Raw genomic sequence first — 144,179 nt, forward strand, 5'->3', positions numbered from 1 at the left:
GGAAATAAAACTTTTTGCTTAACGCTTTCTGCTGGGGAGTGGGTGGTGGTGCTGCTGCTGAAATCCCCCCGGGTGGGATTTGCTAGTACCCCTGTGGACAACCCGGCGCTGGCAACAGAGCCTAGCAGCCCTCTACACGACTGACTATCACAGACTCTCTTATGATTCTGAGTTCTATTGGATATATTTTTCATCCAAGCAGTACCCTACTGAAAGACAGTTTAGACGGCTTCCAATTTTTCTCTATTAGAGTTCAAGAGGGTGACAGGCGTTTTGAAAGAAAAAGAAACCAAAAAACTATGTACCTCGGAAACTCACAAAAAGGACAATTCTACTCTGTCCTATAAGGTCCCCTGTGGGTTTAATGGTATCAACTGATGGCAGTGAGTTAGGTATTTGGATCCAACTCAATCAGCTGCAGCTGCGAACCCAAACCAAAACCACCGCCACGAGGTGGATTCGGATTCACAGCAATCCTAGAGGTCGGAGCAGAACTGCTCCTGTGGGCTCCCGAAACGGTACATCTGTCCTGGAGTTAAAAGCCTCATCGTTTGCACAAGGAGCAGCTGGGAGTTTCGAACTGCTGACCTTATGGACAGCAGCCCAACGGGTGGCCCATTACACGGCGGGGAACCAACCGCGAAGACCCTCAGAACGGGAGGTGAGGCCTGCCCCCTCAGAGCTCCCGGCCGTCCTCAGCCCGGCGAGCCCACGGGCTCCTTGCCCGCGGCCGGAAGGACTGCGAACGCTCGGCTAGCCTACCGCGCGGGCGTAGAGGAGGCAGGAGGCGGGACGTCTCCGTACAAACACGGAAGTGGCCCAAGCGGGGTAAAAATTGAAGAGGCGGGACTTCCGGCCCCAGCTTTCCTTTTGGCCGCCGCCTCCTACGCGTTCTATTGGTCACAGATCTGCAGCCCGCATTGGTCCGAGGGGCACAGGACGCGGTCTGCCCCGGGACGTGCCTGCTTCCAGAGCCACGGCCCGGACGGCTAGTGGCGATGCAGCTTTCAGGCATTGGTTAGGACATGCCTGTGGGGCCTGAAGGAACTTTGTAAGCTACGGAAGCACTTGCGAGCTCGCCTGCAAGTTTCCAAGATGCCGCCCAAGGGAAGAAGTGGTACTGGAAAAGGTGGAAAAGGTAGAGCGATTAGAGGAACGCGGGAGAATGGCAGCGTGTGAGGAGCGAAGGGAGAGAGCAGACGGGACCCCAGAGTCCAGGAGAAAGCAGGCACGCCTGTGGTCCACAGAGCTCCTAATGACTTTTGTCTTGGTTTCTTAGGGAAAATGTGCCCAACACCTAACCCACAATGCCACCAAGGAATTTTTTTCGTGCCAAGGGTCATTTGGACGTTTATAACGTCACTCGCAGTCAGATATTGAATTAACCCCTGCGATGGTTGCCATTGCTGCTCTATGGTGAGGTGTGTGAAACTGACCAATACTGACAATGACACGGCCGGATATACTCCTGGGGGCTGGACGCGCCCCACCCCTGCGATAGACAGAGTAGAACTGCCCCTGAGTTTCCAAGATTGGAAACCTACACGGAAGTAGAAAGCCTCATCGTTCTCCTGTGGAGCAGCTGGTGGTTTCAAACTGCTTACCTCGGGTTTTAGCAGTCCAACTCATAACCCACTACATCATCAGGGCCCCTTCACGGGTTACTAGAGCTTTAAAATGTAATCTTTTCCAAAGTCAGCAATAAAATGCATTTGTTATGTTCCTTAAAATTCCCTTCAGTGCTTACAAAATGCCATCACCACTATTGGGGACTTAATTGATGTATTGAATAGAAATGTATACCAGGCACAATGCTAAGCACAGGATATGAAAATAAGATACAGATCATTGCTATTAAAGAGCTCTGGAAGCAATGGGGAAGATAGAGTAAAGCACCATGCTAAATGCAATGTTGGAAATGTGTATGGGATATTATGGAAAATGAAGAAGTGTTTTCATCTAGCATGCAGAGAGGGAAGGAAACACGTCTTAGAAATAAGTTGGACCAAAATGAGCCACACAAAATCTGGCAGCAAAAGCACTAAGCGGAGGAGCAATGTGATATGTGCAGTAACTAGTGTTGCTAGACCGAAAACTCAAGAGTGAATAGTGAGTAGTAAAAATGAAGACAGAGACCAAATTGTGGAGCGTGCTACATATGTTGCTAGGATGGTTGATTATGTGCTAAGAAGGGCCAGGGAGACAGGTAAGATTTTTACAGTAGTCTTGAGGAAAAACGATGGTTGCTTGAACTCGGGTTCAAGCTGTGGTCCTGGAGAGTAGAGAACGGAGTCTATAAATATTTACAGTGTGAAATAGGAGTTTAGTTTTTGGATTGGGAACAGGGAAAGGATCAATTCTCCATTTTTAGGACACAGTTACTAACATGCTGATGCTGCAAACTAAAATCAAGAATATATGAGTAGGCATGGTGAGGCTGGTGAGCTCACTCTTAAGATATACTGTTTATTATTGCTACTTCCCTTATTGGCCCTGGGGGGGTTATCTGTCCTGGATTCCTTGTGTTGCAAGCTCATCTATACCAGTATACATGTTCTGGTCACTAGGAAGGTAAGGGAAGGGCTGTGGGGGAGTAGGGGGGAACCAACCAATCAATAATCGACATATGGCCCCCATCCCAGGGGGAAGGACAACAGAAAAGTGGGTAAAGGGAGACAATGGTCAGTATAAGACATGAAAAAAAAAGATAAATTATCGAGGGTTCGTGGGGGAGAGTGGGGATAATTGAGATGATACCAAGGGCTCAAGTAGAAAGAAACTGTTTAAAAAAAGATGATGACACCATATATACAGATGTGTTTGACCCAATAGTTATATGTATGGATTGTGATAAGAGTTGTAAGAGACCCCAAATAAATAAAATTTTAAAATATATATTGACTATGAAGTGTGTGGGACACCTAATTGAAGATGTAATCAGGAGTTGATTGGATATTTCAATCTGAAATTTCTGGGGGCTATGTAGGCTTCACATGTAAATTTTAGGAGACTTTGACATGTAGATTGATCCTTAATTCGGTGTTTTTGTTCTACTTCCTGCCTTGTTTAGTGACTGGGCTCTAAAAGCTTACAATCTACTGACCCAGAGAGCAACAGAAGAAGAGAGTCTGGAATGGGAGGGGAAAATAGAATATGTACCTTTGCCTCCGTGGAGCAATTACTCCATTTGCTGTAGGACTGAAGAACTGAATGTTGGTTGCACTACTAAACATTTTCATCAAAGATTCTTAAGAGGAACCCTGATCAAAGGGGAGGATATTCAAAGCAGGATTTCAAATGTTAATTGAGTCGAGATTTTCTGGAGCCATTGAGGCTCATTGAACCCCTGAAGTCTTAAAACCAAGTTACAGTTCCGCTTAACAAATCAAGAATGTCTGCCTGGAGCATTGTCCTTCCTTAAGATCTGATCAGATCAGACTGATTAGAGTAGCTCCAAAGATTCAGATAGGAAACAATGGGGGTAGAGAACAGATGTAAAACTGTTCAATTGGTGTGTGTTCTGTTTTCAACAACAATAATAAAATATGCGCATTTTTAAAACCACATAGGCACACCATGCATGGAGCACTGGTGGCCGTGGGGGTTCTGCATTGTACTGCTAACCCCACCCCCACGCTCAGTAGTCTAAGCCCACCAACAGCTTCACAGAGAAAGATGAGGCTTTCTGCTCCCATAAGGATGTCTGGCCTTGGAAACCCACAGGGACATTTCTCCCCTGTCCTACATGGTTGCTATGCATCAGAATCAATAGCGGTGGGTTTGATGCTAGAGTTTGAGGTGCCCCATGGAGAACGAAAAGATCAAGAGGAGCAGAGGGTGTGATCCTGTGGGTGGTAGGAAAAGAGACAGACATACAGGGAGTGCAATAGTAACTATTCTTGGCAAAACTGGGTATCTATTTATAGAAAAATGGAACAAGGCCCATATTGCACACCATATTCAAATGCTAACCCAAAATATATCAAAAACTTAAAATTCATAGAAGAAAAAAATAGGAACAAAGCTAGGGGCCCTAATCTATGGTATAAGTAGAAAATCAAACATAGCTAAAAATGCTCAAATAGCAGAAGACAAATGAGATAACTGGGACCTCCAAAAATTAAATATTTATGGTTATCAAAAGACTAGCAAACAAGGAAAACCAGAACCTATAGACGGAGAATTGGCAACAAAATATCTGCCAAGAGTTTCATCTCTAAAATTTATAGAAATGAAGAAAAATTTATAGAAATGTCTGTTAACACCTCAACAACAAAATGATAATCTAATTAAAATTAGCCAAAGAATATGTATATATATTTTTTTCTCAACAGTGTTTTATATTTTTATTTTTTACAATAGTGCTTTAAATTCTGTATCATTGGTTAAATTAATAACACTAGCAATAGAAGTATTTTATGTCCTAGGGGGGTGATTTATAATCTCTATCATACAATGTTAATGATGTCTCTAAAGTAAACCAGAGACGTATATAAACCATAGATATATGAATGGATTTTAGGCTCACACTCATTCTAGCCCCAATATAAGAACAATGAGTTCTTGTGACATGGCCCCGCTTGATGCTCACCCTCATGACAAGATCACTGAGATAGAGGTTCTATAACAAAGTGTGGTGAAGAAACTAGATGGTGACATCTGGGGTCTTCAAGGCTTGTTTTAAAACAAGCAGCAATCTAAGTGAGGCATCAACTGAGTCCACATGGAAGAAGTACACCAGTCTGTGATCTAAGGATTATAAATAATAAAACCCAAAATCAAAGAAGGGAATAGTATTAGAGCTTAAATTGTGAACACCTGGTTTGCAGAAAGCTATGTATGACTATGGAAGCCCAAAATCCATTTGCAGTGTCTCCACTTGTATTAAGCCTCCGGTAAATCCCCTTTGACCGTAGTCTGGGGATGCAGATAGTCTTGCTATCATAGAGAGACTTATAGTCTTTTATAGCAGATATATAGTTAGGATAAAATATAATACTCCATCATTTGATCTCCCGTTTCACCCATTTTAAAGTTGTTTCAGTTTTTAATATTTTCTGATTTTTCTTTGACGTTTTATATACTTTGTCTAATCATTGTTTGGGGGAGTTTTTGGTTTGTTGCTGTGTATGATTTTGTATAGTTTTGTATGATTTTCTGTATATGAAATGCAGAATAGGTAGATCTATAGACACAGTAACTGGATAGAGGCTTGGCAGAGGAGAATGGGGGAAGTGAGCTAACAATGAGTATGGGAGGAAAATGTTCTGAAATTGATTGTGGTGATAATTGCACAAATCTTAACATGATTGAATTATTAATGATATGTAAAGTATATGCCAATAAAATTATTTAAGATATAAATAAATAATAGGCAAAGAACATAAACACACTTTACCAAAGACTCATTCAGTTTGTGAGCAAACACATGAAAGGATGCTTGAGATCATTAGCCATTCCCACCCACTGTCATGGAGTCGATTCCCACTCATAGCGCCCCTTTATGGGGTTTCTGAGGACATACTTTTTACCAAGCAAAGCTGGTGACTTTGAGCCATAGATCTTGCAGTTAGCAATCCAGTGCTTACCCATAGCACCACCAGGACTCTAGGGGAAAAAACCAAAATGACAGTGAGATACAGTACCATTGGTCAAAAAACAAATGCTGGCCGGCTTGTGGAGAGATTGGAACTCTTCTACACTGCTGGTGGAACTGTAAAATGGCACAGCCACTATGGAAAATTGGGTGGCACTTCCTTAACAAGAAATAGAGATGCCTTTTGATGTACCACTCTGACCCCTAGGGATGCATCCTAGAGAAATAAGAGCGGTGCCACAAATAGACAGATAAGCCCATGTTTAATTGCATCATTATTCACAATAGCAAAAAGATAGAAACAATATGCAATACTGTGCTATGCAATGATAATGAGGAATCTACAATATGGGTTAATCTGGAGGGCATTATGCTGAGCGAAGCAAGTTGATCACAAAAGGACAAAATTTTTAAAGGACAAATATATGAGATCACTGTTATAAAAAATCAAGAATAGGTTTATACACAGAAGGGAATGGTTGATGGTTACTAGGGATGGGAGCGAGGAAGAGGGAAATCAATAACTAGAGAGTGTTGTTAGATACCATGGAGTTGCTCCCAACTCATGGCGACCTTACATAACAAAACCACTGCCCAGTCCTTTACCATTCTCACAGTTAGTATGTTTGAGCCCATTGTTGTAGCCACTGTGTCAATCCATTTTATTGAGGGTCTTCCTTGTTTTTGCTAGATAGTGAGCACATGTTAATTCTTATGAAGGGCAGTCCTCCAAATGTGACCAAGGCACAGGAAGACATTGTGAGATTCCCAAAAATAAAGGACAGCTACCCTAAATGCTAAGAGGGCCTGGTGGCATCGTGGCTTAGAGTTGTGCTGTAACCACAAAGTCAGCAATTTAACAGCCTGCAATATGCAGATGACATAACTTTGCTTGCTGAAAGTAAGCACGGTTGTTAGTAAGTCTTCCCCCAATCCTGATGCCGTGCTCTTCATATGCTATTGTTCTAATTCTGTTGAATTGCCTTTCTTTAAAATGGAAACAAATGTGGATCTCTTTGGCATAGCTAGTAAATCCTTCCAGTGCTGTCTCAGTGTGTTGAAACATTTCAATTTGTATTCTGTCAGTTCCTGGAGCCTTCTATTTCTCTAATGCCTTTAGTACAATTTCAACTTCTTCCTTCATTATCATCAGTTCTTGATCATACGCTACACAGCAACACACAAGCTACCACAGTGCCCCAGAATAACCGGCCTTGGTGACTCAGTGGGTTGTGCACTGGGTTGCTAAGCATAAGACCAGTTTAAAACCACTAGGAGCACTACTCTTCTGTCCTATGAGATAATTGAGTCAGAATCACATAATGGTAGTGAGTTTGTTGTGATATAATTATGCTAAATAGCTTTAACAAATCATATGGTGTTACACCCACATGCATATATGGGTATAGTAGATTTTTCTATCTAATTTGTATGTGCTGCTTGGATGAGTATGGTTGTAAAAATTAGAGAACTGAGCTTAGGAGATCATGCTTAATTGCCCAATTTCATGATAAAATATGGAAAAAAGGGTCTGCTGAAGTATGTAAGACAAATTTCCACAGACCTAAATATAAAGCTCATTGCTTTAGAGATAATCAGTGAAAAAATATGGACAAATTTAGGGCCCTGTTGCAGGGTATAGACAAATATAACAGGAAACAAGATAGACAAAATAGATGACTGGGACCTACTAAAAATAAGATACTGTGTGCATCAAGAAAGTAAAAAGAACGCATGGAGTGGGAAAAAATCTTCTGACAAAAACTCATATGACAAGGGACAATCTTTAATATCTATAGAAAACAGCACCTCAATAAGAAAAAGACAACCCTATTTAAAAAGGGGCAAAGGTTTACTTATATAAATGATTTTGAGCTCGAACTTAATCATAAGCCCTAATGGAAGAACAATTAGTTCTTATGACATGGCTGTGCTCAATATTTTCCCTCATAAAGAGATCACTGAAGATATGGGTACTACAGCAAAGTGTAGATGGGTGCCATAGCAGTGTAGTGAAGAAATCAAATGGTGTCCGGCTATCAGGAAGAATAGCATCTGAAATCGTAAAGGTCTTTCTTAAAACAAGTAGCTATCTAAGTGAGGTTCAGCCAAGCCCACATGGAGATAGTACACCAACTCATGTGATCCAAGGATTGTAAATAATAAAATCCTAGACTGGAGGAGGGAATTATATTAGAGCTTAAATTCTGAGTACCCAGTTTGAAGCAGGCTGTGGATAACAGTAAAAGCCTAAAATCCATTACAGTCCTCATGCACATTAAGTCTCCCTGAAACCATTCATTAGGGATGTCAACAATCTTGCCCTCCGTGTATTACCTCAGATATAGTTAGATGAAAATTTAACATCATTTGTTTTATCTTTTGACCGATTTTTAATTTTTTCTAGTTTCCATTTTCTTCTGCTTTTAGATTGAAGTTTTTCTGTTTTGTTGTCATTGTTGGAATTTTTTGTGTGTGATTTTCTTTATATTAAATCCAGGATAAGTAATTGAGAGAGGCAGTAACTAGATTAATAGTTCCTTACAGTTATGGGGAAAGTTGGGGGTAAGGGGGAGCTAATAATGTGACAAAATGAAGGCAGTTTGCTAAAATTGATTGCAACAATTATTGTACCACTCTTTTTAACATATATGAAACCATTTACTTGTATGGTACTTGAAGTGTATCCCGATAAAGCTGTTAGGAAAATGTGAGCAAAGAACAGGGACAGTTCACCAAAGATGACATTCAAATGGATAACAAACATGAAAAATGCTCATGATCACAAACCCTCCAGTAGCTTCAAATCAAAGCAATGATGAGACACACCATCAATGACAGCCGAAATAAAACCAAAAATGCTGGAGAGGTACAGAGAGAATAAACCCTCATACAATGTTGGTGAGAATGTAGATATGTACAACAATTGTGGCAAGCAATAAGGCACTACTTCAAATAACTTGGAATCAAAATTCCATGTGATCCAGCAGTACTTCGGCTGGGTATTTGTCCTAAAGAAGTAAGAGTCAAAGCACACCCATGTTCATTTCAGCACTGTTCAGAATAGCAAGAAGATGGAGACAATCTAAATGCCTATCCATAGAAGAATGGATAATGAAATGTTGGTGCATATACCCAGTAGAATATTATACATCCCTAAACAACAATGATGAAACACCTCATGGCAAGGACTGACCAGGAGAACATTATGCTCTATGAAATTAGTCAATCACAAAAGAACAGACACTTTTTGAGACCACTGTTATCAGGAGGAAAAATACAAGACAAAGACTGTAATAGCAAAAGGAACAGACTTTGGAAGTTACCAAGCAGTGAGGAGGGCAATGGAGGAAAGATATTCAGCCTGAGACCTGACAGGTATTAACGTGGGTGAGGGAAAGATAGTAATTCACAAAAGGGAGAAGACAAATCGAAGGAGGTGGGGTAGGAGAAGCTGTTGGGGTGAGGGAGGGTTGATAAGTAGTTTAAACTGTTAAATGTAAATTGATCTGAAATATAAAATTCCCACATCATATAAAACATATTAAAAATTTTTAAGGTGTGATTAAGTATCAACTTCTATTTTGTGTTAGGCCTTTCTGAAAACAGGTACAGCTTCACTGAGTAACTGTCCTCTGTTCTCCAAAGGGGGAGCAGCCTCTGGGAGTGACAGTGCTGACAAGAAGGCTCAGGGTCCCAAAGGTGGTGGCAATGCGATAAAGGTAAGTTGTTATTTCCTTTTGTTTCATGTTAAATGTAAATATATAAATTGATACACCTAGAAGAAAAGACAGACCTGTTGATACAGGAGTACTCAAGAGTGAAAGCTCCACATGGCTTTATTTCTGATTGAACATAATATCTAGTAGTAAGAAAATTTTAAAATACAGTTCCAGTTGTGCAAGGGAGGATGGTCCAGTCTGGGCAGCTGGAGACCGGGGCAACTGTCTTGCACATCTTTGCAATCACTGTAAGGATTTCAACTGCTCTGTGTGGACCAAATGTCATTCCTCTGCCTCCAGACTCAAACTTCAGTTTGCTACCTTCCAAAAGCACCAAAGGGAGAGGATGTAACGCACTTGCTTGTCCTAGCACAGAGTCTGATCACATGCAAATTAGATTCTATCCTAAAGTTAAAGACATTTTTAAAAGTCTATCTCAAGTCGAAGTTAAGATGTACTGATACTTAAAACTTTTGAGCCAGGGACAGTGTGTCAGTCTGGATTGACTAGAGAAACAAATTCATAGACATTCGTGTATAAGAAAGAGCTTTATATCAAAGAGTAATTGTATATTAAAATATCACAGTCCAGATCAAGTCCATGAGTACGATATTAGCCCATATGTCTGATACCAGTCTATAAATTCCTCTTCAGACTCAGGTAACACATGCAATGATGCAGGAAGATCGCAGGCTAGTGGGTGGAAAGTCTTGTGGATCCAATGGCAGTGGAAACATCTCAATGCTGGCAGGGGTCTCCATGTGGCTCCTCCAGGACTCTAGCATAGCTCCATGTGTCATATCAGCAGGAAAGTCTTGCAGGGAGTGAGTGTGTCCCGCCTCCAGCGAGCTGTTTATCACCTTAGCGCCTTCAAAGGAGGTCATCAAGCTGCAACCTTATTGACAGGCAAAACTCCACCCCTTCACTCTTAAGTCTCAAGTTGACAACAGATTATGTAACTACCACAGACAGTGAATCCAATTTGAGAGGTACAAGACCCCATATGCATCTCCAAGGAGAGGACGGACCAGAGGAATTAAATAGGCATGTCCTATCTGATCTTGCCCATATAATCAGTGGAATGAGTGTCTGGTTTTCCCAGGAGCCATTCAATTCACATAGAACTGGGATGAAGAAGATGTTCCATGTAGCCTTGGCTTTGCAGTGGTCCAGCATGGAGTTCTTTTTCAGATTGCAGGTTCCTTTTCTGTAAGTTAATGGCAGACTGATGATTATCTTGCCTATTGTTGAAATTTAAGATATGTATATCCTGTTACTTTGCTTGCTGACGGTAGTCTTCAGTATCGATTACAAATCAATGTAAAGAAAACTAAAATCCTCCCAACTGGACCAATAGACAACATCGTGATAAATGGAGAATAGATTAAAGTTGTTAAAGATTTCATCATGCTTGGTTCCACAATCAATGAACATGGAAACAGCAGTGAAGAAATCAAATAACATATACATTGGGAAAATCTGAAGAAGACCTCTTTAAAGTAATAAAGGGCACAGATGTTTCTTTAAGGACTAAGATGCACCTGACCCAAGCCATGGTATTTTCAATGACCTCATATGTATGTGAATGTTGGACATTGAATACGGAAGACTGAAAAAGAATTGATGTATTTGAATTGTGGATTCAAATTTTTTTAATTTTAATAATTAATTTTATTGAAGGTTCTTACAGCTCTTATAATAATCCATACATCAATTGTATCAAGAACATTTGTACATATGTTAACATCATCATTTCCAAAACATTTTCTTCCTACTCTATCCCTTGGTATCAGTTCCTCTTTGGGGAGATATGGATTCAAATTGCATTGTGCATTGAATTATGATGCTGGCAAAGAATATTGACAGTACCATGGACGACCAGAAGAAGTAGAGCCAGAATGCTCCTTAGAAGGGAGGCTGGTGAGACGTCATCTCATTTACTTTGGGAACATGTTATTTATCAGGGGAGATCAGACCCTCAAAAAGGACAGACATCATGCTTGGTCAAATAGAAGGGAAGTGAAAAAGGTGACAACTCTTAATCAGATGGATTGACACAGTAGCTGAAACAGAACAACTGTGAGGATGATCCAGTACCAGGTAATGTTTCCTTTGGTTGTACATAGGGTCACTTGAGTCAGACCGATTCCGTGGAAGCTAACAACAGCAATGTTCTCTTACCTACGTTCGTAAGTCACCGTTGAGTATTCATGACAAGATGACATTTCCAAATTCAGAAAACAACTTTGCAGATATTAAGAGCACAAAAGCCTACGCCCTTGATTCTTTCCTTGGCCACCTAGTGGTGTCCCTGCCATAAAAGCCCAGAGGAATCCAGCCGCCTCTAACATATTCTTATTTAACCATCCTGCAAACAGTCCTAGTCTGTGTGACACAAGTGGAGGAGAAAAAAATAGACATGCCCTTGCGCACCATATATGCTAAATAAGAACACAATAAACAAAAAACAAGCAACACAATGTCAGATAATCATAAATGATACAAGGAACACTAAACTAGGTAACAGGATGGAGCATACTAGATTGTTGCTTAGGATAAATACACCATATTAATGTAAGATGTTCATAGAAGTAAATAGATATGGGATATTCCATCACAACTTTTCTATAAGTCTAAAGCTGTTCTAAAATTGAAAGTTTGTTTATAAAATTAAAGGTTGTTTTTTGGTTTTTGTTTTTTTAAAAAGAGCAGATACACTTAATTAATTTTAAGAAGCTAGCCTTAACACTGATATAAAACCAAGATAACACAAAATTGAGAAATCTCAACCAATATGTTCTTGTTATTAGGTGCTGTCGAGTTGGTTCTGACTCACATTGACTTTCTGTACAACAGAAAGAGGCACAGCCTGGTCCTGCACGGTCCTTATAATTGTTCTTATGTTTGAGCCTATCGATGCAGCTACTATGTCAATCCATCTCATTGAGGTCTTCCTCCATTTTGCTGCCACACTACTTTACCAAACAAGATGTTCTTCTCCAGGCACTGGTCTCTCCTGCCCAAAGTAGAAGGAGTGTTCTGCCTATACTTCTTCCAAGACCGATTTGTTGTTTCTTTTGGGAACCCATGATACTTTCAGTATTCTTTGCCAGTACCACAATTCAATTCATCTACAGTCTTCCTTACTCAGTGTCTAACTTTCACATGCATATGGGGCCGTTGAAATGACCATGACTTGAGTCAGGCTCACTTTAGTCCTCAAAGTAACATTCTTGTTTTTCAATATTCTAAAAAGGTCTTGTGCAGCCGAATTACCCAATCCAGTGCATCTTTTGATCTCTTGACTGTTGTTTCCATGAGCATGGATTGTGGATCCAAGTAAGACAAAATCCTGGACAACTTCACTCTTTTCTCCATCTACCATTATCGTTTCTGTTGGCCCAGTTGTGAAGATGTTGAGCTTCTTGAGAATGAGTGCTCCATCGGTTTAGGAAGTAGAAGAGGGGCTTCCTTGGTCTGCCTCAGACCGTATGCAGTCTCTGTGTGAAGTGGTTGGAAGTGAGCGGGCACAGCTCTCATTCACACATGCTCCATGGGCAGCTTTTCCCCGCTGTCACAGAGAGCACAGATGTCTGGCCGTGGTTTGTTGCTTGCTGGGTTGTATGGTAGCTCAATCTCCATCTGTTATAGACATTCTCTTAATAGCTTTACAATTGGTCCCCACTCATATATTTCCTATAAATTAGCTTTAAGGAGTTGGTGATCTGATCGAGAAGCCCCAAGTACTTTTTCTCTTGAGTCTCCACTGCATGCATTGTCCAATTACAATTCAGGATCAGTCCAATGATCTCCTTTGTTACCATTTGAACCCCACACTGGTAAGCTCTACTGCAGTGTCACAGCTTTGGGGCTAGAGAATCACTAAACCGTTGTCTTACAGAAGTAAAACCAGTGAAGCTTATAGAGAAAGAAAGAGGGTAAGCAATACAATTGACCATTTCCACTTTGGTTTTTGTTAGCTCCTCTTTTTCTCCTACTGTTTAGTTCTTCCTTTTTATTATACTTTTTGAGCTTTTGTCTTTCCAGCTTACTTACACATTGGTATTCTCCAAAGTGACTTTTAAACCTTTTCTCCCTTTCTTATTCTGCATAGCCTTCCAGGATAATCTCATCAGTTCGCACAGCTTCAATAACTGGGCCATGCTAATCAATCTCAAATTCTTTCTGTAACCTGGCTCTTTATCCACTGTGAAACCTGGATCCGCCATTGTAGTTGGTCTGCAGTGCATGCACCCCTGCAGATACTAGAAGCTCATTGTCTAACCTGCCAAACCGTCCAAACCTAACTAGCTATTTATTCAATTATAAAATGATGAGTAGTATCCCCTTTCTGTGATGTGATCATGAATTCAATTAGAACATTGCTTCTTGAGTGTGGGACAGTTTGGAATGAGAAAGACCGGAAGCTCTTTTACCCAGATTGAGCTGAGGTGTGATGATCTATCTTTGTTCCCCAACAGACTAATTGGCTAGTGTCTGGATTGTTTACACCATCTCCACTGGTCAATGCTGAGCAAGTTCTAGAGATGTTAGCCTCTTCAAGACATGTGCTGATGCATTCTTTCCTTTGATGTGCTCTTGTCTCTGGTATAGCTCCTCCAGGTAGCAAGTTATTGCTGTGGGCCTGGGACATGGTTCCTCCCTCACCAAATTTCAGTACCTGAACTTTGAAGACAACTTGGTTTGAATGTGTCAGAATTCATAAGGTAGACACATTCGCTACCAACAATGTAAAGTAACATTGTATTTTGATGAGAAATTGGAAATTCTATGAAACAGATCATTTTGACAGTCATTTATCATCCCTGTTAGGTAAAACCGTTTCTGATATTTATTGATTCAAATTGCATTTTCTCAAGATTCAAAACCTTGTGAGAACATGTGGACACTATTGTTTTTATGGTACACAAATGGGGAGTTATTTAGAGGTCGAGATAACTTTCAGAGGAGGTAGTATTTGACTCCACCACTCAAATTCACCCATTGCAATCTGTTTCCTCTTTATTTTACCATTTAGATACCTGGTAAAACATTGGAGCTTCTCACAATCAGATGCCTATTTTCCAACTACCTCAGAGCATGAAATAGTGCCTGGGTAGTGGAAATACATCGGGCTGTGATCATCACCTAACTAGGCAAACTTCTAGGATTCTCTGTTGTAAGCTAATGTGTCTTTCACTAGGAGAGTAATTCAGACTATTTTGTTTATGTATTTTTTCTTTGTAGGTCAGGCACATTCTGTGTGAAAAACATAGCAGAATTTTGGAAGCCATGGAAAAATTGAAGTCTGGAATGAGATTCAATGAAGTAGCTGCACAATATAGTGAAGATAAAGCCAGGCAAGGGGTATGGTGCTCTTATCATCTAAAATATTCATCCCCTAGATAGGAAACACATGCCATGCATTTAAACCTTAAAAGCAGAAATGTTCCATTTTTGAATGGGTAAGTAAGGGCCACATTTGCCTAAACCTAGACACGAACAAACTTATATAGCTAACTTAAAAGTTCAGCAGTATTATAGATGCTTACATGTTCAGTCTGGGATTAGGCTTCTGCCTTTTTGCCCTTGTTAAACTTATTCCTTTATAGCCCAGGTGAATAAGCCTGTTGGGTATTGTTCGTGTTGGGAAATTCTCATGTAATATCACATATCTTTTGGATTTTGCAGGGTGACTTGGGTTGGATGACCAGAGGGTCCATGGTAGGACCATTTCAAGAAGCAGCGTTTGCCTTGCCTGTAAGTGGATTAGATAAACCTGTGTATACAGACCCTCCTGTTAAGACAAAATTTGGTTATCATATTATTATGATTGAAGGGAGAAAATAAAATCATGTGAAAATTGAATAAATGTTCTGCATTCGCATTTTATGAACTGTGTCAGTGTGAGTTAGTATGGGCAAAACTAGGTAGATGTCGATAGTAAACGCAGTAGTTTACAGTCAAGCCAACGCCTTTTAATCTGTGCTCGCTTTTCTTCCAGAACTACTTCATCTGATTTTCAGTATGTCTCATTAATTTATGGGGCATACTGAAACATCTCTGGAAAGGCAAATGTTAGCTTACACTGTTCATATAACTGAAAATACTTAAGCATGGGAACAACAAATTAGTGCATAAGAACCTTAATAAGTTCCTGGACAAACGCTTGCTTTATAAGCTGTGATTTGCAGGGAGAGGTTAGTTTTTAGATATGTAACATATTACAAAATGAGCCCCAGGAGTACCATGGTTAAGTGCTCAAGTCATCACTTCCAACTTACCAATGGTTCTATAAGAGAGACTCCTGGCAATCTACTCCTATAAAGGTTGCAGCCTAAAAAATAATATACCATATATACTTGTGTGTAAGCCGAATTTTTCAGCACATTTTTATGCAGTTTTTGTGGTAAAATTAGGTGCCGCGGCTGATCTTCAGGTCGGCTTATGCTCAGGTATATACTGTAAGGCAATTCTATTGTCACATGGGTTCACTATGGATCAAAATCCACACTACATCACTCAACAGCACAGTGTGCGGCACCAAAACTCCTTTGTTTTTGTAAATAGGCAACAGAGGAACCAAAGGCATTCAGTTCTCTCTTGGGCTATTTTTATTTGACTAAGGAGCCATTCACCTTGGCAACAGGGAGAGATGTAGGCACAAAAACATGTATGTAATTTTTCCTGCAACTTCAAATTCATAGATTACATTGTACCTTCCAAAGTCAACATTGTGTGTATGTACCATTTTAAACATCTAATACACAATATTTATGACATATAAAAAAGCCTAAAGTTCTCACTAAAGGAGGGAATGCAGAGCAGAATGGCAAATTCTCATAGACTTGATTTTTTTTTTAACCCATGCAGGGTAGATGAGGCCCGAAAACTATTATCCTTAGACCTTTAAAACTTAAGCCAAAATGTCCGCTGAAACTGTCTTAAAACCAAGGCGTATTTTAGTTTCGCTAGTAAGGAATGTCTACCTTGATCACTGTGCTTGTCTTTGAATGTCTATCTATATGACATCGAATTGACAACAACACGAAAAGTTTCACTGGACAGCATAAATCCCAAAATAAAATCACCACATCGTATCATGATCAAACTCATCTAAATCAAAAATAAGAAAAGAAAGCCGGCAGCAGCTTGTGGAAAGCAAACTGTCACCTACTAGAGGACCAGCAGACTAAGTTCGATTTCTTAGTAGAAACCATGCAGGTAAGACACAGAGAACCTCTGCTTTAATGAGTGCCTAGACTCTAATTCCCAAATTTGGCAGGTAATCGGAATCACCTAGTGATCTAGTGGCACTCCTTTCCCAACCTAATGAACCAGAATTTCTAGGGGAAAGAACCCAGAAATTTTAAGTTGCATCAGATCCATGGGTGATTCCAATAATCAAGTAAGTTTGTGAATCGAGGGCTTAGAGAGATATACTACAGAAACTGTGTAAGAAGAGAGTAAACCAATACACAGGAAAAATCTAGAGCCTCCAACCCAAATCTCAAGAATGAAATCAGTGTGATGCGCCCTCAAAAAGTTGCAAATAAAAATAGATTATAACGCAGCAAAACCTCTACTTGGTATATCTCCTAGAGAAATAAAAGCCAGGACATGAATAGTTGGTATATATACACCTATGTTAATCACAGGACTATTTACAATAGCAAAAAAAAAAAAGATGGAAGCAACCTAAGTGCCCATCGGCACGTATACATACTGATACATACACACACACCGAAATACTGCAGTGTTAAAGAATAATGAAGAATCCACCAAACACCTCAGAACATGGATGAACCTGGAGGACATTATGCTGAGTGAAATTAGTCAAGCGCAAAATGATAGATATTGTATAAGACTACTTTTATAAAAATCCACAAAAACATTATCACACTAAAAGAACCATTCTTTGAGGGTTGCCAGAAGTGGGAGAGGAAGCTATGGCTAGAAGGTAGGCAAGTATTAACTCGGATGAAAGAGAAGGCAACGTACAGTAAGAGAGAAGTTAGTAAAAAAGTATGGAGGCAGGGGAAGATACTAGGATGTTTGTACAGATTAAAGACAGGCAAATACTGTAAATATACACAATCCTGTAATAGTGATCTGAAAAAAAATAGTGACCATCTATGTATAGATTAGTGCTGATCAGGAAGGAGTAAGGTTTGACAGGGAATATGTGTATGTATGTATATACCTTTGCTAAAAATATATCCAAGAATGGTGGAGCATAGAGTGGGCAAAGTTATAAAAACTTCTTAGCTATAACCAAATACCCTGGGGTAAGTAGTCACTGAGCCTGGGGGCATAGGAACTTAGTCTTAGGGGACACCAAGGTCAATTGGTATAACACAGTTCACCAAGACAATGTTCTGCATGCTAAGAACAACAGGGCTCTTAAAAATCTAGTGAGCAGCTCTGTCGGGTGTAACTATTGATAGCTCCCCATCTGCAGGAAAGAAAAGTGATGAAAAATTGAAAGACCCATTGAAACAACTCATTCAGTGGACTAATGGACCACAAAAACATCAGGCTTCCCAACACTGAGACCAGAACTGTATGGTACCCAGGTACTATTACCAAGTGCTCTAACAAGAATCACATTAGACGGTCCTGGCTAGAGTGGGATAAAATGTGGGCCAGAACGCAAAATCATGAAAGAGACTAGAGTTACTGGTTGGATAGAGACTCACTTTCATGTCGAGTTCAACTCAACCTTGTGTTAGAATAATGAGCCATTGAAGGTCAAAGGGGGCAGCATTTACCCAAGGAGAGTGTTAGGAGGAATGGACACAAGAACATTGTAAGGAAAAGGAATAAGTGATGGTACGTTGAAGGGGTTAAAATGATGAGACAAGATGGGTTTACATTGTTGAATGTAAAACGTAAGGTCTGCTCTCTAAACCTTCACCTAAGTCCCACTAAAAAGTTTTTTTTTAAAAGAAAAACTTTAGCTAGAAATCCTAGTGGGCAGTGAGTTTATGTTACTGAGGGAGGAATAACTTAGAAAAGGGTGAGAATGATTGCACAGCTCCATGTTTTTCACATCACTAAACGGTACATGAACAAACTGTTGAAGTGGTGTGGGCTTTGCTGTGTTTATTAACAAAATTAATCAAGTTTAATGACAAGCATAAAGGATATTATAAAAACTATACATTTGCTATATATACATACATCTAAAGTTTCCATCAAAGCGATACTACTCACAGAGGTCCTATAGAGTAGAACCACCCCATAGGGTTGTCAACATTATAATCTTTACAGGAGCAGATTGCCACACCTTTCTCCCACAGAGCAACTGGAGTGTCCAAACTGCCGGCCTTCCACTTAACAGCTTAACAGTTGTACTTCATGGACTCTACAGCTCCTAAAATAAAACTCAACCAACAGAAGTCGCTCCTTCACCTGCATTTAATTCACATTATGCCCATCACAACAGCAGCTTACTTCATTTTTAATTTTAGAAGATAAAGAGTTTTTGAGCATCCCTGCAGGTTATGCCTCCATGAGATTTTTTTTTCTAAACCATTTTATTGGGAGCAAATACAGATATCACATAGCATATAATTCCATAGTTCAATCACATCAAGCAGTGTTGTACAATTGTTACCACAATCAATTTCAAAACGTTCTCTTCCTTCTTGAACTCCTTGATATCAGCTCCCCTTTACACACACACCCCACACTGTACCCCCCAACCTCCCCAAGAACCCTTATTCTATTTGCTGTCTCTATGGGTTCATCAATCCTGGGTTTCATGTACCAAATAAAACCAGAGAAACATATAACAAAAATTCAAGAGGGCCACACACAATGACAAAATATATCAGAGATAAACCCCAATATGAAGAGGGGAAAAAATGTTGAAAACCAGTTCAGGCCCAACAGGTATCAGAGGGGGATCAAGTGACAAGGTTGTAACTGTTTGATTCAGGTTTATCATTTTGATCTATAGTCATCTCTCTAATACTCTGGCACCCAGTTTATTCCTCTCCCTCCGTTATGGATAGAGCGAAAATCACGGGAGGCTAATTTCCTCAGTCGATCTCACAACTGTATCTTGGGCTTCCACTGTCATCCAGAGCCACCTGTAAACCAGAATCTCGCAATTTAGGCTCTGGTACTATTTTCTCCTTTGGCTTTGGATTATATGATTTACAATCCTTTAGTCACAAATGTTGGTGTGCTTCTTCCATGTGGACTTAGTTGGCATCCTCTTAGTTGGCTGCTTGTTTGGAAGCAAGCCTTTAAGCCCCCAGATGCTATTTTATCTCTAGTCGGGCACCGTCTTTTTTCTTTACCACACTTTGCTATAGCACCCATATTTTCTGTGTTCTCTTCCTGAGGGCGAGTATTGAGCAGGGCCACCATATAAAAACTTTTTAAATTGGAACTGGGATTTACTGCAAGCCCCAAATCAATTCCTGGATCTCTGTTATTGTTGTTGGGGGGCTGGGGAGTGTCTAACAGACACATTTATTTTCTTGTAATTCAGGAGACTAGACATCAGAAGTCAAGGCTTCGATTGAGCTTTAAGGGGGTCTCTCCATCTATTTTCCATGAGTAGATCCTTGCCTTGGCTTCCCCAGCCTTCCATACAGATGGTACCTACTGTCCCCTTCCCCGTAGCTCTTTTCTGTCCCATCTGCTCTGGTTACATCTCAGAAGTGTTGAGTTGTAAGACACACCCAACCTCAATCTGGCCTTAAGAGGCCGGCAAGACCTATTTCCATCCCAGATCGCATCCACATACTCGTGGGGGGGTGGGGCGCAATGGTGGGTTGTTGGCAAGGGACATGGGTCCGTCCATTACAACAGGTCCTTTGTTTCTCGGGCTGAGCCATGCCAGCTGTGACTGTAGCTCCAGCCACGCCACGTGTACATGCATGATTTTCAGGTATGTGCACAGTGGGGTGGGGCCAGAATAAAGCCTCCTCCAGCCCCAGCCCAAGTGCCCTCCTTCCTGCTTCCCACATCAGCCTGTTGGGCAAAATCCCTCTGAACACATGGGACCTTGGACCTTGGTTTAAAAGCCAGCCAACAAGCAAAATGAGCAAGAAACCACACCATACTCACTGCCATTGAATCAACTCTGACTCATAGTGACCCTATAGAACAGGGTAGAACTGCCCCGGTTGGTTTCCGAGACTGTCACTGTTGACAGGAGAGCAGCTGGTGCGTTCTAACCACTGATCTTGTGTTTTAATCAGCTCAATGCTTTATCCAGCATGCCCTCGGGGTTCCTGAAGAAATCACACAGCAACTGTTAAAATAGAGACTAAAGTGAACAAGCAACCTCCATCCCTACCCCCACCCCCTGAAAATGCCACTCACTCTGCTAATCCTCAATTTCCTCTCCCAAGAAATGTTCCTCTTTAGGGGGACTAGATGGGCAGAGGCCACCCCGTCATGTGAGCTTAGCACTCAGCACACACTCACAGTTGCAGTTAGCCAACATGGAATCACACACACACACACACACACACACACACACACACAGTGCCACAAGCCATCCTCAATCAGAGGCAGATAAGACCATGGTGACACAATATTTACAGAAAAAAATTAATGAAAAAAGATTTTTTGAAACAAATTGCCAGACCTTTCTTCCTACTCTGTGTTAGTCTGGGTGGACTAGCGAAACAAAATTCATAGACACTCATATGTGGATGAAAAAGAGCTTTATATACAAGAGCAATTGAATCTTGAGAAAACAGCCCAGCCTAGTCCAGATTGAGTCCATAAGTTCAATATTAACCCATATGTCTGATACCAATCTATAAAGTCCTCTTCAGACTCATGAAACGTGCAATGACACCAAATACAGGGAGATCACAGGTCAGTGGGTGGGAAGTCTTGTGGATCCAGGGGCAGTATAAGCATCTCAGTGCTGGCAGGGGTCTCCACATGGCTTCTCCAACTCAGGACACTAGTGTGTCTCCATCTGTCATGTCAGCTGCAATGTCTCCCAGGGAGTGAGCAGAGAGAGTGTGTGTCTCCCCCCTCCAAGGAGGAATACAGGAGTTCCCAGAATCCTCAGGAGAGGGCCATTCCCACACAGAGGCCTCATTAGCTATGACTTGATTGATAGGCTAGCCTCTACCCCTTCACTCTTAATCCGCTCAAATTGACAAATGATTATATAGCTACCACATAGTCCATCTGGAATGACCACTGAAACCTAGTCAGCATTCTAGCCTCCACTGAGAGATGGGTGGGGGCAGTGTGTAAGGAATCCTGGCCTGGAATCAAACCCAGGGCTCCCATCTGCAGTGGGGGAATTCTACAATGGAACCACCGAGGCCCTTTGGGCACATATTAAATGCTCAGTAGCCCCAGCTACCTGCCTCCTGAGTGAGCCCTCTGGGTTGTACAAACGCTGCTGTAACCCCCAAATTGGACATTTGAGTCCCTCCCAAAGTGTATCGGGAGAAAAGCCTGGTAATCTCCCACTGAAAATTCAGCCATTGAAAACTCAGTGGAGCACCACTCCACTCAGGCACACATGGGCCTCCCGCATGAGTCAAGATTCTCCTGGTGGCAACCGGACCTGCCTCAGGAGCAGAGTTGCCCTCCCGAGACTCAGGGGACAAGGCCACTCCAGCAGGGGTCAGGGATGTCTTAGGAGACGTCCGCCATCGAGTCGGTTCTAGGTCGACAGCGACCCTGCAGAATAGAGTAGAAGAACCCCTTGTGGGTTTTCAAGACTAACTGAACCAGAGCTAGCAGCCGCGTCTTTCTCCCACAGAGCGTGCATTCAAACGGAAGCCCCTCGGCCACACCTCTGTGTCCAGTCTCTTCTTTTTATAACTCGGAAGTGATTGGTTTTAGGTTCAACTGGAATCTGCTCTGACCTCATTAACATAGCAAAAATACCAAAACCGTCCTACCTCAAAACAGGTCATACTGACAAGTATCAAACCCAAACCACACCTACTGCCATCAGGTTCATTCAGATTCATAGTGACCCTATAGCACAGAGTAGAATTGCCCCAACAGATTTCCTAGCCAGTAACTCTTGACAGGCACAGAAAGCCTTATCTTTCTCTCAAGGAGGCCATGCTGGTTTCAAATAGCCCAACGCATAACCCACTGAGCCACCAGCGCGCCTTGATTCTATCAGGAGCAACAATTTCCAGACTTGACAAGAGCCAACTATTTTTAACACAAGTGAAGGACATGAGCCAGGTGTGCAGGGACTGAGGAGACTGGAACCACCCACCTGCCCCAGGAAACACCACAAATGGAAGTGGTCACCGAGCCAAGTCCCAGGGACTCAAGTGACAAGCTCACGTCCCATTTATTCTACACCAGCCATCTGGTGCCACCCACCCAGAAATGAGGACCCAGCAGTGGCCGGCTGGCATTCTCGAGAGCAGCCATGACCCTTTCACCCTTCTGTAAGGGGATGTCCAGTTGACTACAGGTGGGCTTTGGGTCCCCACTCTGCACTCCCCCTCATTCACAATGGTATGATTTTTTTGTTCTTTGACGCCTGATACCTGATCTCATCGACACATCATGATCACACAGGCTGGTGTGTTTCTTCCATGTGGGCTTTGTTGCTTCTGAGCTAGATGGCCACTTGTTTACTTTCAAGCCTTTAAGACCCCAGACGCTATATCTTGTGATAGGCAGGCACCATCAGCTTTCTTTGCCACATTTGTTTATACACCCATTTGTCTTCAGCAATCGTTATCAGGGAGGTGAGCACACAATGATATGGTTTTTTGTTCTTTAAAGATACCTGGTAACGGATCCCTTCAGCACCTCGTGATCACAGACTGGTGTGCTTTTTCCATGTGGGCTTTGTTGCTTCTGAGCTAGATGGCCACTTGTTTACCTTCAAGTCTTTAAGACCCTAGCCACTGTATCTTTTGATAGCCAGGCACCATTAGCTTTCTTCACCACATTTGCTTATGCAATTGCTTTGTCTTCAGTGATCGTGTCAGGAAGGTGAGCATCATGGAATGCCAGTTTAATAGAACAAAGTATTCTTGCATTGAGGGCGTACTTGAGTGGAGACCCAATGTCCATCTGCTACCTTATTACTAAACTTATAAATATATGCACATAGATCTATTTTGCCATCCTCATATATTTACATATGTACATGCCTTTATTTAGACCTCTATAAATGCTCTTTGCCTCCTACCTCTTTGCCCTATTTCCTTTTACTTTCCTCTTGGCCCCACTATCATGCTCAGCCTTCATTTGGGTTTCAGCAATTCCTCTTGGTTACATTGTCCTTTATCACGCCCTGCCAGGCCTCCTACACCCTCCTCACCACTTGGAGCACTGGTTTGCTTGTCCCTGGGTTTGTTAACACCACTTCCTTCCCACCTCCCTTCCACATCCTCCTGGAACTATCTTTCCCACTGTTTTCTCCTCCAGATTGTTCATCCAGCCTATCTTATTTAAACAGACCTATTTTCTCTGTAGATATTACTGTTTCTTTCTGTTCTGGAACCCCAAAGAGACAGCTTATTCCTCTTGAGTGTTTCCTATAGTTCTTAGGCTTTCTTCAGATTCCTTTGCTCTTCTTGTTGTGTTTCCCATTGGTTGTAGTCAAGGGATTTTTAAAGCTAATTTGGGTATTTCTTCGATTGTTACTCTGCTCTTTCTCCGTGTTAATACTGTGATCATTTACCTTCTTTAATTCTATATGGTGCAGGGTTTCTAGCTTTTCTATTCTTTTGTTCTCTCAAACATTTCCTCTATTTTGATGGCCTGCCAGGTTGTGGGAATGCCTGGGGATTGCCTTACCAAATTTCAGGGAGGGTCAAGGCCTTCCTACTACATAATCTTGTAATTACATTTTTTTCACAAACTACTTGAAACACTTTTGCACATATATAATTTACAAGTACCTTTTATATGTAAAAATTAAGGGATGCCACCTTTCACCTCATAGGATTATGGTTATTAAATGAAAAAAAAAACCAAAACCATGAGCATCTGATATGCTACCCAATACACAGATTTTTTTTTCTTTATTTAAAATCATTTTATTGGGGGCTCTTACAACTCTTATAAAAAGCCATACACCAATTATATCAAGCTTATTTGTACGTATGTTGCCATAATTTTCTAAACACTTACTATTTGAGCTCTTGGTATCAGCTCCTGTTTTTTCCCTCCCTCCCTCCTACCCTCATGACCCCTTGATAAATTATTATTTTCATATTTTACAATGGCCAGTCTCCCTTCACCCATTTTTCTTTCTTATTTTTAATACTTTTATTGGGGGCTCTGACATCTCTTATCACAATCCATACATTCATCCAGTGTCAAGTCACCATCATTTTCAAAGCATTCTCTTCCCACTTGAACCCCTGACATCAGTTACCCATTCCTTCCCCCATGAACCCATGTTATAGATTATCATTTCCATATCTTACATCGTCCTCCACCCTCACCCACTTTCCCATTATTCATTCCCCTGGGAGGGGATTCTAGATTGATCGTTGTGAATGATTCCCCCTTTCTCCACCCACCATCTTCTAATCCTCCTGGTATCTCTACTCTCATTGTTGGCCCTGAAGGGCTTAACTATCCTGGATTCCCTGCGTTGTGGGCTCTTATCTGTAGCAGTGTACATAGGAGAAACGGAAACTCCCATTGATTTAAAAGGGAGCTAGAGTGACCCCAGGCCAGACTCCACCGACCTGTGGCACAGGTCCTTCTTGGGTGCCATGAACCACGTGGCCCAGCCCTTCCTCCAGCACACCTGTGGGCTGCCCCTGACCTACCAGGCACTCAAGGAGCACGAGATGGATGTGCTGGGGGCAGCCCCCACCCCCACCTGGCGCAGCGAGGTCTTTGTGCCAGACCATGTATGTTCCTGAACATCTTCTGCCTGGCTGCCACCCCCCACCTGGCGCAGCGAGGTCTTTGTGCCAGACCATGTATGTTCCTGAACATCTTCTGCCTGGGCTTCTTGGCGTTCACTTACTCAGTGAAGTCTAGGGACCAGAAGATGGTGGGTGACATGTTTGGGGCCCAGAGCTATGAGTCCACTGCCAAGTACCTGAACATCTGGGCCATGGTCTTCAGCCTCATCTTTATGGGGCTAATCATCACGTCATAATAGTCAGCATGTCGAGGTTGCCAAATCCTCCTCCAGGCTACTGAGACCCTTCCCTGTGGCCAGGCATTCTGTTCTGGGTCGCCAGTCAGCCCCATGTCTGGCCTGTTCACAGTGGTTTGCCCACGTGTATCTGACAGTAAACCATGTCTGTAAAGTGAAAAATAATTCACCCACATTTCTGTTGTTTATCCCCCAGTAGACATTCTAATAACCATTTCCATTTCTTTGATGATAAGAGTGCTATGCTGCACATTATGTTTTTGAGAAGGAACTATGCTCCACTTCGGTCTACACTTCCAAGATATAAAGTTAATATTGTCAAATTAGACAAAAAGATGCATGTTTGGGGGAATTACTAAGTGGTCCGCACATGATTTCAGCCAAGGTAAGAGTGAATCCTAGCACTAAGTATGTTACCCTATAAAATTCTTAGATTTGGAATTAGAGAGACACATGCTAAACAAAGGAGTTTCCATATGGATCTGCTAATCCCATCTCCATGAAAGAAAATGAACGGAAGAGAAAATACTTGAGAAAAGTACCTTTAATTTTGTTATCTGAAGCGTGATACACAAAGGCAGTACTTTATAAGTAAAATGGAAAATGGCCCGAATAATTTTACAAAAACCTTTCTAGAAGTAACATAATTTCATTAAGCTTATTGCATATGCTTGAAAGAAAAATATAGAATTTGAATGAAGAAATACTAACTTAATACCAGATAACTTATATTCTGGAGGTTGGACGGCTAATGATCAAATTTACAAGTGTTAGAAACAAAAGTTTCCCCTTTGAGAGCGCTCTCACTTTAAGCAATGCTCACAATGAATCCAGTTAGGGAAACATAGATTATCTCACACTCAATTCCACTTTCAAACACTGTCATATTACTAAGTTTTGTTAAGTTGCTTATACAAACTTAAAGTCATGAGCATGACTTCAGGATCTGCACTTTTTATGTCAAGTGCTTTAACTAAGCAATTTAGAGCTTCTTGTATTTTTCCACACTCTTTCAATTCTTTTCCACGCATTACAAGAGTCTCGTAGTCATTTGTAGCCTCTACTTCCTCATCATGAGTAGGATCCAGTAACTGTTTACCAGACAAAGACTCGGGGTCACCAATAGGGCTCTCCTGAGCTAAAGCACCAGGATTAGACATAGTTAACCAACTGGACTTATTTTGTGAAGATTGCTTTTCTCTGGAAAGATCCTCTTCTGTGTTCTCTGAGCTTTCTCCACTGTCTTCCTCTGCTCCTTCTTCTAGAGAATCATCAATACTTTTTGCTTCACTGCTGTTGTCAAGTCTTTCCTCCATATCCTCCACATGGTCTAAAACCACATTTATAAGAGATCTCCTAGAAGCCAGAGATTGCCTAGAGTTTATAGTCTTGTTTCCACTAACAGCTATTTTCGGTGAAAAGAACGTTTGAGATGGACTAATGTCATGTTTAGGAGTTGAAGCATCAAACTGTTTCACAGATGAGAATGGAAAGGGTGATGTGCTGAATGGATTTGTGCTTGAAATGCCTTCAAAAGAATTATCTTCATCTTCCCCATCTGAAACAATCCTTCTAGCTTTACTTCGGATTTTCACAGTAACTACTGCGTCTTCTGGTTCATCGTCTTTCTCAGAAACATCCAAACTGAAATGACACGGCTTGCTATGCACAGACTCTGCTCTAGAATTAGCTTCAGAACTACACAAATTGCTTTCTTTCTCACTACGCTCCAAACACTGACTGGAAATATTTTGCCTGTTGTCTGCAGAGTCTTCCAAGACAAGGTTGAAATCACATGCATACTGTAGTGACGATGCTAAAGGTTCGTCTTCCAACGTGGCCTCATTTGTTTGAGCATCCTGCAGTGAACTGCGGAATGCTGACCAAGCATACTGTGAAGATGCTACAGGTTCCTCTTCTGATCTGGCCTCATTTGTTTGAGTATCCTGCAGGGTGATATGAGATGCTGACAAGTCGTCAGCTAGCTCAATAATGGATGGATGAAATGCTACATTTTCATTTTGACTTGGTATAGGCTTAGTGGGCCATAGAGTAGAGTGATGTAGAGTTTCATCATCCTTTGGTTGATCTGGATTTGGCCCAGTCTCAGCTCTGAGTGATTTGTCAGGTGAACAGTTATAACTTCCCGGAGAGCTCTCTTGAAATGCCGCCTTCTGGAAAGCCTCAGTGTCAGTTGTAAAGCTTTTTGCCAGTTTCAACAAAGAATCCGTGCAAATTTCTTCTACATCTGCATCCTCTCTGGATAAAGTAGCTGGAAACCCCGAGTCCAATTTATTTTCACATGTGTGCTCATCATCAACTTTCTCGTCAGAAACGTTCATCATCATACTGGAGAGATCTTGTTTCTCACTCTCTTCAGCCACTTCCTCAATGGTTACATTTGCCATTTGTACACTGATATCTTCTTCCTGTGTATGATGGGTAGATGTAAGAGGTGAAGGCGGAAATTGTGGTGTAGTGAGTTGAGGGCATTTCTTTTTTTGAGAAGGAAACACGGGTTCTCTCAAAGACTGCCCCTCACTCACTGTTCTTTGTCTTTCCATCAGCTCTGTATTTTGAGATTCCAACTCAACAAGCCACTGAGCTTTTTGAACCCGTTGTTGAATATATTGAGATTCTTCTACCAAATCAAGTTCTTCTTTGACAGACAGATCATGCATGAATATCAAATCATGGTCTGAGATTCCAGCTATTCCCAAAGAGTGCAGGTAGGCAATATGCTCATCCAGTTTCTCATCAGACCTTCTCTGAGCAGCATGCAAAGATTGAAGCTGCAGCTGGGTTGCAGAATTCTGAAAATCCTCTATTGTAAAGAGCTCTCTTAATTCTTGTTTACTAAAATATCTGAAAGGGTTCTTCTTATCACCAGTCGTTTGTCTTATTAACGAGTCCTTGAAAACTTGTCTTCTGTATATTTTTTCTTCTACAGTCCCACAAGTGATTAGCCTATACACCACAACATTTTCTTTTTGTCCAATTCGGTAAACCCTATCCACAGCTTGCGCATCAGTTGCAGGGTTCCAGCTAGGGTCAAAAATGACCACTCTGGTTGCTGCGGTTAGGGTTAAACCAACACCACCAACTTGAGTGGTAAGCAGAAAAACAGAGTAATCTTTATTTTGCTGGAATAATTTTATTCTTTTTTCTCGTTCCAAGAGATGAGTAATTGTTCCATCAATTCGCAATGTCTTAAAGTGCCTATTCTTTAAGAGACGTTCAATAAAGTTTAGAATTTGTCTCGACTGAGAAAAGACCAGAGTTTGATGCCCTTCATCCCGCAGTCTCATAAGTAGCTTCATTAGGAAGATCATTTTTCCAGATTCTTCCATCAATGCATCATCAGTTACTTGATAAAGATGGCCCACGTCTGAAGATTCTTCCCTCTCATTTTCATTTTGAAAAGAGAACTTAGATCCCCCTAGATTCAGTAAACAACAAGCCCGTGCAGACAGCAACCTAGGATGATCACACAGCTTCTTTAAGACACCTAACTCAGCCAAAGGTGAGCGTGTCTCCATTAACAACTCTTTGATATGATCTAGAGATACAAATTTCCTATATATTTCTTCTTGTAATGGTACTAGACGGATCCAAATAATTAAGTCATTTTTCCTGGAAAGGGAAGGCATTTGACAAATGGCATCAACAGCTGGATTATTTTCACTAAATCTGGTGTCTGGGTTGCTTGACTTTTTCTTCTGTACCTCTTCTTTAGTCCTCCTGAGAAAATATGGTTTTATGATTGTCATTAAATTTTCAGATATTTTAAATCCCAAGGCTTTTTCTCCTGGGGTAGCATCCTTCTCTCTTGCTTTAGTAATAGGATTTTCATACTCCATTTTAAAAGTTTTTAATGTCCCTAATAGGGATCCTTGACAAGCAAAGTCAAATAGGGACCACAGTTCTTGTAAATTATTCTGGATTGGTGTTCCTGTGAGGAGGATGCGATTCTTTGCAGGGATAACGCGAGCGCATATTGCTGATTTAGTCGATGAGCTTTTTATTTTATGTGCTTCGTCAAGGATAACATAGTCCCACACAAACTCTCGGCCATTCATGCTTGAAAGCTGCTGCCAATTATTGATTAGCATTTGGTATGTAGTGATAATGACACCGTTCCTTTGCTGAATTCGAAGGAGGTTTCGGGTGCGCTCATCTTTGCTAGGACCATGAAAGGCTTTGACTCGCATTCCTGGAGTCCAGCGGGCAAACTCTTTTATCCACGTGGTAATAAGATTGGTTGGCATGATTAGCAGCACATGATTCACAAGTGCAGCGTCGAACATACCAGACAGGAAAGCGATGATCTGAAGAGTCTTTCCTAATCCCATGTCATCTGCCAAAATACCACCTTTTCTTCCATCCCTGTACAGGCCATACAGGAAAGCCACACCTTCCTTCTGGTGTGCAAACAGCTGGTTGTGCAGTTCTCGATAAAGCAGCAAGCCACAGCCGCACACATCTGTGAATTCGTCTTCTCCGTGATCTGCCAGCTCCTCCAATGCTTCCTGTAATTTTTTGATTCTGCTCATCACCTTTTCATTGGGAAAAATGTCCTTTGCCAAATTGAAAAGTTTAAACGCTTCTTCCAGATCTCCATTCTTAGCTGCTTCTTTGGCCTCTTTCACATATCTGTTAAAAAAAAATACCAAAAAATTAGAAACATTGAACATTCACCCAAAGGACCATTTAGTCTATTTCGGAATCCAAACTACATTTCAGCTTTTAATACCCTTAATTCAGGGTGGGGAAAAGATTAGCCCAGAAGATGCTAATGAAAGCGGACCTCACATAAGACACTAATATCCGAGAGCCCGCTGCGGAACGCGAAGGGGCTGCCTTGGCTGGCGCGAGCGCTGCGGGATCTGCAAACGAGGCGCCCGAGATCCCCGACAACGTGGGCGATTGGCTTCGGGGCGTCTACCGCTTCGCCACCGACAGGAATGATTTCCGGAGGAACTTGATCCTCGACTTGGGACTTTTTGCAGCAGGCCAGGAACTTGAGCGACATTGATCTAATGGCACCCCAGCCAGGGGTGTAGCCCCCTAGACACTTGGGACCCTTGTGCTGTACTTGAACCTTCCCCACACAGCCTCCATTTCTGTGCTGCCACAAGATTCGCCCCGAGGCAACTGAAGTTTGATTCGGATAAGCACCCACCCTCCCCTGCCTGGTGTCACTTCCTTTGGCTCCACTCCGAGCTGTGTTCTCCCGTCAAGCAGGAGCTAAAAGGTTGCTCGCCGTTATGTAAAGTTGTGTGCACAGCCTCGTCCAAGTGTCTGGAGGGGCCGTCTGGACTCGCATCCTGCGGAAGAGCCTAGTGGTATTTCATAAATACTTGAAATAAAGAATGGATACACACACACACACACACACAAGATACTAATATCCGACAGCGCCAGCAACATCTTCAGGCACTAGTTATGGAAAAAAATGCCCAAAGGTTATTAACTTCACAATATTTTTTTAACTATCACCCATAAGAAGTATGGAGTGATACTATTTGTAAAACAAATCATTTGTGCGGGGAATGGAAACAGGAAAGATACATAAGGTACTATTCAAACTTTATTTTTCTGGACCTCAGTGATGCATTTGATACTACTTTTCTCCTAAAATGCCCGCCTACCCCCCAAACCCCTAATTCCCTAGATTCCTATAGGCTCTCCTATTCTCCTCCTACAACAAGGGCCATTTCTTCTCTTCCTCGGCTCATTCCTTTCAGAAGGCTCCCTGGGCCCTTTCCCCATTCTTCATGCTCTTCTCAGAACTACTTCCAACCTACATGCTGATGTCTCCCAAGTCATTTTCTCCAACCCAAGCTCTAGTCTAGACCCACATTCCAATCACCCACTGCACATCTCTGCTGGAAAATCTCATATTTAATCTCAAATTAAATTCATTATCCCTCCCTTATAAAACAGATAACATAGCTATCCACATAACTACCCAGCCTAGGCATTTGGACATTATGCTTGATCTTTCTTCTCGTCTTACACACACACACACACACACACACACACTCACTCACTCACTCACTCACTCACTCACTCACTCACTCACTCCAGTAGTCACCAAGTTCAACTAAGTTTATTTTCCAAGTATAACCTGTCTTCTGTCTTTCCAGTTGCTACTACTGTGATCCACGTCACCATTATCTCATTATCTTTAGCCTGGATAATTGCAACTCCCTAGTCACTGGCCTCCCTGGCTCTACCCTTAATTTCCTCAAACTTATTCTCTACACAGTTACAAGGAGACTTCAAAAAGCTTGTGGAAGATAGAGTTGAAAGGTGCCTCAGGCAGTTCCCCTCTGGTGTCATGCCAGGCATTTTGCAAGGAAAACCCACTTGGGGAACAATGGAACAGGACAAAATAAAATCCATTTCCACCGGCCCGCAGGTGGCCGAGGGTTTTTGCAAGGAAAAAAAAAAAAAGATAGAGTTGAAAGGTAAGAAAAAATTGTCCACAAACTTTTTGAAACCCCTTCATATTGTCTTAAAATAATTATGTAGCATCTGCTTAGAATTTTTCAATGGTTTACAGTCAATTGATCTTTACCAAGGATACCAAAGTAATTCTGTGGGGAAAGTTCACGCTTTCCAACTGGATAGCCACATTGCAAAAGAATGAAACGGTCACTGAATTATAACTGTAAAATTTGTTAAATGCTTTATTGTATAGTCTTATTATGATTTTAAAGAAGAATTAAATTTTAATTCTATCACACACCATACACAGAAGTTAATTTAAAATGGATTAAAGACTTAAAACAATAAAAGTCTTAGAAGAGAACAGGCACAAGATTTCATGAATTTAAATTTGGCAACGGTTTCTTAAATACGATAGCAAAAAGCATAAGCAATTAAGGAAAACTAATTAAACTGGACTTCATCAAAATAAAAACTTTTGTATATCAAAGGACATTATCCAGAAAATGAAAAGATAATATACAAAATTGGAAAAAAAGATATGAAAATTGTATATCTGATAAAACGTTTTATATCCTGAATATATCTTAAAGCTTGCAGAAGTCAACAACAAAAACAAAAACCAATTAAACTGGGCAAATAACGAGTTACAATTACAAATAGCCAATAAAAACATGAAAATATGTTCAGCATAATTATTCATCAGGGAAATGCAACAAAAAAACTACAACACAGTAAGACATCACTTTATACCTCCTAAAACCCATTGTGATCTAGTAGATTCCGACTCTTAGTGACCCTATGTAGATTTTCTGAGGCTGTAAATCTTTATGGGAGCAGACAGCCTTATCTTCTGAAGAGCAATTGGTGAGTTTGAACCACTGACCTGGTGGTCAGCAGCCCTAATACCTAACCTCACAGCTTAATAGCAACTAAAATCTACAGCAGCGGTTCTCAACCTGTGGGTCGCCCGATTTCTAACAGTAGCAAAATTATAGTTATGAAGTAGCAATGAAAATAATTTTATGGCTGGGGGGTCACCACAACATGAGGAACTGTATTAAAGGGCCACGCATTAGAAAGGTTGAGAACCACTGATCTAGAGGTTTTAATAGAAAGGTCAGGTAATAAGTGCTTGTGAGGATGTGGTGAAACTGGAATTTCATATAGTCACTCTGGAAAACAATTTCACAATTTCTCATAAATTTAAACATAGAATTACTATATGATCCAACAAGTTAACCCCTTGGTATATGACCCAAGGGAAATGAAATGAAAATAGAAGTTCTCCATGAACTTTTTAAAGCCCCCTCATATATGTTCCTAGGGGTATTATTCACAACCGGCAGTAGGAGAAAAAGCCAAAAGAACCATCAATTGATAAATGGATAAACAAACGGTGGTATAGCCCAGACAACGGAATATCATTTACCCATTAAAAGGAATGAAGTATTACTATATGCTACAACCTAGCTGACTGTTGAAAACATTAAGCTAAGTGAAAGAAGTCTGTCAGAAAAGGTCACATATTGTATGATTCCACTGAAAAGAAATATACAGAGACAGAAGTAAATTAGTGGTTGCCTAGAGCTGAGGAGTTGCAGGAGGATAATGGCTAGGGTATGGAGTTTCTACTTATAGTGATTAAAGTGTTTCAAAAGCATCTATTTATTGTCTAAGAACAATTAGGTCTTATGACTTAGCCCTACTCAATACTTGACCTCATGAAGGTATCACTAAAGATATGGGTGTGTGGCAGTGTGTTAGTCTGGATAGACTAGAGAAACGAATCCACAGAAACTCATATGTATATAAAAGAGAGTTTTTAAAAAAGAGTTTTATATAAAAGTTAAGTGTACATTAAGAAAGCATCCAAACCCAGTCCAGTCCAAGTCCATAAGTCCAACATTAGCCCATATGTCTACCACCAATCTACAAAGTCCTCCGCAATCTCACAAAACACACGCAATGACACCGACTGTAGGGAGAAAGCCGAATCAGTGAATGTGTAAGCATCTCAGCGCTGGCAGGGGTCTCTAGGCGGCTTCTCCAGCACCCAGGGCTGCATCAGGTTAGGCCCATGTGGCTTCTCCTCAGGGATGTCTGGCAGGAAGTAAGCCTTGCCAGCTGAGGCAGAGAACTGGCTAAGGCAGCCTCACACTGATCTGACTATCAGAGAACAAGAAACCAGAGAACCAGAAAGGCAAGGCTCACCGAGCCATTTATCTCACCACCCTTCAACTAATCCTACATGTGTTTATTGGACAGGTTGGCACAATAAAGCTTGACTATCGCAAGCAGGGAAAATAATTCTGCAGAAACTGTTGTGATATTGAACACCGTACAAGGACAGTGCTATGGGAAGAACTCGGGTAAAATGTCAATCAATGATAAACCTTGTTTGGGACATCTGTCAACTTCCCAAACTGATGAAAATGTCAACTAGTAAGGAGTGCATTTGGAGTTCATTCCACCAGGTCAGGCTGTTAACCAAGCTTTCTATTTAGAGATTCTTAAAAGATTGAGTAACACTGTGCTATAAAAAGGCCTGATTTGTGGGACTAGTTGCCGCCACAAAAATGCATCTGCTCACTCAGCCATCTCAGTGCAAAAAACAGCATGCCTGTCTTGCGCCATGCACCTTACTCACCTGACCTCCATGCGACTTCTTTTTGTTTCTGCAAATGAAGAGGGACACGATAGGACAGCAATTTAACCACGACACAGAAGAGGTGAAGAAAAAAACAAGGGAGATGCTGCCTGCCATCCAAACACATAGTTTGAAAACGGTTTCCAAGAATGAAATCACAGATTTGACAAATGTACTGTAGTTGGCCGGTGTAATAGAGTGTACTTCGAAGGTGATAAGTATGTTTTGTAAAACAAATACATAGCTTTGAAACAAAAATTCCAGTTTTTGGTGGGTACCCCCTTGTAGTGAATTAAGACCTCAATAAGCTGTTAACAACAACAACAAAAACTCCAGTGGTTTCCAATGGCTTACAGCAGTGGTTCTCAACCTTCCGAATGCAGCGACTCTTTAATATAGTTCCTCATGTGTGGTGACCCCCAATCATAAAATTATTTCCGTTGCTACTTCACAACTATAATTTTGCTACTGTTATGAAGTGGGCGACCCCTGTGAAGGGGACGTTCGACCCCCAAAGGGGTTGTGACCCATAGGTTGAGAACCGCTGGCTTACAGGAAGCTTCACCTGGCACTTTTAAGCCCTTCCTGATAGAGCCAGCAACTGCTCCATTCTGGCCTTAACTCTGCCAATTTTCTGACTCAAAACACCTGTGGTAGTTACATCATCTGATGTCAATTTGGGACTTGAGAGGATAAAGAGTGAAGGGGTGGAGCCTAGTCTTTCAATCAGATTATAGCCAGTGAGGCCTCTGTGTGGGCATGGCCTTCTGAGAATTCTGGGAAATCCTGTAATTCCTCCTTGAAGGTGGAAGACGTACTCTCTCTCTTTCTCTGCTCATTCATTTGGAGATGCTCTACTGACAAGACACATGGCACTACGCCCTGGGAACTGGAGAAATCACATGGACCTATCCTGATACAGTCCTGAGTACTGGAGAAACCACATGGAGACCCCTGCCAGCACTGAGATGCTTACAACACCACTGGATCCAGAGACTTTCTACCCACTGGCCTGTGATCATCCAGCATTTGGCATCATTGCATGTATTTTGTGAGTCAGAACAGGACTTTATAGATTGGTATCGGACATAGGGGCTAATAGCAGACTTATGGGCTTGGACTGGACTGGGATACTTTCTTACTGTACAATTACTCTTTGATATAAAATGCTCTTACACACATACGAGCATCTCTATGAATTTGTTTCTCTGGTCCACCTGGACTAACACATTATGGTACCTTGGGAGTGGGGTACTAGAGAAACAAATCATAAAAATGAAGAGTGGATGTTTATTTGACTTCTGCCTCATGGTACTGTTTCTTCTTGGGCTAGACAGAGGTCAGATATGTCCATGCAGTTTACTGGGTTCTTTTCTGGAAAGAATATGGGAAGTTAAAGTTTTGATTATTTTGTTTGGTTGTAGTTTTTGTTTATTACTGTGTGAAATGGCAAAAATGAATGTGATTAATGTATATTTTGAGCTCAGGGGTAGAAAACGCTGTTTGAATGTCTGAGAAACCATGCTGCTTAAAGAAAACGCTGACAGAAGGCCAAAATGGCTAACAGAAAGACTGGATCTGGTTTAATGCTGTCAGACACCTAATTTCATATTTTTGTATCAACAGAATAGTTCAGATAAGGATTTAGATAAGCTAAATAAGGATTGAACTTGACTGTTTTAAGAATTGAGTTTACTATCTGATTCTACTTTGTTTATACTGATTTCTTCTACTTATTCTTGATATAATGATTTATAGAAATGATTATGGGCAGTACAAAAATAGAGAGCTTGTAAGCCCACTTGCCTGAACCATTAATTTGATCTTTGGATGGGTTTAGGACACGCCTGCAGAGAAGGCTCTGAAAAGATCAGCCCCACCCAGTGCTTTGAAGTACTCAGGACATAGACATTCCAAGAGACTTGCCTGGGGACAAAATTGACAGAAGAAAAATGGAACTCTTTGGATACTTGAAGTTTGAACTCTAGTGGTTTGTCAAAAGCTAGAAAAAATCTAGAACCACGAAGAAAAATCCTCTCTAGGACTGACCTGTAAAGAGAGGTGTGTGGCAGGCTGAAATGCTTGCTAGGTGACTACCTGGATCCACTTGTTGAGCAGAAGTGGGAGAAATGCAGCAATAAAGAGATGGGTTGAGTCTGGTCACTGACACCCATGGACCTGGCTTATAAGGAACTAGAGGAGAAGACGAGAGCGGGTTGACTGGTCTGAAACTCATGACCTAGCACAAGGGGGCTAGGCTTGTTGAGAATTTATGATAGGGCCATAAGCGAGGCAGCCCACATTGAGCTGACCAGAACCCAACCAGATGAAGAGAAGATTTCTGAGCCTGTGAATTGGTGTATATTGTTGCTTACTTTATGGACGGCCTGCCCTGATTTGCCTTTGTTTATGGAAGTAGATTTCACAAGGTTCCAACTGGAATGAAGAGTCTCACATCAAAGAATATGATTGTCTCCTCAGAGCACTGGGTTGATGAAAGTGGACAGTATTGAAATTGGATACCCAAAATTGGGGGGGGGGGAATTAAATCATGAAGTGGCTGGCTTATAAACTTTTATAGGTGAAGGAATATAGTCATAGGGTTAAAGTTAGGCATAGGATACTTTTGTTCACTTTGTTTTGTTCACTTATAGAACATTATGTTTAAATGAGGGTGGCGCATTTTTAATTATATGCATTTTAGTTTTATCCTTTTAGGTACAGATATTATTTTATTATTGTTTGAAAATTATATGTGGCTGAAGAGTTATGTGAAAATGTCAAATTGACAAGGGGTGGTCTGTGGTAGTTACACAATCTGGTGTCAATTTGGGACTTGAGAGTATTAAGGGTGAAGGGATGGAGTCTAGTCTGTCAATCAGGTTATAGCCAATGAGGCCTCTGTGTGGACATGGCCTTCTGAGGATTCTGGGAAATCCTGCATTTCCTTCTTGGAGGTGGAAGACTCTGCTTGGAGATGCTCTACTGACAAGACACATGGCACTACGCCTTAGGAGCTGGAGAAGCCACATGGACCTATCCTGATGTAGCCCTGAGTGCTGGAGAAGCCAGGTGGAGATCCCTGTCAGCACTGAGATGCTTACACCACTACTGGATCCAAAGACTTTCTACCCACTGGCCTGTGTTCATCCTGCATTCGGCATCATTGCATGTGTTTTGAGAGTCAGAACAGGACTTTATAAATTGGTATCAGACATATGGGCTAATATCAGATTTATGGACTTGATCTGGAGTGGTGAGCTGGGATGTTTTCTCGATGTTCAATTCCTCTTATATGTAAACATCTTTTTATATACATATTATTTTGTACACATATTGATTTGTTTCTCTAGCCTACCTAGACTAACACAACACCTTATAAGCACAACAAACTAATTATAACCCTTTATATCCATGATGCTACTTGTATCCTCTACCCATCTACTTTCTCCAACCTAGTCTCACTGAAGCCATCCTTTAACACAGTGATTCTCAAAGTTCTGTTCCAGAGGTTAAAAGGAAAAAAAATATATTTTTTCTTTTTGTTTTCTTATATTTTATTTTTTCAACACTTAATAATTTTACAAGCTAGCAGCAAAATATTGTCTCAATAGTTTATTAATTAATACCTTATACCTACTTAAAACTAGATGGAGCTCTGTTTCATTTAAATGATTCTAAAATAAAATGATCATTTCAAATGCCAAGTTAGGATTAAAAAACACATGAGCCATTAATTTTAGCATTATTTTGGGCTTTATGCACAAAGATTTAAATAATGAATTTAAATGTCAATTAAATATATGTTGTATCAACCCAATAAGTCAAAATATTACAGTATAAAGCCATAGTTTCAGAAATTATCATTTAATTAAAAGGCATATATGTAAAGTTAAGAATCTATTATAAAAACAAAAGATACTACACAGCTAACTTATAATCGCTTAATTTTTTATAAAAATGAGGAAATACCTCAATGAAAAATTCTACCAAGCAAGATAATTTACACATATAATTTATTATATGTCAGTATTCTCAGGCTTTGCTTACTGGAATTTTGCCTAACCAAAAAGTCATCAAAACATCCAGGACAGTTCACAGGGATAGGTGAATGCCAGAAATAAAATTGTTCAGCACAAAAGATCTCAAGTCACTCATATAATTTAAAAGGCAAGCTTAGACACTAAACCCCTATTTTCCACCTGAAGAATAGTTCAACATGAAAAATTCTAATTTTAGTCAAATTTACTTCCACACGGGGTTTTTAAAAGATATTGTTATTTCCCATCTTCTGAAATAACATTCTTCAGAGATATGGGATTAAAGTGAGACATGATTGACTACTTACTAACATGCCGGGTTTGCCTACCAGTAGATCCAATCCAGTTTTGCGATTTGTGGATAACTATGACAAGATAAAAAAGCATGTGTTTGCCATAAATAGCTCTGGCTAACAGCAAACTGCTCACACTGAACAGATCAAATTCTCTACAAGGAGAGCCATTTTTTTTAAGCATAGCCAAATTCTGTTCTTAATGTTTAAGATTGGCGTTATCAATAATTTTCCCCAATATGTAAAATATGAAGGGATTTTAAAAACTTCATGGAAATGTTCCATTTTCCCCCCCATGAACTTTTTGAAGCCTCTTTGTCTTAGGGGTAGTAGCAGAAATGAAAGTTCTTAAACCTCAGAAGAAGGATTATTAACATTTTAAAAGGCATTTTCCAAATTATTTTCATTATGACCAAATAAAGTTTCTTGCTTCTACTACCCAACTACTTGGAAATTTAAACATGAGTAATTAAAAAAAAACTGCCCTAATTTATTCTGGGAATAAGTGAAGAATTGCAGAATGCCTATGTGAAAATGCAAAAAGAAAGTAATTTCTGATCTCCATATTAAAACACAATGAAATAAACTGCTTATAAAAGTACTGCTCTATAATAATGACATTTAAAAAATCATTTTATTGGGGCTTATACAACTCTTATCACAATCCATACATACATCAATTGAGTAAAGCATCCTTATACATTCGTTGCCCTCATCATTCTCAAAATTCACCTTCCGCATGGGTTCCTGGAATCAGCTCATTTTCCTTTTTCCCTCCCCTACCCTCCCCGCTCCCCCGTCCCTCATGAACCCTTAATAATTTATAAATTATTATTTTATCATATCTTACACTGCCCGGCGTCTCCCTTCACCCACTTTCCTGTTGCCCATCCCCCAGAGAGGAGGTTATATGTAGATCCCCGAGATCAGTTCCCTTTCTACACCCCCTTCCCACCCGAATAATGACATTTTAAAATTACTCTATAATAATTCTCTATAAAATTACTCTATACTACCAAAGGCTCAAGTAGAAAGTGAATGCTTAGAAAATAATGATGGCAACATATGTACAAATATGCTTGGTACAATTGATGTATGGATTGTTATAAGAGTTGTAAGAGTTCCCAATAAAAGGATCTTTAAATAAATTACTCTTTAAAATTATTTTCCAAATAAATCAAATTTTGGAAATATGCATATTATACAAAAAAATTTCTCATCAATATAAAACAAAAATTTCTCAAATGACCAGTGCAGAGATTAATAGCTGTTTTCCCTAAAAGTTGTTTTACATAACATCTCTCAAAAATTCCAAGGAAAACAAAGCAACATTCTATAATATGCCACAATTTTTATAGCAACGTGGCCATTTTTGTGAGGTGGGGAGCCTGATCTCAAGAACAATGTTCTATTTAAGGCTCCTTTATATATAAATTGCCAGCATGACTGAAACTCAAAATATTCTTTAGTGTTGCAACATCATGTCACATAAAACTTAGATACTTTCTCAATAGTGTGTACACTACTACAAAAAGGCATTAACGAGCTATTCTTTTACAAAGATATGCAATGCAGGTAAGAGGAATGAGCACTGAATTACTAGTCTATGCAACTTCATTGGCATTCCTTTTGGGGTGGGGGTTAAATTGATTACAAAAACAAGTGCTTTCAATGCGTGGTGTTTTATCTGTGCTGCCAATTTACAAAAAATAGGCTTGCCAAGGCAAACGAGGTATACGAATGCTTCAGCTTCACAGAACTGCAGCCAGTGCGATTATTAATGTTGGTGTTGGGTGCCATCAAGTCGGCTCTGACCCTTAGTGATCCTACGCACAAAAGAACTCGGCCCTGTGCCATCCTCACAATTGTTCCTAGGCCTGAGCTCCTAGTTGCAGCCATATGTCAACTCATCTCATCAAGGGCCTTTCTCTTTAGCAGCCCATCCCCTTACTAAACATGATGTCCTTCTCCAGAGACTGGTCTCTCCTGACCATATGTCCAAAGTATGTAGACAAAGTCTTGCCATTCTTGCCCCTAAAAAGCACGCTGGCCTTTTTCCAATACAGGTCGGTTTGTGCTTTTGGCAGTCCATGGTACTTTCAATATTCTTCTCCAGCACAATTCAAATGCATCTATTCTTCTACTGCAGTAATTCTCAACCTGTGGGTCACGACCCCTTTGGGGGTTGAACGACCCTTTCATAGGGGTTCCCTAAGATAATTGGAAAACATATTTCCGATGATCTTAGGAACCAAGAGACTGCTTCTCTAGCCATCTCCAGGCGGGTCAGCCCACATACCAGTACCCGGCGTGAAGACTGTTACCCGTGCTACACCATGCTTCAAGACAACATTTCATTGACTTATAATTAGAAATAAATATTTCACAATATATAATTGCCTACTGTTTTTCCTGATTAATCACTACTTTAATTATGTTCAATTTGTAACAATGGAAATACATCCTGCATATCAGATATTTACTTTACAATTCATAACAGTAGCAAAATTACAGTTATGAAGTAGCAATGAAAATAATGTTATGAATTGATGTATGTATATGTATGGATTGTAATAAGAGTTGTGAGTCCCTAATAAAATGTAAAAAAAAAAATGACGAGGGCAACAAATGTATAAGGGTGCTTTGCTCAATTGATGTATGTATGGATTGTGATAAGAGTTGTATGAGCCCCAATAAAAATATTTATTAATTTAAAAAATAATAATAATAATGTTATGGTTGGTGGTTACCACCACATGAGGAACTGTATGAAAGGGCTGCGGCCTTAGGACGGTTGAGAACCACTGTTCGATGGTCTTCCTTATTCAATGTTCCACTTTCACATGCATATGATGCAATGGAGATTACCAGGGCTTGGGCCAGGCAAACCTTAGTCCTCACAGCAACATCCTTGCTCTCTATTACTCTAAAGAGCTCTTGTACAGCAGGCTTTTCTAATGCAATAGGTCTTTTGATCTCTTGACTGCTGCTTCCATGAGCACTGAGTGTGGATCCAAGTAAGACAAAATCCTTGACAACTTCAACTTTTCACCCTTTATCATGATGTTATGGGTGAAGACCGGGAGTCTTCCTTACATTGAGTTGTAATCCATATTGCAGGCTACAATCCTTGATCTTCATCAGCAAGTGCTTCAATTTGTCCTCACTTCAGCAAGCAAGATTGTATCATCTGCATACCGCAGGCTGTTAATAAGCCTTCCTCCAATCCCGATGCCATATTCTTGTTCATACAATCCAGCTTCTCTGATGATTTGCTCAGCATAGAGATTAAACAGGGAAAAAAAGATCAAACAGGTATGCAGTATTCCCTTGTTATGTTCTTGATCCATGTACAAATTCTGAATGAGCACAATGAAGTGCTGGAATTCCCATTCTTCTCAAGTGTATCCACAGTCTATTATGGACCACACAGTCGGGTGCCTTTGCACAGTCAATCAAACACAAGTAAACACCTTTCCGGTATTCTCTGCTTTGAGCCAAGATCCATCTGACATCCACAATGATATCCCTTGTTCCACTTCCTCTTCTGAATCTAGCCTGAACTTCTGGCAGTTCTCTGTGTACTGCTGCAACCATTGTCAGATGAGCTTAAGCAAAATGTTGCTTGTGTATGATGTCAATAATATGGTTCTATAATTTGAGCATTCTGTTGAGTCACCTTTGAAATGGGCACAAATATGGATCTCTTTCAGTCAGTTGGCCAGGTACCCGTCTTCCAAATTTCCTGGGCATATAGTGCTTCTAGTGCTTCATCAGCTTTCTGCAACATTTCCATGGGTATTCTGTCAATTCCTGCAATCTTGTTTTCAGCTAATGTGTTCAGTGCAGCTTGAACGTCTTCCTTCACCACCATTGGTTGATGCTTATGTGCTACTTCCTGACATGGTGGACTGTCAACTAGTTCTTTTTGATACAACAGTGACTGTGCAGTCTTTCCATCTTCTCTTGATGCTTCCTGCATCATTCAATATTTTGTCGATAAAATCTTTCAACTATATGTTTCAACTAAAAAGCAGTTGAAAGATTCAAAAGAGGAACTGATACCAAAAGCTCAAGTAGAAAGAAAATGTTTTGGAAATGTTGATGGCAATATATCATATACACTCGAGTATAAGCCGACCCAAACATCAGCAGAGGCACCTAATTTTACCACAAAAGCTGCAGTAAAAATGTGCTGAAAACTCAGCTTATACACGAGTATATATGGTATGTACAGGTGTGCTGAATATAATTGAATGATGGATTGTTATAAGATTTGTAAGACCACCCCAATAAAATGATTAATACAAATAAAGTAAAATAATAATAATCCTGAATAAAATTTACCATCGGACCAGCGCATAACACTTTCAAGGCATTCAATTAGCTTACTCTTTATTCTAAGTTATTCACCTTGACAATCACATTGTGGTGCTTCTTGCAGGGAAGGCATATAGCCAGTTGTTTTGACTAAAACATGATAGAAAGGCGTTCCTTGGGTTCTACATAAAAGAAACAAGCATTAACAGTCTAGTAGCAATCACTGATAGGCTGCTTAAATACCTCTTTCATTCTGCAGTTGAAAGGATCCACTGGGGAGGGGACCAAAAAAATCCAAAAGCTCCAATACTATTCCCATGACCTGGTCTGGAGAAATGAAAAGCTCCTTACAACCCAGAGGGCTATTGACTGTCATTTTATAAAGGTTTTCCTTCAAATGAAACTACATTGCTCCCTCCCCCCCAACTCCATTCCAAATGTCAAGTGGGCCTCATCATCCAAGCCATTTACTTACCACTCAGGTTTAATACCTGAAAGCTTGCTTTTAACGGCATCTTTAGAGCTAGCATGAATCACCTTGCTTTTAAAAAGTGCACCCTCAGGAACCCAGAATATAAAATGCTAGGTTTTCTTTCTTAGACTCTTGTTTGTATGTAGCATCATACAAAGCCTATCAGCCATCACTCAGAGGTAGCAACTTTACAAAAGCTGTGTCGGGGGGGTGGGGGGGGTGCTGTACACTATCCCCAATGTCACCCACCAGATCTGCTTTGCTTCCTCTACAATTACTTGTCTTTTGTCATCGCTTAAACAGAAGAGGTCGTTCTTTGTTTGACCTCCTCTTAGGTAGAAGATTTTCCTTTCATATCATTAAAAACGTTGGTGACTTTTTAACTCCAGTTGCCACGATGCCAGCAGCTGCAGCTGTGGCTGATGCTCTGTGCCACTGCGGAGGAGTTAGAGGAGGAGGGGCATGTCATACGCTACAGCGAGTTGTCTTGTTTTGTTTTTTAAAATGCTATTAGGCTGTTTCCAGGTTCCTGCTCTGGAAATCTGCCCAATTATCTTGGACCCCTCTCTTTGAAGTCTGATGTTTTGTATAACTCGGGCCAAGCCTCTTCCCAGAGACTACTGTCCCCGCGTCCTAGTCTCGGGTCAGAGCCCCCACTCATTATATACTAACCTTGTAAGTGGCAAATACCTGCCTAGGCTTATTACCCTGCTAAAATTCGCTGGGTTTACCCCCTGAAACACCCCACATTTACCAACCTTTTATCTGAACCACAACTGGAATTCACTGGTACTCCCTGGACACCACTGCCACCAGCCAATCCACCTTCTCAGTCCCCAGTCCACCTTAGTTAGCAGGTCTAATGCCATATTTTGCCACCTTCTTTCCTTCAGCAGAATCAGGGAGGGAGGGGATCTGCTTTTCAGAGCACTCTTATGGATTCCTGAATATTTGCATGACTAGAAGGTTTTCCATAATATAGGTCTAGCTACTCGCTTATCATCCATTTCCTAGGACTTCATTGGGAAATATTTTGTCTTTTTTTTTCACTCATGCACCCACATATCTGTAATTGGTTGGAGAACTTAGCACTGTTCAATTTTTTTTCCTTAAAAACTACTTCCTATTTTTCTGAACCTGGCAGTGAGTTTTTGAGTGAATATATTAAAGAAATATTCAGATGTAAAACTGTCTACCCAGAGGAGAACTTTTAATTCCATAGTAAGGGAGATTGAAAGCAACGATCTTTACATCTTAATGATTGTACCTGAAATGACACACCCAGAAAATGGGTAAGTTTAACAACTGTCTTAGAGGACATATAGAAAGATTATATACGAACAATTCCTGGTAATGTAGACATGACCATTAAATATGGGTTACAATCCTGTCACACACAAAACTACCTTTTTATTGACACAACTGTCCAGTTGCTAAACCCGAGTCCTAACTCCACCTAACGTTCTTATAAGAGATCCCGGCCAAGTAGCCATTTAAAATAATCTCTGCTCAAATATTTGGCTTCCCTGGGTGCAGCAAACATATTCTTCAGTCACAGACAACTGGCCTTTCCTCAACAATGTCATGTCCCTTACCACCCTGCAGAGTGGTGGCCATCATGAGAAGCTTTTCCTTTCCACAGAGGTAAATGCTGTAGAGCTCTCCTACCTGGAGACACCAATCAGCCAAATTCTACCTGTGCTCCAAAATGCCACCCCCAGTTAAGCACAGCAGTGTTGCAAATCAGCAGCAGAGAAGGCAAACAAGCTTGAGTCGCCAAAGATATATGAAGGTTTTCTTTGATCTAGAGATTCTAGAGGGTCCCATGAAATAGTGGCTACAATGCTCTTTTGGGAATGTGACTGGAAAGGGAGCTTAATGTAAAGTCCTTGACCTAAGGATGTGTTTATTTGCTTCACATGCAAAGCAACCAAAAGATGCTCTTTGTTCTCTCGCCTAGACACCCTGCAGTAGAACTGTGTTAGAGGTAAGGTGGCTAGGTGTGAAAATAGCAAAAAGGCTACCTCTAACCTCTTCTGGCTACACAAGGGAGAAGGAGAAGCCAACTCCTCACCAGCCCAGTTCATTGCCTCCATCCTTCCTTACCCTATTTTGATTTCATGCCACAACACTCACTTTTCTGAGTTCTATACTTCACTACAATGGCCATACAGAATTCAGTCAATATTAACAATTACAGGGATTTATTAAGGAAGTTAATAAATATGGAAAATATTAAGGATATAGCCTTTTGTCCACAGCAGTGCCTCTCCTTAACCAGTAGCCAAGTCGTTCTTGCTGGTCCTCAGACTCAGCCATGTGGTCCTGTGACCTCTGCCTCCATTGGCCAGGAAACCAGCCTATTGCTCTGACTCACAATCTCATAGTCTCAGCACTGCTCCTCTGTTCTGCTCCATGGTCTCCATGGCACACTCTCTGGTCTCAGCCTTTTCTACTTCAGACAAAGATCTCAACATGCGCCACTGGACGCTCTTTTTCCTTTATGGTCCTGGGATTTGTCTCTCTGTTCCTGCTTCTGAGATGACTCATTATTATAGCCAGGGAAGTGGCAACTAAAATGGGCCAATCCTCTCTATTGTTTCACACACCCTATTTACATGGTCCCACTCAATCACTTATTTGGTGGGAATTACAGAGAAATGGATACTCACTCGTTGCCATGGAGTCCATACTGACTCAGAATGACCCTGTAGGACAGAGTATAACTGCCATGGTGGGTTTTCCAGGTTGAACTCCTGTTTACAGGAGTTCAAAGCCTCATCTTTCTCCTGGAGACATGGATAGAAGTGCCATATTAAGAAGTTTTACTTCACCACACAGTATCATGCCATAAGTTACGAGTGACCTTCTGACACAAGAACTCAATTCCTCTGCTCTGTTCCAGGTCCCTGACATATTTCTATGCACACAGTCCCATTGTCAAGGTAGACAAATCAGACATAACCAAAAAGTCATTTGATTCTCATACAGCCAATAAAACTTGAGGCTGATGTAAACATTTCAGGTGATCTGCATACTAGCGTGGTGAAGTAAAATTTGGTAAGGATCATCTATCTATCCATAGTCTTTGGAACTCCCACCAAATGACGGGTGGGAGCATGCAAATAAGGTAGATGACTCTAACTCGAGGATTGGTCAGTTTGGGCTTTCAGCTGGGTATGATAGTAAGCCATCTTAGAAGATCCCCAACCCAATGAACAAGTAAAACTGTGTGTCTTTGGGCAGGTGACTGGATTGTAGAATGAGGTACCTTTGGGCCTTTACCAGCACTAAAGGAGCTTTTAAATACTTGCTAGAGTAGGGCAAAGGCCAAGAGTCTCTGAGAAGCTAAGAAACAGAGACATGCCTACTGGCATGGCTGAGAAGAGGACCCCTGACTAAAGGGCATTATCCTTAATGATTTTGATCCTGATGATGTAAACTGCTAACTTCCCAAATACCAAAACTGAGTCGATGCTGACTCAGCAACCCCGTGGGTTTCCGAGACTGTAACTTTTCTCCCCCAAAAAAACTTTCACTGGGAGTTAATACAGATCATTCCCTAGTTTAATCACTTAAGAGTATACCTTTTTACAGGGGAAACCACAGTTCTTCCGATTAGCTGCTGGTGGTTTTAAACTGCTGACCATGCAAATCGCAATCCAAGGTGTAACCACTATGCCAGCAGGGCTCTATCTTTCCCAGTGACCCCCATAATGGTGAGTTCTGGGTGGCTGCTACAAACCCAGCAGAGAAGTAGAGTACCAGGGGAGAGATCTTGGGTGTGGGAAGATGGAGGGTGCAGGCATGTCTGCGCTCTGCCTCAAACGAATCACCCTGGGACAGATGGAGTTAGGTTCTCTTTATCTCTTGTGTAGCTGGAGGTCAGACAAGGCCCCTGTGCCATTTTCTCAGCCGGTATTCTAACAAGGCCTTGTAAAGTCCAAGTCATGGAAGACTGTGGGAAACAGAAGGATTTCTCCCAAGTTGTCTCCCTCCAAATATATGCCAAACTTAGCTGCTTGCAAATGACTATACGCTTAGAGGTCATCAGGAGTAGGTCAGAGGCATTCTCCCTAAGAGCTATCAGCCATCTAGAGCAAGCAGACGCCACTGTTTATCCCACAGCAAGTAGGGCCCACTCTCTTCTGATAAGGATAGCAGTTGTGTGTTTCCTTATAGGAGACCCCTGAGAGGTCAAACCCGCCCAAGGATGACCAAGGTTAGGCTACCATCATAAATCTAGGGTCTGCCTATCTTGTCACATGTATACCCCTAGACCTTCCCATTCCTATGGGCACACCCCTAGCTCATCCCCTTCCTGTTACGCTTATGCCTGTCATACATCCCCTTCCTACGATGTGTACGCCTATTGTACTGCCCCTTCCTATGATGTGTGGTTACCTGTAATCATGTCACCCTAATGAGATATAACCCTTGGTTAGCAATAAAGTGGGGGCTCTCCTGCTCTCGCTCCCGAGGCTTTCTCCTGCTCTCGAGGCCGGGCTCCCCCCACGAGGACCAACAAGCGGGGCTGAAGTGAACATGCTACCATGATTTGTGTCTGACCCCACTATTTGACTTTCTCCCCTACCTCTCATGTTCTCTCTGACTTTACTATAATCTTTACTTATTTTCGCTGTACAATTGCGCTTACCGGACCTGTGATGGTTTGTTGGGGACCCTCTTCTCCCCACAGAAGACTGTGTCCTTTTGGTCTCACTTCTAGGGATGGTCATTTTAATCAAGATGAGAGACATCTTAACATAATCATTTTAGATATAAACTTAACAGTTATTAAGTTACGTCTTCTGGAGTAAGTTAGAGGAGAACACTGTTCACATTTCCAATTGTGGCGAGGTGCCGCTGAGTTGGTTCTGACTCACAGTGACCCTATGCCTAACAGGAAAAAAACACTGCCCGGTTCTGCGACAATCCCCATGCCCACTTCTCTTATGTTTGAGCCCATTGATGCAGCCATTGAAGCAATGCTGGTTAAGGCTCTTCCTCTTGACACTGCCCCACTACTTAACCAAGCCTGATGTCCTTCACCTTTCCAATAGCAAGTATTGATAACTATTAACAAGTTGCTCTTTCCTGCTTCGCCCTATTTATGAAATGACATAGAAGACTCAAAAGAAACACTGCTTTTTCATAACAGCCCAGAAGTTTAGCAACATAAAAACAGATAAACAAACCGTGGTATATTAACATGCAGAACTATTACAAATAAAATGTAAAGTTCTGACAAAAATAATTTCTGGTGGAAAACATTGGAACAGTGGTTGCCTCTGGAGGTGGTGGGTGAGATGCTGACTGAAGGAGTGAGTGCAGGTAAAGTTCTGCGATGTTAATGGTTTCACTACCTTGATAGGGGTTTCAGTCACTCTGGTGTGTGGATTTGTCAAAACCTGCCAGATACACATGGGAAACTGTGCATGCCTTTATATACATTTTGCCTCTTTAAAAGTACCTAAAATATGAAATCTCGGTGATTAGGAAGAAGTACACTGAGGTGTTTAGGGAAAAGTACCCTGATACTTGCCATTTACTTTATAATGCATTAAAAATAAGATGGATTGGTAGGATTGATATATTGCAAGAGCAAGGATGATGTGATAAAACAAGAACAGCTGGATGAACAATCTGGAGGCAAAACAAAAGGACCGACAGTTCCGGGAGGAAATGGGATAAGGGGAGGTGGGGGGAAAGGACGTGGTGTTAAAAACCCCAGGGACAAGGGAACAACAAGTGATCCAAAATGGTGGTGAGGTGGGTGTAGGAAGCCTGGTAGGGCATGATCAAGGGTCATGTAAGGAAGAGGTATTGCTGAATCCTAGGTGGGGACGGAGCATGCTAGTGGGACAGGAGGAAAGTCAAGGGAAATAGAGGAAAAAGCTGGGAGGCAAAGGGCATTTATAGAGGTCTAGATAAAGACATGTACATATGCAAATATATTTATATATGAGGATGGGGAAATAAATCTATGTGCCTATATTTATAGGTTTAGTATTAAGGTAGCAGAAGGACATTGGGCGTTCACTCAAGTACTCCATCGATGTAAGAATACTTCTATTGAATTGGAATTCTATGATGCTCACCCTTCCTACACAACTGCTGACGACAAAGCGGGTGAATAAGCAAATGTGGTGAAGAAAGCTGATGGTGCCCAGCTATCAAAAGATACAGCGTCTGGGGTCTTAAAGGCTTGAAGATAAACAAGCGGCCATCTAGCTCAGAAGCAACAAAGTCCACATGGAAGAACACACCAGCCTGTGTGGTCACGAGGTTCCGAAGGGATCAGTTATCAGGCATCAAAAAACAAAAAATCATATCATTGGGTGCATACTTCCATGATAAGATCGCTGAGGACAAACAGGTGCATAAGCAAATGTGGTGAAGGAAGCTGATGGTGCCCGGCTATCAAAAGGTATAACATCTGAGGTCTTAAAGGCTTGAAGGTAAACAAGTGGCCATCTAGCTCAGAAGCAACAAAGCCCACACGGAAGAAGCACAACAGCCTGTGCGATCACGAGGTGTCGCAGGGATCAGGTATAAGGCATCATCAGAACAACAAAATCTTACCATAGTGAATGAAGGGGAAAGTGCAGAGTGGAGACCTAAAGCCCATTTGTCGGCCACTGGAGATCCCCTTGCAGAGGGGTCTATGGGAGGAGATGAGTCACTCAGGTGCGATATAGCACTGATGAAAAATACAACTTTCCTCTAGTTCCTAAATGCTTCCTCTCCCGCCCCCCCCCCCCCAAACATGATCCGAATTCTACCTTGCAAGTCTGGCTAGACCAGAGGATATACACTGATACAAATAGGAACTGGAAACAGAGGGAATCCAGGGCAGATGATAGCTTCAGGACCAGGGGTGTGAGTGGTGATGCTGGGAGGGTAGAGGGAGAGTGGGTTGGAAAGCGGGAACCGATTACAAGAATCTACATGTGACCTCCTCCCTGAGGACAGACAACAGAAAAGGGGGTGAAGGGAGATGGCGGACAGGGCAAGATATGACAAAATAATAATTTATAAATTATCAAGGGTTCATGAGGGAGGGGGGAGGAGGAAAAAATAGGAACTGATGCCAAGGGCTTAAGTGGAGAGCAAATGTTTTGAGAATGATGAGAGCAATGAATGTACAGATGTGCTTTACACAATTTATGTGTGTATGGATTGTGATAAGAGTTGTATGAGCCCCTAATAAAACGTATTAAAAAATAATAAAAAGAACAGCAAAATGTTATTGGGAGAATCTAGGTGGTAGGTTTAAAGGACACAGGAAAAGATTAAAAAGACTGCTCACAAAAGGACAAATATTAGTCTCGAACAGACTTGCTGTCAGGCAGAGACCACCGAAACCCTTAATATGCTGAATCTAACTCGATACTTGGCCAGATGACCTCCCTATGGGCCCGACCTGAATCGGTTCTGGGTATAAGTATCTCTTACTTGTTCCATCACAGAAATTCTTTCCCTGGCTTTGGAATGTTGATGAGGGTCTTTCTCTATTACTCATTATTTGTATTTTGGTCTTCACATTATTATTATTTTATCCTTACCACCTTATTTTGAATGTGGTTTTTATTGTTTTTGGGGGGTTTCCTAGTTTGTGACCCCCAGGAGTGGATGCATAGTGATAATAATTGAAACAGAGGTTGATAGGGGATGCAGGGGTGGGAAGTGGGTGATAGGGAGGCAAAGGAAATTTCAGGAATAGGAAATGAAGACAGGAAGGGGGAGGCAGTACTAGAACTGACTGTGATTGTACAACTCATTTTAAAGGCAATTTAACCATGGGAAGGTGTTTTTAAATTGACATGGTAACGATTGTACAATTCTCCTTGATGTGACTGAACAAGTGAACTACTGAAGTGTATGCTACATAAATTATGCACCAATAAAACCGTTAAAAATAAAAAGAACTAGTGTGGTTTCAGAAACCTAATGAGTCGGCACAAACTCAGGCAGTGAGTGTGGTTTGGTTATTTTCCCTGTTACTCTACGTGGAAATTTGCTGGAGGCTTTGAGTTGTTCACCTTGCAGTTCGTCGCCTGCCCACGATGCCACCAGGACTATGACATCGTTTAATAGTTTTAAATGGAAAACTAATTTGCTGTGTGGAAATTTTCATCTAAGCCATGGATTTTAAATATGAAAAACTGCTTACACACAACTAGGATTCATAAGTCAACACACTGCAATTTGACCTACACTCAACGACTCTACTGAAACTGTTCTTTCACCAAGGGCACTGATGCCCTCCACATGGCCAAATCCAACAGCTCGTTGTCAATCTCTAGCTTTCTTGACCTTTCTCCTGCATTTAGTACCATTGACCACTTGAAATTTCCCTTCCCCTTGCGTTCAGTGGCAGACACCACTTCTCTTGTAGATTTCTAACTCCAATTATTCCTTTTCCGCCTATATATTTTATTTTCCCCAAAACAAAACCAGTTGGAAGTTAAAACAGATATCATATCTTTCTATAGTTGTGTTTGTCCGGGTTGACTAGCAAAGAGAGAGCTTTATATCAAAGAGCAATTGTATACTGAGAAACCATCCCAGCCCAGGCCAGATCAAGTCCGTAAGTCCAATATTAGCCCATATGTCTGATACTAGTCCATAAATTCCTCTTCAGACTCACACAGCACATTCAATGATGCCAAATGCAGGAAGCTCACAGGCCGGTGGATAGAAAGTCTTGTGGAAGCAATGCTGGTGTGGATGCAATGCAATGCCAGTAGAAGCATCTCAGGCTGGTTCCTTGAGATCTCTGAGTGTGGTTTCTCAATAGAAAGATGGAGCAGAGAGTCTGGCCCACCTCTTCTGATGGTAGAATCAAGAGAGGAAGCTCCCAGAATCCTCATGAGAAGGCCACGCCCACATGGAGGCATCATCAGGCTCTGAGTTGTTGACAGGCTACACTCCACCCCTGCACTAATTTGTCAAGTTGGCATCAAATTATGTAACGACCACAACAGTTCAATCACATCAAGCAATATTGTACAATTCCTATCACAATCCATTTCAAAACATTCGCTTCCTTCTTGAACTCCTTGACATCAGCTCCCCTCTACCTCACCGACCCCCCCCCCACACACTGTACCCTCCAGGGACCCTTATTCTACTTGCTGCCTCTATAGGTTCATCGATCCTAGGTTTCTTATAACAAAAAACATGTAACACAAATTCAAGAGGGTTACCCCCAAGGACAAAATACATCTGAGATAAACCCCAATATGAAAAACAAAGAAACACAGCCAATGTTGAAAATCAGATCAGGCCCAACGTGCATCAGAGGGGGGGGGGGGGTCACCTGACAAGGTTTTGACCGTTCACGTCAGGTTTGTCATTTTGATCGTCTATCGTCATCTCTCCAATGCCCTGTTTAATAACCACTTTCCTCCCGTCCCTCATTATGGGTAAAAGGAAATCACCAGAGGCTTATTTCCTATGTAGCTCCCACAAATATATCTTGGACTCTCATTGTCATCCATGGATTCCTTTTGGGGACATTAGGTACTTTCAGAACCAGAGGCCCTCATCTAAAATACAACAGGATCCAAATGGCCTTCTAGCCCTCAATCTTCCCTTGGCAGCCAATAAAACACTTAGAAGGCAGATCTCCAACTTAAAACCTTTCAAAGGTATGAAAAAAATCACACTTATGAGGAGTAATTCTTTTAAAACTTTTTATTGGTCCTGGTTGCATAGTGGTTACATGTTAGGCTGCTTAACCTGGAGATCACCAGATCCAAACCACCTCTTCTCCTCGGGAGAAAGATAAGGCTTTCTACCCCCATTGAGAATTATAGTCTAAGAAACCCACAAAGAAGTTGTACCCTGCCCTATCGGGTGGCCTTGAGTCAGAATTGACTCAATGGCAGTGAGGTATGTGTTGTTATTGTTATTTCCTGGTTTATTGTGATTTGGGTGAAAGTTTACAGAGCAAACTGGTCTTCCATTCAACAACTCACACACTATATTTTTTGTAGCATCGATTGCAATCCTCACAATGTAAACAGTACTCTTTGCACCCCCTGTCTCTGCTTATGGGGTCTCTTTGTTCTTTCCTAGCCATTCTGACTTTCTGAGATTATTCTCTGGGCAACTGCTGCCCTTTTGATCTCTTGTGGGCAACTGTTCTAAGGAACGCATGCCTACATTTCTTCTGTACTTGTTCACCTTATAAATCCACTCCTCCACGTCAATGCTGACTCTGTCGATACTTCCTCACTGCCACCCAGTTGATTCCAACTCAAAGCAGCCCAACAGCACAGAGTAGAGCAGGCCTGTGGGTTTCCGAGACTATGAATCTTTTTAGGGGTAGAAAGCCTCGTTTTCCTCCCAAGATCGAAACTACAAGGCCAAGTGACACAGCTCCCGAGTGTTTCCCAGGCTGCATATCTTTCCTGAAGCAGGCTGCCCCATCTTTCACAGGGTTCTAACTTGCAACATTTTAGTAAGTCACTGAACGCACTGCACTCCCAGGGAGCCTTGTCACTTCACAAGCCTGTCTACTGTTTGAAAGTGGAGGTACTGAAAAAAAACTCAAACTCACTGCTCTCAAGTCGATTCTGACTCACAGTGACCCTGTAGGACTGAACAGAACGGTACCCTTGGGTCTCCAAGGCTGTAAATCTTCATAGAAGCAGAAAGGTTCAGCTTTCTCTTGAAGAGCAGCTGAGGGATTTGAACTGCTGGCGTTGCAGTAAGCAGACCATGGGTAACCCACTAGGCCAGCAGTTCTCAACCTGTGGGTTGCAACCCCTTTGGTGGTCGAGCGACCCTGTCACAGGGGGTCACCCAATTCATAACATTAGCAAAATTACAGTTATGAAGCAGCAACGAAAATGTTATGGTTGGGGGGGTCACCACAACATGAAGAACTGTACTAAAGGGTCCAGCATGAGGAAGGTTGAGAACCACTGCACTAGGCCACCAGGGCTCCTTTGTGGGCCCATGGTGGTTAGCAATTAGATTTAAATTGCTGAATGATATCTCACAGCTGGGGATCAAAACAGCCATTGTGAACAGAAACTGCTGGTTGGTGCCCCACCTCAAGTGGCACCCAGGACCCATCCCATTAGGCTCTGAGGGTGCCTGTCCCCAAAAGGATAGGTATACTCCCCTAAGTATCTTGCGCAATTTGGGCCCACCTCTCTTCAACGTTGCTTCCTAGCAATGCCATACTGCAGATTACAAACAGCACCTAAGGGCACCATCACCTCTCATAAGAGAGAGTGTCAACATTTTCATGGGAAATGAAAAGATAATGTAGTTTTCGATGGATTTTTGAAACCCTCTCAGCCAAAAATCAAAAACATCCCCGATCCACCATCCATATGATGAATGTTCACTCACGACTCAGCAAACCTCAGATATTTGTAGTCGGGCATTAGGTCCTCTGTACCAACCACACTATTCAACTTTTTCCCCCAAAATCATTATATCAGGACATAATGCAGACATCATACCATTCATGAGTTCAGTCAAATCAAACAGGGTTGTACAGTGTTGCATAATTTCTACCCCAAACAAGTTCAACACACTGCTTCCTGATTGCACTAAAGGCAGCTCCCGTCCCTCTCCCGCCCTCCCCCCAGAAACCCTTATTCGTTATTTTCTAGCTACATTCACCCAACCCGAGTGTCAGACTTATTTTGTTATGAGCATTATACCTGTTATGTCATGAACTTTTACCGGTTGTAGTGCTTATCAGGCATTACAGCAATTATTGATTTATCTGCCCGTCTTCACCAAGAGATTTAAGCCAAGTGGCTGCAGGAACCGTGTATCTTTAGGCCCTGGGGCGTGGTCCAAAGACTAAGAAAGCGCTTTATCAATTGATCAAGGAAGGAGTCCTAGCTCTAAAGGAACTCGTATCAAGGGTCCTTTGACCATAATGGGGCGCGGGGGCGCGGGCATTCGGGATTTGAAAACACATCTCTCCAGAGAGAGCGCGGCGCGGGCTCACGTTTCCCAAGGCCCCGCCTCTGCAGTTTCCGCTCCGCGATCCAAAAATGCGCGATCCGACACCGCGCGATCCTCAGCAGGGACAGGCCTTCAGAGCTAGATCCGAAGGGCGGCCCACACGTACCTCAGGTAATGAGCAGTCTGCTCTGGGCTCAAGGACGCGGCCTCCGCAAACCCTCTGGACGGCTCCATTGTGTTCCGCTAGTCCACGTTTGAATTTCGCTCGCTCCCGCGTTGCACATGCGCCGAACGCGTTGTGGGCGGAGCCAACCGGTGCATTGCCTTGCCCCGCCCCAAGAGGGCAGCTAACCTGCATCTACGCGCTAGGCCGCTAGACGGCGATCACGGCCCACGCGGCTCATTTCCAAGACAACAGTGCAATGGCGAATTCCTCCTTTTTTGGAGGAGTGTGACTCAAGGCAGAGAAGCAATGGTGGTGTAGTGGTTACGAGTTTGGCCTGCTAACCTCAAAGTCCGCGGTTTGAAACCGCCAGCCGCTCCTGGAGAGAAAGACGGGACTTTCTACTTCCAGTCACAGTCTCAGAAACTCACAGACAGTTCTACCCTGCCCTATAGGGTCACCATCAGTTGCATCGACTCGATGGCAGTGAGTTTGCTTCTTTTGTTTTTTGCTTTGCTGAAGTGGGGTATGTGGAAGTTGAATGTCGGTGAGCGTGCAAGGAAGTGTGTGCGTGGTGTGGGGTAGAGGGATGGGTGTGTGTGCCTGTGATCTAAAGAAGCCTGCTTACCCTTCACCCACACACAGCATCTTCCCCCTGCCAGTCAATGCTGAGCATATTTGGAATTCAAACTCCCCTTTACTTAAACTACACTGAAGAAGGATCTTTAAGAGCCAAACCAAAGCTCCCATTTAAGAAATAATAAGTCATATGCTCATTGTTTCTTCAAAAGCTTCAACGAAGATGCTGTCACATTTTCAAAAGGAAAATATGGCAGTTGAGTTTCATTGGTTAGCTTGAGCATTGCTTCAATGGCATGTGCCAACAAAAATTGTGCTGTTGCTGTGGAAATGGCAGTCATTGGACCTTGGGTGGGGACGCCTGGCTTCGTAGGTGTCCAATGCAAGAAGACCCAGAACCACCATATATTTAGTACCTCAGTGCTGCCCTTGCATTAATGTGACAGGTTTTAAGCTCATAGACAAGGATCTGCCCTTGAAAGAAATGACACAGGAAATTTTCCTCAAGCACCATGGGGAAGAAAGGGGGAACCAATGGCAATGATCCACGTACAACAGCCCCACCCACCCCCGTGCCAAACACAGAAACGTGGGTGAAGGGAGACTACAGATGGTGTAAAATATGGAAAATAAAAATAATTTATAGATTATAACGGGTTCACGAGAGGTGGGGAAGGAGCTGATACTAAGGACTCAAGCAGAAAGAAAATGTTTTGAAAATGATGATGGCAACAAATGTACAAATGTGCTTGACCCAATTGATATATGGATTGGGATAAGAGCTGAGAGCCCCCAAATATTTAAGAAAAATAAAATAAAGATGGAAAGAAAAAAAGAGAAAGCAACAATTTGTGGATTGCTGCTCCCACTTGGACTGTCCTTGAATACTCCTCATATCAACAGAATCTTCATTTCTGTGTCATTCCATAAATTATTGATGTTATCAGTGCAATCCCCTTATACCCCAGGGGGACGATTGGCAAAGCGTTTCTTTTTTGTTTCTTTGGGTTTTGTTTTTCTGCCTTTTGTTGGTTTTTGTTATTCTCTTTGTTGGTTTTGTTTTTGTCATAATATGACAGACAAAGTAAACCAGAGTTGTTCATAACCCAGGGACAAGCAGATGGATTCTGGGCCCCCACTTAATTCTAGTCCCAATCCACAAGCAGGTGGTTCTGATAACTTGGCCCTACTCCATACTCGCCTTTATAAAAAGATCACTGACGATAAGTGTGTTACTGCGAAGTGTGGGAAAGAAAGCAGATGGTGCCCGGCTATCAATTAGAGTGGTGTCTGGGGTCTTAAAGGATGAGTGTGGTGAAAAAGCTGATGGAGAGAATTTCCTAGGTAGGAAAGAGAGGTGTCTGCTACCATCCCTCATGTCCTTGAAACTGTTTCGAACTCAAGGAGATGCAAAATAGGTGACTACTTGCTGTTGCAAGAACCTACCCCTACCACTCTAAACGGAGGAGCACAAGGGAACTTCCTTAGGATGCTACAGGACTACTACTCCCCAGCTGGTCATGATCCAAAAAGGGTTGGATTACTGAGAAGGAAAAAACCAACCCTCCCACTCGCCTGCCATTTGGCTACTAGATTTTCTCAGCCCCATTGCCACATGGCTGCTGGGCGGCTCTTCTTTAAACCCACCACACTCTCCAACAGTGGTGCTCCTCCCCTCTTCCTGTAGCCATTGCTTCCTCTGGGCCCTTCTCGGTGCCCACTGGAGTCCCACCTCCCACCCCAGGGCACCAGTGATCTGGAAAAACCCATGCTGGGCCCTTTGGTCTGCCTTTGTAAAAGGTCATCCTCATTCCCAGTCTGGCAATGAGAGGGGCTGGGAAGAGTGAGTAGAGGGAGTAGATAGGCGATGAGTAAGAGGGCATCAAAATTATAGTTAACTACTTTATCCCATTCAGTATATGCCAAGCCCTGTTCAAGGCACTTTTCAAATATTTGCTCTCTTTGCCTTTGTTCAACATTCCACATCTGTCCCCATGTGAGGGTACCCCCCACCATGAACTTCTCTCCAGAGAACGACTTTTTAAAACCCTCCCTAACCAGAATTCAAAATCTTAAAAGACCCCCAACTGACTGGTTGGAACCCCAAGATTGTGGCCCTTGCTCTTGATGTCTGGAACTGAATTCTCCGCTGTGTTAGAATAAGCAACCATTTAAGCTCAACAGGGCAGCATTCACTGCAGGAGAAAGTTCAGAGGGTTGGGAAAGTGGGAGGAATAAACACAGGAAATGGAAGCAAGGAGGAAGTAAGAGGGGAATTAAATCAGAAAGTGTATTAAATGTTGAATGTAAGACTAAGCTGTGCTCTGAAAACCTTCACCTAATTCACAGTGAAAAGGTCTTGCTTCAAAGTCCTTCCTACTTATTGTTAACTTGTTTAAATGTGATAATGGGTTTGTTTGCTTTTACCATTCCTCTTCTGTTTTCTCGCTGTCATCCAATCAATGCTGCCTCATAGCAACCCCCTGTGGGTTTCCAAGAGTTTAACCATTTATAAGGAGTAGAAAGCCCAGTCTTTCCCCCACAGAGCTGCTGGTGGTTTTGAACTGCCAACCATAAGGATCGCAACCCAAAGCATAACCACTATACTACCGTTATTGAAGTATTTTCAGACAAAATGATGTGACGCCTGAGATGTACATTAAAATACCCCAGCAAGAAGAAAAATGAGAGGGGGATCAATGAACAAGATGAGCAAATTATTGATAATTATTTAAACTGGTTATAGGGTTCCATTACCTTCTTCCATCTACTTCTATGTGTGTTCAAATTTTCCATAATATTTTTTAACTAATCTGAGAATTATACTTAGTCACCCACACCCACAGACCTCAGTCACTCACTGCCAAGTCAATACCAACTCACAGGGACCAGGTCCATGGTGCTGTTGTTTTGTGGGAGAGCTCAGAGTAGGTCAATGGACATGGATAAAGCAGAATCAGAACAGTAGCTATGACTGATACAGCACTTAAGTGCCAGGCTTTGTTCTATACTAGATGTGCATTTAATCAGGGGTGGGGTCTAGCCAGTTTGTACTGGTGTGGCAGAGCAAATACCTAATTTTTTGTAAAACTCAGCAAACTGGTTGTTAAAATGGGCACTTGTAATTAGAAATCTTCCTAAAAGAGAACTCCCATTTTCTAGCCGCTCCATGTGGAAATCACAAATTTGCATTCCTTACTCTTTTTTAATGTTCATCTGCACAACAGCATATTCTAAACATGCAAAAGTAATGTTCATTCCATCCACAGGAATAAAAAATTAGAACTGTGTTTGCAATATGTATTTATTCATTTCATAAAACTTGGAATACTTTTGATGAAAAGTACATTTTGATTCTCTTTTGTTTGTTACTTCAGTAAAAGAACGTATAACGGACGGAGAAAGAGTGCCGGGCAACCAGAGGGTGACATGCTTTCGTTCATTTCAGCTTTCTGTACGCCACAAATTCCCGTGAGATATTATGAGTGAATTCCTGAAAGTGTTCAAGGAGCTAAACATCCTGTCAGAACAATTGCTCTAAGTTCAGTGAAGTGGAAAGGGTTTTTTCAAAGATGGGCATAATATGCTCAGAGAATAGAAGTCACCTGGTTCTACTATATCAAGCACAATGACTATTATTTAATTGCCCCATCTGTGAAGAAGTGGGATCCTACTCCTACGGAGAAAAGATGGTTAGAGATAAATCACACAAAGCAGGCTGCAATTACAGTACTTCAGTTAGTGGAAGAACTGCCATTATCCTGCTGAGAGAAAAAGCCATGTTGGCCGGCTCTGCTTTTGCCTCTTCAGGTGAGATCATGACCAGTTAGCACGTACAATCATGAAAAATAAATCAATCAATCACACACCCAATGATGTTCAGTTAAAAGCAAAGAATATGGCAAGGGAGGCCACCAATCAAGGAGCAATATGGAAAGACCTTACATAATAGTCTTATTGGGTTTTGTAAGGTATTATTTAATATTTAATTTTTCATGAATATTTGAAAATTCCACATAATATAATTTGTGTGATTTTATTGTAATTTTTATAATTTTGTTCTTATTTAAATATTAACTGCATGAAGTAATAAGCTACCTTTTAGTATATCATTTTTTAATACTTAAAACAGTCATTAGGGTAGCGAACCGGGTGCTAAATTACTTAAATCCCACCATTGCATTTAATCCTCAAACAGTCTTATTAATAGGAAACTGAGGAACAGAAAGATCGAATAACTTACACACACAGTTTCTGCAGTTTGTGAATGGAGGGGAAGTCATTGACTAGAGTGTAGCCAAGTGTTAACTTGGGTGAACGAAGACAGTATACAACAAAGGGGAGATTAGGGGCAACAATGATGAAGGCAGTGGGGGAGACCTGCAAGAGTAAAAGGCCACAGGGGGAAATACTGTTTATACACAACCTGAAATTGTGGTGATCTACGAGGAGGAGCTTGGACAGGCCTGCAGGCTGAGCAGGTGTGGGAGGGAGCGTGGGAGTAAATCCACCAATATAGAGAGGTTTGTCAGAGGCTATAATATATCCGTGACTGTGGGAGCAAAGTTATGAAAACTTCTTAGACACAGCCAAACACCCACAAAGAAAGAGTTACTCAGCCTGGGGCTCCAGAGCATCAGCTGGGGGGCACAGGGTCGATTGACACGACAAAGACTAGGCTCACAAGCACAATGTTTTACATCCTGCTTTGATGAGTACTGACTGTGAGCTTATAGGATCATGGCAACTACTGATGTCTCCCCATCTAGAGGAAAGAAGAGTGAAGAAAATCAAAAGACCCATGGAAACAAGTAGTCCGTGGACTTACGGAGTCCGGGAACAGCTCTCCACAACTCTGGTGCCTGGCGCCCACTACCAACTCCTCTGAAAGGGTTCATGTGGCAAGATCCCGTGCAGAGTGGGAGAAAAATGTGGACCCCCAACTTAAAGTCATAAAGTAGACCAGTCCTGTTGGTTAGAACAAGATAGGTGGTGCCCCACCCACCCCCCAGACTGTGCGCCTTAGTCCCTTAATCTGGAACTGAGCCCAATCCTGTGGTTTACAAAGGAAATCAGCATATGAAATTGAAAGTACAGCATTTGCTCAAAGATAAATTTCAGAGGTTTAGGAAAGGAGGAGGGATGGGAACACGGAACGCTGGGGGGAAGTGGGAGAAGCTAGTGCATTGAGGGGATTGAAATGGATATGTTGGTATAAAAATCGGAATAAATTGTTGAATGCAAAACTCATGTTTGCTATGTAAGCCTTCACCTAAATCACAATTTTAAAAATTTAAATAATACTCATACAAACACATGGAAAAGGACAAATTGTGGTGAACGCTCAGAAGGAACACTGCAAGGAATTATGAGGACGTGTGACGAGGTACCTGCCTCAGCATGGAGGGGCCAGGAAAGGTTTCTCTGAGGAAGTGGTATTTGAGCTGAGGAAAATAAGGAGCCGTGCACTACACACAAAAGAAAGGTGAGACTATTTCAGGCCGAGGAAATAGCACGCTCAAAGACACCCGACGTCTGTGAAACACTGAAACAAGGTTAATGTGCTCGGAACAAAGTCTAGTTCGACATCACAGACGAGGGCGTAAACTATGGCTGGAGAAGAAAAAAATGAGGGTGAAAATGCCACACCTTGAATCAGTGGCAGAAACCAGACTCAGCCTCAGTCTCTTGCCTCCCAACCCAGTGTTCTATCTAGGACAGATCATGGCTTCCTTGCATATGAAAAGACAGTGGGGTATCAACAAAATGCTACTCATGGGGAAAGAGAATGGAAAACAGTGGTTTGGGAAATAGGTATAAATGATCAAAAGAAGTCTTTATAAGCAGAGAGATTAAGAATTAATCTGGGGAAGAAGAAAGGAGTTTGGAATCAATAGTTAAAAGACTAGTTAGGGAGAATATAATTTTGTGCTTCCTGAATACCTGTTAGCCCCTGTTCCTCCTGCCATTTCTGTCTAGAATTCTTCCCATTCTTCTTTGGGGTGGGAATGTATACAACAAAACATACACCAATTCAATAATTTCCACATGTACAATTTAGGGACATTAACCACTGCCTTGTAGGAGAAAGACAAGGCTTTCTACTCCCATAAAGAGTTACAGTCTTCCTTTCAGACATGAATGCTGAGGACTAAAAGGGTATATATGTGCTGATAGGTAAGCGGGACCCCGGATATGGAACCCTGAAACAAAAGGGGATTGGGCTGTTCCTGCTCACATCATCTACTCTGGGTCAGGATACCAGTAAGACTTAGAACTATTTGTGTGGTCTTTCTCTCTCTCAAAATAGGCAGGATAAGCAATCCCAAGGAGACAGTATCGGGTGATGGATGGGGGTGGACGGGGAGGTGAGTGGTGAGCCAATAACAACAGGGACAGGGAAATATCAAGGGTTCTAAAATTGAAGGTAAAGAGGCTGTAGCATCCCTGGTCATTACTGATCAATTGAAATGCATTCAAGAGGAATTACTGTGAGTTATATGGTGGGTAAACATGATAGCAGAGCAGGAGGAAAGAAGAAGAAGAAAGTAAAAATTATATATCTAAGTATAAATAGAAATGTATATATGTAAATATATAAATATAGGTGTATAGACATAGATATGTAAACACAACATGGAAGCAAGTGGACTTTGGGTCTCTACTTAAATCTTACCTCAGTACAAGAATGGTTTATCCTAATGATGTGGCACTGTAGGATACCCAACTTCCCAATATGATCGCTGAAGACAAAATGGGTGCATAAGCAAATGTAGTGAAGAAAGCTGATGGTGCCTGGCTATTAAAAGATATAGTGTCTGCGGTCTTAAAGGCTTAGTTAATCAAGCAGCCATCTAGCAGGGAAGCAGCAAAGCCCAATGGAAGAAGCACATCAACCTATGTGATCATGAGATGTTGACAGGAATGGGTATCAGAAGTCAAAAACAAGCAATCAAATGGATGTGAAGGAGCATGGACAATGGAGACCCCTAAACCACCTGTAAGACAATTGGACAATCCCTTATAGAAGGGCCACACAAAAGGTATGATAAATCCAGGGTAGGGTATAGCACTGATGAAATACAACTATCATCTAGTTCTTTATTATTGCCTCCCCTTACTATTATGGTTTTTAATTAACCTCATTAATCTTGTTATACCAGTGAAGGTTCATTTGTTTAATAAAGATCATTTGATGCATGGAAGCCAAGATAGATAACCCTTCAGAAACAGTAATGGGAGTAATGACTCCCTGAGGATACAGGAATAGAGGCAGGGGGAACAGGGAATGATAACAAGGAAAATTGCATAACCCCATTCGAGGGGAGCGAATAACAGAATTGTAAGTGAATGAATTTATTAGATGAGGGAAGATACAGCAGAATAATAATAATAATGTATAATAACAATAAGGGCTCCGGGAATTCAAAGAGAAAGAAAGTGTTTGGAAACTGTAGCAACTGTATAATTATTATTGACCTAATTGAATTATGTATTGTTATGATATCTGTACTAGCGCCCTATAAAAGGATTAGTAAAAAATAAAATTAAAATTTTTTAAAGAGTCACAGTTTTAGGAACCCACAGGTGCAGTTTTATCCTGTCCTATAGGATCCCTATGAGTTGGAATTGGCTTGATGGCAGTGAGTTTGTTTTGCTTTGTTTTTAATCAGTGGCTAAATCTCAGTATTTGAATTGTGAAGCCATTTTCACCCTCATTTTCTGAGTTTTTCCTCTTAATTAACATAAACCCATTGCCCCCTAAATTTCTACCTAATCTTTTCAAGTTGCCATTAGCAATTTGATCTCATATAAATAGTTCTTAAAAGAGCAAAATGCTCAAGGTAGACCTTTTTAAATTTTTTTACTAAGTTAAACTATTGTTCTGTGTTAAGACTTGAGTGGATGTTTTGGTTTAAGGTTTAAAAATTATGTTGACAATAATTTCATGGGTTCGTGTACCCTCTATAGCTCCAAAAAGTCTAAAGTCCATGAAAATTTAGAATTGTTGTTCTGCAGTTTCTCCCCTTTGAATAAGATTCTTCAATAGAATCTTTGATCAAAAGGTTTAATAATTGTAGATGGGCAGTGAGCCAGTGCAGACTTTAGGAAGAGAGAGAGAACTGGGATTGAGAGGAGTGTTTTGCTTGTTTGTTTTGTTTTTTAATCATTTTATTGGGGGCTGGTACAACTCTTATCACAATCCACACATATATCCATTGTGTCAAGCACATTTGTACATTTGTTGCCATCATTCTGGATGAGAGCGCTCTATCTAGTGGTGAGATTGACATAATTGCACAACCGGTTTGCTGTTCTATTTGACCGTTTTAAGGATAAAAACAGCGACAGACCAAAAGGTGGTCTATTTCCTACAGTTAATACTTAAATAAGAACAATAAAAGAAGCACACAAAATTAGATTATGTTCCAAGAAAGAGTTGTGCAGGCGAACATTAAAAAAGAATACACTCACTGCCGTTGAGTCAATGCTGACTCAGTGACGCCCATGCAGATCACAGCCAAACGTGTAATCACGACGCCAGCCAGGCGCCTTATTTGCAAGGGATGTAAATTTGTGATTTTCACATTGGGCGATTGCCTAGCCGCCCATCTCAGAGAGAGAACTCTGATAACACGTACCATTTGAACAACTGGCTCGCAGGACTAAACAAAAAATTAGGTATCTGTTCTGCTGAACCAGTGCGATCTAGCTGAATCACCACTGGCTCCATTCCAAGGGATGCAAGAGGCAGATGGAACAGGGAGGGGGGCGGGCGGGCCAGGAGGGGGAGAGAAAATTGCTTTCCTGCTCTTTGCCTCAAAGACAAGTCATCTCCAGCTCTGTCAGTAGGGGGCGCCAGAAACCAAATTTCTTATGAATGGCTGGTCTGACCGCCTTACTTAATAAATTGAATGGAAAAGAATCAAGTCAACCTGAGATGTTGTGGGAGTGACTGGAACTCGGGGAGAAAGGAGGAAACTAAGAATTTGGATTATCCTCACGGTCTTTGTCCTAAACTGGCCTTCGAGGATTTGGGGTGACACAAACACCAGAGGGTGGAAAATCCTTTGGCAGGACTGTGCTGCCACCCACAACCTGGCATTCTCCACTCCCTTCCGGTTACCTCATCCATGCCTCACAATGCCGTACCTCTAGCTCGTCGTCTCCTACCATTTTCAGATCTAGATGACTAATTGGCGATATGACATGTCCTCTTGGCAGCTCAAACACGACATAGCACTGAACTCATCTCCCACCTTCCCTTATGGCCCGCTCCTTCATTCTTCTCCATCTTCATAAAGAGCACTTACCACTGTCAGAACCTGGGGAGCCAACTCATCAGTAAGTCCTGCTGACTCGTCCTCCACAATACATAGCCAAACTCCACCCGCTCTTCGTTATCCCCACAGTGACCATGGTGGGTGAAGCTGCCATAATCTCATTCCTCGGTCACTGCAGAAGCCTCCAAACTTGTCTTCCTGCTTTTATTGTACCTGCCACTCGATGTCTGATCTCTCCTCAGAAACCAGTGAGGGCCCTTCCAAACACACCGGTCAAATCGTATCATTAGACCCTCACCATACCCTCCAAAGCCTTCTCGTGGCCTCCAAGACCAAGTCCTAGCTCCTCCCACTTCCCTACAAGGCCCTTTGTGCTCAGACTCCTTACAGGCTCAATGACCTCAGCTCTCACTTCCCCACTGCCTGCACACATACACTTTTCTCAATCGAAACCACTTTCAGTTCCGAAAATCTTGTCTCCAGGCCTTCTCACATGCTGTCCCCACTGCTTGGATGATCCTGCCTTCCTTCTTGCCTCACTATCAAGAATTGATGTGTTCAAATCATGGTTTGGTGAAGAATATGGAGTGTGCCATGGACTGCAAAACCAAAAGATCGTCTTTCCTTTCCCTCCCCACCCTGCCCCTTCTTCTTGGATCCTCTGGGCTAAGCCCGCTCATCCAAGACGTGCCTTGGAGAAAGGATAGCCATGGTGCTCCTGCGAAGAGAACACAGTGGACTTCTTTGGGGCATATCTCTGGGAGGGATCAGTCCCTGGGAAAGGGCAGCATGCTTCCTAAGGTAGAAGGTCAGTGGAAGCGAGGAAGAGCCTCGGTGAGATAGATTGACGCGGGCTGCAGCCAGGAGCTCAAACAGACTTTGACCGTGAGAATGACACAGGACTGAGCAGCGCTTTGTTGCTGTCGTTCATAGTGTTATAATGTATTGGAACCAATTTGACATCACCGCACAATACCAGCAACATTTTTTACCCACTCTTTGGATCTCAACTCCGTTTTCTCCTCTACCAGGAACTTTACTTGGCTCTCCAGTCTCTGCGATCATCCTGCATTTATCCTTGGATTTATTTCATGGAATGAGACTGCATAACCTGGCCAGGTTCCCCCATGACCATGTGAGTTTTGTGAAGGACATACCTGGTTTTCTCAGTTACATCTTCATAGAGCTTAGCACATCTTTGCTGATCAGAAAATATTTCTTGGATGGATAGATTTGTCAGTTTACTGATAATCCTAAAAAGGCGTGGGATTCTAATGACAAGGTCAGCGGTTCAAACCCAGCAGCTGCTCCTTAGGAGAAAGGTCTGTTTCCCATACAGATTACAAAGCCTCAGAAACCCTAGATAGGGTTACTTACCATGTGTCAAAATCAAGTCAATGGCAGTTGGTTGGAGTTTTGTTTGGGTGTGCTTTTAAAGGGAAATAACAGTCACTGCGTTAGAGCCAGAATGAAGTCTTGGATAGTATTGATACAGCCAAAACCGTAATGGGGGCCAGGGAACAGGGAAGGTAGGAGGAGCGAGTATGCCCATCCCAGACACTGTTCTGGCCAGCATTCCTTACCCCTGTCTTCTTCTTATATCAGTCTCAAGGTGGATGTGGAAGGAACACAGAGGCATTTGAGTTACACCCAGTCACCTGACTCCCTCTTCTATTCCCTTTCTCGTTATTGTGTTGGAACAAAGCCATACATGCTTGGCAGTGGGATGGAGGTCCTCCAACGAATACCCAAGGTGTGTGGACTTCTCTAGATGCCCTGTACCTACTTCTTCACCAGGTTTAGAAATTTCTGGGTAGTTCCCATTAACTCCTCCTTAGCATTCCTACTCTATTCTTGCAGCAGGAGAGAGCCCTCTCCGTATGATTTTGACACCTCTCCCAAGAGCTGGAATCGGGAGCCACACCAAAAAGACACTCCCAGGGAACACCTAATCTTAATATCTTCCTATCTGGTACTAAAAGAAACAGTAAAATTGCTAATTCTTCTTGGGGGAGAAGGGGAGTTCAGTTTTTCTTCAGCCCTTTGAAGGCCCTGGCCACCTGCCCAGATCTGAGTCAGGAACTCTATGTCCCAGAGACTTGGCTTCCCCACCATCTGCTCCGAGTTGAAAGAGTCCAGGGGCTCTCGTGGGATGCTCTGTTCGAGAAGAGTAGGGAGAGGACAATACAGTGGGAGGGACACTGGATAACTTTAACCTCTGAAAGCATGGGTAGATACATAGCCCCAGGGTACACTAAGGGCAAGGTAAGTACCCAAACGGAGAGTTCTCTCACAGCTCAGCCCCACTGCTCCCAGAGTCAAGTTTTCCCAGCACCCCTTTTGCTGGAACTAATGCCTTTTGAACACCCACTTTATGCCAGGTTCTTTCCTGACCAATGATCCCTATAATCAGCAAGATGTTACTGTTTACCAATTGCAAGAACCAAAGATTAATTGCCTTATGTGAGGATATGCAGCAAGTACATAGCAGATTCAATGAGACCAGGATGAGGCCATCAACTTTCAGTTCCCTGGTGAATGGTTGCTGAGACTGCTGGGAGGTGATTCTCTCCCTTCGATGAAGCAGGTAGGCAGGCTGAGAAAAATGATATACTGTCATACTTCTTTTAATATGAAGGATGTTTGCTCTCTCCAGGCAAAAACATGTTTTTCTCCCTTTGACACACACTATGCCTAGGTGGTAGGAATGGGTCACGCAATAAGGTCAAGATGTACGCAAGGGAATTTTTTTAATATATATATAAAGAGATCGTCTGGAAGAAACCTAGAAAAATCTTTTAACAAAATTCTCAAAGAGCTATAAAAATACACACGGGAAAATTTAAAGTGGTGACAGTTGAAGACTTTTCTAAGGCCTCCTAGTCAGAGGGTAAGAGAAAATTCAGATGAATAGGGCTGATCCAAGAAGTCAGACAGATCTGCAGAAAGATTGACAAGACGTTTCTCACTTCTTTTTTCAATCATTTTATTAGAGACTTATACAACTCTTATCACAATCCATACATACACCAATTGTGTAAAGCACATTTGTACAGTCATTTCCCTCGTTATTCACAAAACATTTGCTCTTCACTTAAGCCCCTGGCATTAGGTCCTCATTTTTCCCCTCCCTCCCCGCTCCCACCTCACTCATGAGCCCTTGATAATTTATAAATTATTATTTTGTCATATCTTGACCTGTCTGATGTCTCCCTTCACCCACTTTTCTGTTGTCCGTCCCCCAGGGAAGAGGTCACATGTAGATCCTTGTAATAGGTTCCCCCTTCCCAACCCACCCTCCCTCTACTCCCCCAGTATCGCCACTCACACCACTGGTCCTGAAGGGATTATCCGTCCTGGATTCCCTGTGTTTCCTGTTCCTATCTGTACCAAAGTATATCCTCTAGTCTAGCCAGACTTGCAAGGTGGATTTGGGATCATGATAGTTGAGGGGGAGGGAGCATTTAGGAACTAGGAAAGTTGTGGCTCGTCTCCTCCCTAAGACCTTTCTGTAAGGGGGTATCCAGTGGCCTACAAATGGACTTTGGGTCTCCACTCCGCATCCCCCCCTCTCATTCACTATGGTAAGAATTTTGGTTCTGATGATGCCTGATACCTGATCCCTTTGACACCTCATGATTGCATGGGTTGGTGTGCTTCTTCCATGTGGGCTCTGTTGCTTTGGAGCTAGATGGCCGCTTATTTACCTTCAAGCCTTTAAGACCCCAGAGGCTATATCTTTTGATAGCCAGGCACCATCAGCTTTCTTCACCACATTTGCTTATTCACCCGCTTTGTCTTCAGCGGTTGTGTCAGGAAATTGAGCATCATAGAATGCCAATTTAACAGAAGAAAGTATTCTTGCATCGACAGAGTACTTGAGTGGAGGCCCAATGTCCTTCTGCTACCTTAATACTAAACCTATAAATATAGGCACATAGATCTATTTCCCCATCCTCCCACAGCTATTCTGCTCAGAATGTTCCCCTTAAATCCCCACAGAAGTTCATTTATTTGAAGAACCAACCCTCAGGCATTGTACCAGGGGCAAATGTGGGAACCCATGAAAGCAGGGAGTCTCAAGTACTCCCACAATGCAGGAACAATTTGTTCTAATAGCCTGTCATTCCATGATGCTCACCTTCCTGACAGGATTGCTAAAGACCAAATGGGTGCATAAGCAAATGTGGTGAAGAAAGCTGATGGTGCCTAGCTATCATAAGATATAGCATCTGGGGTCTTAAAATCTTGAAGATAATCAAGCAGTCATCTAGCTGAGAAGCAACAATGTCCACATGGAAGAAGCACACCAGCCTGTGATCATGAGGTGTCGATGGGATCAGGTATCAGGCATCAAAGACCCAGAACAAAAAATCATATCAATGTGAATGAGGGGGAGTGCGGAGTGGAGACCCAAAGCCCATCTGTAGACAATTGGATATCCCCTTACAGAAGGGTCACGAGGAAGAGATGACCCAGTCAGGGTACAGCAAAGCACTAATGAAACATACAGCTTTCCCCTAGTTCTTTAATGCTTCCTCTCTCCCACCCCCCACTATAATAACCCCAATTCTACCTTACAAATCCGGCTAAACCAGAGCATGTACACTGGTACAGAGAAGAGCTAGAAACACAGGGAATCCAGGACAGATAAGCCCCTCAAGACCAATAATGAGAGTAGCAATACCAGGAGGAGAAGGGGAAGGTGGGGGAAAAGGGGGAACTGATCACAATGATCTACATATAACCCCCTCCCAGGAGGGACAGACAACAGAAAAGTGGATGAAGGGAGACAGCAGTCTGTGTAAGACGTGAAAAAATAATAATTTATAAATTACCAAGGGTTATGAAGGAGGGAGGGTGGGGGAAGGAGGGGGAAATTGAGGAGCCAATATCAAGGACTCAAGTAGAAAGAAAATGTTTTGAAAATGATGGCAACATATGTACATATGTGCTTGACACTATGTATGTATGTATGTATGTATGTATGGATGGATGGATGGATGGATAAAAGCTGTACAAGCCCCAAATAAAATGATAAAATAAACAAAGTAGAGAGTCTTTAAGGCTATTCTGTAATTTACTAAGGGCTCTCAACCCTTAAAACAAAATCAAAATCACTGCCATCAAATCGATTCTGACTCCTAGCGACCCTATAGGACAGAGTAGAACTGCTCGTGTGGGTCGCTGAGATTGTAAATCTTTCCGGGAGTAGAAAGCCTCATCTTTCTCCCATTGAGCAGCTGGTAGTTTTGAACTGTTGACATTGTATTAGCAACCCATTGGGTAACTCATGTTAGAATCATTAGAGATCTTTAAAATAACAGTTATATTTGTAACACGTGTCTAACATCACAGTGGCAGTTCAGTGGTAGAATTTTCACTTCCCTTGTAGGAGACCTGGGTTTGATTCCTAGCCAATGCAACTTGTGTAGCCCTTGCCTGTCTATTGGTAGACGATTGTGTGTTGTTATGATGCTAAATAGTTGAGTTTTTTATAAATCATACAATACCTTTTATTTTGATTAACAAAATTAAAACTCAAACAACCACTATTTATAAGATCCAATAACATTTTGTTGTAAAATTATGTTGGCATAATAGCTTTTTGTAAATCTCAGTTTGCTTAAATGTGTCAGTATAACATTATTTGTTTTATATTTACTGACTGTAATAATCAAATTGGAAGAACAATTACAACCAGATTCATATTTAACAGAATTTTTATGTCAGCTCTCAAAGAAAACTTGAGTTATTTGGGGTTTGAGTCAAAGAAAGAGGTCAAGTTAGGATACAGAAATAGTTTTTATCTGGTAGAAGTGGAAATTAATGTATACATTTTAGTCAAACATCTGCCTCATGGACCTTTTTTTTTCCTTTCAAGCTTTTAAGTCTACGAGGCTAACCCTTTAGCTGCCTATTTTGCTTTTGCTTTGTTTTCTCCTGTCCCTTCTTCATGCTTGCCCTTCAGCTTTTCTCTGGCTGTGCTCATTCACCCTGGGTACTGGCCATGTGGGACTAGAGGAATTTTTGTTTCTCATATAATCTGTCTCATCTTCATGTCGTCATCTTCATCATTCATCTCATGTTGCATTTTCTCTTGGCAATGTTGCTATCTCTTGAACATATTTCCTCAGTTCATCGCTATCTACTTTGAAAATGTGTTTAAGCCTGCTGACAGTTTGGGGACATTCTTTTTTTTTTTTTATCATTTCAGCATTCATCTTCCTTTTTTACTTATTTATAAGCTGGTAGCAATGTTTTAACTGGGAAGACTTACCAGCCACTCATACACAACAGCCAGATGACGCCAACCAGCTGCTGAGCAGGTTTCAGCACAGCTTCCAGACTAAGACAGACTAGGAAGAAAGGCTGGGTGGTCTACTTCTGAAAAATCAACCAATGAAAACACTATGGATTACAACAGTCTAATTCAAAACTGGGCATAAGGATGGCACCAGACCCAGCAGCACTTAATTCGCTGTACATGAGATTGCCGTAAGTCAGGACCAATTCAATGGAAGCTACCAACAACAAAGCAATAATTTTTAAACAGACCAAAAAATGAGGGCAAAAGACTGGAACAAGACACAAAAGGAGAGAGGACATATGGATGGATGGTCAATTAGCACATTAAAAGCTGATTAACTGAGGATCACCCTCTTGAAGTTGTGTTATATGTTTTTTCTGTTTTGGGGTGTATGAAATTCAGGATTGATGAACCAACCTATAGGGACAGCAAGTAGACTAAGGGTGTCAGAGGGGTGGCGGGGAGTGGTGCTAAAAGGGAGAGATGTTGAGGAGTCCAGGAAGAAAAAGAATTTTTGGAAACTGACTGTGGTAGTAATTGTGCAATACTGCTTGATGTGATTGAACAATGGAATGATATATGTGTTAACTCCCAATTAATAATAATTTTTAAAAAGTAATAAGATATGTAGATCTTAAAATTTTTAAAAATTAAGGTGACCAACATGATTAGTAATCAGATAAAAACAAGAACACTTCAAAAATTTCACAGAAAATGGAATTAAAAGATAATGGAATTTTTCTATGAACTTTTTGAAGCTCCCTCATATAATTGAAGATCATGATGCGATACCACTAATATTCATCAGGATGACCATAATTTTAAAATGCATACAATACTATGCATTGACAAGGATGTGACACAACTATCTCATATTTTATTGAGAGGACCGTAAATTGGTATAACCACTTTGGAAAACTGTTGGGGAGTTTTAAATAAAGTAATAAACTAAGTAATTTCACCCCAAGTATAATGAGCGCATGTGTTCATAGACAGACTTGTACAGGGGTGTTTATAGCAGTTTTACTCTTGATATCAAAAAAACCGGAAGCAAACCAAATGTCCTTGAGCAAGTGAATGGATAACAAATGTTTTATTATATAGTGGAATACCATGCAGCACTGAAAAGGAGCATATTGCTAATCAATACAACAACTTGGATGAATCTCAAAGCATTATGTTAGGGTGAAAGAAACGAATCTTAAAATATTTCATACTGAAAAAAATTTTTCATACTGTTTGATTCCATTAATAGGAAGTCCAAAATCTATCAAAAGCAATCTGTGACAGTAATCAGAACATTGGTTGCCTCTGATAGGATGGAGACATTGACTGGGATGATGGAAATGTTCTCTGTTTTTATTGGGGTGATGGTTATGGATGTACTTGAAATTCCAAAACACATTGAGCTCTCGTCTTTAAATCTATGCATTTTACTGTGTAAATCATACCTTAATTAAAAAGATAAGTGTATGCAGGCCCCACCGCTGACTAATGAAATTAGAGCCTCTAGGAAAGGGGCCTAGGGAAGGGCCGCTTTCAAGCATCCCTGGCGGTGCTAGAGTGCAGCCAGGGGGATGAAGCACCGATGAACATAATCGCCACCTTTCCTTAGCGACATCCTCTCCCAGCCTGCCGCGCTCCGGAGACTTTGCAAAGATGTCACTGTTATAAACAGATAGTGATAAGCAGAAACCAAAGATAGTGAAGGGTGAGCATTTGCCGATATATTGTGGGATTACTTCATAAAGTTAGGAAATTTGAATTCGAGCTTAACTTCAGAGTATTTCATTTTCAGGAAGCTATGGATGATAGGGAAAGCCAACAGAAAAAATCATTTGCAGAGTCCCCACATCGGTTAAGAAGCCCTGTGGCCTAGTAACTTACATGTTATGCTGCCAACCACAAGGTCAGCAGTTTGAACCCACCGGCTACTCCAGAGAAAGATGGGGTTTTCTTTTGCTCCCAGAAAGAGTCACAGCTTTGGAAACCTACACGGCCTATTCTATTGTCCTGTATGGTTGCTGTGAGTCAGGACTGACTCAGTGGTGGAGCACTATGGACCGTGGATCCCTTCCACTTCCTTCTGCCAGCCCAGGGAGGGACATTCTCCATTAGAGGCTTGTCTGGATGTGTACTTGATGGAGGTCACGGTCATTAAGACAACCAAGGAGATCATTCAAGCATCATGTATGTTAATCTTATTGTTTTATCTGAGTGCTGTATTGGAAGAAAGACGGGGCTTTCTTCCCTGTACAGTTACAGTCTCAGAAACCCACAGAGGGTCGCTATGAGTCAGCATTAACTCCATGGCAACGAGTTTGGTTTGGTTTTGTTTTTTGAACTTGATGCCTTTTCAAATTAGTGTATGTCTTCCTTGATTTAAAATGTGTGTGTATCATATTCAATTAGTGTGTTACACAGGGTTCTCTAGAGAGACAAAACCAGATTGCTAGTAATTATATATATATATATTTATAAAGATATATAGATAACATTAGAAATGAACTGTTAAAATATATTCAGATGGATAGATATATAATACAAGAAATGAACAGTTAAATTATAAAGCAGTACAAATGGCTCAGTGCAACTCACTCCCATGAGTGAGTTGTGAGACATTGGCAGTCCTTCAAGTCTTGAGGGCCGCCGGGTAGTCCTCTGTAGAGAGAGCTAGGCTATATCAGCACAGGCAGCAAACAGCAAGGCAAGTCACCAACTGTCAGTCCCCAGCTCAAGATGTACATTCCAATCATGTGGCCTTAAAGGGACCTCAACTTACAGCGACACAGTTCACATGCTAGGCGTACCACAGGTAGTGAGTGTAGCCTGTAAGTTGCGGCACAGAACAAGCAAGGCAGCCACACACTGGTCTGATGATCAAAGAGCGAGAGACTAGAAGGGCGAAGCTCAGCAAGCCATTTATCTCTCCGCCCTTCAATTAATCCCACTTGTGTTTATCGGTCAGGCTGGCACAATGAACTAGCTTAATTAGTAAAATTCAGCATTTTGGCACATGAAAAACTTTAGTGTATTCTAGGTTACTGGAGGAAAATCACTTGAAGAACTGAGTGAAAAATTTTAACATGGGCTGAAAAAGTTAGACAGAATGGACAGAGTAAGGTTTTGTATTTTTACAGTAACTTTATTTTAATTTCATGAGGGGGGGGAAGTAGCTTTGTCTTAAAGCAGAATATCTGGTTGTACTTGAATGTGAAAGATAGTAACCAAAAAACCTAACTCACTGCCATCAAGTTGATTCCAACTCATAGTCACCCTACAGGGCAGGGTAGGGTTGCCCTTTTGGGTTTCTGAGACTGACTCTTTGTAGGTATAGTTTTTCTCCCAAGGAGCAGCTGTTGGTTTTGAATTGCTGACCTTGAAGTTAGCAGCCAAAGGCATAACCACTAAGTTGCCATTGCTCCTAAGAGGATAATAAAGGTTAACTTACAGGTGTGTGATAAGTTGTAGAAGATTTGAGGGGAAGTGAACTTTGTTTTGGTGTTGAAAATAAGGAACATTGAAATGTTTTAAATTTTTTAGGATATTGCATCACATTTAGTAGGTTTATTCAGAAGATGGAAAAAGACTGGTGAATCATCACAAAACATTACATGAGTAATAATAGTATTTACTAAAATAGCAATGGGCTCATAATATTTTAAAGGGGTTAAGTAGAATGAGCTAAACCCTATATAATAGCTAGTTTATAATGACGATCAGTTCAAGTAAACTTTAATAATGATATTAAGTAAATTTGACCAGTGGAAGTAAAGTTGAGAAAAAATTGCAAATATATCACTCCAACAATTCCTCAATTATACAACTGAGAAACAAGGGCAGAAGGGTAGTGACTAGGGTTTGACATTATATCTGAAACTTTCAAGCATTGTATTTTGACGTATTTCCTTTTGGTCTAACATTCCTTCTTTAATTAACATTGGTTGGCTTTGCATGAAATCGGAAATTTTCCATTCGTTCAAATACATATGTATTGATTAGCCATGGTCATATGATGCTTTGCCATCTACAGAGAATCTTTTGCTTTGCTGACTCACTAAGATATTACATTTGACAAAAAGTTCCCAACAACAAATGGACTACATTGTACTTATAAAAAATCTTATTGTGAGTTGAAGAAGGACATCATGCTTGGTAAAGTAGAGGGGCCAGCAAAAAAAGAAGGTCTTCAACAAGATGGATTGACACGGTGGCTGCAACAATGACGGCTGTGAGGATGATGCAGGACTGGATGGTGTTTCTCTCTATTGTCCAGGGGGTCAGAACTGACATGGCGGCACCTCCCAACAATATCCTGAGTCTAAATCGAGATTTCCAGAACTGGAAGGTAATGGGGTTCATGAATTACAACTGACCCCACAATAATCAGAAATAGACAATGCCACTAACTAGAATAAATGCTTCCATAAGTTTTATATGTGGGAACATTGTAGGCATTTTAAGAGTATCCTATATATAAGTAATTACTATTCTCATTTCCCCAAAATTGTTTACCTTATGGGTTCAATATATCATGACTCTCATATTGAAATGTCTATTAACAAATTTGATAAGTGCATAAGAATTGTGATTAGAGAAGCCAGTGTGATTTGAGCTGTGTGTTACAAAATAAAATAACAGTGAGATATCCTACTACATTCCGACAAGTTTTGTGTTTTAATAGATGACCATTTCAGTGTCCACATTTCTGTCCCTGTTCATACATGACCTGAGGATTTTACAATATGCTGCTACTGCTGGTGTTATTTAGATATAAACAAATATTTCATAATGCTTAGTCTATTTAGCCTTATATATTATTTTCAAATATTTGGCCTAACATTGTTCACATTTCTGTTCTGTCTCTGGCGTTTGTGAAAGTTGGGACAACCCATGTGCGAACTATTTTCCCTAGATGCTTTAAAAACAAAACCCAAAACTTTGGGTCTTAAAAACAGACCAAACCCAAACAATGGTACCTAAAGGCCATTTTGAATTTAAATCCAGAAAGACCGTTTTGCTCTGATCATTGTCCCCTATTGAAGAATTCAGTCTATTTAAGGAACACGCTCCATGAAAGAAAATCAGACTAGTCATCCAGATTTAGGGCACGTCATGTAATCATTTACTCTGGTCTAACCAGAAGTATTATGATGTATTTGTCTAATGCTTGGAATCCATTTATCATTCCCTTATTTGTAAAAACCAGTTCTTCAGAGGAAACTTGACCTAAGCCAGGGTTCAGTATTTCATTTGGGAGGAGAGTGGAAGAGGACCAAATAGTTCCTGCCAGATAGCAGTGTCCCACAGTCACCTAATTGAATAGATGATCTGTGTTAGTTTGGGGAGACTAGAGAAACAAATGCGTGGACACTCATGTGTGTAAGAAAGAGTTTTATGTACAAGAGCAATTGAATATTGAGAAAACATCCCAACCCCGTCCAGGTCAAGTCCATAAATCCGATATTAGCCCATATGTCCAATACTAGTCCATAAATTCCTCTTTAGACTCACACAGCCATGCAATAATACTGCGTGCAGGAAGATCACAGGCCAGTGGGTGGGAAGTGTTGTGGATCCAGTGGCAATAGAAGCATCTCAGCATTGGCAGGGGACCCCACGTGACTTCTCTAGCTCCCAGGGTTCTGGTTGCAGCAGCATTGCTCCATCAGGCTCGTCAGTAATGTCTCACAGGGAGTGTGTGTGTGTGTGTGTGTGTGTGTGTGTGTGTGTGTGTGTCCCCGCCTCCAACAAGTTATTTCTTTAGCACCTCCAAATGAGGTCATCAAGCTGCGACCTGATTGACAGGCTAAACTCCACCCCTTCACTCTTAAATCTTAACTTGGCAACAGATTATGTACCTGCCATGCAATCCTATAGTAGTGCTCAATAAATTTCAGTGGGGATTCTGACCAGACAGTAGTTGGTGATATCTCTCTGAGAAGGTGATTTCACTTCGGTTTGTAGGCAAACTAGGAAAGAAAACCCTAAATATAACGAGTATGGAACCCCAATAAAAGAAATCTTGTTTCATGTTGCCAATCATGTATTTTTGACCAAATTTATTTTCTGCCTCTGGGGATCTTGGATTTTTTAATGTTGTCTTTTCAAGGTGTGCCGGATTCTTCATAGGTCCCATCTGAAGGACCCAATTTGAAAACCCCACTAAGTAAACTGGGCTTTACCTTAACCACACGTGGTGTAGATTAAAGGAACTGAACTTCGTCTGTGAACTTAAAGCTGACACGCCCCAGTGTGCGGAAAACAGAGGAGCGCTATCCAAAGTCGTGAATTTTAAAGTCTTTGCATTTTGAATCACATCTCGATTTCTTTGACATTGCCCAGGACTTGAAAACTTGAGACTATTGACATATTTGCTGTTGACATATTTTCTCTGCTTTTTGCGACACGCCTTAGTTCTGCAGACAAGTCATTTTGTCCTAGTGAGTGAGTGTAATGAACTTGTTGCCGTCCTTTTCTTAAGCACTGCCCTGTCACTTAAGTGTTGAATATAGAGAAGTGAACTTTCATGTATTTTCATCTGAAAAGCTTTCTGATATGTTTTTATTTCTTTTTGTATTGGTGTTTGTAGTTCTATATCATTGGCCAAGTTAATGATTTTGTCCTAGAATTAGTAAATATCCCATGAAGATTATTCATGTTATTTCTCAAGAAGCTAACAATGCTGCCTCTGAAATGGACCGTGCGCGCGTGTGTGCACGTGTGTGTTTGTCTTGGCTATAGGAATGGATTTTGAGCTTGAATTTAATCTGAGCCATAATCTATGAACAAGTAGTTCTTATGATGTGACTCTGCTCAATACCAGCCCTCGGGAAGTGATCACTGAAGATATGGGTGCATAGCAAAATGTGGTGAGGCAGTCAGATAGTACTCTGCTACTAGAAAGAAATCGGAGAAAAGCTGGGCTTTCCTACTCCCGTAAACAGTTACTGTCTCCGAAACCCACAAGGGGTCACTATGAGTCAGCACTGACTCCGTGACAGTGCGTTGTTTTTGTTCTTTTTTTTAATTAGAAACATCAGTGTCTGGGGTCTTAAGGCTTGTCTTAAACAAGCAGTTATCTAAGTGAGGTATGATCTAAGAGAGGTATGATTTCACTTAGATAGCTGTTTGTTTTAAAAAGCCTTGAAGTCTACTCAGAGGATTCCCACAGCCTGTGTGATCCATGCATTGTAAATAAAATGTTAGACCAGAGGAGGAAACAATATTAGAGTTTAAATTCTGAGCACCCCATTTGCAAAAGGCTATGGATGACAGCCTTGGGCTACGGGTGGAAACCCAAAATCCATTTTCAGAGTCCCAACATAGATTAAGCTTCCATTGAATCCCTTCATATCACTAGGGACAGTACAGGAGAACCCATGGTGCTGAGTCATGCCCTATCTGTCATGCTCTGACTGTCTAGGTCAGAAAGACACTGGACCAATCTTGTAATCTTTTCTCTCTAACATATGTGTCTCGATCATGGTCCTGTTCCCACTTCTGTAATCCCACCTGTAACTGTGATGTACTGATCTGCCACCCATCATGAATTTGTGATCCTTTTCTTTGCTCCATGCCTGAATTAACTAGTGTCCTGACTGAATCCTCGGACGCCATTATGACCTCATGCGAATGACTTCCCTTATCTGGATGATGTATCTGTGTCTTTGTACCTTTAAGACTTAATAAATATTCTCCTTAAATTAAATTTGAGAATAGGGTCTCTTGTACCCTAAAACATATTACACACTTTCAAATGGTTAAAATGATTAAATTTATGTAATGTGGATTTTATCTCAATTTTTAAAACCTCAAAACAACAACAAACATGAAGAATATATATATATATATATATATATATATATAAAGATGCACTTTAGTTTATTGAAGCAGTTCCTTCCAAAACCTCACAGTGACCCTATAGGACAAAGTAGATTTTTCCCTGTGGATTCCTAAAACTAACTCATTACCAGAGTAGAAAGCCTCATCTTTCTTGCAAGAAGCAGCATTTTACTGGAGGTTCTGAGGGCCACAGATTATAGGGCCCCCTTAGAACCTCAAATGACAACCCCTGCTCCCCCAAAAGTAAACCACTGTCAAATGAGTAGATTCTGACTCATGGTGACCCTTTATTTCTGAGATTACTATAAACTTTCCCAACCACTGGTGTGTTTGAACTGCCAACCTTCCAGTTAGCCAAGCTCTTAGAGAAGGGTTTGTTTGTTTGTTAAGTCTAGTTTTTAAAATAAAGCCGGGTGCAGGTAAAGAAAGAAAGAAAGAAATAGACAAGCACACCTATTTTCTCACACCTTTGCTAAGAGTGATTTCCAACCTTTGATTTTTGCCCCTTTAATTATTAAAAAAAACATATCTTCCTACTGAGGAGGTTAACATATATTTGGAATGAAATAATAGTTTCATAGTACTTCCTGGTTTTCTAGGCCTTCCGATAAGGATCTCAGATTTGCTGAGGGAGGGAGGGTGGGGAAGGACAGGTTGTTTTTCAACTCCTGGCAGAAAATTCTGATTTGAAGGGCTTGAGATGTATGTCCATGCAAAGATTTAGCCTAGACTCCTGTGTGGTCACTAACTAAGACGCTCATCAGAAACCCTCGGAGGCCACACTTTGGGTTAGTATGTATCAGTGCCAGTAATAAAATGGCCTTTCCTAGCCAATATTCCTGCTTCCGATTTGTCACTAATTCCAGCTGGCCTGGACCCAACCAATCTGAATGACTAAAGTGCTCCGTGATGCAGTTTAATGGGTGCCTGTCCCCCCGGGGATGAGCTTGTGATGTCCCTGTGCGCCTCATTCCTAAAAGGTATTTCAGGAGCCCTGATTTGTGTGCCTAACTGAAGAGAACCAGCAGGAAATCTGTTCCTGGGGTCGGGGGTGCTATGTAGCAGAGACTCGCTCGGAGGTTGGAGGTTGAGGCAGGGGTGGGCAAGGGTGAACAAGGAGTGGGGGGAGAATTATAGAAAGGGTGGGAGAAGTGGAAAAGAAGACAAGAACAACAACAAGGATAGTCATATTCTTTTTTGACTTAGGACTTGTCCTGACCAGTCCTCATTTCACAGTTTACAAAACCATTGTGCCCTTTCAGTCCCACAGCAGTTTGAGGGATGATTATTCTCGTGCTACAAAGGGAGAAACGGAGTCTCAGCGTGATGGCAGAATGAGAGGGCACGGCTGGGCTCGTCATCCAGCAGCCCCCAGACAGCACTTGGCCCTCACCCGTTTGCCTGTCTGTCTTCGGGCCCATAGCATGCCCAAGCACTCTCCCACCTTTCTCCTGCAGTCAGTGAGCCCAGCTGTGGCATTTCTGGAGTGCCAGAAGTGCCCAGGAAGCATCCAAATGGACCTGTGTGAGACGCAGTCCTGTACAGAACAACGTCCAATTTGCTTGCAATTATTCCCACCCCAAGGTAAGAGAGGGTATCCACGATGGCAAGGATGACGCGGGTGGTGGTAAGAAACAGAGAGAGACAAACACGCAAGGCAGGCAGCCTTGCTCAAGGCAGGACTTTGAGGATGGGGAAGGGGAGAAGAGGTCTTCCTGAACCAGGAACTAAGGAGAGTTCTGTTCTACTTGCTTCTGGAAACTCTAATGTTCCTCTGAATGGTTCATATTAAACCCTTTAATTCAGTAATTACTGGCCATCTTTTATGGCCTGTACTTTGTCTGGCACAGGAATGCAAAGCTGGGGAATCCAATTTCCTGCAGAAGAGTGACTCATAGACTATGAGAGAATCAGACATACAAAAAGGTACAATTATAAGGGCCATTTATTCATTATTCAACAAAAAATATTATATGTAGCATCACCTATGTTTAGCCTGGATTCGCTAGAGAAGCAAGAGTGATGTACAGATCCTGAGATTTATCCTAAGGAAATGGCTCACACAGTTGCAAGACAGTGGGTTAGCTGTCAGGCTGGAGACTTCTACTTCCAAAGCTTCAGGGGCTGAGGAATCCAAGATCAGCAGGGGAGAGAACAGACTCCATGAATCTCAGGTCACCAGATAAGATGGCAAGCTACTGATGACTTCCAGGATTGGCAGACAATTCTGCCAGGCCACTGGCCCAAGCCGAACGAACCACGGGTCAAATGATGAGCCACTTGCTGATCCAGATCCAGAAGGAGCAAATGAGTTTTCCCAGAGCATCCTCAGATATTGGAAACGGGCCACGCCTCTAAGGAAATTCCCTTTAAATGGACTGACTGCTCATAGCAGATCTCATCCCGGAGGTGATTACATTATGTGGATTCTCATCATGGAGATGACTACATCATAGCTGACAAACCACTGAGAACCCTGGCCGGCCCAGCTAAGTTAACACTTAACCTTAGTAATCACAGCACCGATGAGGGGTACACCCCCCTCAAAAAAAACAGACAAAAGCTCCACCGGGCAGAGTTTGCATAATGTGCATTTTTCCCATCAGGCGAGCACTGAATAACTCACTCTGCACCCAGTGGCGTTGTCACCTAGGAAGATTCTGGCTGGTCACAGTGAATATTTTGGTAAAAACCAGTTTCGCTCAAACCTCATTATTTTGTGATGGCTGATTTAAGCGAACAGCATGTGGCTGTGAAATTTTGTTTCCTGCTCAGGAAAAATGCCACAGAAACTGTTGTGATGTTGAACACGGTTTACAAGGACAGCGCTATGGGGAAAACTCAAGTGTATGAATGGTTTTCTCATTTCAAAAAAGGTGAAATGCCAATTGATGACAAACCTTGTTCTGGATGTCCATCAGCTTCCCAAATGGACAAAAATATGGACTTGTGCGTTCCACCAGGTCAGACTATTCATCAAGCTTTCAATTTAAAGGTTCTAAAAAGATAGCATAGCAGTGTGTAACACCAAAAAGACCTAATTTGTGGCAGAGGGGGGACCATGACAAAGCCATCTCAGTGCACCAGCTCTTGGCAAAAAAAAACCCCAAAAAACTAGCAATATGCCTCTCTTTCTTCCTACACCTAACTCATCTGACCTCACTCCCTGTGACTTCTTCCTGTTTCCACTAACGAAGAGGGACATGAAAGGACAGTGATTTGACCACATAGAAGAGGTGAAGAAAAAACCCGAGGTAGGTGCTGTTAGCCATCCAAACAGATACGTCTGAAAAATGTTTCCAAGAACAAAATCACAGATTTGACAAATGTATTGAGTGTAATGGAGAGTACGTGGAAGGTGATAAGGTTGTTTTTTTTTTTAATGTAGTACATAGCTTTGGAGAGGGATGGAATCCATTTTGGTTTTGTTTTGGGGTGGGTGGGATAACTCCTTGTACTTTGGGCTGAGGATTCAGCAGTAACCAAAGCAGATAAAAATCTTCTCCCTCATGAAAGTGTTAGGGAAGAGAGAGAAAGAATTTTAAGAATAAGGAAGTTCACTCATGTTACAAATTAAAATGTGCATAAATTGTTGAATAAAAACCCAAGCCATAGCCACCCACCCCACAGAAAAAGGGGAGAAACACAAAATAGGAAAGTAGCAATAGACATGTTGGTGGCAGAGAGTTGCAATTCTAAACAGAATGATGAGGAAAGCCTTATCTGAGACAAGATCATAAAAAATTGAAGGAAGTAAGACAGCAAGCCTAAGAATGTCTAAGAATGTTCCAGGACAGGAATAAGAAATTTGTAGGCACAAAAAACCCAAGGGTAGAGAATGCCTGATGTTGAAGAAACAGCAATGTTTATCTGGAGAAGAGTGAGTAAGGCAGAGAAGAATTAGGAAATTCAGTCAGAAATAATAGATCACATGGGCCTTGTGAGATACAATAATGACTACTATAAATGAAATGAAAACCATTGTAGGACTTTGAGGTGGAAAACGTGAAATGACTTGACTTGTGTTCTAAGATCCCTCTGGCTTCTATGTGGCAGAGACTAGGGAGGAAAAAGAGCAAAAGCAGGAGAGCAGTTCAGTCAATGGTGCAGTGATCAAGGTAAGAGGAGAAGGAAGCTTAGACTAGGGTCAACTAATGGAAGAGGTGGTGTGTTCTGGTTCTGTTCTAAAGGTAGAGCCATGGGATTTGCTGATGGGTTTTATTTGGGATAGAATGAAAAGAAAACCAAGACTTCCAGGAGGAAAGTGTCTTGGAACAGGCAGTTTTATATAGACTGGACAGCTGAGTGCAAGGCACTTTTGAGTTAAACTGAGCTACACCCCTGTCCTTCTTAGCTGTGTGACATTGGCAAAGTGCTTCTCATCTCTGAACCTGAGCTTCCTCGTTTGCAATTTTTGTTGTGAAGATCTAGTAAGATGATGTATGTTAAGAAGCCCTCTGTGGTGAAGAAAGCTGATGGTGCCCGGATATCAAAAGATATAGCGTCTGGCAAATAAGCGGCCATCTAGCTCAGAAGTAACAAAGTCCACATGGAAGAAGCACATCAACCTGTGCGACCACGAGGTGTTGAAGGGATCAGTTATCAGGCATCAAAGAACAAAAAAATCATATCCTTGTAAATGAGGGGGAGTGCAGATTGGGGACCCAAAGCCCATCTGTAGGCAACTGGACATCCCCTTACAGAAGGGTCATGGGGAGGAGGCGAGCCAGTCAGGGTGCAGTGTAGTAATGATGAAACATGCAACTTTCCTCTAATTCTTAAATGCTTCCTCCCCACCATTATCATGATTCCAATTCTACTACCTTAAAAATCTGGCTAGACCAGAGAATGTACACTGGTACATATAGGAACTGGAAACGCAGGGATTTCAGAACAGATGATCCCTTCAGGACGATACTGGAGGGCGGAGGAAAGATGGGGTAGAAAGGGGGAACCGATGATAAGGATCTACATATAACCTCCTCCCTGGGGGACATGCAACAGAAATGTGGGCGAAGGGAGGGAGACATCAAACAGTGTAAGACATGACAAAATTATTTATAAATTATCAAGGGTTCATGTGGAATGAGGGAGTGGGGAGGAAGGGGGAAATGAGGAGCTAATATCAAGGGCTTAAGTAGAAAGCAAATGTTTTGAGAATGATGGAGGCAACGAATGTACAAATGTGCTTGACATACAATGGATGGATGGATGGATTGTGATCAGAGTTGTATGAGCCCCCATAAAATGATTTTTTTAAAAGCCCCCATCCCATCCCAAAAGAAGCCTAGTTCTACATTCTGCACAGAGTAGAGCACTTGCTATCTTGTCTGAAGAATGTGAAGAACATTTTTAGGCATAGAAGAGAAACAAAAGTCAGTCTCTCTCTCTCTCTCTCTCTCTCTCTCTCTCTCTCTCTCTCTCTCTCTCTCTCTCTCTCTCTCTCTCTCTCTCCAGTTGGAGATAGGACACCTGGGTGTGGAAAGTGTGTGGCAGAAAGTTTTATGGAAAGAAAGGCTCTGACAGGGAGTCGTGAGGGTAGGGAAGGTCAACCTCCTGCCTGTTCATCTCTTGACTTGGACTGGCCCCAGTCAGAGGACCTTTGAAACCTTCTGAGTTATGGGATGAAGTTTGTCATAACTATGGCCAAAGATTTTCACTGTGTGGTGTCTTACAATCAACATCTGGCTTGGCCACTGACCATAGCAAGTCTTCCCTCCCTCAAGCCCTACACATCCTGAGTGTAAATATATGACACATGACACCCAAGGAGAAAGCTTTCCAAAAAGTCTCAAGAATCATCTTTGTATTCTAACCTGAACCACTCCAGTGTGGGGCCTGACACCTTATTCCATTAATCTGCCTTACAAGGGACCATTAGGCCCATGCAGTAGTAACCCCACCTCTAGAACCACGAACACCAAGATATCAGACTACTTTTGATGATTCCTATCTCTGCCCTGTCCCATAGTATTTATGTGAATGTACCCTAGGTTCTTTATCCAGATTATATATCACTCTCTGCCTAATTTTCTCCCTCCACAAAGAATGTGAATGATACCTTTTCACAGGTTGGTTGAGAGGCTCAACTGAGATTTCTGGGCCAGACTAAGACCCAGAGGCTCCAAGTGCTGAGAAAAATGTAGGTTCTACATCATCTTCCCACACTCACCATCAACATCAACATGATTCAACATAACACTTATAAACAAACTGTGAAAAAGTTAAGGAAGTCCAACGAAGTTTTTCTTTTTCTTGTGATGGCTAATTTGATAGAATTCCTTGACAGTTCAGTTATCATATTTTTGACTTACAAAACTTTTGTTGTTATTCCTGCTTTATAAATGCCCAACACCTTTTTATTGACTAATTAGGCCATGGAGAATATGTATTTAGAAGCTCTAAAGGGACAGACACATTCTTCTTTTCTTTTTAAAAAAGGCTTTTCATTGTGAATTGAATGAAGGTTTAAGAGTAGATCATCCACCCCACGGAGGCAAAACACTAAGGGCATGCGGCAGAACAGCGGGGGGAGCAGAGCAGGGAGGACCTGAAGGAGTGCAACGGATAGACTTTGAGGCCAGGATGTGGCACCCCATCGGACTCGACTGGAGGACAGTCCTAGAGGTCAACAAACAGACCTCACAGGTTTTTCTTTGTTTTAATTTTTCTTTTTTTAGTTATTTTTTGTCATTGATTTTCTTTGTTGCCGTCATTTTGTTTTCTTTCGTCACTTTGTCTTGCGATGCCTTGTTTTCTTGTGCATATTATTATCTCTGCAGATCTATCTAGATAAGATAGGCTGCATGAACAGTCTGGAGGAGAAAACAACAGGACTGCGATAGTCTGGGTACATTAGAGAAACAAATCCACAGAAACTCATGTATAAGAGAGAGTTTTATATAAAGGGTAAGTGCACATCAAGAAAACATCCCAACCCAGTGCTGCCCAAGCCCACAAGTTCAACATTAACCCTTATGTCCGACACCAATCCACCTTTATCTCACAAAAAATACACTATAACAGCGACTACAAGAGGAAAGCCGAATCAGTGAACGTGTAAGCATCTCAGCGCTGGTAGGGGTCTCCACACGTAGGTCCATACAGCTTTTCCTTGGGGATGTCTTGCAGGAAGTGAGCCTTGCCAACTGAAGCAGGGAGCTGGCTAAGGCACCTGCACCCTGGTCCCCTGGTCCGGCCATCACAAAGCAAGAGACCCGAGAACTAGAAAGGCAAGGCTCTCCAAGCCATTTATCTCTCCGCCCTTCAATTAACCCCACATGTGTTCATTGGCCAGGTTGGCACAATAAACTTCAACTATATCAGGGACCAATGGTTCCGGGAGGGAACATGGGAGAGGTGGGGGTGGAAGAAAGGAGGTGGTATTGACCAACCCAGGGACAAGAGAACAACAAGTGATCCAAAATCGGTTGCAGAGAGGGTGTAAGAGGCCTGGTAGGGATTGATCAAGGGCAATGTAACTTAGAGAAATTACTGAAATGCAAATAAAGGCTGAACATTATAGTGGGGCAAGAGGAAAGTAAAATGAAATAAAGAAAAGAACTAGGTGGCAAAGAGTATTTATAGAAGTCTGAATACAGGCATGTACATATGTAAATATATATGAGGATGGGGAAATAGATCTATGTACATATATTTATAGGTTTAGTACTAAGGCAGAAGATGGACATTGGGCCTCCACTCAAGCACTTCCTCAATGCAAAAACACTTTGTTCTATTAAACTGGCATTCCATGATGCTCACCTTCTTGACATGATCGCTCAAGACAAAGCGGGTGCATAAGCAAATGTGGTGAAGAAAGCTGATGGTGCCTGGCTATCAAAAGATATAGCATCTGTGGTCTTAAAGGCTTGAAGGTAAACAAGTGGCCATCTAGGCTCAGAAGCAACAAAGTCCACATGGAAGAAGCACACCAGCCTGTGCGACCACAAGCTATTGAAGGGATCAGGTATCAGGCATCAAAGAACATAAAAATCATATCCTTGTAAATGAGAGGGAGTGCAGATTGGGGACCCAAAGCCCATCTGTAAGCAAGTGAACATCCCCTTACAGAAGGTTTGTGAGGAGGAGAGGAGCCAGTCAGGGTGCAGTGTAGCAATGATGAAGCATACAACTTCCTCTAATTCTTAAATGCTTCCTCTCCCTCCCTACTACCATGATCCCAATTCTACCTTGCAAATCTGGCTAGACCAGAGGATATACACCAGTACATATGGGAACTGGCAACAGTGAGTCCAGGACAGATGATCCCTTCAGGACCAGTAGTGAGAGTGGCAATACCAGAGGGTGGAGGGAAGGTGGGGTAGAAAGGGGAACCGATTACAAGGATCTACATATAACCTCCTCCCTGGGGGATGGACAACAGAAAAGTGGGTGAAGGGAGACATCAGCTAGTGTAAGATATGACAAAATATTAATAATTTATAAATTATCAAGGGTTCATGAAGGAGGGGGAGGGGCAAATATGAGCTGATACGAAGGGCTTAAGTAGAAAGCAAATGTTTTGAGAATGATGTGGGGGGCAACAACTGTACAAATGTGCTTGACATGCAATGGATATATATATGGATTGTGATAAGAGTTGCATGAGCCAACCCCCAAATAAAGGATTTTTAAAAAAAAGAGTAGATCATCAGGATTTTCTGTGTATGAAACCCAGAATCAGTAGATCTGTAGAGACAGTAACTCGGTTGATAAATTGCTTAGGGCAGCGTTTCTCAGCCAAAAGGTCGCGACTCCTTTGGTGGTCAAGCGACCTTTTCACAGGGGTCGCCTAAAACCATCGTAAAGCATATAAATATTTCAAAATGTATAATTACATATTGTTTTATGATTAATCACTATGCTTTAATTATATTCAATTTGTAGCAATGAAAATACATCCTGCATATCAGATATTTACATTATGATTCATAACAGTAGCAAAATTACAGTTATGAAGTAGCTAAGAAAATAATTTTATGGTTGGGGGTCCCTACAACATGAGGAACTATATCAAAGGGTCGCAGTATTAGGAAGGTTGAGAACCACTGACTTAGGGGCATAGCGGGGGATCCAAGCAACACAAAATCTTTGCCAACTGCAAGCTTTTCTCCATTTACGATGATGTTTCCTATTGGTCCAGTTGTGAGGATTTTGGTCTTCTTTACATTAAGTTGAAATCCATGCTGAAGACTATAATTCTTGATCTTCACAGCAAGTGCTTCAAGTCCTCACTTTCAGCAAGCACAGTTGTGTCATCTGCATATCGCAGGTTGTTAATAGGCCTTCCTCCTATCCCTATGCCATACTCTTCTTCATATAATCCAACTTCCTTGATGATTTGCTCAGCATCCAGATTGAACAAAAAGGTGACTGGATACAACCTTGCTGCAACTTTTCCTGATTTTAAGCCATCTTTAAAACCCTTGTTCTGTCCCCCCAGGGGGACAAAAACAGAAATGTGGGTGAAGGGAGTCAGCAAATGATGTAAGATATGAAAATAATTTATTATGTATAAAGGAGTCAGGAGGGAGGGAGTGTGGGGGAGGGATGGAGGAAAAGAGGAGCTGATACCAAGGGCTCAACAGGAAAGAAAATGTTTTGAGAATGATGATGGCAAACATATGTACAAGTACGCTTGATACAATTGATATATGATTATTATAAAAGCTGTAAGAAAAAATGAGCTGTAAGAACCCCAACAAAATGATTTATAAAAAATAAATTAGTAATTTTTTTAATTAAAAAAAAACCTTGTTCTGTTTTCAAGACTGTGTCATGATCCAACACATATTGCATGGGGTAAATGTGCACTGAAGAGTAAGGATGTTACTTAGTGGACTACGGTGCGCCTGACCCAAGCCATGGTTTGTCACATCATATACATCATATGCATGCACCATGGACTGCTAAAAGCACAGATCTATCTGTGTTGGAAGCAATAAGGCCAGAGTGTGCTTCTTAGAGGCAGGGATGGCAAGACTCCCTGCCTTACATACTATGGACATGTTGTCAGGAGAGATCAATCCTTGGAGAAAGACATCATGTTTGGTAAAGTGGACGGGCAGGAAAAAAGAGCAAGGCCCTCAAGGAGATGGACTGACATGGTAGCTGCGTCAAGGAACGCAGGCACAGGGACATTAGTGAGAATGGCGCAGGGCTGTGCAATGTTTTGGTCTGTCGAGCGCCAGGTCTCGCCAGCAAGAAAAGACGCGCCACAACAGGATTCTTCCACAGGCGTTTAATTTTCAAATGGCGGAAAAAAGACCCCGAAGCCCCAAACTACTGCTGCTTATATATGCTCTATGGGGACGTGCTGTGCCTTGATTGGTGCATTTGCCAAAACCTCATGCATTGATTGGTGCGTTCACCAGAACCCTCGTTTGCATACTCCAGGGTGGAGTTATGACTACGTCATCTCAGCAGCGCACATGCGCTATGTGGTTGTTTACCACTTAGTTGGGCCACCGCCCTGACTGCCCGGCGCCATCTTGTAATGGCGGCGAGAGCTGCGGCTTCCCACATCGCGAGAGCTGTGGCTTCCCACATCTCGCGAGAGCTGCGGCTTCCCACATCGGTCTGTGGTTCATAGGGTCCCTGTGGATTGGAATGGATTACGCCTAACATAACAGCAACAACATGGCAGGGAAGGTTGGGGGAACTGGGGAACTAACAACAATGAGTATCAGAAGAAAAGGTTCTAAAATTGATCGTGGTGATGATTGCACAAATCTTAATGTGATTGGATGGTTAAATGGTGAGATGTGTGAAGTATATGCCAAAAAAGTGATTTTTTAGAAAGAGCAGACCGTCAGTTTTGCATGCAGCAATTCATGCCCATTAATTGTGCTTCATTCCGTTCATTGTAAGTCCTTCCCTGAGTTTCTGCCTCCGCTCCTCCTTCTCTCCTAAGCCTACTAAACTTGGTCCTTGAGCAAGTAGTGCCCCTTGATCTAAACAGCTGATTGGTCGCCAGTACTTCTAATTCACTAGTGTTCCTCTTCTCCTTTAGACCACCCGGCACAATCTTGTTTGTAAGGATAGCTGACAACCCCTAGTGTTGACTGTCAGGGAATTTTCTAGTTCATTATTTTTCTTCATTAAAAACTACGAAATTGGAACAATTATTACTCCCTTTTACAGTCAGGAAAGCTGCAAAATAGGTCGTCAAACAACTAATAAATGTTGATGAGTGTTTTAAACCCAGACAGCCTGGCTGCAAAAGCCATATACTTAATCACTGTGCTATATAGTCTATTCAAACTGTTGTATGAAACTTTTATCCCACATATGAGAGACTCATGGAAGATGAGAGACGCTGAGTGTGCTGGGATGGGCTGAGAGATCAGCTTAGACGCTCCGTGTTGTTCTTGTTTTCAGGTGCCATCATGTGACCCTGTGTGCAATAGAACGAAACACTGGCATGTCTTATTGCCACCCTTACAATCATACTTCTGTCTGAGCCCACTGTTGTAGCCACAGTGTCAGTCCATCTTCTGGAGGTCTTCCTCTGTTTCATTTCCACTCCACTTTACCAGGCACAATGCTTTCTCAAAGGACTGATCTCTCTTGATGACCTGTCCAAAGTACATGTGATGAAGTTTCGCCATCCTGGTTTCAATGAGCTTTCTAACTGTACTTCTCCAGAGACATATTTATTTGTTTTTTTGGCAGTCCATGGTACTTCCAATATTTTTCACAAGCACCATATTTCAATTGCATCGATTCTTTTTAGGTCTTCCTTATTCATATCCAGCATTGATATGCATATTAGGCAATTGAAAATACTGTGATTTTCACCGAGGCAAAACACCAAAGGTGTGCAACAGAACAAGGAGAACAGAGCAATGAAGTCCCCAGGGAATACCAAAAATAGACTTTGGTGTCAGGGCTTGGCACCCCATCAGACTCGACTGGAAAACACTCCTAAAGGCCAACAAACAGTCCTTGAACTAACCACAAGCTTTTCTTTATTGTTGTTGTTGTGTTGTGGGTGTTTTTTATTTTGCTTTGTCATTGGCTTTTTGTTGTTGTTGCTGTTGTTTTGTCTTCTTTTGTTGCTTGGTTTTGCTCTATCTTGTTTTTTTGTTCATGTTATTATCGCTGCAGGTCTGTCTAAATAAGAAAGGCTGGATGAAAAATCTGGAGGAGAAAACAGTGGGACCAACAGTTCCGGGGGGGGGGGAGGTGCGGACATGGAAGAACGGGAGGTGGGAGGAATGGAAGTGGTGTTAACAAAGCCAGAGATAAGGGAACAACAAGTGATCCAAATCGGTGGTGAGAAGGGTGTAGGAGGCCTGGTAGAGCGTGATCAAGAGCAATGTAGTCAAGAGGAATTGCTGAAACCCAAATGAAGGCTGGGCATGATGGTGGGACAAGAGGAAAGTCAAAGGAAATAGAGGAAAGAGCTAGGAGGCAAAGAGCATTTATAGAGGTCTAAATAAAGGCATGTACATATGTAAATATATTTATATATGAGGATGCAGAAATAGATTTATGTGCATATATTTATAGGTTTAGTATTAAGGTAGCAGATGGACATTGGGCCTCCACTCAAGTACTCCCTCAATGCAAGAATACTTTGTTCTGTTAAACTGGTATTCCAGGATGCTCACCTTCTTGACACAATCACTGAAGACAAAGCAGGTGCATAAGCAAATGTGGTGAAGAAAGCTGATGGTGACCAATTATCAAAAGATATGGCGTTTGGGGTCTTAAAGACTTGAAGGTAAACAAGCAGCCATCTAGGCTCAGAAGCAACAAAGCCCACATGGAAGTACATCAGCCTGTGTGATCACGAGGTGTTGAAGGGATGAGGTATCAGGCATCAAAGAACAAAAAAATCATATCATTGTGAATGAGGGGGAGTGCAGAATGGGGACCCAAAGTCCATCTGCAGGAAACTGGACATTCCCTTGCAGAAGGGTTGCCGCGTGGAGGAGACAAGCCAGTCAGGGTGCAGTGTAGAAATGATGAAACATACAACTTTCCTCTAGTTCCTAAATGCTTCCACCACCCCACCCCCCACTATCATGATCCCAATTCTACCTTATAAATTTGGCTTGACCAGAGGATGTACACTGGTACAGATAGGAACTGGAAACACAGGAAATCCAGGACGGATGATCCCTTCAGGATCAGTGGTGAGAGTGACAATACTGGGAGGGTGGAGTAGAGAGGGGGAACCGATTATATGGATCTTCATATAACCTCCTCCCTGGGGGACGGACAACAAAAAAGTGGGGGAAGGGAGACGTCAGACAGGTAAGATATGACAAAATAATAATAATTTATAAATTATCAAGGGTTCATGAGGGAGGGGGAGTGGAGAGGGATGGTGAAAAATGAGCTGATGTCAGGGGCTTACATGGAGAGCAAAGGTTTTCAGAATGATCAGGGTAATGAATGTACACATGTGCTTTATGCAATTGATGTATGTATAGATTGTGATAAGAGTTGTATGAGCCCCCAATAAAATGATTATTTTTAAAAAGGAAATACCGTGATTTTGGTCAGGTGCACCTTGGTCCTCCAAGTAACCTCCTTTTTTCGAACACTTTTACAAGGTCTTGTGCAGCAGATTTACCTAATGCAATTAATTCATCGTTTGCTCTCTTGACTGCTGCTTTCATTGCACTGTTTGTGGATCCAAGCAAGATGAAATACATGACATCAAGCTTTTGTCTATTTATCAGTAGCCCTTCTCAAATCCACATGGCAAAATAGGAGGGGCATCAAAACATTTACAGAAAATGGAATTAAATTATGAAGTATTCCCTAGAACATTAAAAAATTATTGGGAATTAGTTGGGGATTTACAGTCCACACAATCATTTTTGTATTCTACCACTTAAATAATTGATCGGCACTCCCATTAGCTTGCCCTGCAACTCCCCTTCCACTTTTTCCATCTCCTTTTTGTCAGATATTATCTTCTCCTTCAATAACTTGGCACCTGTCTACCCTCTACTCTTCCTCTGTCTTCCATCCCTTCTCCTCCCATGCCTGTAACCATTAAAGTGTGTTTCTTTTGGTATGATAACACTTAGCTTATTATTTATTTTATAACAGTGGAATCATACACTGTTTGTCACTTTGTGATTGACTAACTTCACTCAGCATATTGTTGTTCAGTGTCATGAAGTCAGTTCCGACTCAGTGACCCCAGGTACAACAGAACAAAACACTGCCTAGTCCTGCACTGTCCTCATAATTGTCATGTTTAAGTACATTGTTGCAGTCACTATGTTAATCCATCTCATTGAGGGCCTTCCTCTTGTGGCTGACTCTCTGCCAAACATGATGTCCTTTCCATGCCCAAAGCATGTGAAATAAATTCTTGTCATGTTTGCATCTAAAGAACATTCTGGCTGTGCAATACCGAGACACATTTGTGTTTTATTTTTCCCTTCTGTAAGTCCTTGGTGTTTTCAATATTGTTCACCAGCGTGATAGTTCAAATGCAATGATTCTTCTTTAGTCAGTTTTCCATATTCAGGATCTAACTCCCGTGCATATGAGGCAACTGAAAATACCATGGCTTGGAGCAGGCTTTGTCCTCAAAGTGACATCCTTGCTCTTCAACACTTGTACAGCCCATCTCTTGGCTGTTACTTCCATGAGCACTGTTTGTGGACCCAAACAAGATACAATCCTTGACAGACAGGTGCAGTCTTTTTATTATAATGACACACTGAGTTGTAATCTAAACTGAAAGCTGCGATCCGTGGTCTTCGTAAGCAGATGCTACTCGTCCTCCTCACTTTCAGCAACAAGGCTATATCATCTACACATCCCAGGTTGTTAATAAGCCTTTCTCCAATCCGGACAGTGCATTATTTTTCAAATAGTCTAGCTAATAACTATTTGCTCAGCATATAGACTGAATAAATATGGCTAACGTGTACTACCCTGACACAAACTTTCCTGGTTTTAAACCATATAGCATTCCTTTGTTCTTTGAGAAGATGGCCTCTTGGTCCATGTACAGGTCGCCAATGAGCCCAATAGAGTGTCCTGGAATTCCTGTTCTTCTCAATGTTATCCATAGTTGGTTATGATCCACAGAGTTGAATGCTTTTGCATAGTCAGTAAAACACAAGCAAACATCTTTCTGATATTCTCTACTTTCATTTAAGATCCATCTGATAATTAGCAATGACATGCCTTTTACCACATCCTCTTCTGAATCCAGCTTAACTTTCTGACAGATTCCTGTTGATTTAATGCTACAATCGTGTTAGATGATCTTTATAGAAAAATTTTGCTTATTTGTGATATTAATGAAACTATTTGAGATTTTCCACATTCTGTTGAGTCACCTTTCTTGGAAATAGGTACAACTGGTCAAGTAGCTATCTCCTGAATTACATGGCATAGACTAGTGAGTGCTTCTAGTGCTTCATCAACTTGCTGATATATTTCAATTAGTATTTTGTCAATTCCTGGAGCCTGTTTTGTTTTGTGGCTAATGCCTTCCAGGAAGCTTGGACTTCTTCCTTTGTAAGATTGGTTTTTGATGACCTTCTACCTCATGAAATGGTTGAATGTGGACTAGTGATTTTTGATACAGTGATTCTGTGTATTCCTTTCATCTTTTTTGGTTGGTTCCTGAATCATTCACTATCTTTCAATATTGCAACTTGTGTTAGTCCGGGTAGACCAGAGAAACAAATCCATAGACATTCATATGTGTCGAAGAGAAAGAGTTTTATATACAAGAGCAATTGAATATTGAGAAAACATCCCAACGCAGTCCAGATCAAGTCCAAAATCCGATATTAGCCCAGATGTCCAATACCAATCTATAAAGTCCTCTTCAGACTCATGAAACATATGCAATGACGCTGAATGCAGGAAGATCACAGGCCAGTGGATGTGAAGTCTTGTGGGTCCAATGGCAGTGTGAGCCTCTCAGCGTGGCAGGGTCACCATGTGGCTTCTCCAGCTCCCAGGGCACCGGCTCTAACAGTGTAACACCATATGTCTTGTCAGTAGAGTGTCTCTTAGGGAGTGAGCCTGTGTCCCGCCTCCACCTAGCTATTTATCTCATTAGCACCTCGAAATGAGGTCATCAAGCTGCGACTTTATTGACAGCACAAACTCCACCCCTTCACTCTGAATCCTCAAACTGACATCAAATTATGTAATTACCACACAACTCAAGCCTTGAATTTTTTTTCAGCTTAATATATGCTAAGTATGTTCCTTTTTGTTGTTGTTGTTTTTGCTAAGTATGTTCTCGTCTTTTGGTTGTTTCTTCTTTTTTGATGTGTGAAGTTATTGCTATACAGTGCCCTCTGAGAACTGCTTTTGATATGTTCCAAAGGTTTTGTTTTGTTATTTAATCATTTTATTGGGGACTCTTACAGCTCTTATCCAAAGGTTTTTGTATATTGTATTTTTGGGCGGGGAGGTGTTTCAAGGATTTTCAAACTTTTATTCATTTCTTCCATTAACAAGTAATTTTAAGCCAGATGTTGTTCAGTTTCCATTTATTTGATTTTTTCCCATCGATCTTCCTATTTCTAACTTTATAGTGTTGTGATCTGAAATAATGGTTTAAGATATCTCGATGTTTAAAATTTGTTTAATAAGGCTTGCTTTGTGATCTAACATATGATCTATTGTGGACATTGTTCCATGTGCTCTGGAAGAAAATGCGTCTTGTGCTATCATTGAGTGTAGAATTCTGTATATGTCTGGGAGAACAAGTTAATTGTGTCACTGAATTCTTCTGTGTCTTTATGGAGTTGCTTTTCATTTGTTCTGTCCTTCCTCAAGAGTAATGTATTGAAGTCTCCTACTATTATTTCAAGTACCAGCAGGGTCACTCCTGGTGAACAAGTCTCAGCAGAACTTCCAGACTAAGAACAGACTATGAAGAAGGTATAGGTGGTCCACTTCTGAGGAACTACCCACTTAAATCTTCATGAATGGCTTCAGAACATCATCAGCTCTAGTGCCGGCATGGTTGAATAACAGACCGACAGTGGTTCTTATGTAAACTCCGGTTGAAGTTGAAGAAAAAGAAAAGTCAAGGAGAGGCAAAATACCTGACCAGCTGACTGGAAGAGATATTTGTACCCATTTCCAAGTAAAAGTGACCCAGTGGGATACTCAGATTATAGAACAATATCACTGATATCCGAGGCAAGCAAAATTTTGCTGAAAATCTCCAACAGTTCTAGGAGTATATTCAGAGGGAGCTGCCAGAGGTTTGGACTGGATTCAGAAGAGAACATGGGACAAAGGATATCATCGATGATGCCAGTGTGGATCTTGGCTGAAATTAGAAAATACCAGAAAGATGTTTACTTGTGTTTTGTTGACTATGGAAGGCACTCTACGGTGTGGTTTATGGCAAACTATGGATAGTCTTAAGAACAATAAGAGTTCAGAATACTTTATTGAGCTCATTTGGAACTTGTACATGCACCAAAGAGGCAGATTTTCCAATAGAATAAGAAACTACTGCATGGTTTCAAATCAGGAAAGGTGTGCATCAGGTTTGTATCCTCTCACCATACTTTTTCAAATTTTATGCTGAGTAAATAATTAGAGAACCTGGACTATATAAAGATGAATGCAGAGAAGGATCAAAAAAAGGCTTATTAACAGCTGAGATGTGCAGATGATATAATCTGGCTTGCTGAAAGTGAAGAGGAGGCCTTGAAGCACTTGCTGGTGTTGAGCAAAGATTACAGTTTTCAGTATGGGTTACAACTTAATGTAACCCCCCAAACAAACTCTGCCATCAAGTCAATTCCAGCTTATAGTGTCCCTTTAAGACAGTGGTTCTCAACCTGCTGCGACCCTTTAATACAGTTCCTCATGTTGTGGTGACCCCCAACCATAACATTATTTTCGTTGCTACTTCATACCTGTAATTTTGCTACTGTTATGAGTTGTCAGGTAGATATCTGATATGCGGATGTATTTTCATTGTTACAAATTGAACATAATTAAAGCATAGTGATTAATCACACAAACAATATGTAATTATATATTGTGAAATATCTATTTCTAATTACAAATCAATGAAGTTTTGTCTTGAAGCGTGGTGTAGCATGGGTAACCGTCTCACGCGGGTACTCATATGGGGGAGTATCTGCATGTGGGCGGATCCGCCTGGAGACAGAGGAGCGGTGTCTCTGTTCCTAAGACCATGGGAAATATGTTTTCCGGTGGTCTTAGGTGACCCTTGTGAAAGAGTCGTTCAACCCCAGGCGTGGCGACCCGCAGGTTGAGAACCGCTGCTTTAGGACAGGACAGAACTGCCTCTGTGGGTTTGTAAGACGCTAATTCTTTATGGAAGTAGAAAGCTTCATCTTTCTCCCTGGGAACAACTGGTGGTTTCAAACTGTTGACCTTGTGATTAGCAGCCCAATGCATAACCACTCCACCACCAGGGCTGCTAACTATGTAAAGAAAGCTAAAATCCTCAAGTGGATATTAATGGTGGTGGCTAATTTGGAAAAAGATATCAATAATAATTGTACGACACGAAGAGCATAATCAATGGCACTGAAATACCATTCAGTAGAAGTTGTTGAACTGGAGAAATGTTTTGTTGTATATATTTTTGCCTCAATTTTTAAAAGTACATGAAGAACAAGAGTACAATGTTCTTGAATTGATAGTGGTGATGATCGTACAACTCTTCATGATATGACTGAATTATTGGGTTATATGACATGTACATGAAGTGCTAATTAAACTGTTAAACAAAAGAAGTGAGCATGGTGAGACTTTGATTCACGTACTTTGGACGTGTTGTCAAGAGAGACCAGTCCTTGGAAGAAGACACCATGTTTGGTAAAGTGGAAGGGCAGTGAATCAGAGGAAGACCTTTAATGAGATGGACTGACACAGTGACTGTAATAATGGGTTCAAACATAAGAACAATTGTGAAGATGGTGCAGGACCACGTGGTGTTTCATTCTGTTGTACGTAAGTTGGAAGCAACTCAATTGCACATGACAATAATCATTATTGTATTATTGTCTTTTTCTCTTTAACTCTGTAAAGTTTGATTAATGTATTTTGAGCATCCTTCACTTGGATACCTAGCTATTTACTATCATAATATCTTGTGGTCCAATTGTCCCTTTAATCCTTATGCTATGCCCTCTTTGTCTCTCGTGGTGGATTTCCCCTGCATCTCTTTCATTGAGATTAACATTGCCACTCCTGACTTTTTGGGGGGTTGTCATTAGCTTGACATATTTGTTATCATCCTTTGAATTTTAGTCTCTTTTTGTGTGTGTGTGTCTAAGGTGTGCTTCTTGTAAGTACCATATTGATAGATCCCATTTACTTAATGAATCTGCTACTCTTTGTCTCTTGACGAATGCATTTAATCCAATTACATTCAATATTGTTAATGGTATGTACAAATTCTTAACATTTTAATAGTTTTGTTGACACCTCACTTAGATGGCTGCTTGTTTTAAGATAAGCATTTCAAACCCCAGACACTACTCTTTCTGATAGCTGGACACCATCTGAATTCTTCACTACACTTTACTACAGCATCCAAATCTTTAGTGATCTCTTCACCAGGGCAAGTATCGAGTAGGTCCATGTCATAAGAACTAATTGTTATTTTTTTAAAGTTTTATTGTCATATAATTCATATATCATACAATTCAATTGTTTGATCATATCGAGAATTGTACAATCATTATCACATCAATTTTAGAACATTCCCTGCCCCCATGGTTAAATCACCTTTAAAATGAGTTGTGCAATCACGATCAATTCTAGTGCTCCCTCCCCACTCCCGCCTATATTTTTTATTCCTGAAATCCCCTTTCCCTCCCTATCACCCGCCCTCCACCCCTGCACCCTATCAACTCTTGTATCAGTTCTTATCACGAGGCATCCATGCCTCCTGTGCTTCATAAACTGGGAAATCCAAGGAACAAGGTGGTAAGGATAAAAATATAAAAACAAAAATACAAAAAAAATTAGTATGATAGAAAAGACCCTCATCACCATTCAAAAAGCCAGGGGAGAAATTTCTGTCATGGAAAAAGTAGGAGACACTTGTAGCCAGAATAGATTCAAGCTGGGTCTATAGGGAGATCAACTGGCCAAGTATCCAGCTTGATCAGTATAATCAAGATTCCAATGGTCTCTGCCTGACAGTAAGACTGTTCAAGACTCTTGCCTGTCGCTAGCGTGGATCTGCCAGGCGCTCAGTCTGACTACATACTCTGCAGATGCGTTTGGGGCTAGGTTAAAGATAGAGCAGTGAACACGATAACATGGATTTCACAATCTTCTGAGGGAGACAAACAATAGACAATTTTAATACAGCACGTCAAATTCTGCGATAGGTATACTGCCCTGTATTGTGGGCCCCTACTCTGCTCTGAGGTCTCCCAGAGAAAGTTCTCTCAGCTGAGACCTGAAGAATGTGCAGAAATCAGGCAGAAAACGAAATCAGGAGAGGGGGCAACCAGGGGTAAGTCAGAACAATGTTCCTGGAAGCAGATTATGACCCAAGAATCTTAAGGAGAAAAGTAATTTAAACGCCTAAAAGAACATCAGGGAGTACAGGACTACGTAAGGTGAGGGAGCAGGGCAGTGACTTCTATTTGGCACATTGGGTTCCAAGTGTCTTGGGAACATCCACGTGGCGGTTTCCAGGAGGCAGATAATAATATAGATCTGAAATTTGAGAACCAAGTTGAGGCTTGGGTATTGGGAATGACGATAGGCTTTGCATTACATGCTTATCTGAGGATCCCTTGGAGAGGGCTTGCAAGGGCAGCTGCAGGAGTGTGGATTTGAGCCTGCAGGCAGTGAATTGTCTGTACACAAGGACCTCTGAAGAGGAAGTGACACCATTCAAATGGAGCTCTGGGAGGCTAGAACAGGCAGCTGGCTACCAAGGAGTGACAGGGGATAGGAGCATGGGAAGTAGCCCATAGTGGAGGTGGCTGAGGAGACCTGTGAGATGGAGGAAGAGACATGTGAGGCGCACTCAACACGACCAGGTCAGTTTACTGAGTGTCATACAGAGCATGCCACGCAGTGGTGTGCTGGGACTGGCTCAGCCCAGCTCACAAGAGCCAGTTATTAGGAATATTCTGATCCAGTTCTGATAAAAGTTACTACTAATAATTTTAAAGTACATACTCAAAACAATTTTAATGAGCATGTACAAACTATAAATTATATGAACTAATCCATTTCTGTCAAAGTTCTTTCTGACTTACAGTAATCCTATAGGATAGAGTAGAACTGCCCTTAGGGCTTCCAAGACTTCAAGTCTTTATGAAAACTAAAAAGTCAAGTACAAAATATTGAGCCTGGCGGCCCAGCCCTGCATGACGACTGTCCTCGCCCTGCCTGCGACATGGAGCGCGCGGTGGTCGGGCGTTGCTGGGGTCCTGGGTGAGCAGCCATGCCGCCGCCATGCTCTGGCCGGGCTGGGCTCTCCGTGCACAAGTTCACAGACACACACACGTGGGTCCCAACAGAAAATGGTGTTGGAGTGGCCAGGATCAGCAATTTTGCACCGGAAGCTTTGCGAGATGTTTAGTCTTCCTGAAGTTGGGACAAAGCTGAACAGGACGCGTTTGGTGCTCAGGAATGTGGGAACGCTGCTAGCAAACTCTACTCTCCTTTATCAGAAGTCACAGGAATTCATGGCGCGCTTACAGAGAATCCCGGGCTGGCGAACAAATTCTGTCATGAAGATGGTTGGCTGATCAAGATGACACTGATTAACCCTTCAGAACTTGATGAACTAAGTGAAGAGGCCTATGAGAAATACACAATTGACCGTGAAACAATGTACTCCAGCGCAAAAGTACCCCTTAACTTCCTAATGACTGCCCAGAAATAAAATGCCCACGTGTTTTTCAAAGTAGCCTGTGATTTTTGTTTGGATATAGTTATGTTCAGAAGTCAGGAAACGATCTGTGGTGAGAATAACTCAAAGGTGCATTGTTAACTTTGTCCTCCTTTAACGTAGCTACTGCGGATATCCAGCCCTGGGTTGGGGCCAGGACACCTAATTCTCTTCCCGCTGGATATGACCAGGAGCGGAGATAAGTTTTTATCAGCTGTACAGTATCAGGCGAAGAACAACACTATCTTAAGTTCGCAATACACTTGCCTCTGCCAGTGCTACTTTTATACAATGAAGCAACAACAGCCTTGCAGAAATGTAAGTAACCATTTCATAAAACCTGCAGCTTCTTCGTCACAAAAACAATCTTTATGGAAACTGCCACATCTTTCTTTTTCCGGAAGTGACTGGAAGGTTTGATCCGCCAACCTTTTAGACTAGGAGCAGAATGCTTAACCACTGTACAACCAGGGCTTATTTTTATTATGACAGTAAGTACAAATAAATTAAATCCTAAGAACTTGTCTAATTACTAAATTTTATTGTATCAACACCATGGATGTCATTTACACCTATCCTATTTATGTGGTTGGAAAAATTATAGAATGGTGGGTTACTGTGCATCTCTCCAATGCCCTGTTCTATGTATACCATATATACTCAAGTATAAGTCGACCCAAATATCAGCCAAGCCACTTAATTTTACCACAAAAATTGCATTAAAAATGTGCTGAAAAACTTGGCTTAACCACAAATACATACAGTAACTTGAAATCAGCCATAAAAATTAGCACTTTAAGTCCGCATTTGATCACTTGTTAAGAGAGGGATGGACAAAATGTTAAAATGTATATTAAATTTAGAAGTATGCTGCTATCTGTAGCCATCATTTGCTGACAAATTTGGTTGATTTATACCCCCCCTTGCCAGCTTCACTCACCAAATCACTTTCATAATTTCTGTGGAAAATATAAAACAAAAAAACCTCCAACCCTCTCTTTTTTAATCGTTTTATTACGGGCTCATACAACTCTTGATCACAACCCATACACATCAATTGTATAAAGCACATTTGTACATTCATCGCCCTCATCATTCTCAAAACATGCACTCTCCACTTAAGCCCCTGGTATCAGGTCATCTTATTCCCTTTCCTCACTGCTCCTCCCTCCCTCATGAACCCTTGATAATTTACAAATTGTTATTTTGTCATATCTTACACTGTCCGACATCTCCCTTCACACACTTTTCTGTTGTCCGTTCCCCAGGGAGGAGGTCACATGAAGATCCTTGTAATCGGTTCCTCCTCTCTACCCCAGCCTCCCAGTATTGTCACTCTCACCACTGATCCTGAAGGGATCATCCGACCTGGATTCCCTGTAAGACCCAACCCTCTTGCTGTCCAGTGAAATTCTGATTTGAAATGACACCTTTCTCCCAAGGACATTGGTTGGCAGACCAGTGTTTAACCACTGTGCCAAATACATACATATAGGATTATTTTCACACTAGAACCAACCGCATAAAATTTTATGTGGAATATGAAGAAATCAAGAATATATTCAGTTGTGGGCCCAAGAAACTGGTATTTTGTGAATCCAATTGTAGGCCTTAAAACCTTATAGCAATACCAGCCATTTGATTAGCAAACTTGTAGCTCATTCTGATGCGATAGTCTCCTTTGGCTAAATATACTAATGCAACTTGGTATTAGATGGAATATCCTCCACCTTGGGACCAGGTAATATAAAAACATGAAAAGTCAAAGCTAATTTTCAGTGTTGAGAATTCCTCTGATGAGGTGTGAAGGCAGCAAAACGCAGAAATTCCTCCAATTGTGCAAGCTGGCTGGTCCATTAGCATCTACTTAAGAAACTAGAGCATCAGTGGAAAGAAACCTTCATGGCTCATTTTTGTTTTGGTTCCTTAAAGTTCAAATCATTTCCATCATCTGCTGAGACTTGGAACCACCCTAGAAAAAAGCCAAGCGCCGAGTATGGTGACCAGCACATGAGAATCTACTGTACTCAGGTACCCTGCTCTGCCTTTGTCTCAAAGGGCAGCACAAGATTGTCTGACCTGGGCCCTCCTCAGAACTGTGTAACTGGATAGTAAAAGAAGTACTATTCAAGAGAGTAGTTTAAGTGTTTGGTAAAGCCAATGTAGCACCCCCTTATTCCCAATATGACTGGATCCAGTTCCTGCAAAAATTAATTCTTGTTAATGTCATACACCCTAGGTACATGACTTGTCTGCAGCCCAGGCAGTCATCCTTGGGAGTCTGTGATGGGTCAAACTTGGCCACCAGTGACCTCTGGACAAGCCCACCCCAGCCAACAAATCAATATTATATTTTTTGTTTCTATTTTTAAAGTATACATCCATCCCTATCATTTTTAAAGAGCATAATGCTCAGGTAGATGCCTTACTTTTGTTTGGGCATATTCTCAGGGGGAGACCAATCTCTGGAGGACCTCTTTTTTGTCCAAGTAGATGAATTGACACCATGGCTGCTCCCATAGGCTCAAAGCATAGAACAATTGTGGGGATGGCATGACTCTTGTTCTGTTGTGCATGAGGCTGGAACCAACTCAACAGCATCTAACAATAACTGTTTGGGTTGCTAACTCCAAGGTTAATAGTTGGAAGACAGCAAAAAAGGGGGCTTTCTGCTTCCAGTCTCTGAAACACACATGGTCAGTTCCACCCCTTCTCTATGGGTCATGTTCCATCAGTATGGACTTGACACTTTTTGCATACTATTGTCTGATTTTGCATTAGGGGTTATTTTTGGATTAAGGTTTAAAGATGAGTTTAGAGCAATGGTTTTAAGGATCATTCAAGATCTACAGCTCCAGAAGATCTGGCCTTTGAAATCCTCCTAATTTCTTTCAAAAAGGTTACTTTATAAAAATATTCAGTAATGGTAACTGAATAACCATCCAGCTCTAGTCTCATGGCAAAGGTGTTTCTACCACATATCCATTTTCCTTTTGTTCCTGATTCCCTCCAGCGCTCTCAAAAAGCCCACCAGTACCTAATGGTAGTTTATAAGCTTTTTAAAAAGCCTAGGCATTATGGATAGTTTTAGTTTGGATATTGCTGGTTTTCCTCAAAGACCAAGGTTCTTATAGATCCTGATTCCCAATCCCAGAACATACTACTCTTAGCCACAGCTCCACAGACCCATCCTCCAATAGAAGAGGCCTGGACACAAAGGACAGTTATCGTTTAAAATAGAATTACCTTCTCCCCAAACTAGTGGCAGTGGTCCGATTTAAGAAGCTGACAAAAGTTAAATGACACCACAGCTACCTATAGGGCAGTAGAATAATTCTTAGTGGGCATTTGGCAATGTCTGGAGTCATTCTTGAAAAGGTGAGAGAGCTACTTACTAGCACCCTAGGTAGTAGAGGCCAAGGAAGCTGTGAAATTACCACATACAGTACAGGGCATGCCTAGCAAATTATCTCACCTGAAATGCTAATTGTCAAAGTTGAGATGCCATGCTAAGAGAGTTGTTTGTTGTAGCAGGGAAGATACAGAAACAAGAGAGCCAGTTAAGGTTGAAATCAAAGGTTGAGATGGAACCAGTATAAGCATTTCTCAAGCAAGCAATAGGGCTCGTCACTGAGGCCCATGGGCAAGCACACACATTAGCGGAAATCGGAGCAAGCTAATTTTCTTTCTATGAATCTTTCAACAAATTCCTCTGAGGATCAAAGAGCACCTGGAAGACAACATAACCAAAACCAAGCAGTGTGTTATGGCATCAAGAGCCCATTGCCTACTGCTAGAAATCTACAATCAATATTTGGCAAGATCGTGGTGGGGAGTGATGAGTACAATAAAAACAAAGAAAATAAGATGAACAAATGGTCCCACTTACTTGAAACCCTAGGACTCAGCTTCTCCACTGAGTTTTGTCTTAATGACCCCCCCCCCATTCATCTCCATGTTCCTATTCCTAGCTTTTCCAAGGATAACCTATAACACAAAGAAAGATCTAGTTATGTCCTAAACCATCAGGAAACGGTAAATAAAACCAGGAGCCAATTAATTATGCTGTATTTATTCCTTTTGAGATCTCTCCATGTCCATCACCCAGAACATTTCACCCACTGCTCTGTTTGGCAGCCAGTCTCTTATCTCTCTCTTCAGCAATGGTGAGCCGGATACCTTTCCCTCGGGGAAGAGAAATCCATGGTTTGTTGCCCTGAAGGAGGAAAAAAAGGGAAAATAAAACCCTCACTGACGAACTCCATTGTAGTTTGGCACACCTGTTATGTCGCTGGGGCCATGCCATCAAGCATTTCCTAGATATGCAGATGTGAATGAACCACAATAAGCAGCTCCCCTGAACCACAGATGCAAAACCAGACTTACTTTTCCAATAACAAAAATGTTGGAAAGCCGGGTGGCAAAGCTATTGCCATTGGCATCTTTCACATGAACCACATCAAACGAGCCAGGATGTCTCTCTCTGTTGGTGATCACACCAATTCTTCCCAGGTTAGCACCTCCAGTCACCATACAAACGTTACCTAGGCAATAAGAAATCAGTATCATCTGTTCGAAGCACAATCACCCAATGGTTAATATAAGCATCTTCACTAGAACTGAAAGCTACTCTTTTTCCTAAGTGACTCATATGGATGATCTCCGGATGTCACCCCCCACTATCTAACAAATGCAAACTCCTCCCCATCCCACAGCAGAATACCTTTACAAAATTCTTGTTTTCTTTTGCTTAGACTACAAGCCTTGCCGCGCCCCCCAAGGCAGTTCTAAATCTCAATCCATTCACATGGTTAACACAGCTTTTAGCAATTCAAGCAGAGCTGTCAGCAGACTTTTGTTTGAACTGCTGACCTTGTGGTTTACAGCCCCATGCATAACCCACTAGGGTTTCCTAGAGATGCTTATTTTGTCATATCTTGCCCTATTCGGGGTCTCCCTTCCCCCCTTCTCTGCTGTCCCTCTCCCAGGGAAGAGGTCACATGTGGCTCCTTGTAATCAGTTTCCCCTTTCCAACCCACTCACCCTCCACTCTCCCAGCATCGTCCCTCACTCCCTTGGTCCTGGAGGTATCATCCACCCTGGATTCCCTGTATCTCCAACCCTCATATGCACCAGTGTACAGCCTCTGTCCTATCCAGCCCTGCAAGGTAGAATTCGGATCATGGTAGTTGGGGGGAGGAAGCATCCAGGATCTGGGGGAAAGCTGTGTTCTTCATCGATACTACCTCACACCCTAATTAACCCATCTCCTCTCCTAAGCCCCTCTATGAGGGGATCTCCATTGGCTGACACTTGGGCCTTGGGTCTCCACTCTTCTCTGCCACCAAAAATAGAAGTACCACACGTCAAGGCACTAAAATATATACTCTCCATTTATGTATTGGCCCCACCTCCCAGTCCCTAGCTTAACCAGGAATACCTTGGAATCACTGGGAGGTTTCAAACAGCCTTTATATCAAGACCTCAAAATAGCAGGATACAAAGAACTGCACCTAGACCTTCAGTGGCTGCTTACCAGTGTCAAACTTGATGAAATCAGTAATCTTCCCGGTCTCCAAATCAATCTGAACGGTGTCATTCACCTTGATGAGGGGATCAGGATAGCGGATGGTGCGAGCATCGTGAGTCACCAGGTGAGGGATTCCTTTCGTGCCCACGAAGATCTTTCTGACTTTGCACAACTTGTACTAGAAGCATGTAAGAATTGGCCACCTTTAGTCTCATTCACATGTGCTATGTCCCAGAGTAGATGGAAAGTTACAACACATGCCACTACTGCTCTCCTTTGCTGGGCAAGTCTGCACTGCCTCCAGATCTATACCCTCCATGCGAAACCTCAAGTACAACTCCCCTCTACCAAGGGACCTCTGAAATTCAGAGTTGGTCTAATTCCACCACCAGGGTCTTCTAATACAAATCACACTCCTCCCCCTTCTCTCCAACCTCCCGAAATTCTTGATCCAACACAGCGTAATCTCGATGGGGCTCCTTCTACCCATACACCAAATCCTCAAGAAGCCATTGGTAACAAATTTACCAGCCTGGGAACAAAGTTCAATGAAATCAGGAGCAAAATCATCCAGTTGGATGCCCCTTCCTTTTGAGCTAACCATTCAAGCCATGTAATGTTGTGTAAAACCAACAACCAAAGGTTGCAATCTTGTTACCTCACATGAATGCCTAGAGCAGTGGTTCTCAACCTGTGGGTCACGACGCCTTTGGGGGGTGGGGATGGAACGGCCCTTTCACAGGGGCTGCCCAATTCATAACAGGAACAACATTAAGAGTGATGAAGTAGCAACAAAAATAATTTTATGGTTTTGGGGGGGGTGTCACCACAACCTGAGGAACTGTATTAAAGGGTCGCAGCATTAGGATGGTTGAGAACCACTGGCCTAGAGGATCAGCGTCCTCCATTAATACCTTCCCCCTCCTAAAGTAAAGCTAGACCTGCAAATGAAAACAAGACAGAAGACAAATTGGATTGGACTTGGTTTTCTGGTCCTGCAGCCTCATTATGAACTGGAATCAACTTCATGGCACACATCTGAAATAAATCACTATTCAATTGGAATTCACCCCGACCACTAACCTTAGGTTAATTATTAGATATCCAGCAATGGTCTGCTATGCAGTGATTAGTTAACACTTTTTATGACATGGGAAAATGCATATCATACATGTGTGGTGAATACTAATTTTACCCGGTAACTGGGTACGTCCAGACACACCAGGCTCCACTTGCCTCATTGCAACAAAGCAGCCTGTACGTAATTCAGGCAATCCTTATGGAGTAAAGATCAGATTGCTTTACACGCACCTTCGCCTCCTCAGGAGTAATGCGATGAACAGCAAAGCGACCCTTGGTGTCGTAGATCAGGCGGAAATTCTCTCCGGTCTTGTCAATGCTGATGACATCTGATTTCAAACAGAAACGATACTTATTAGGGCTCTACTACTCTGTACTGAGCAAAATAAACCCCATCTGTTAAGAACACAAAATAAAGTTTCTGCTTATGATCAAGACAATATTCAGTTGTTGGATTAGTTTTCCATAAAAAGCATCTCCAGCACGTTTCTTGAAAAACTCCGCATTTTTGCCAACACTAAATACCCTTTCCTTAAAAAAAAAAAATCATTTTATTGGGAGCTCTTACAACATTCATACTTGTAACAAGCCTATTTGTACATAGGTTGCCACCATCTCCAAAACATTTTCTTCCTCCTTGAGCCCATGGTATAAGCTTCCCACCCCCTCCTCCCCTGATTCCTTGATCAATTATATACTGTTATTATTTCCTATCTTACACGGTCCGTTGTCTCCCTTCACCCACATTTGTTATTCATCCCCATGTGTCCGTTAATCTGTACTGAATTCCATGTGTGAGAGCTCTTTATCTGTACCAATGTGTATTCTTCAGGTCTAGCCTGATTTGTAAGGTAGAACTGAGTCATGGTAGTGGGGGGGGGGGAAGCATTCAGGAACCAGAAGAGTCATGTGTAATTCATTCGTGGTATATTGCATCTTGGTTGGAATCATCCCTTTCTGTGAGGGAGATCCAAACTAAATACCCTTTCAAACTTTCAGGGAGTACCCCAAAGTCCTATTCCACCCACCCCAGCTGCATGAGTGAAGGGGACGCAAACCTTTTCTAACACTCCATTTTGTACAAGCTTCCAGGCAATTCTTCAAATTTCTAGACAAACCATCCGGGAAGGCAGAAAAGTCCACAATTCAAAACAATTTGCACCCTGAAGAGACAACAACTCTCAAATGGCAGCACCACCGAATGCCTACTTACCCATAAAACCAGCAGGGTAGGTTATATCAGTTCGGACCTTGCCATCAATCTTAATGAACCGCTGCATGCAAATTTTTTTAACTTCATCTCCTGTCAGAGCATACTTAAGTCTATTTCTTAAAAAAATGATCAGGGGGAGACATTCTCTCAGTTTGTGGGGACCAGTGGATGGACGAGGAGCCTGTAAAATGAAAATTAAGGATTCCAGGCCTTAAGTCTTTACAACATTTTCCCCTTCAGAGGCCCGACTCATTAGCACGGGAATTTTGAGGGCATGCACAGAATGAGGTATAGAAACACGGAAGCTATTTTTCCCTCTGCTAGCCCGCAAATGACTTGAGAGGCATTTCCAGTAGCAAGCATTAAAGCAGCGTCAACGGGGACAAAGCTTGGGGACACACTCACCCAGGAAGAGCGCATTATTTACGATGTGGTACTTACAAACACTCCAGTGAGCTTGTCCAGCATCCAGTGCTTCGGAGCAGCCACGCGCTTCAGATGCTTCTTGGGACCACGAGCCTGCGGGGGAGTTTCAGCATTTGAGATGGCAACGGTGTAAAGTGACCAAGTTTCCCACCCACCTACAAAGCCAACTAGTGAACTTGTGGAAAGTACTGTCTGTTTCCTCTGGGGCAAAATGCAAAGCTAGAAACCACACGGCTCTGGTTAACAAACCCAAACGAGAAACAAATGGTCACACCGGACCTAAAACTTTCATAGGCTCCACGAAGCCTTTTATCTGTCAGGCGTCCACTGATAACCTCTAAGAACGGCGCCAAATATCTAGCCCCATGTTGCTGCTTAAAAATGAAGCTGGGATACCTTCGCTTGGCCGCTCGGACGCTTTCTAGCACAGAATCGGCGCCATGCGCGAGGCCTGGCACATGGCCAGAACGCGACAGAGCCCAGAGCTTCCACGTGTCAGTAAAGTAATAAAGTTTTCACAAAGTAGTCAGCAGATTCTGACCCGCCGGGTGCGGTTTCGGTCAAAAAGACCAAAAAATCGGAAGACAGCTGAATGGATACATGCTCGTTACCGTTCCACCAAAAAGCAAGCACCAAACGCCCTGCCACGGAGTCGACGCCCACTCAAAGGGAGCCCATCCGGCAGCTAGAACTGCCCGAGCGTCCGAAACTGGTGCCCCGCGCAGAAAGCCGCGCCTTTCTCCTGCGGAGCGGCCGGTGGCTTTGAACCGGGGACCCTTGAGGCTAGCAGCCCAGCGGCGCAAGGACATCACCACAAGGGCTCAAGTGAAGTGGGGCCAAGTCAAAAGGCAGTAACCCAAAAAGCCCTTCCGCCGGGCGTACCCAGCGTTAATGGAAGCCAGGCCGCCCCGGGCACCTTGGCTCAAGGGTGCAGCAACTGGAGCTACTTCCCCCGGGCCAGTGGGTACGTGACGAGCCGTGGGTGGCCGCGGACTTCGGGCCTGGGCCCGGCCGCCAGTGGCATCGTCTAAGCGCCCGCGCGCGCCAGCACCCCGCTTCGGTGTTGGCCCAGGAGGCCACCAAGGGCAGCCCCGGGGACCGCGCTCCCTTCGCCTCCGCCGGGCCACCCTCCGCGGTGATGTGGCGGCCGGGGAAGGCGTCAATCCGCCGAGGATGGCAGCCGATGCGACCCACGAGCTCGCCGCGTAAGGGCCTTACCATGGCTGCGCCGAGCACAGAAAGAGACCCAGCTCTTTCCGGTGTCTCCAGAAAACAGGGCCCTGCTGTGGGCGCTCCAAGGCCTCAAACGCTCCGCCCAGCACCGCCCTTTCCTGGACCGCTGAGCTTTCTACCTTGCCATCTACTGGTGGGAGGTCAGAAATCCCGAAAGGAAAAAGGTCCCTAAGAGAAGTGTCCTAAGGGCCATTTCCTGCCTTCTTCCCTCTTGCATCAAGAAGTTGCTGAAAACTCTTTTGTGCCTGCCTATTTAGGATGACTCATGAGTCTATTGTGTGCTAACTCAAAAACACTCACTGCCATCAAGTCAATGCCGACTAAATACAAAGATGAATTAAGCAAGGTCCCCTGTCTTCATGCAAAGTGCAAAGAGGGGTTCCTTTAAGTCCCATCCACTTTCCACTAATTTTTCCCCGAGTTCCCTGGAGGCAACGAACCTACCTGTGCTTTGCATTAGGAAGCTTTGCGTTAGGAAGCATCAACAGTTGTCTTTTCTCTCCTGCTCCGTTGTGCACTGCTGAGGAGTTGGGGAGTAGGAGATGGAGATGCTGTGTTAGGTCCCGCATGCATCCTCGGTTTCTAGCTCCTCGCTTTCTGTACAGCTCATATGGCATTTATCATAGAATCGCAGGGAAGAGAAAAGACATTAGAAATAATCTAGTTATCTCACGACAACAAAAATCTGATCATGTTATTCCTCTACTTTGAAACTCCGCTTGCCCCACCCTACCCCATCCCACCCCACTTCCAGTCCTTTTCAAGGCCATTGAGTAGATGTGGACTCAAAGTGACCCTTTAAGGACTGGGTAGACTTGCCCCTGTGGGTTTCTGGAGTAGGAAGCCTCATCCTTCTCCCATAGAGCAACTGGTGGTTTTGAACAGCTGGCTTTGTGGTTATCAGCCCAACCTGAAATCTCTAGAGGGAGCAGGATACAACCCTGCCAACGTAACACACACCACACCACCTCCTCCTAGGTGTGTTCTTATACTGCAGTTTGTCAGGGGACTTGAACTCAAATAACCTCTAGTGTGTGTGTTTTCTCTTTCATTTTACATTTATGCACAAATGACATTCTAACAAAAATAAAGAGAATTTGGAAAAAGTTAGGAAAATCACAAACAGCACTTCCCCAAATACCCTAAACCCATCATCTGTATTCGTTTGTTCTTGTTCCTGTTCTCATTCTGATTGGTTTGTGTGCATGCATACTTTTGCATAATTCTACGCCTAGCATACAGACCATTTTGTGTTCTGTCTTTATTATGTTATAAACACTTTCCAAGTTGCTTATAGTCATCATAATTATTATTTTGAACACTGCATCATATTCCATTAAGTGGATGCCTCATATGTCTATTGTTGAACATTTCACTCTTGTATTTGTTGCATTTTTATGAGCGTTTGTTTCTGCAGTGAGCAAATTTCTTCCGCTAGTTTTTCCTTCAGTCGAATGAATTCCTTAAACTAAATCTATTTCTTCAATATTTATTGAGTGCCTACTCTGTGCCAAGGAAGCCCTCGTATAGTAGTGGGTTATCTGTTGGGCTGCTAACCTCAAGGTCAGCAGTTCAAAACCACCAGCTACTTGGTAGGAGAAGCATGAGGCTTTTTACTCCTTACAGGCTTGGAAACCCACAGGGGCAGTTTTGTGCAGTCCTACAGGGTTGCTATGAGTCAGAATTGGCTCGATGGCAGTGGGCGTGGTTTAGTTTTGACTGTGTGCCAGTTCTGACACAGTGCCACTGTTATATTTACAGAGATGATGACGGTCTAGTTCCTATACTCCAGGAACCCCCAGAAGAATGCAACAGGCCAGGGGAGGAGGAAGAAAGTGAGGAAAAGCTCATCAGATAAAAGATGGTGGGGGAGAAAGGCAGGTCATTCAGACAATGAAAGATTTAAGGAGGACAGAGTTGGCTTCGTGCTTTAGAAAGAGAACTGCATGTCCTCTGTGGAATGGTGTGGAGGGAGTGTGAGTGGCTTGGCGATATATCAGTGCTTAACAAGAACCTCCAGACTGAAACCCAGGTCTGAGACTGGGCAGATGGGAAGAAGTGGGTGGATTCAAAAGACATTGTAGATGCAGTATTGGCAGGATGTGCCTGAAAAATGCACACCGTGTAAGGGATCGGGATGACTAGCAGGGTCCTAGTTTGGTGACTCAGTGGTGCGGTCACTAGAAACAAGCAGGAGGCAGAGGACCCTGATCCAGGAGAAGAAGAGGTCAGTCTAAGACCCGGGATTATGGATGGGCAACAACAGATTGGAGATGTCTTGTAGACACTGAGCTGAGATCAAGTGCATGACTTTGAGCCATAGGCTCAGATTTGAAAGAATTGGTTCATCTGTGGTACATGGAAGTGGTTGGATGCAACCCTTGGAAAGGAAGCATCATGTCATAGTCTGAGCGCTGTTATGACAGCACAAGTGTATTGCCAAAAACGTATTCCAAAGGACCCTTCACTATGCTGTGTCAACCTGGAAATTATTTATTTTATTAATCTATAAACATTGCTAATGAGGTTGAACTTTTTTTTCAGGCCATAGATTTTTAAAATTAAATCATTTTATTGAGGGGTCATACAACTCTTATCACAATCCATCCATCCATTTGTGTTAAGCACATTTGTACATTTCTTGACATCATCATTCTCAAAATATCTGCTTTCTAATTGAGCCCTTGATATAAAATCCCCACTTCCCCCTCCCTCATGAATCCTTGATAATTTAAAAATTATTATTCTTTTGTCATATCTAACACTATCCGATGTCTCCCTTCACCCACTTTTCTGTTGTCCGTCCCCAAGGGAGGAGGTTATATGTAGATCCTTGTAATTGGTTCCCCCTTTCTACCCCACCTTCCCTCCACCCTCCCAGTATCGCCACTCTCACCACTGGTTCTGAAGGGATTCTCTGTCCTGGATTCCCTGTGTTTCCAGTTCCTATCTGTACCAGTGCACATCCTCTGGTCTAGTCAGATTTGTAAGGTAGAATTGGGATCATGATAGTGGTGGGGGGAGCATTAAAGAACTAGAAGAAAATTGTATGTTTCATCATTGCTACCCTGCACCCTGACTGGCTCATCTCCTCCCCGAGACCCTTCTGTAAGGGGGTGTCCATTTGCCTACAGATGGGCTTTGGGTCTTCACTCTGCACTCAACCTCTTTTACAATGATATGATTTTTTGTTCTTTGATGCCTGGTATCTGATCCCTTTGACACCTCATGGTCACACAGGCTGGTTTGCTTCTTCCATGTGGGCTTTGTTAGGCCATGCGTTTAACCATATGTTTATTCCATTTATTTTTTGTGTCTAAACTATTTTTGTCTATTTACCTTGAGGGACTTGTTTTTCTTATCAATTTGCATGAGTGCTTTAGAGAATACAGAATACATGAGTGCTTTATAGAATATAGAATCCTTTATCATATTTAAGGCAGGCGTTCTTTGGTTATTTTCCTTTTGGTTATAATTTTCTATGTTATATTTTCAAGAGTTTAGATAGCTAAATCTATAGGTATTTTCTCTTGTAATTTCTTCCTTTCACTTCAAAACATAGGGAGCTTACAGCCAAAATTTTGCTAAATACTCAATTCTCTTTAAAAACACTGATTGTGGTGGGGGCGGGGCCACGGGAAAAAAAACACTGATTGTTTTAATCATCTTGAGGTTGTTAAGCTATACTATTTTTTCCCCTATTGAACTCATTTTCTTACTACTTTTTATTGGGTCACCTTTCTGTCCTCTGTTATTTGGTAAGAATTGCGTCAGCATATATAATAAATGAAACCATATACATGGTTCCATTTCTGTAAGTGTGGGTATGAAAAATGGATGGAGTCTATGGTCAGAAGAGGAACAAAGCACACTCTGTCTCAGACTACCAGAGCGAAGGGTATGTATGAGTGAATCACGTTAGTAAGTCATCCCATGGGTAGAGCAGGCCAAGATCCTCCACCCCCAGTCTTAAGGGTCATAACCTTTTATGCCTTCCACCTCCTAATCAACTTCCTGTCAGTAATCAGCGAACCAACATAGTCTATGTCTTCCACGGCACAGGTTGCTGGGAGCTAGTGAAGCAGAGTAGAAGTGCACATTTTGAGTCATGTGGTCGGGCTCTGTGTGATCTTGCACATTTACCTCTCTAACGCTCAGGTTCCTTACTTAGAAAATAGGGGAGACAGTATTGAACTCTTCAATTGGGTGTCAGGAGTAAGTCATTGCTGCCAAGTCACTTCTGATTCATAGCAACCTTATGGGGCAGAGTAGAACTGTCTCGTATCTTCAGAGGAGTGGCTGGTGGGTTCAAACCATGCCAGCCTTTTGGTTAGCAGACAAGGCCTTCATTCTGTACTGTACCACTAAGGCTCCTTGTGGCAAAGATTAGAGATGATCTATCAAATGCACAGAACAGAACCAAGACTGAATGAATTAGCTTCAATTTTGTTCTGGTTGCTTCTGGTTACACCTTTGTAAGCTTATTTGTTTAAACTAGTGGTTCCCAAATCGAGCACTGGAACAATCCAGTGGGGGGGGGGAGGGGGCTGCAAAAACAGATACCTACACTTTATCCTGGATTATGGGCTGTAGTACCAAAGCTTTTAATTGCCAGGGGAGCGCTGAGTGTTTTTGTTTTCCTTAAAAGGGATGGTAGGTCAAATAAGTTTGGGGTGCAATGGTTTAAACAGTTTCTGAGTTGTACAATGGTATATGCTCAACTGCTAACTAAAAGGCTAGAGGTGCCTTGGTAAAAAGGCCTGGCAATCTATTCCCCAAATCAGCCTTTGAAAACTATGGAGCACAGATCTACTCCAGTTTATGAAAGTTGCCATAAGTCCAAATTGACTTGGCAGCAACTGATATTGAGGAATAACTGTCGTTGTGAAGTGTGAATGAGTATGCTCCAACTCACAGTGAGATTCATATACAGCGGAGCAAAGTGTTACCCAGTCCTGCATCATCCTCACAATTGTTGCTCTGTTTGAAAACATGGTTGCTGTCACGGTGGCAATCCATCTTGTTGTGTGTTTTCCTTTGCTTCATCAAGTACGACTTCCTTCCTGATAACACAGTCAAGTAAATGAGATGGGCGCTCAACATCCTCACCATTCTAAAGTACGTCCTGGCTAAATGTCTTCCAAGAAAGATTTGTTCATTCTTCTGGAAGTCCATGGTACATAAAATGTTTTCCACCAACATCACAAGGCGAATGCATCTATTTTGTTCCCTGTCTTTCATTGTTCGACTTCCAAACGCATATGAGGCAATTGAAAATCTATGACTTGCCTGCTACCATTACTGAACATTTTGATTAAAGATTCTGTAGAAGGAACTAGATAAAAACAGGGAAAATGCAGAACAGAATTTAAAATTCTCATGAAATTTCTACTTTCTGGAGTCATGGAATCTGGGTGAACCCTAGAAACTACTGCCCTGAGATAATCTTTAAACCTTAAACCAAACATATCCCAGAAGTCTCCTTAAAACCAAACAATAGCCGAACTGGTAAAGAATGTCTGCCTTGAGCATTATGCTCTTTTAAAACCTGTCTACATGGGCTCCTTTGACAACAGCAACTCGGAAGATTAGAGAGGAATCTTAGAAGGCTGCAGGTTGCTAGTCACGGGGGTGGGGGGGGGAGCAACCCAGAAAAGGAGAACTAGAAAGGAGAAGGCTTGCGCAACTTGAAGAATGTAATCAATGTCACTGACTTTGCACCCGTAGAAACAGGAATCAGGGTATGCTTTGCTGTGTACAATTGCAATGACAAAAAGAAATCATTTTTTAAAAATCCGATGGCTTGGGTCAGCTTCACTTTCATCTGGGAAGTGACAGCTTTGATTCTTAGCATTTTAAGGAGGTCTTTCGCAGCTGATTTGCTGGATGTGCTATAGCATTTGATGTCTGGTCTGCTAATTCCATGAGCGCTGATTATTGATCCAAATAAAATTAAAGCCCTGAGAACTTCCCTTTTTTTTTTCACTACTCCTGGTGGGGCTATTTTAAAGGGTTTTCATTTTCATTATGCTGAGGTGTAACCTCTGTGCCAGACTCAGCTTCCCATAAGTGCTTCATGTCCTCTTGCCTTTGAGCAAGGTTGCATCATCTACATAATACAGGTTGTTCATGAGTCTTGCTCCAATCTTGAGACCTTTTCCTTTTTCTTACAGCCCAACTCTTCAGCTCCCAGAAGTGTGTTCTGACGCAGTGTCAGATTGCTCAATAAGTTAGCACGGGCTTACTTGTACTTAGCAATCTATAGTGAACAATTTCATATTTTTCCCACTCTATCAAAGATTCTGTTTCTAGATGTGACTGGCATCTGTCTTTCTCCCAATTCCACAGCACCTTCCTACAGAATCAAAGCCCGTTTTCAAAGTAAGCAAGGGCTTATGTTTGCTTACTAATGTGTAGTGATCAAAGATGTTGTGAAACCAGATGGAATAGTTCACTACAGATTAGTAAATAAATGCAAGTAAGCCCGTGCTTACCTTGCTTATTGAGTAATCTGCCCCTGCCCTTTTTCAATTTTAAAACCTTGCTCTGTTCTTGTTGTGTGTACAGGTTCTGCATGAGCACAGTTAAGTGTTATAGAATTCCCATTCTTCACAATGTTCTTCATAAGTTTTTATGATCTACACAAGCAAATCCCTTCACATAATTGACAAAGCACAGTAAGCATCTTTCTGATATTCTCTGCTTTCAGCCAAGATCCATCTGACAGCAGTAAAGAGCTCTTTCCCTCCATGTCATCTTCTAAATCCGCCTCAAACTTTTGGCCATTCTCCACTGATTTATCACTGCAGCCATTTAAAAATGATTTTCAGCAACATTTAGCCAGCATGTGATATTGATGATAATATTCTATAATTCCCATGTTCTGTTTAATAATCTTTCTTTGGAATGGGCAGAAATATGGACCCCTCCCATTCATGGCACTTGTTTAATGCATACCATTTTGACAAGTTTTTATATGAAACCTTCATCACAATTAAGATCATGAAAATACCCATCACCACCAAAAGTTTCCTGGTGATCCCTTGTAATCTCTCATTACAGCTCCTCCCACCATCCATTTCCAGACGACCTGATCTGCTTTCTGTCAGTATTGATTAGTTTGCATTTTTAAAACTTTAAACAAATTGAACAATGCAGCATATATATGTAAATATAGAGAGATAGATATATTGGGGGGTCTGGTTTATTTCACTCAGCATATTTACTTTGTGATTCACCCATGTTGTTGTTTGTATCAGTAGCTTATTCTTTTTGTGCAACATAGTATTCCATTGTATGGCTATACCAAATTAATTTGTTCTTTTTCCTGTGGATAAACATGTGGGTTGTTTCCAGTCTTGGGTGATTACAAATAAAGCTGCTATGACCACTTCTGTACAAATCTTTTTTGCAGATAATACTTTCATTTTTCCTGGGCAAATACCTAGACGTGGAATGGCTAGGCCATAGGACACATATGTTTAATTTTCTTTAAAAACTGTCAAACCGTTTTCCAAAGTGACTGCATCATTCTCTTACCACCCTCCACCCCCCTACCCCCAGCAGTGTGAGAATTCAGTCGCTTCATATCCTTGCAACACCTGCTAAGGTCAATGTTTCTAAGTTTTGATCATTCTGATTGAAGTGTAGTGGTAGCTCACTTTTAAATTTTTCATTTCCCTAAAGGTTAATGATGTCCATCATCATTTCATGTGCTTATTTACCATCCATACATCTCTGCTAATGCTTCTATTCACATGTTTTATCTGTTCAAAAATTAGATTATATATTATTACGAGAGTTCTTTTTATTTATTTATCTATCTATTTATTTATTTTATTTTTTACGAGAGTTCTTTATATATTTTGGATGCGTATGTGTAGCTTACAAATGTTTTATTTTCTTAATAGTGTCTATCAAAGAGCAGAAGTACTTAATTTTGCCTAACAGTTCAAACCTCCATTGGTGCACAGAGTTAGTTATTTTCAAGATTGATACTTAGACATAGAATTAATGTAACCAACACCTATATAGCACTTACATGTCTAGCATGGTTCGAAATTCTTTACGTATATCGATTCAAAATTGTTTTTCTTGTTTTATAGATGTGGAAGCCAAGACCCAGAGAGGTTAGGCAACTTGTCTAAGATAGCTAGTTAAATTCAGGGCTGGGATATGAACCCAGATAATCTGCCTCTAGATTTTAGTTAGGGTATGGTCATTTAAAAATCTTAAGGATCTGCTATTTAGCTTCCAAAGAGACGTAATAACTTGTACTCCTACCAGCATTGTATGAGAGCGTGCACTTCCCTTCACTGTGCAACATGTAAGCTTTTTAAAAGGATCATTTAGAACAGTGTGCCACGGTATACAGAATGGACATAGTTATAAAAAGATAAAGGAAAATATCAATCATATGTATGCCACCCCAAGACAGTTTTGAATCCTGCCATTTTTACTTAAGATTATGCCATATAAGCCAGTAAAACTGGCATACCCAAACAGGGCAACGATTCCACAGGTATAGAGAACTACAGACCGATATCTCTAATGAACATCGATGCGAAAATCCTTAACAAAATATTGGCCAATAGAATACAAAAATATATAAAACATATCATCCACCACGATCAGGTAGGATTCATCCCAGGGATGCAGGGATGGTTTCACATCTACATATCCCTCAAGATTATACACCACATTGATAAGAAAAAGTATAAGAATCATATGATAATATCAGCAGACACAGAAAAAGCATTTGACAACATCCAACACCCATTCCTAATTAAGGCACTCATGAGGACAGGAATGAAGGGTAAATTACTCAAGCTAATGCAAGCTATCTATGAAAAATCAGCAGCCAACATCATAGTCAATGGAGAGTAGACAAAAACAATCCAACTGAAAAAGGGGACCAGACAAGGGTGCCCTTTGTCCCCACTTCTATTCAATATAGTACTGGAGGTCCTAGCTAACAACATTAGACAGTGGAATGACATTAAAGGTAACCAACTGGGAGAGGAGGAGGTGAAACTATCACTAATTGCAGATGACATGATTCTGTACATTGAAAATCTACAGCTCCACAAAAGCTCCACAATGGGAGTACTTAGAGCAACAGAGGAATATGGAAGAGTGGCAGGATACAAGATTTAAAAACCAGGTCTATCAGGTTGCTATATATGTTGGACAGGAGCATGGAAGAGGAGATCAAGAAGGCAATTCCCTTCACAATGACCAAGAACAAATTGAAATACCTATGAATATATTTAACTCAAAAAACTAAAGACCTATAGAAGGAAAACTACAAGACCCCACTACAGGAAACCAAAAGTGACCTCCACAAATGGAAGAACATCCCATGCTCATGGACTGGAAGACAACATAGTAAAGATGACAATCTTACCCAAAGTGCTTTATAAGTTTAACACTATTCTGATTCAAATACCAACAAGCTTCTTCAAAGAATTGGACAAACTGACCACCAATTTCATATGGAGGAGGAAGAAGCCCAGAGTTAGCAGAGAACTCCTCAAGAAGAAGGACAAAGCTGGAGGACTAGCTTTACCTCCTGATTGTAAAACAGCCACACAGCGGTCAAAGCAGTGCTGTACTGGCACAATGACGGACACTCAGACCAGTGGAAAAGAACCGAAAGCCCCGAAGTAAAACCATCAGCATATAGACAACTGATCTTTGATAAGGGCCCCAGAGCCATCAAGTGGGAGATGGATGCCCTCTTTAACAAATGGTGCTGGAAACAATGAATATCCACATTTAGAAAAATGAAACAAGTTGTACATCTCGCCCCATGCACAAGAACAAACTCAAGGTGGACCACAGACCTATCAAGACCATCAAGGAAGGAATTGGGACAAACCTAAGAACCTTGGCCCATGGAACACATAGACTCACTGCAATAGGGAACAGTACAGACACAGGTAAACCTGACATTGACAAGTGAGATCTACTAAGAATAAAACACCTGTGCGTCAAAATATTTCACCAGGAGGGTAACAAGGCAATACACAGACTGGGAGAGGATTTTTAGCAATGATGCAACAGACAAAGGGCTTATTACTAAACTCTACAATACCCTCATGGCCTGCAAAAAGAGGAAAACAGTCAACCCCCTGAGGAAGTGGGCAAAAGAACTGAAAAGAAACTTCACTAAGGAGGAGACCTATATGGCCAATAAACATATGAGAAAATTCTCCCAATCATTAGCTAGCAGAGAGATGCAAATTAAAACAACCATGAGATACCATCTACCAACCTTGAGGATAGTCCAAATTAGAAGATTAGAGAGCAACACATGTTGGAGTGGATGTGGCGAGACAGGAACTCTCCGTCGCCGCTGGTGGTCATGTAGATATGTACAGCCTCTGGAAAGCGATATGGTGATATCTAAAACAAATGGAAATTGATCTGCCTTATGACCCAGCTATCCCTCTGCTGGGCATATACCCAGAAAAGGTAAGAAGTAGACCACAACCTGCGCTCCAATGTTTATGGTGACACAATTCACAATCGCAAAGAGCTGGAAACAACCTAAGTTTCCATCGAGAGATGTGTGGATTAGTAAACTCTGGCACATACACACAATGGAGTGCTATACATCCCTAAAAAGCACTAATGATCACATGAAACATGTCGTTTCATGGGAAGAGTTGGAGAAAATTATGCTAAGCGAAGTCAGCCAATCACAAAAGACCAAGTACATCATGAGTTGTCTGAGGTAAGTATAACCAGCACAGTGGTTATAGAAGAACATCCACTTATCTCACAATTGTACAGATTAAGGTACAGCCAGTGGATGAAGGTCAGACCAAACCCAAAGAGGTACATGCTAATCCAACATAAATTAGGGGAAAGGGGGGAAGAGGGAGGGGAAAAGAGGGTAGGATGAGAGTGAGAACATGGCACAGGGGGCATGAAAAGAGTGTGCTACAGGGTTGGCCCCAACCAGAACCAAACCAACCTCCTATCTAGAAGTACTTGCAACAGGGGACAACACTAAACCTACAGGCTGGGGTGAGGGGCCGGCATATCACGCCCACACGGAAGCAAACCAAGAAGGAAAAAGAGAAAGGAATGGTCGGTCCAGACCCCATATCGACGCACCAAGCCTGGTGGACGACGTCCCAGCATGGAACTGCTACGGCACAGAGAGGACTGTAGACTGACGACAGCTCACGACATGCTGTCCCCTGGCTGGAGCATACTGCGACAAAGGACAATACTGGGGACACACAGCAGGGAAGAAGCGCGGTCTGAACTCCCCACAGGGGGGCAAACCAAGAGGGGAACACAACAGATCAGTAAAGGGAGCAAAGCAAAGCCAAAAAGCCCTAAAGAGCCCTGCAAAATAGTCTTCAGGCTAGGAGGGGCAGTTCTCAGAATTCCCCAAGGACCAGTGGAGAGATAGTCATAAAGGTCAGTGGACAGACCTGTAAGCATGCATGGTTTTTGTTTTTGCTGGGGTTGTGTTTTGTTGTTGTTTATTTCTGTTTGGGTTTTTTTGTTCCTGTTCTGTTTGTTTGTTTTTTCCCTCCTTCATCTCTCTCTCTCTCTGGTCAACCGTTTGTTTTCTATTTGTTTGGCCTATGCCATTGTTGGTATGCCTACATACACAAGACAGGCATGGGAAGCAAGCTCTAGAAGAAAGCAACGGGATCAATGGTCCCTGGGGGATTTGGGAGGAGAAAGGGAAGGGGGAAAGGTGCGATGGGCAAACAGCGCCATAGACAGGAGAACAACTAGGGAATAAAAAACAGTAACAGGGTGGATATAGAGATCCTGGGAGTGCTGGTGCAACAGCAATCTAGCTGAGAGGAAGTACTGTGAGGCAGAAGTGGAGCGAGGATGATGGTGGGGCAGAAGGAAGGTAAAAGGAAACAGAGGAATGATCTAGGAAGCAAAACTATGGATAGAGGCATGAGCATAGGGGTGTCCATATGTAATTACATTAATCCATAAAAATAGAAGTATTAGCCTATGTACATCTATTTATATGGTAATACACTGAGGTAGTAGACGGACTTTGGGCCTCTGCTCATACCCTCCCTCAATACAAGAACACGTTGTTCTAACAAATTGGCAATCTGAGATGCTCACCCTCCTGACACAATGGCTGAAGACAATATGGGTGCATAAGCAAATGTGGTGAAGAAGGCATATGGTGCCTGACTATTAAAAGATATAGCATCTGGAGTCTTAAAGGCTTGTAGTGAAACAAGTGGCCACCCAGCCTAGAAACAAGCCCACATGGAAGAAGCACACCAGCCTGTGCGAGCATGAGGTTCATTGGGACCAGGTAACAGGCATCAGAAGACCCTTAACAAGCAAACAAACAAAATCATAGGGTTAAGGTGGCAAGGGGATCGGAGGAGAGACCCAAAGTCAATCTGTAGACAGTGGAACATCCCTCACAGAAGGGTCACAGGGAAGGGATGAGTCAACCAGGGTGCAGGAAAGCATCGATGAAACACACAATATTCCTTTAGTTCCTTGAGGCTTCCTCACCACCACCCCCACCATGACCCCAGTTATGCCTCTCACTTCAGGCTAGACCGGAGCATGTACACAGCCGTAGATAAGAGACGAGAGCCTGAGACATATGCAACCCAGGAGCAGGAATGGGAAGAGAGAGATACCAGATGGGAAGGGTGAAGGGAAGGTGGAGGGGAAGAAGGGGGAACTGATTGACACACAATCACACACACTCCTCCAGGGGGAAGAACAACGGAAATCGGAAATCGTGGAGGAAGGGAGACAGTGGGGGGCGGGGAGACGAGCTGATTCCAAGGGCTCAGTAGAAAGTAACTGTTTAGTAAAGAATGATAGCAACATATGTACAAATTTGCCAGATACAATTGATGTATGGATTTTAATAACCATTGTAAGATCTCTCAATAAAATGATTTTTAAAAAGATTATGCCACATATTTAAAATTTACTGAAAATTACCACTTTGTGTCCTCTGTATTTTATTTTCCTAGGCAGGTATGCCACAATTTATTAAGTCACTAAGTAATTTGGGGGCATTTTCCTATTTTATCCTTTTTTTGGTCATTTGGTTTTTTGCCATTATGAGTACAACTGAGATAAACATCATTGACCATCCTAATTTTTTGTAGTTTTATTATTATTATCATTATTTTTAAACCATGTTATTGGGGACTCTTACAGCTCTTAAAACATTCCATGCATCAATCGTATCAAGTGTATTTGTGCATATGTTGCTATCATCATTTTCTAAATATTTACTTTCTATTTGAGCCCATAGTATCAGCTCCTCTTTTTCCCCTCGCTCCCCCTTCCACCCTGATAAGTTATTAATTACTATTGTTTTCATATCTTACACAGACCAATCTATCCCTTCACCCGAGTTTCTGTTATTTATCCAGCGGGGTGTGTGTGTGTGTGTGTGTGTGTGTGTGTGTGTGTGTGTGTGTGTGATGCATTGATCATTGCAATCGGTTCCCCTTTATTCTAATTCTTTAATATTCTGCTAGCAGAAGACCTGCCCAAGGATTCTAATTGGACTCTGATGTTGGTCATGTATTTCCTTCTGATTGTCACCAACTGGTGGCATCCATCACCTGGTCTATTTAAAACAATGTCAATTGTCCTCAATTTGACAGACAGGAGACTGTCAAGATGCCTGAGAATTGACCTATCTTTCACCTTGTGATGAAGCCCCACTTTCAATCTCTATCATGACTCCTTTCAGGGTCTTCATATTACAGCCCCCACCCCCCAATCTGTCTACTCTCAATTCCCTGGGTCTGTAATCGGGTGCTGGAAAACAAAAAGGAAAAAACATGCGCCGCTGCAAGCTTTACGGAGCAGATCACTGATTGGGTCTTTATTCTGTGATGCTGCTGGGTGAGCGCCTCGAATGCCAACCATTTGTGTCCCCCAGGGACTGTAATCTGTGGCTAGCAACCCTCTAACTGAGTCTAATCTCTCAATCTTTACTCCAGGTCAGCCGCATGTCTCTACTATTCTCAACTGTTACAGAGTGTTGGCATAAGACACACTCACTTGACACAAGAGCTAACAAGATAAACTTTTCCTTAAATGGATGAAGTTAGTTTTTTTTATTGTATATGAGACCTACGAAAGTCAATGTTTACTTTTTGACTTAGTTATCAGAAGACACAAAGTTAGATGTTCTTCATTAACTAACTCAATTTAGGTGCCTAATAATATCATTTTTCACCTTTGTCCTTTTTTGTTTTGCTTTTTAAAGTTGTACTCATATATGTTCATAACTGTGGTAGATATATAATCATTTGTCAATTTGAGGATTAAGAGTGTAGGAGTGGAGTCTAGCTTGTCAATCAGATCATAGCCAATGAGGCCTCTGTGTGGGCATGGCCTACTCCTGAGAATTCTGGGAAATCCGGTACTTCCTCCTTGGAGGTGGGAGACACTTCTCTCTCTGCCACTCCCTGGGAGACATAGCAGCTGACAAGACACATGGAACTACACTAGGGCCCTGAGCCAGACAAGCCACATGGATGAAACCAGACCTCCGAAGCCGGAGAAGCCATGTGGAGACCCCAGCCAGCGCTGAGATGCTTACAATGCCACTGGATCCAAAGACTTTCTACCCACTGGCCTGTGATCATCCTGCATTTGGCATCTTTGCATGTGTTTTGCGAGTCTGAAGAGGACTTTATAGATTGATATCGGACATATGGCCTAATATCGGACTGAGGGCCTTGGACTGGACTGGTTTGGGATGTTTTCTCAATGTTCAATTGCTCTTGTATATAAATCTCTGTCTTATACACATATGTGTCTATGGGTTTGTTTCTTTAGTCTACCCAGATGAACACAATAACTTTCTTAGTTTTTGCAATTTCTTCTAGAATTAAGTGGGTATTATACATTGATTAAATCAGTAATTTTTGTGCCCAGAATTGTCCTAGGTTCTGGGGGTACAACAGTAAAGTAGACAGATAAAATGCTCCTGCTTGCCTGGACTTTCCTTGCCAGAAGCTTGTATTCTCAGGAAAGACTACTCTTCAGAGTCCAAACACCTGGGTTCAAATCCTGGATCTTCCACTTAATTAGCTTTATGAGTGTAGACACGTTTTCATAACTTAGATGGTCTCATCTGTAGAATAAGGACATTTCTCTCTTAGGCATGTTGTTCAAATCACTGCTGGAGCATTGAAGACACCCCACACAGAGATAACCATCATGTCCTTGTCTTCACATTTGGCACTGCCTTCCACTCAGTGACTCAATTGAAGACCTGGGAGTCACCACCACATGAATTTAGCATATTCTGTTAATCCCATCTCCTTACAGCTCTCAAAATGATCTTCTGTTTCTCCTTGCTATTATTGTCTTAGTCCCAAACCTAAACCAATGAAAACTCACTGCCATGGAGTCCAACACTGCCACATAGGGCAGTGCTTCTCAACCTTCCTAATACCGTGGCCCTTTCATACAGTTCCTCATGTTGTGGTGATGCCCCAACCATAACATTATTTTCCTTGCTACTTCATCACTGTCATTTTGCTACTGTTGTGAGTCGGGCGACCCCTGTGAAAGGGTCATTCAGTCCCCAAAGGGGTTGAGACCCACAGGTTGAGAAGGGCTGCTCTAGGGTTTCCAAGGTTTCTTGCAATGTCATCATCTGTCTCCAAGCCTCTTGTCTCACTATCTAGGAGAAATTTTAAATAGAACACCGGTTTTCTCTCTTTTTCCCCTTTCCTCTTTTGCATTTCATACGACGTAGCATGAATTCCACATCCTCCCTGTGTTTTCTGTTTCCATTCACCTTTCCTTCCTACCACTTCCTGCCTTCTGAGTAAAATTCTTGGGCAAATCATTGATAGCCTTTGATCTCAAATGGTTGATTAGTCTAAGAAGTGTTACTCTCCTTATAGAACTTAAGTGTTATGGTTCCCCTTATAGACCAGACTAACTGTTGGCCTGAAAAGTGAGCCACGGCGGTGAGTTTATTTCCGGATCTGAAGGGTGACTGACTAAGGACCATAGTTTTGGGTTTCACTAGTCTCTATCCAATCACGAAACCTAGTATCTTTTATGATTTTGAGTTTTGTTCCACATTTTCTCTCTCACTCTATGGCAGCCAGACATCAGCTAGTTCTGGTCTAGTTCAGGGTCATGGAGACTGATGCTTTTGTGGTCCTTTAGTCCATTGGATTTGGTTTTTTCCAGGCGTCTTCAGTTTTCACCCCTCTTCTTTCCTCTGGCAGGGAGGGACCAATTGTTGCTCCTCATTTGCAGGCTGCTCAAAATCTTTGTAACCCCCCAGGCACTGCTCACCAAAATAGGATATAGACCATTGTCTTCATGGACTATGATATGCCAATTGAATTTGATGTTCCCTGAGACTATGGTCCTGAGCCTCCTCTGTCAATAACTCATACCCTCAAGTTGTTTGCTTAGGCTAGGACATTTTCATAACTTTCCCCCCTGTATGCTCTAGTATAGTCATAACTATATTTGCAGAATAGGTAAATAACCTATGTAGAAATGTCTGTGGTAATAATTTCTCTTAGATGAATCAATACCAGACTAGTTGCAAGGAGTTAGAGATGAAAGATTCCCCAAGTGCCCAACTCTTTCAATATGCTGTTCTGCTTCCTTCCTCCTCACCACCACCTCCATCTCCACTCCTTCCTTGAGTGTATTCCCTCACATCTTTGAGTTCTTCAATTCACTATAACATCGCACAAAGCCACTTGAAACACTGAGGAAATGTCTCTCGCGGTGGGAGCTGTTGTTCAGTCCCAAATCAGAAGATCAGGCAGAGACAACGCGATCGCAAGGTCCACAGTTGGAAGGCAAAAATATCCCAAGGTCTTGCTTCTACCAAAGCGGAGTCAGGAAATAGAGGTATGGCTCTCCAGATGAGGTGATTTTTGTTATAACTGTACAGTGGTAACAGAATATATACCCCATGTAAGGAAAACAACGGGTGGTGTCTAAAGTGACCCCTCTACTAAGGTAGATTCAAAGATACCTGAAAGGAAACAAAAGGTGTGGCTTAGTTCACACCCTCTAGTAAAGTCAGGTCTCAATTCTACCCTAATCCTGCCCACTAGTATAGTAGAGGATGCCGTCCAAAATGGAACTATCGCCACAGGCATATAGAATCCAGAATCGTAATATATCACTTAAAGAATTATGACTAGAAGGGCCATATTAATTGACTATAACTTAATATCCTCTGTCAATCATGCATATATATATATATATATACACATACATATTCGTGCATATAGCTTCATTTTCCTTCCCATCTTCTAATTGAATTGCTTGATTCTTTTTAGTTCACATGTTTATCTCATCCACTCATAGATTAGTGTTATTATAGGATTATGTATCTAATAGTACCAATTCTCTTTTAGAAATGAAAACTCAATCATGATATCACCTCTTGCTTTTGGCTTCCAGAAAAAAAAGTCTTTCATGTCTTCCCTAAACAGGTCACCACATTGTCTCATCACAATTTTGCAGTCAGCTTTTCATCCTGTTTTTGTTCCCCAAACAGGTCGTGCTATCTTGTACCCAGGCTTTACTCCCAAGGTTCTTTGCTCCAATGACTCTCCTTTTGTCTTACATTGTCTTTATCAAACTAACGTCTAACCACTTTTTAAGAAAGCAAAGATTTTGTCTGTCATGTTTACTGCTATCCTTAGCCCCTGGAAATAAATGTTTGCAAACTGATTGATTGAGTAAATTAATGACAACCTCTTCACACATGAAGAAATCACGGCTCGGAGAGTTCAACCAACTCACCCAAACTCATGCATAGTGGAGTTGGGTTCGGAAGGTCACCCAGTCATCTCATTCTAGGAATTGTTGGTGTTGTTAACAGTTAAACTTGCCATGATCCATTTTCCATTTCTGTCATGTAATTTCACGGATTTTATATGAGTAAAATCATGAAGTATGGATTCTTTTGAGATTGGCTGGATTTCATTGATTATAATTTCCTCAATGTCTATCCAAGTTGTTCGTTGCTTTTAACTAATGAGTAATATTCAAATGAATGAATGTTCTGAAGTTTGTCACATTCCATTCCAGAGTGGCTGTGCCGTTTTACATTTCCACCAGTACTATTTGAGTCACTCAGTTTCTCCATACCTTTGCTACTATTGGTTGTTGTCACTTTTATTTCAGCCATTCTGATAGCTTATTGTGGTTTTATTTCTTTATTTTTAAATCATCTTATTAGGACATAACACAGACATCATACCATTCAATAGTTCAGTCATATCAAGAAGTGTTGTACAATCACTACTACCATCAAGTTCAACACATTTTCTTCCTCTTTGGACTCCTCGATATTAGTACCCTATCACCCACACCCTGTTGTACTCAGAAACCCTTAATTCAGTTATTGTCTCTATGGATTCACCTTTCCTGGGTTTCATATACCGAAAAACATAGACAAATACCTACATAACAGAGTCAAGAAGGCTACCAACGGTAACAAAATACAACAGAGATAAACCCCAGTTGGAATTTTTTTTAAAACCCAAAACTAAAAATTAGATCAAGCTCAATGTCCAAAGGGAGATCAGCCATGCAAGTCAGATTTTTCATTGTAATTTACTGTAATAGTCTCTGCAATATTCTCTGTCTGGCAACCAGGCTATTCCCATCCCCCAATTATGGTCATAGAGAAATCATTGGAGGCTTATTCTATGTGTAGATGCTGCAAATGTATTTCAGGCTTCCACTGTCATCCATAGCCTTTTGAAAACAAGAGTTTCATAATCCAACCTCTGACACCATTTCCCCCTTCAGATGGGCATTATATTATTTACAATCCTTTATCACACACGTTGGTGTACTTCTTCCGTGTAGGTTTACGTAACATTTCCCTTAGAAGGCTGTCCTTTTGAAAACAAGCCTTTAAGGCCCCACACACTATTCTTTCTCATAGTTGGCACCATCTAGTTTCTTCACCACACTTTGCTATAGCACTTATATCTTCGGTGTCTCTTTCATAAGGGCATGTATCAAGCAGGGCCATATCTTAAGAAGTAAATGTTCTTAGATTGGTACTAGGTTTAAGTGCAAGCCCCAAATCCATTCCTAGATATCTATGTTTTCTATATACACCTTAGTTATTTTATTTTATTTATTGATCATCTCCCTGTTTATAACTAAAAACCAAACTCAATGCCATCAAGTCAATGCCAACTCATTGCAACCTTCTGTGGATTTCTGAGATCGTAACTGTTTGTGGGAGTAGAAAGCCCATCTTTCTTCCAGGTGTGGTTTCAACTGCCAACTATGTGGATCACAACCCAACTTTTAGACACTACACCACCAGGGCACCTTTCTGTTTTATAGTGCCACTGATTTATCCCATGCTAATGTATTTATACACAATTGAGAAAAGGAGATTAACCAAGTTTAAGCTAACTACAAATCACAAAACATGGATTATTGATTTGTACAGATTAAATCCTTATGTGCCTGGACACTCTTTACCTGAACAATGAGAATTGATGGTTAGGCAAAACTTACAGTACTACTCACTGAAAATGTCAGACCCAAGTCTGCCAGATTAATACATATCTTAATAAAGCAAGAAGGACATTGATGTAGTAAGCAAATGATAAGCTACCTACCAATACTTGGTATAGTTCTCTTCTGCTTCTTTACACATCATGTAGTTTCAACCTTAAGCCCTTAGATTACAGGTGTGTCTGAGCCCAGTTCACCCAGTGGGGTTTCCACATCACATCCCTCTGGTATAGCCTTTGGAGTATGTTGTGTATATCAAAGATCCAGGGTTCAATGTTCCAGTATTTTATGGCCCATGGCCTAGGTTCTCAGGAGATGTACAGAACCTCAGACCCATATGCCCTATTAGGCGCATAGTACCAGGCATACTTAACCCTTGGGATCCATATAAATAATGTTAGTAATTTTCCCCCCACTTGGAGGTTGATCCTCCATCATTGTGCTTTAATTTGCATTACACTGATGGCATTAAGCATCTTCTCATGTGCTTAATTGCCATTTGTATATATTTCTTGATGAAATAATCTGGATATGTTTTCTGCCCATTTTCTTTCTTTCTTTAAAAAAATCATTTTATTAAGGGCTCATACAACTCTTATCATAATCCACACATACATCAATTGTGTACAGCACATTCGTACATTTGTTGCCATCATCATTCTCAAAACATTTACTCTCCACCTAAGCCCCTGGCATCAGCTCCTCATTCCCCCACTCCTTTCCCGCTCCCCCCTCCATCATGAACCATTGATAATTTATAAATTATTATTTTGTTATATCTTGCACTGTCCAATGTCTCCCTTCACCCACTTTTCTGTTGTCCGTCCCCCAGGGAGGACGTTATATGTAGATCATTGTAATCCGTTCCCCCTTTCCAAAGCACCCTCCCTCCACCCTCCTAGTATGGCCACTCACATCACTGGTTCTGGATTCCCTGTGTTTTCAGTTCCTAGCTGTACCAGTGTACATCCTCTGGTCTAGCCAGATTTGTAAGGTACAATTGGGATCATGATGGGTGGGGGGAGGAGGAAGCATTTAGGAACTACAGGAAAGTTGTATGTTTCATCGTTGCTGCATTGCACCCTGATTGGCTTGTCTCCTCCCCGAGCCCCTTCTGTAAGGGGATGTCCAGTGGCTTACAAATGGGTTTTGGGTCTCCACTCTGCACTTCCTGCCTCATTCACAATGATATGATTTTTGGTTCTGATGATGCCTGATACCTGATCCCTTTGACACCTCGTGATCGCACAGACTGGTGCGCTTCTTCCATGTGGGCTATGTTGCTTCTGAGCTAGATTTGTGCCCATTTTCTAATTGAATTTCTTGACTAAAAAAAATTCTCAAGTTTGGATAATTCTTCATATATGAGGAGTTTCAAAAGTTCACGGAAAAATTCAATTATCTTTCAATTCCAAAATTCCATGAACATTTTTTAAAGCTCCCTCATATGTTAGACCTCAGCTCTTTGATATATCTATCTATCAAATATATATATTTTTTACAAATATTTTCTCTCATCCTGTAACTTGTCTTTTCATACTCTTCAATGAGGCATTCACAGAACAAAAGTTTTAATTTTTAGTGAGGTTTAAGTTTTAATTTTTTATGTAGAGTGTTTTTGATGTTATGTCTAAAAATTCTTAAACTAGCCGTAGCTTCTAAGGGCTTTCCTGTTTACTGTTTTTTTCCCTAAACGTTTTATAATTAAACCAGTTGTGTTAGACAGTGTTCTCTAGAGAAACAAAACCAGGACACTTGTGATTATAGATAGATTTATACAGCGAGAAGGAATATATAAAGCTAATTAGTCCACACAGCAGTATAGAGGGCTCAGTTCAACACACTTCGTAGAATAGTTAATATACTGAAAGTCCTTCAACTCACAAGGGCTGCTGGTGCAAGGTCAAGGAAGCAGAGTGTGGAGTCTTCCCTCAGGCAAGACAGGCAGAATCTGTCAGCAGGTTGCAGACAGCAGGTGGGCCAGCAACAGTCAAGCAATGCAGGGCAACAGGATCCACCCGCCTCAAGCTCAAGCAATGTACGCACCAGCAGCGTGGCATAGCAACAGGATCTATGGGTTGTCTTGGCTCACAGGTAGTGCCATACAAGGTTGAGACAAAGAACTAGCTCAAGCAGCAGCATGCTAGTCCAAGCACCAGGAAGAGAGAAGGGGCAGGCCCTGGAAAGCCATGTATCTTGCTGCCCCCCAATCAAACTGCAATCTGATTAAACTCCGCCCACCTGTTCCAATTGGCCTAGTTAGCACAACAAAACCTATCACACCAGTGATGAATTTCGAGTTAATTTTTGTATGAGTGATGTTGAGGTTATTCTTTTACTTGTGGATGTCCAATTGTTCCAACATCATTCTTTGAAAAAGGTTATCCTCCATTAAATTGCTTTTCCACCTTGGTCAAAGATCAGTTGTTCATTAATAATGTGTTTAGTACTTCTGTCCTATGTCCATCATTCCAAGGCATCTCCTTCCTCTTTCAGAGGCACTGGGCCCTGGCTCAGGCTTCTCACCACTCTAAGGGCTGCTGGCATCCTGGGGAGTCACAGTGAGCAATAATGGTAAGCTGGCAGCCAAGCACTGGATACAGCCTACTAACTTGGTATTTTTTTGGCCAAGAACATGTGTTCTGAAGGCCCCAACAGGGAAGGGATTGGGAACCATTCAGTCATTGAGTACCTGGGTTCTTTCCACATTCTGGTATTTCATTTAGACCTCATTCCCTGTGCCACACTCGGCCCTTCTAGCCACCTTCAGAGGTAACTTATCCTTTTTCCTGAACTACTGCAAAGTTTCTTTCCTTGTCTTTGGTTTTGGTAGGTTTGTTTACATATCTCGATGATTTTCTTTTGGGAGTCTATCTTGTTTTCAGTTTGTTCAGCTTCTTGAACACATATCTTCTCATCTTTCATGATGTATGGAAGTATTCTTCCCAAAACTCTTTGACCATTTTCTCTGTGCTCTTGGGCTTTCTTTCTATTCTGTAATTCCTATCACATGTAGATTATGCCTCTTCATTGTGTCCCACATAATTTCTTAAATGCTCTTAATATTTTTTCATTCTTTTTTACCCTGATTGTTCCTCTAGCAGATTAGTACTGAGAAATTGTCTTCAAGCTCATTAATTCAGCCTTCCATGAATGCAATTATATGTGTTTATTGTTAATCAATATATCATCTACTTATAAAATTCTAGTATTAATCTTCGTGATTTCTATTTGCTGTTTCTGTGTGATTTATAATTTTTCATTTGTTTTGTTGGCCTGTTTTTACAGTGTTTCCCAGTGTTCTTCTAAAGTTTTTTCTGTGTTCCTTGATTTAATCTGTAGCTTTCTCTGAATCCATTGAAAGTCTTGCGATATCATTATTTTGGATACTTTTCCAGGTAGTTTCATTGCCATTTCTTCCTTACAGAAGTCTCTGGTTCTGTTTTTATTACTTGTTTGAGCCACTCAGTTTTATCTACCCATGTGAACTGAAGTTGTCTTTGTGTCTGACACCTTGCATTTGTATTTAACTGATAGTTGTATGTTGGTGTGTTTTTAGGCATACACCTCCTGTCTCCTAGTGGGTGTGATAGAAAATGTGTGTGTACAATTCTGTGTTTCCTGTTTCCAATTGAAAATAGGTTTGGCTGATGGTAGTTGCTATCTATCAGGTGGTACAGGAGCAGGCTGTGTGGGCATGGTTGTTCTCTCCCATCTGGCGGGCCTCCAATTTTTTTTTAAAATAGAGGGGGGACCAAAACAAAATAAACAACTGCTAGCAACAACAACAAACACCAAAAAAGCAAGTAGAAGAAAGCAGCAAATAGCAGCAAGAAAAAATAATTTGCTAAGTGAAAAGAAAATAAAAACAAGATGGAAAAAGGGGAAAATACAACAAAAATCTAGGGAGGGTACGAAAAGAAAAGAAAACGGGAAAAGAGAATAGTAAAGAAAACGCTAGGAGAAAAGGGGGCAGAATAAAGGCTGGAAAGGGAAAGAGAAATAGATGAAAAACTACAGAGGCCGGGCACCCAGCATGGGTTGACACACTCTTCCAGCCAAGGCATTCACAGGGTTAATGGGAGATGGGAGAAAGTGGAATGAATGTCTGGTCATAGATTGATTTCTTGCCCGCGTGTATGATGTGTGGAATCAAGGCGTCTGATCCAGAAGTAGTTCTTACAAGCTCAGATGGCAGTTGAAGTCAGAGTGCTTATTCTCAGGGAGAACTCTTTAGGGCCTCCAGGTCAGCTGTGGTCAGGCCAGCTAGTTATGGAAGGAATGCTTGCCCTCCAGGGATGGCCAGAGACAGGAGACTGCAAGTTCTAATGGCCTGACTAGGTGGAGTCTGCAAGGCTCCAGCTGTAGGCACCTCCAGACTAGAGCAAGGAAGGGCTGCAAAGCAGATGGGTATCACAACTCACTGGGTGGGGGAGATGTAAGGAACAAGGAAGGATCTCATCTTTCTGCTTGTTAGTAACTAGTTTGCCAGCTGCTGTCTTGATCAAATGCTTCTTTAAAAAGTTCAAGATGGCTACATTGTTTCAGGCTACTAACAATTCATTAGTCCATCGCCTTTCTCTTTGCTTTTGTTCAGCGTCTTCTCCTACTTGATATTGCTATTAGTAAAATTACCTTAGGCTCCATGGGGATGATTTATGATATACTCCAACAAAATGATAATGAAATCTCCAAAGTGAACCAGGGACACATATAAACCATAGATGTATGAGTGGATTTTGAGCTCTCACTTGATCACAGCCCCAATATAAGAACAAGTAGTGCTGTGACATGGCCCTGCTTAGTTTTTGCCCTTATGAGGAGATCAATGAAGATATAAGTATTATAGCAAAGTGTGGTGAAGAAATCAGATGCTGCCTGGCTATTAATAAAATAGCATCTGGGATCTTAAAGTCTTGTCTCAAGATAAGTGAGTTCCACTTGCAAGTTTTTAAGGTCTCAGGGACTACACAGCAGACTAGTAGAACACAAACACTAAACATGTTACTCAGCCATTAACTGGGATGTCCCACGAAACTGTGAACATTGCCCTTCAATCAAAGGAACCAAGTCCCTTGAGGTGTTTTATTGTACGTAAGCAGCATCAATAGTTACTCTTTGTTGTTCTTGTTGTAAATATGTCTGTCCCACAATTTTTTGCCAATTCAACCTTTAAGAGGTGTCCAACTAATTGACAGCATTTAAACCAATCAACTCTGCAATCCAACCCTTAATCAAGGTGGTTTTCCTATCATTGTAAACTGAAGCTCTGTACTCCATTAGCAATAACCATACTTTTCTTGCTCCCTCCTCCCCCTGGTCACTGTTAATAAACTTTGTTTCTGTATACATTTGCCTCTTCTTCTTTTGGCCTTTATACAAGCGAGGTCATACAATATTTGCTCCTTTGTCATTAATTTATTTCACTCAGCATAATATCTTCTGGCTCTATCCATATTGTAGCATATGCAGACTTCATTTCTCTGACTGGCGGAGTGACATTCCATTGTTTGTATGTCCCACATTTCATTTATCTAGTCATCTGTGATGTGCAGATGACACAGCCTGGCTGGCTCAAAGAGAGGAGGGCTGTAAGCACTTGCTGATGAAGATCAAGGGTTGTAGTCTTTAGTATGGATTACAACTCAATTTAAAGAAAACAAAAACTCAAAACTGTACCAATAGGTAGCATCATGATAAATGGAGAAAAGATTAACGTTGTCAAAGATTTCATCTTGCTTGGTTCCACAATCATTGCTCTTGGAAGCAGCATTCAGGAGATCAAATGATGCATTTCATTGGATAAATCTGCTGCATAAGATCTCTTTAAAGTATTGAAAAGCAAGAATGTGACTTTGAGAACTAAGATTCACTAGTTCTGAGCCATGCTATTTTCAGTCGCCTCATATGTGTGTGAAAGTTGGACATTGAATAAGGAAGACTGAAGAAGAATCAATGCATTTGAATTAAAGGGCTAGTAAGGAATATTGACAGTATCACGGACTGTGAAAAGAACTAGCAAATATGTCTTGGAAGAAGTACTACTATAATGCTCCTCATGAAAAAAAAAAGATGGCGGGGGAGCGGGGAGGGAGGGGGAAAAAAAGAGGACCTGATGCAAAGGGCTTAAGTGGAGAGCAAATGCTTTGAGAATGATTGGGGCAGGGAATGTGCAGATGTGCTTTATACAATTGATGTATGTGTATGTATGGATTGTGATAAGAGTTGTATGAGCCCCTAATAAAATGTTTTAAAAAAGGAAAAAAAGATGGCGAGACTTGGTCCCCAAAATTTTGAACTTGCCATCAGAAAAGACCGATCCCTGGAAATGTACATCATGCTTGGTAAGGGGGCCGTGAAAAAGAGGTAGGGCCTCGCCAAGAAGGATTGACCCAGCGGCTGCAACAATCTCAAACAAGACCAATTGTGAGGCTGGTACAGGACTGGGTGGTGTTTTGTTCTGTTGTTCATAGAATCACTGTGAATTGGAATGGACTCAATGGCACCTAGCAACAACAGCATTCAACTGTTGATGGATGGACATGTAAGCAGCCATTGCCTTTTGGTTTTTGTGAATTATGCTGCAATGAACATTGATGTACAAGGGTCTGTTTGAGTCTTTGATGTCAAGTGTTGGGGGTACAATGGAGTTGCAGTCTCATATGGTAATTATATTTTTAGTTTATTGAGGGAACTTCACATTATATTCTCCAATAATGATTAACTTTTAATTCCCTTAAACAGTGAATAAGGACTCCAATTGCCTCACAAACTCACCAACATTTTTTTTCCTGTCTTTTAAAAATAGCTTAGCCATCCTCAAGGGGAAACTAGTGCAGATTTAAATTACATTTCTTTTGTTATAAGTGAACTTGAGCATCGATTGATATATTTTAAGACCTTTTAAATTTAAAATTCATTTCCTGTGAACTGTATCAATATTGAGCCCACTGTTGCAGTCACTGTGTCAATCCATCTTGTTGAAGACCTTTCTCTTTACTCGCTGCCCCTCTACTTTTCCAAGCATGATGTTCTTGTCCAGGGACTCGTCTCTCCTGACAGTATGTCCAACACATGTGAAATGAGGCCTCACCATCCTTGCCTCTTAGGAGAATCCTGACTGTACTTTTAAGAGAGTTTTTTTTTGGTTCTTTTGCAGTCCATGGTCCTTTCAATATTCTTCAAAATGCATCAATTTTTCTTCAGTCTTCCTTATTCAACACTCAACTTTCACATGCATATGAAAAGACTGGATTTACCATGGCTTGAGTGGGGCACACCTTAGACCTCAAACATCCCTGCTTTCTAACACAGTGGGCTCAAACCTGGGAAACGATTGTGAGGAGAGGCCAGCACGGTGAGGATAGGATTGGACAGTGTTTCATTCTGCTGGTGAAGCATGCCTGCATGTTTTCCTGCTAAAACTTTCACTAATTTTTCCCAAGCACTCTCATACTAAATCTCTGCTATCAAAAATACACCCAAACAAATACAGCTTGATCCTGTTGATGACATCCTACCTAATACCATCCTACCTAAAACCATAATGACCTTGTTAACATCAGAACGGTTAGGATCTACAACACTTAGGAAAATCACAGCAGATTACAAAAATGGAGGATAATTGCATCAACTTATCAAATGGAGGATAATACTGAAAATCATAGCCTAGCTAAATCAGCATAGATTTTTGGGCGGGACACAATTCAATAAAAAAACAGGGTCCTGGGGGTTATTTCACATGATGACACATACTATTCCTTTACTATGTGCATGTGGGGCCTATCCCAGGGCAGGACATTAAGTTGGCTTCATGAATCTCTGGTAACATTATTATTTTTAATTATCTATTTTAAAATATTATTGAGCGATAATGATCATACGAGTCAATAATTCAACCACATCCAGAGGGGTTGTGCAATCATCGCCACAATCACCTTTGGAACCTTTTCAATCTTCTTGTACCCATTGATGCTGACTTCCATTTTCCCCACCCCCACCCCCTTCTGTGCACCCGGGAAATCATTAAGCAAGCTGTTTTCATTCTACCCATCCCTGTTTCCCTATACAGATAAACATACCAAATAGTGGTAAACAGCAAACAAGGACCCAACAGCAAAGACTATAAAAAAAAAAAAACAGGTAAAGACCTCAGTCTCAAAGAAAGCAGAACATATTTAAAATTTAGAATAAATTCACATTGAATACAAAGGGAGATCAAACTACAAGGTGTAAAGTAGCTTAAGTATGGCTACTTTACAGTGCTTTTTGTCTGATATTAGGGCTGTTAACATTCTCAGCCTATGTGCATTGAGGATTCACCAGGCACTAAATCCATGTAGTCAAAACTAAACCAGACTCACTACCATCGAGTCAATGCTGACTCATAGTGATCCCCGTGGGTTTCTGAGACCGTAACTGTTTATGGGAGTAGAAAGCCCAGTCTTTCTCCCGAGGAGCTGCTGGGGGTTTTGAACTGCTTACCAAGCGGATTACAGCACAATGTTTAACTACTACACCACCCGGGTTCCCCTACCCACATAGGGACTCTGCAAATGGACTTGGGGCCTATCACTCTCATCTGTTGCTTTCCATGAACCAGGTGTTTAGAATTTAAGCACCGGTCCCATTTCCTCCTCCAGGTTTGGATCTTCTTATTTGCCATCCTTGGATCACACAGGCTGGTGTGCTTCTTCCATGTGTACTTAGCTGACTCCTCACTTATGTGGCTGCTTTGTTTTAAGGCCAGCCTTTAAGATCCCAAACGCTATTTTTCATTTATGAGGGCAGAACCATGCCTGGTAGACTAACATATGAGTATGTCATATAAAGGCAGACAGAATGAGAAAACCGTAAATACATGTTGGTCCTGGATCACCATTCATTGAGCATCTTCAGAGCAATTTGTCTGAACCCACCCAAAATCCAAGACCACCAATACCTTAATTTTAGCTTCTTCTTCCTCTAGGGCATGTCAGCTTAACGTTCAAGGGAGTATTTTTGTTCTTTGGTTCTGTTATAAGTGCGTTTAAGATAAAGTCCAGTTTGCTTATTGGGATCCCCCATTCAGGTCCTTCTAATGTGGTCTATGAAGAGTGTCGTGTACCTCAGAAGGACAGAGTCGAATGTCCAAATTATCTATAGCACCTGACCTGGGTCATTGGGGTTTGGTTGGGAACTCAGCCAAAAGTGCTCAGTTGGGAACATAATACCAGTCATATTTCCCCATTGGGGTGTCTACAGACAATGTTAAGCACTTTCCCCAATGCCAGGGTACCCCACTTGGTGCACCCACTATCAGAAGTGGGATTACTCCCTCCAATGCAGACATGACCAACCTCTTCTTGATCTAATCATCCAGTAAAGTTACTAACGACTCTTGTAGGAATACCTGTTAATTTCGGGTGACTGTATTACACTGCCATATGGTGAGAATTAGTCTTTTCCGCTCTAGAGGAGCCCTAGTGGTGTTGTGGTTATGAGTTGAGCTGCTAACTGCAGGTCAGCAGTTCAAACTACCCACCACTCCTTGGGAGAAAGATGGGATGTTCTACTCCAGTAAAGAGTTACAGCCTCAGAAACACAGGGGCAGTTCTACCTTGTCCTGTAGGGTCACTATGAGTCGACATTGGCTCAGTGGCAGTGAGTTTGATTTGGTTTGGTTCCTTCTTCCCCTGATATGGGAAAGTGACCCCATCTGCAGTGAGGCCACTTCTCTTGAGGTAGTTTTTAAGGTGTTTAATGAGGGGGTGATACATACATTATGGAGCTAGGTAGGCACACTGCTTCATTGCTTGCAGGGGTGGGCAGGTTAGAAGACTGTATGGCCTGGGAAACAGAGCCTGTCAATGTCTTGGTATTTATCCTTATTATAGTGGGCTCATACAATATTTGTACTGCTTGGAATTGACTAACTTCACCTAGTAGAATGGTTTCTAGGTTCCTCCAAGGCACGCAGCGTTTTGTGGTTTTATCACTGTTTTCTTAGGAATGCCTACTATTCCACTGTGTGTATGTGCCATAGGGTTTCTTCAACTGATGGGCATTTAGGCTGTTTTCAGCTTCGTGCTATTGTGAACTGGGCTGCTATGAACATGGGAAAACATATGTCTGTTCATGTTCTTTCTCTTACTTCTCTGGGGTATATGCCCAGCAGAATAATTTGGCAACTTAATGACTGTGTCTGGTTGTGCCTTGAGAAGGAAGAACATAAAATAGCAGGAGAGTGGCGGAGCCTTCCTGTCTGTCCTCCCATGTGCCTATGGGGTTCCCTCATTCCCTCTTCTACCACCCAGTGAACAATTACTGCCCCCCCTCCTCCTCATCTTCTAAGAGGCCTGACACCTGGAGAATAATTCATGCTTCCTTCTCCCCTCTTGGAAGCCATCAGGAGAGGGGCTGTTCAATTGGCTGCACTTCTGGGTCCTGGCATCAGGAGAAAGGGTTGCTATGCCCAAGTTCTTGTTCTCGCTCCTCATTTAGAAGCACCTTCTCTGTGAATATTCAAGCCATTCTTCTCCACCATCTGCCCTCCAGAAGCATCCCTGTCATCTCCTTTCCCTTACAGAGACACTAGTCCTGCCTCAGGCTACTCTCAACCCCAAGGGCTACTGGCATCCTGATCAGGGCTGGTAAACTTGGGCCCAGTCCCTGAATCTAGCCCACTAACCTGTTTTGTTAGGCTGGAATCATGGTTTCTGAAGGTCTCAGCAGGGAAGGGATCTTGGACCCTTACAGCCTTTTAGTATCTAGGTTCTTCCTACCCCCTGCCATTCCTCTGCTCCTGTGCTTACACCCTGTCCTTGTAGCCACTAAGAGCTTTTCATCTTCTGAAATCCACCAGCTGACCACAGCTGCCCCCTCCTTCACTTTCTGCCGCCCTGAGCATTCTCTCTTCTGTACCTCTCCTCATGCAGAACCTGAGACTCCTTGAGGCTGCCTTGTTCTCCTCAACTCCCAGGCTGCACATTCTTTTGTTTTCCTCCCCCTCCCTCGCCAACACCCTCAAAGCCTCAACCTTCCTGTTCCTTGCTTTGGATGAATCCCAGCACCCATCTTCAGCGGGCTCATTCTAAACAATCAAAATTGGCTAATTATTTGTTTTCCTAGAACCTCTAGAGATTCTCCACAAGCCACAGGGCTGATGATTTTAAGGATAGACAACTCGCTGCCTCGTCTCAAAGGCTTGTGTACTCCACTTCCCCAAAGCTTCTTTAGTCTCATCTCTACCCACTCCCCTCCACCAGCCTTATGGCTTTGCCTGTTTAACCCATTTATTAGCCACTCTGTTTTTTGGTGGGTTTTTTTTTTTTGGCTCTTTCTTCAACCAGCATCTATGTGGCAGACTTTCCCCTCACTCATATTTCTACTCATTATTTTAAAACAATTTTCCCCTGTGGGTAAGTATATCTGTATCTGAAGGTACAAAGCAAGGCCTGAAAATACACAGCGCACACCAGAAACAGATAAACAGTTGTTACTTCTGTGGAGCGCCAAACCAGTCAGGATTGAGGGAGAGTTTGCCAAAGAATACTTCATCTACTTGTGTGTGTGTGTGTGTGTGTGTGTGTGTGTGTGTGTGTGAATTGGGTGAAGGTTTACAGAGCTGATCAAACTTTATGTACTCCTTGTAAGGATATTGTATCAAGTATTGATTATTTGGGATATACAAATACTAACATATGAACCAGTTCAATACCAAGAAGTCTTCCTCAAACCTCCCAAGCAGATGAAGCAATTTCTTTTTCTGGGATCTAACAGCTCCTCCTCCCCCCCACCCCCACCCCTGCATATTAGAGGAAAGACTGTGTTGTATTGTAATTTGTTTATGCCTGTTTTTCTCCCCCCCCCCCACACACAAAAGGGCACAAACTTTATTAGATTCACGCTCCAGTGCCTAACAAAGTGCCTGTCAGACCAGGTGCTCGGGGAGTGCTGAATCCAATAGATTGCCTTTGATAGTAGACCCAAAGATCTCACCAGGGGACAAACCTGCTGCTAGTCCTGAGAGGTTTATGAGAGTCGTTTTCAGATTGTTTAAGGAAGACTATCTCTGGGAGTCTGAAATGTGGGCAGAACCTGAAAGGAATTTAGTTGTGTCAACATGAGGCAGGGATGTGGGTCAGAGCCCCACAAGACCAAGATGTATGTCAATGCTGCTGTCTCATCATTTGATGTGTTCCCGATGCCACTGTTTCCTTAGCAGTTAGTCTAAAGGCCAGGGATATCGTCTCAACCCCTGAACTTGTCAAGCCCAGCCATGTTCTGCTTCTCCAGGATGGAGTGGCAGCATGTTGTCCAAATATAGCAAGGGTCACTTACTGCCCTTGAGTCAATTCTGACTCATAGTGACCCCATAGGACAGTATAGAACAGCACGTATGGGTTTCTGAGACACTCTTTGTGGGAGGAGAGAGCCTCGTCTTTCTCCCATGGAGCCGCTGGTGGTGCCACACTGCCGACTTTGCGGTGTACAGCCCAACGCAGAACTCCTACACCATCAGGGAGGGTCAGGGATGAAGAGAGTAGAGGATACTTGAAGTACCTTAGGGTGTCCCATATTAGCTTGGAGGGATTGAACAGCTGTCTGATGGACTTGAAGAAATCACCTAGACCGTCTTACTCTAGGCATCTGTGGTAATTTTCCAGAGAAATCAGAGGTCCTGGGTCCGAGGGTCCTTCTTAGGCCTCATTCCCCACAGGCAAAAGGCAAAGGAATGGTCTTAAGGGGTCAATTGGATTGGAGTCCGAGAGTGGATGCGGGGGGGGGGGGGGGCGGGGGCAGCTTCTCGAGTTGGGAGCATGTCTGTTTTATCACCTGCACAACCTGTGCAAGTGGCAATGAGGCTGCAGAAAGATCTTGACCAGTTTCTGCCCCTAGAATGCCCCTCTCAACCAGTTCCTGCAGTCAATCTCAAGTAGACAGCATTTCTGGAGTCTAGGGCAATGAAATGGGCAGAGGTTATGAACTTGGACCCCCAAGTAGATAACAGCAGAGGTGAGGATTAAGTGAGCTGCCTACTCATTTCACCCATCCCTTCTATCTCCGTTTGAGCTATCCACCCCAAACCCCAATGTGGGACTCAGAATTACTAAAATGACACCAGGCCAGAAGAACAACTTCAGTCGATCTCTTTGCAATGAACATTTATTAATTTCTTTATTTACAATGCAATTGGTGGCTTTATTCCTCCATCTTTAGGGATACATGACATCAACAGTCAGAGGAAAAGTCTACTGTGAAGTCAAATTCATTCTGCCCCAGCCACAGCTCTGGAAGCTCACTGATCTGGTCCAGGCCCAGCTCCACCACCAGCGACATTAGCACCTCCTCATCCACTGGGTCTGAATCAATGATAGCAGGGCTTTGGGCAACAACAGAAGGAGAGAGTGACTCCGCCCCTCCCATGGAAGCCCCCAAATCCCAGTTTGGCAGGGACTCTGCTTCCTCCAGTTGACCTGGAGGGGGGGTATCCATCCCTTGATACTGGCTATTAAGCTTCTGCAGCTGCATACTGGCCAGCAG

General features: G+C 41.9%; 4 protein-coding genes and 1 non-coding gene across 5 annotated transcripts in view; 2 read left to right on the forward strand and 3 right to left on the reverse strand.

Annotated features, from left to right (window-relative positions):
- Nucleotides 1-985: 985 nt before the first annotated feature.
- Nucleotides 986-15,210, forward strand: PIN4 (peptidylprolyl cis/trans isomerase, NIMA-interacting 4). Its single transcript, XM_075538863.1, has 4 exons — nt 986-1,138; nt 9,245-9,318; nt 14,566-14,685; nt 15,010-15,210. Exons 1-4 carry the CDS (start codon nt 1,096-1,098, stop codon nt 15,166-15,168), a joined length of 396 nt encoding a protein of 131 aa, XP_075394978.1. The 5' UTR covers nt 986-1,095; the 3' UTR covers nt 15,169-15,210.
- A 10,776-nt stretch (nt 15,211-25,986) lies between these two features.
- On the reverse strand, nt 25,987-55,847 carry ERCC6L (ERCC excision repair 6 like, spindle assembly checkpoint helicase). Its single transcript, XM_075539075.1, has 2 exons — nt 55,755-55,847; nt 25,987-30,070 (listed from the first exon to the last, which is right to left on the reverse strand). The coding sequence occupies exons 1-2, from the start codon at nt 55,820-55,822 to the stop codon at nt 26,308-26,310; spliced, it is 3,831 nt and encodes a 1,276-aa protein (XP_075395190.1). The 5' UTR covers nt 55,823-55,847; the 3' UTR covers nt 25,987-26,307.
- A 4,193-nt stretch (nt 55,848-60,040) lies between these two features.
- Nucleotides 60,041-60,171, forward strand: LOC142435326 (small nucleolar RNA SNORA69). Its single transcript, XR_012781402.1, has one exon. It is a non-coding gene; the product is annotated as a small nucleolar RNA SNORA69 (small nucleolar RNA).
- A 45,522-nt stretch (nt 60,172-105,693) lies between these two features.
- RPS4X (ribosomal protein S4 X-linked) lies at nt 105,694-111,211 on the reverse strand. Its single transcript, XM_075538877.1, has 7 exons — nt 111,105-111,211; nt 109,902-109,979; nt 109,461-109,641; nt 108,479-108,576; nt 107,174-107,345; nt 106,024-106,181; nt 105,694-105,853 (listed from the first exon to the last, which is right to left on the reverse strand). The coding sequence occupies exons 1-7, from the start codon at nt 111,105-111,107 to the stop codon at nt 105,752-105,754; spliced, it is 792 nt and encodes a 263-aa protein (XP_075394992.1). The 5' UTR covers nt 111,108-111,211; the 3' UTR covers nt 105,694-105,751.
- Nucleotides 111,212-143,785: 32,574 nt separating this feature from the next.
- Nucleotides 143,786-144,179, reverse strand: part of CITED1 (Cbp/p300 interacting transactivator with Glu/Asp rich carboxy-terminal domain 1) — a 5,156-nt gene continuing 4,762 nt past the window's right edge. The window contains exon 3 of the mRNA XM_075538236.1: nt 143,786-144,179. This exon is cut by the window's right edge and continues 216 nt beyond it. Within this exon, the coding sequence (XP_075394351.1) occupies nt 143,868-144,179 (312 nt within the window). The 3' untranslated portion in view covers nt 143,786-143,867.

Source organism: Tenrec ecaudatus, chromosome X, assembly GCF_050624435.1.
Source record: "Tenrec ecaudatus isolate mTenEca1 chromosome X, mTenEca1.hap1, whole genome shotgun sequence".
Classification (NCBI taxonomy): domain Eukaryota; kingdom Metazoa; phylum Chordata; class Mammalia; order Afrosoricida; family Tenrecidae; genus Tenrec; species Tenrec ecaudatus.

What these genes read in the sequence shown, in the direction of transcription:
- PIN4 (XM_075538863.1), top strand. Translation starts at nt 1,096, where the DNA reads ATGCCGCCCAAGGGAAGAAGTGGTACTGGAAAAGGTGGAAAAG. An exon ending in GTGGTGGCAATGCGATAAAG is followed by an intron (nt 9,319 to 14,565) that starts GTAAGTTGTTAT and finishes TTTTCTTTGTAG; the next exon opens with GTCAGGCACATTCTGTGTGA. An exon ending in AAGATAAAGCCAGGCAAGGG is followed by an intron (nt 14,686 to 15,009) that starts GTATGGTGCTCT and finishes TGGATTTTGCAG; the next exon opens with GGTGACTTGGGTTGGATGAC.
- ERCC6L (XM_075539075.1), bottom strand. Translation starts at nt 55,822, where the DNA reads ATGGAGCCGTCCAGAGGGTTTGCGGAGGCCGCGTCCTTGAGCCCAGAG. An exon ending in CAGACTGCTCATTACCTGAG is followed by an intron (nt 30,071 to 55,754) that starts GTACGTGTGGGC and finishes TTTTTTTAACAG; the next exon opens with ATATGTGAAAGAGGCCAAAG.
- RPS4X (XM_075538877.1), bottom strand. An exon ending in ACAAGCTCACTGGAGTGTTT is followed by an intron (nt 109,642 to 109,901) that starts GTAAGTACCACA and finishes TTCATTTTACAG; the next exon opens with GCTCCTCGTCCATCCACTGG. An exon ending in ACATTTTTGTTATTGGAAAA is followed by an intron (nt 105,854 to 106,023) that starts GTAAGTCTGGTT and finishes TTCCTCCTTCAG; the next exon opens with GGCAACAAACCATGGATTTC.